Source organism: Monodelphis domestica, chromosome 4 (assembly GCF_027887165.1).
Source record: "Monodelphis domestica isolate mMonDom1 chromosome 4, mMonDom1.pri, whole genome shotgun sequence".
NCBI classification, from domain to species: Eukaryota; Metazoa; Chordata; class Mammalia; order Didelphimorphia; family Didelphidae; genus Monodelphis; species Monodelphis domestica.
The window spans coordinates 394,597,966-394,742,144 of record NC_077230.1 but is presented as its reverse complement, the minus strand read 5'-3'; the positions used below and the strand labels follow the sequence as shown (position 1 = coordinate 394,742,144).

The window sequence follows — 144,179 nt, the reverse complement described above, 5'->3', positions numbered from 1 at the left end:
TCACCTGTCCTGATGAAATCAACCTGGTCACCAGGCTCTGGGCAGCCTGACCTCCCCAGGGCTTCTGAATACAACCCTTTGTCTACACCTGAGGCACCTTTTTCTTTGGCATCCACCGAGTCAGGACAGTCATTATCAGATGCCCAGCAGGCTAGATTCCAGGAGATCAAGGGATAAATAAAGTAAAAAGCCATCATGGATGACTCAGAGGTGTGAGTACCACAGAAAACAATTCATACTTTTGCCAACCCAGCTGAGGGGATTGGAAAGGGAGGAAGTTCAAACCAATATCTCTATTAGAGCTGGGCCTTGAAAGACCTGGACCACTTAGCTCAGGAAGCAGGTCACAATGTTGTGGCAAAAGCAATGAGAGATGAAGCCAAAACACAGCCTGAGTCCTGATTCGGCCACTTTTTGTTAGAGGATTTGGGGCAAAGTTCTGAAACTTAAAGCCTCAGTTTCCTCATGGAACAAAAAAAAAAAAAGAAGAAGAAGGCTGGACTAGGTAAGGCCTCTCTCAGTTCCAGCAGTCCCTTTTCTAAGGACCTTCCCAGCTCTGGTTGACCTTCTGTATTCCAAGGACCATTTCAGTCCTGCAATCTGTGTCCTAAAAAGCCCCTCGCAGCTCTGACACTATATGCTAAGACCCCTCCCAATGCCTACATATGTGAAATATGTATTAACAGGGTTCTCTGCTATGCATGATTTTCAACTTACTTGAAGGGACTTGGAACACTGATCACATAAAACAAGATTCTATTGTATTGTTCTCTTGACTATTTACTTCACTCTGTATCAGTTCATACAAGTCTTTCTATACTTCTCTGTTTTCAGTAGGTTCCTATTTCCTTACAGTATGGGACTACTCTGTTGTATCCAGTTAGTTCAACCAGTGCCTGATCTACTTTGTTTCTTTGAAGAGCTCTCTTGAGTGGAAAAGTCTTGTCCCAACTAGCCCCAGAGAGCAGAATCAGAAGCAGTGCATAAAAGATTCAAAGAGACACATCGAGGCTTGATACTAGGACAAGTTTCCTAACACTGAGGAATGTCCCAAACTGGAATGGTCTGTCTACAGAAGAGGGGACCTCCTTCTTCCTGAAGGTCTCCAAGCAGAGCAAGATGACTTCTTGCTAGAGAGGATTCCTTTTGTGTACAAGTTTGCCTAGATAGGACTTGAAGACCTTTGAAATTCTATAATTCTTCAAATCTCCCTGGGTCTATTTCTTCAACTATAATAATAATAATAATAGCTCATTTTTAATTGGCACCTAAAGGCTTGCAAAGCTCTTTATGAATATTTTCTTACCTTATCCCCACAGTAAGTAGCCCCTGGAAGTAGGTGCCATTATAAATCTCAATTTTACAAAAGAAGAAGTCGAGGCAGATAGAAGTTAAACCCAGGGTTATCTTACTAGTGTCAAAATCAACATTCCAATTGAGGTCTTACTGACTCCCAGTCTAACACTATTCACTAGGTCCTTTTGCTGCCTATATTTGGACTAGCCCAAGAGTTCTTCACCTTGTTTAGATCATAGTCCCCCTTTGCTCTCTGGGAAAGCCTATACACCCCTTCTCAGAATAATGTTGTAAATGTACAGAATTAAATTCACAGGACTCCAAAGGGAATCAGTTGTACTGAATACAGCTACCAAAATATATTTTTAAAAATAGTTCACCAGCACAAGTTTAAGAATTCCTAGACTAGAAGTCTCTGAAGTCCTTTTCATCTCTAAAACTATGATTCCTAAGCTCTGTATTGCTGTATGACTTCTCTATGACTCCTTTTTCTTATAAAATGGAGTAGACTAGAAAAGATCTCTCTCATTGTTAAATACTCTGAATCAAGACTTATCTAGGTTGGTCCTATAATGACAAATCCTTATTGGGATTAGACTAAAAGTCTTCCGAGTTGGCGTGACCCAGGGAAAATCACTTCACCCCCATTGCCTAGCCCTTGTAGTTCTTCTGCCTTGAAACCAATACTCAGTATTGATTCTAAGATGGAAGGTAAGTGTTAAAAAAAGATTTAGAGATCAAAGTGCCATTAGTGGTCATTTGGACTAATGTGCCCATTTTACAGATGAGTGAGAGGTTGGAGTTAATGGTCTCTGGGCTCTCTTCTGACTATAACAACCCATCGATTCATAAGTATGGAAGGTAAGGGTTTAAAACCAAAAAGTAAGTGTGGGAGGCTGGTATGTGAAGGCTAGGAGCTTATGAGCCCTGTTATTATATATAGTAAAGGAGGAGGGAAGAGTATTTGTACCCAAGATTTTTTTTTATTGCATTCTTTTTCAAAGTAGGTCACTCTATCTCTTCCAGGTCAGTAGAGCCACAAGTGCCCATTGGACCTCTTCTGGGTCAGGAGGTCTTTGGGTGCAGACACCCAAATGGCTTTAAGTCTACTGGAGCTCAAAACTCTTGAGCACAAGCAATCCACCAACCTCAACTGCCCTGGAAACTGGGATTATAGGAGTGCTTTATCACAGCCAATTTGCACGGGTGTTTATCTTGATTGGCCTTTACGGCTCAGTTTCCTGTCTATCCTCTCTTCTTTCCCCCATCCACCCACCCACACACATACATGAAAATGCCATTGTGGATGGCGTAGTGAGAAGAGCCATAGAGACAAACTCTGTCTAGTATCACTTTTCTGAATCATGGCCATAGCTGAACTCCCCTTTGGGTTTTTCTTTTGGAAAGAGATTCCGGGGAGGGAGGGGGGCCAGGGAAGGAACAGAGTACAGTCTAACAGTCTGTTTGCAGCTCGAAGGTAACCAATTTTTAGAAGTCTTCTGGAAGATTGATTTCTCAACTTATAGTCCAAGCTGCAACTTGATGAAAAGACACTGTTTTATTTAGAGTTAAGAATTTCCAGAGAAGCAAGAGATGCTGAGAAGGGCCTGGCCTACGTCCTAAATTTCTGAAACTGAATCATTATCCAGAGAGAGTAATAAGACCTGGGCATGCCCAGAATGCTGTAAGGCAAGTTGAGAACAAAGAACAGCATTTTAAAGAACAAAAATAGCTTATTTGGATTGATCTGAGAATTCCTGGGGGCCTCCACGGGCTGACCCAAAGATGTATCCCAGATGAAGTGGTCAGAAGGGAGACTGGAATTGAAACTAATAATTAAATTTTACCTTCCCATTGGATTCCCTAATGAGGAATAGCTCCAAGGAGACAGAGAGTTAGTATTTAAAAAGTAAGATAGAAGGGCAGCTGGGTGGCTCAGTATATTGAGAGCCAGGGCTACAGGTGGGAGGTCTTGAGTTCAAATCTGACCTCAGACACTTCCTGGTTATGTGATCCTGGGCAAGTCACTTGACCCCCATTGCCTAGCCCTTACTGCTCTTCTGCCTTAGAACCAATACACAGCATTGATTCCAAGACAGAAGGTAAGAGTTAAAAAAAAGTGAGATAGTCTCAGAGCATGGGTCTGGGAGAGCAGGGCTGTGGTTTTAATGACTAGGTAGCCTTGTCTCTTAGATTCACAGGATATTATTTGCTTTGTGGCTTGGTGAAGTCTCTAAACCTCTCTGTTACAGTTTGCTATTCTTAAATGGTAAGGTTTCTCCTTACTTTTTTTTTCTGATACCTTCTTGTGACATAGGAATGACAATGGACCCCTGAAGGCTCTGCCAAGGGAATCCAGGTTCTGATGCAGCCCAATACAGCCCAACTGGGAAGCCTTTTTTTTTTAAACCCTTACCTTTCATCTTAGAATCAGTACCAAGGAAGGGCACCTGGGTAGCTCAGTGAATTGAGAGCCAGGCCTAGAGATGGTAGGACCTGGGTTCAAAGCTGGACTCAGATACTTCCTAGCTATGTGGTTCTGGGCAAGTCACTTAACCCCCTTTACCTAGCCCTTACCATTCTTCTGCCTTGGGAATGAATTCTCCAAAAGCAAACCCACCACAACCACTGCCTCTTCCTCCACATCTTAGCACTCATTGTACCCTTCATGGCTTTGAAGATTCCCATAATTTTCTTCTACATATTTACTGACATGCTCATCTCTCTCCCCAACTCCTGTGCAAAAAAATCATTCCCAAGATGGAAAGAGACTGGGGTTGGGGAGAGAGAATTATCTTCCTGAGCAAGCAGTAATACTTGCTTCCTTAAACCCAGGATTTCTTTTTCTTGGCCTGGTTCTCAATCCACTAAGCCAAATACCTGCCCCTCTCTCTCATTTTTAAAAATAATAATTCTCTGCCTCCTTGGACATATTCCTTATTAGTGTATGGGTTAAATTTTTGGTTGTATCTTGAGTCAAAAATTTATTTATAAATATATACAAATAGAGAAAGAACGATAAAAAGAAGAAACATGAAGGGGTTAGAGAAGTTATCTATCCTATCTTAATCCAGGCAGAGATTAATTAGCTCTCAACCAGGAAGGCCAGTAGTGAGTAACCATGAGGCCTCCTCCAAGATGGAAGCTAGTCTCTCCAAAAACTAGAAAAGGAGTCAATTTTTCACTCACCCCACAAAATAGTCCAGGAAGTTGAAGCTGAGCTCCAAGCCCGAAAATCCAAGCCTCAGTCTCCAGCAAAGATCCCTCAAAGACTCTCTCCAGTCAAGAGACTATCTCCACAAGACTCACTCAAGTCAAATTTACAATCCTGTAAATAAATACAATCAATTATTTACAATCATGGCTTTTATGATGCTAACACCCTGGGAACCAGTTCTCACCTTCTGGAGGGGTGAACTCTTATCAAAGGCCTCTGAGGGTGTCAACTCTGATCATGGGATTCACAAGTTTCTGGAGTTGTCACCCATTGTAGTAAGTACTTGCAAACTCCTAGTTTAAACTTTTGTTAGTTCAATCCAAAAGTGAACTAAGGAGAGTTAATCCTGTCTTCACAATCTAGTGAGGTACTAAGTAGGGGTATTTAAGTTATTGTTTGAACAAGTGTTAACTCAAAATAGACAAAGGGAATAAAGAATTCCCTTTTACAAGTGTAAACTCAGAAAAGAGAACAAAGAATTCCCTTTCACATTAGGAAATCCAATGGGAAGGTAAAATCTCTTTCAAGTCATTTGCATCCCAGTCTCCTGAACTATCTCATACTAGAGGAAAGGCTTGGGGCCTATTTACTCTAAAACCACCTTTCCTAGAGTACCTGAGTACCAGGAATCACCCAAGAATCTGGTTCCATTTACCTTCTGTTATAATACTAAGGGAAACTAGGTGGCACAGTGGATAGAGCCCTGGGGCTTAGAATCAGGAAGACTCATTTCATGAGTTCATATCTGGCTATGACCTTGGACAAGTCACTTAACTCTATTTGCCTCAGTTTCCTCAGCTATAAAATGAGCTGGAGAAGGAAAGGGCAAGCCATTCTAGTAACTTTGCCAAGAAGATAACAAATGGGGTCAGGAAGAGTCTGACATGATTTGAAAAATGACTGAATGACAGATATTATTAGGGGCTGGAGGCTTGACCCCCATCCTGCCTCCCCAAGTCTTTTTGGGCTATTACTCAGGGGCTACACTGGGACCTAAATTTAACTGTGTCTCCTAAAATACTAAGGCCAGACAAATTCTAAGTTTAATAAATGTCCAAGAAGAAATAAGACCATGATGATAATGACCAACATCTGGTATCCAACATGGGGGCCATGACATCCCATTTCCCTCTAGACTCTAACCATCTTTGCTATTTACAATCATGACTTCTCTGGAACCTGGCATATAGAACAGACCCACAAAGCATGAAAGGATTAAAACATTTAACTCATTCCATGAGAATCCAGGTACTTTGGCAGAAAGAGCCTGGTCTGGGAGCCCATATCCAAGAGGTATGACCAATGACAAGTCATGCCCCCTCTCTGGATTTCAGTTTCCTCATCTGTAAAATGGTGAGATTTGGACTAAAAATAGTTCTAAAAATCTCTCACATCATGGTTCTATTACTTTGTGTCCTCGAGTTCATTTTCCAAGCTCTAAGATCTTATATACCCTCTGAATCTATTTCAAGGAATGCAGACAAGTAGATTAGAAGGTTAGTGTGAGTTTCATTCTGATTTCTGTACCTGACAACAATTCATATGTCTTCCAAGTTCTTGAGTTTTTTGGTCTCAGGATCCCTTTACAATCTTGAAAATTACTAAAGACTTCCCAAAGAATCTTTGTTCATATGGGGTATTCAGTAGATATTTACCGTATTGGGATTTGGGATTTTTATGGAAACAGTTGACTTTAAAAAGGGTTCCCCAGACCACATTGTTTACAGGTGGCCAACTATAGTGGGTTCTTCCCTGGTCAGTCTGATATTCCTACATAAGCCATCAGGTAGATGAGTAGGAGGTCAGCCACCAGGGCTCTGTGTGTTTTGAATTTCAAATTTCAAAATGCACAGCTCCTGCCCTCAGAAGGTTTCTGACGAGGTAGCCTGTTTGGATCTCCCTTTAAAAAAAATAATAATAATTAAAACCTCACCTTTTGTCTTAGAATCAATATTGTGTATTGGTTCCAAGGCAGAAGAATGGTGTGGGCTAGGAGTGGGAGTTAAGTGACTTACCCAGGGTCACCCAGAAAGGAAGTGTCTGAGGCCAGATTGGAACCCAGGACCTCTTGTCTCCAGACCTGACTCTCAATCCATTGGGCTATTTGGCTGCCCCTTTGAAGCCTCCTTCTTAATCTGTAATTGAATGATCAGATAGAGATTGCGTAGGATAAAAATGACCACCCACCCAAATTACAATGACAAACCTGGAATCAGAGTGAATAATATAAGAAGCAGTCTTTAGTCTTTCTCATGAGGTGTAAAGATTAAAATTAGGGAATATGGGGAGACTGAGGCAGGTAGAAATTAGTTTCTCTCTGCAAGGAGTATTATATTTTTTAGAGGTTTATTGAAGATTAAGGATTAAAGAAAATACAGGATAAGAGACACGTGTCCAGGCCATAGAGAGGCCTAGACACAACCTCACCTACATTATGAAAAAAAGCCAGGTCTGCCCCAAAACGGAAGTCCCAGAGTCAAGAGACCTCAAAAGCCTTTGAATCAGTTTAAATACCTTCTCAATCTCGGCCCAGGTGAGATTACAAGGCATTCTGGGGAAGTGGAGCAAAGGCTCATGGGGATTGTAGTCCTGTATTCGAGTCTATTTTTGACAGAGGAAAGGGGAAATGCCCTAATGGCAAATGCTAATGAATGGAGGAAGATACAAACATTATATAGGTTCCTGAAGCAAGATCCTCCTCCCCTCTTGGTTGGATACCACCATTGTCTGGGGCCCAAATTTATAATATAGGTGTGAAAGTCTGTCCCAATCAGAAAATAGCGAGATACATAGCATGAGCTCATCATGAGCTTTCACTAAGGAAGGGTAAGGTTATGGAAAGGTAGCTGTATCCCTGAGAGTGACTCCCCTGGTTCCTAAGGGTATGAGAAGACAAGGAGGTAGGATAGTCTAGTGACTTTCATCCTTGAAATGAAATAAGAGGCCTCCCAACTCACTGGACCTGTGGCAATAAGGAAATATCCTTGAGCTCTTATTCTGTAAGCCTAAACAGATGTTCATGCCTGATAGGGGGTGTAGAATGGATGTCCACCCTGAGAGGAACACATTGATTCTTCCTATTCAATGAATAATTATACTTTATTAGAAGAGTTTTTCACTGGACAATTTATCATTAAGATTCCAAGAGATTTCTTAACTTCAAAGTTCACTTCAGTCCAACACTAAGCAAATTTGATCTTAGATTGAGAGGGGAATTCTGGGGAAATGGCCATCAGAGCTGGGAAGGACCTCAGAACAGAGAATGTCAGGGCAAGAGAGATTTTGGTTTATTTGTGTATCTGGAGTGTATATAAGTAGAGCAAGTGACCATGACTTTTAACAATAACTGACATAACTTATTTTGCAAAGCATCTTACAAACATAACCTCATTTAAGCCCCACAACCCTGGGAAATGGGTAGTGTAGGCATCCTCCTTCGGGAAGCCAACAAATCCCGCATCTACTGACTATAAAAAGCAGAAGATAAGTGGCCACAGATCTCCTTAATCCCAGGGATCTGTGGGTAGATTTCAGACTGCTCATGTATTTGCCATATCTAATGGGTTTTTTTTTCAGTCCTGATCCTTCTTGCCCTCTCTACAGCCTTTGGCATTGTCATTCATCCTCTTCTCCTTGAATCTCTCTAATCCCTCAGTCTTCATGATACTTCTCTCCTACTTGATCCTTCCTCTTCAACTGTCTGACCTGGTTCTTCAAGCAGATTATGGTGGAAACCCCCCTCAAGGCTCTATCTAGGACCTCTTCTCTGTTCCTTCTATACGATCTCTCTTGGTAATCACTCCAGTTCCCATAAATTCAATTATCACCACTGAAAATAATTCCCAGATCTATATACTCAGCCCTAGCCTCCTCACTTCAGTATCACAACAACTGCCTTTTGGACATCTAGAATCAGATCTCAAATTCAACAATCCCAAAAGAGAATTCATTCTTTCTTCCTCAACTCTTCTCTTCCCAACTTTTCTACTACACTTGAAGGGAGCACCTTCCTCCTACTCACCCAGGCTCAAAACCTCAGTGTCATTCTTGACTCCTCACCTTACTGACCACTCGCTCACCCAATCTGTTGCTAAATCTTCTTACCTTTGCATCTCTCTGTACTTCTCCTTCTTTCCACTCACAACCACAATTCTAATTCAGGTCTTTATTATCTCTTGCCTGGACTATTACAATAACCTTCTGGTTGACTTATCCTGTCGATATCTTATTTGTATATAGTTATTTGCTTGTCTCCTCCATCAGACTGTGAGCTCTACAAGGGCAGGACTGTCCTTTGCCTGTCTTTGAATCCTGGTGCTTAATACATTGCCTGGTACATGGTAGATGCTTGATCAATGTTTAGTGATTGACACATTGGTCTCTCTGCCTCAAGTCTCTCCCGACTCCAACCCATCTGCCACTGGAGCTGCCAAGGTAATCATCTTAAAGCATAGGCATGACCTATCACTCCATCTTTCTTGGTGAGTTTGGATGGCTCCCATTATCTCCAGTATCAAATATAGAGTTCTTTGTTTGGCATTTAAAAACTCTTCATCACCTAGCCCATCCCTACTTTTTTTTTAATTCCTTATACTCTCTTCCATGAATTCTGGCCTATTTGAACTTTCTAGAATGTCACACCCCACCCCAGATTCGCTACTTCCCAAGTCTGGAACACTTTACCCCCTCGTCTCTGTCCAATTGTCTTCCACCTATAAGGTATGTATCTTATATCTACCTGGTTGTTTCCATGTCTCTCCACCATTAGAATGGAAGCTCCTTGAGGGTAAGCTCTAACTTTTTTGCCTCCCTTTGTATCTTCAGGCTTATCATAATGCTCATTGACTTGTCTTTTCAACCCAAGATCTTTCTCACCCCATCTCACCCCACATCTTGTATTTCTGAAGCTTACATCTTTGATCCCAGACATAAGTCTTTATATTTAATCTACTTGAACTTCCTCTCATTACATTTGACCTGACATTCTAAGCTTGGCAATCTTTTTGTGTCCTGTCCTCGATTGTCCTTGTTAACTCTCCCAGGCTTTGCATTATCTGTCACAAGTTAAGAAACATTTATATCTTAATCTAATTCATTGATTAAAAAAAAAAAAACAAAGCCAAGCACAAATCCCCAGGGTGCTCAACCAAGGGATGACCTCTAGAAGTTAGAAGGCCTAAGTTCAAATGCCAGACCTGCACATGACTAACTCAGTGACTTTAAGCAGGTCACTTCCCCTTAATAGGCCTCAGTTTCCCTAAGTGTAATAAAAAGGGAGTTAAACTTGATGATCTCTAAGAACTCACTTCCCCTGTAAATACAATGTTTCATAATTTCAGCCTCCTGGACTTTTGGATTGATTTGCCTAGAGATAAGTTCAATTTCTTCAAGCACCATTATTTATGAATCTTCAGGAGAAAAAACTTAACTAATATTTACCTTCCTCCTTGAGATACTGGGGACCCAATTAACCATCTTTGCCTAACACCTGGGCATGAGAAATCAGAAAGGCACTAAGTGAATGCAAAGTATTTTTATGGTCCATTGTTCTAATGGGCAGAAAGAAAACCATAAAAACCCTAATGGGACCAGCCATGGAGATCTGAAGGAATCTGGTACTAGAGAATGAACAGAGGTACTAGAGAATGAATCAATGGAGATAGAGCTCAGGGAAGGGAAGAGGTTTAAAATATAGAAGGCCAGCAATGGAAAGAAGGGCCTGCAGAATATAGAATGTCAGAGCTAGGTGGGCTATCAGGATAAAGGATGTCACAGCTGGAGGTAACCTTGAATACAGAATGCTAAAATTGGAAGGATAACAAAAGCACAGAATGACAGAGCTGGGAGGGCCTTAGAACACAGAATGTCAGAACCAAGAGGACTTAGAAAATGGACTTTTAGAGATAGACAAGAGTATTAGAACATAGAAATTCAGTGTCGTGAGGGAAATCATAGATCCTTCAGTCCAGAGGTTCCCATGGACTCCTTTGTGTCTTGGCACCCTTTGACAGTCTGGGAAAAACTATAGACCCTTTCTTGGAATTATGTTTTGAAATACATAGGATCACAAAACTTATAGGGTTCAGCACAGTGCCTAGTGAATAGTAAACACTTAATAAAAGCTTGTTATATTGACTAGGAGATCAATAAATTTGAAATCTAGTTACCAAAGTGTTTTTTTTAAGTTCATGGACCCCATATTAAGGACATCTGCTCTAGCCTACCCCCCTCAATTTCCAGAGGAGAAACTGAGACCTAGAAAGGTTGGGTGGCATACTTTTCTATTCTCAGTAGCATGAGGATAGAATCATGGAGCTAGACAGTAACAGAGCCAGAATTTGAGATTCAAACACAGCTTTTTTTTTTCTACAGACCCTATTGTCTTTCCAATATGTCACAGCTGCTTGGTCTGAATATTTTGTTCCAATATGTTGCTTCCATTCTGGTCTGAATGCTCTGAGGCAGAGCCCAAACTGATGCACTGTAAACAACAACCCCTAGACCCTGAGGCAGTTCTGGAGACCCTATGGCATGGAAGTCTTCGGGAGGTGGGCATGTGGATGTGGAGGAAGAAGGAGAGAATTCTGCTATTTTTCAGCCCTCCCAATGGTCAAGTGGTTTATCAGAAGCTGCTCCCAGAGCAGCTTTTCTGTGGTATGCCCATGGCAATGCCTCACTAGCAATGAAAATCCCTCCTTCTTATGTCGGGAAGGGCACTCGCACCATCTCTATCCCCCAAAGAGTGGATCTAATTGGACTAAAGGTCTTGGAAGTGTTTTAGCTGCTGAACCAAGAGCCAGTGCTATGGTCTTTGACCATCTGTCTAATGGAACAAAGAGGGATCCATACTAATTGGGGCAGTGTTGGTCAACATTTCCAAAGAGGTCTTCTAATACTGTTTTTTTGCCTCAACATTCTTGATTCTTGATCATTTCATATGAATATTCCTCCATTTCTTTGCAATATTCCAAGTGATCATTTCTTACAAAGGTGTCCCTCTCTAAGTGTGATCAATCAATCACCTGATCAGTCAACAAATATTTATGAAATATTCATTAAGTAACAGGCATTGTGCTAACCACTAAAAACACAAATGAGAAGGCAAAATGGTCCCTATCCCTCAAAGACCTTTTATCCTACCTGGAGAGACAACCTATACATAAATACCATGGGCTATTTGATATTGGAGTGCCATTAGATCTAGAATTATAGTTCTAGAGTTATAGGATCCATGAAAAGTGAAATGAGCATAATCAAGAGAACGCCATATGTAGTAACAGAAATGTTGTACACTGATCAACTGTGAAGAACTAAACTATTATCAGCAATGCACAGATCCAAGACAACCCCAAGAGACTCATGAAAAATGCTATCCATAGTCATAAAAGGAACTGTCAGACTATGAATGCAGATTGACCCATACCATTTCTTACCTTATTTCTTTCATGAGTTTTTTCTTACCTGTGTGATATGTCTTCTTTCACAATATGAGGAATATAGAAATTTATGTTCTGTGACAATACTGGAAGAACCTATATCAGGTTGTTTACCATCTAGGGAAGGAGAAGACATGCAGGGGGGAAGACTCTGGTTTGCAAAATATTGGAAAACTTTAAAAATTGTTTCCACATGTAATTTAATAGGCATTTTAATAGACATAATTTAATAGACAAAAAATTAAAAGATTAAAAAATAGTTATAGGACTGTAGACCTAGAGTTATGAGTTGTAGGACTAGAGTTATAGGATTGTAGATCTAGGGTTATGGGGGTCATAGATCTGCAGTTAGTTATCTAGAATTATAGGCTTGTTATCTAGATCTAGAGCTACAGAGTTGTGGATCTAGAGTTATAGGGTAGGAGATCTAAAGTTATAGAGCTCTGGGTGTGGAGTTATGGGGTTGAAGACCTAGAGTTATAGAGTTAAAGATCTAGAGTCAAAGAGCTGTGGATCTAGAGTTACATGGTCACATATAGATCTAGAGTTATGTAGTCATGGATTTAGAGCTATAGGGTTGCAGTTCTTGAATTATAGGGTCATAAAACTAGATTTGTGGGGATTTCAGAGACCATCTAGTCCAACTCTATATATCTACAGCTGTGAAACAACTGATGAGGAAGCCCAACATACTTGAAAGAGAATGAGATTTGGACCAGAATAACCTGGGTTCAAATCCTGCCTCTATCACTCTCTATGTGTATGGCCTTGAGCAAATCACTTAACCTCTGTAAGCCTCAGTTGCTCAGTTGTAAAATAGGGAGACTGGCCTCAATGGCCTTTAAGATCATTTCTATCTTAATTCATGATCCTTTGAAATTGCAGGCATAATACCTAGCCTTAAGTATATCTGAAGGTGCATCATAGTATAGTGGAAAGAGTAGGAGACAGTTCAGTTCATGGATATGCCATTCCCCAGCTGTGTAACCTTGGGGGAGTCACTCCTCCTTGGTCTCAGTTTCCTTATCTGTAAATTGAGGGCTTTGGACTTGATGACCTCTCCTATCTCCCCCATTGCTTTCATTTTATGGCTCACTAAACATCAGCTGGGGACAAAAACATAGGCTCCTGTCTTGGAATGTTTTCCTCCTTTGGCAGTGAACACAAATGGGAAGCAAACTTGTAGTCTTAGTCACAAAGTCCCGTGCTCTTGTCCTGAACAGAGTCCTAGACAGAAATGGTTTGGTCACGTGACTTCAGAGTAATCTCATCACAACAGATTTCTCAAATGGAAACCCCTACATTTCAATACTGAGGCAGTGGAAGACATAGGGTGAAAAGAGGGCTATACTTGGCATTTGGCGAATTGAGTTCAAGTCCCAGCTCTGACATTTCAGAGTCATGGGAAAAGTCAATTCACCCAGAGCCATAACTATGGTGAGACAATGGGACTTTGCCCCAGAACACTGTTAGCTACTGTACTTTTCCTATTTCTATAGGAACAATTGGACTTAGCCCTTGGCTGACAAGATAAATTAAAATAGGAAGTAGCCAGATGGTGAACTTCCCTCCCTACCCCACCTCCTGCTGAAACTATGCTATAGCTAAGTTCCTCTATGGAGCTTTCTGCTCTACAGGGGCCAGCTTTTCCTAAGGGATGGTGATGTGATTAAATCATATTATTTATTATTATTAAGTTAAAAGGGGTACTAGGAAAACATCTTCATTTCTCTTCAATGTAAAAGGTCTCGCTGTTAATGAAAATACCACCATATGAGAACAGAAACCTGCTTTCTTGGTCATCATTATGGCATTGGAGATGGAACCATGAACTAGAAGGAAGGGGAGAAGGTATGGGAAGAGAGAAAAAGAGATGGGGCAGGGGGAAGGAGAAAGGGAGAAGGAAAGGGAAGAGGAAAAAAGGAGGAAAGGAGGGGAAAAGGAAGGATGAGAAACAGAAAGTCAGAGAGGGAAGGAAGGAAAGAGGGTAAAGAGAAGAGAAAAGGAGAGAGCAGGAGGGAGAGAAATAGAAACAGAGCAAGACAGAGACACAGACAGGTATAGGAAGAAGGAAAGAAGGAGGGAGGGGAAAGAGGAGAAAGGAGAAAAGAGAAAGGAGAAAGGAAAGGAGGAAGGGAGGAGATAGAGGAGCAGAGAGAGGAAAAAAAGGAAGGGAATAGAGGGAAAGAAGAGAAAGGAAGAGAGGAGGTGACAGAGAAAGAAAGGGAGGAGAAAAGTGACAAAGAATGTAGAGGAATGAAAGAGAGAGAGAAAAAGAGAGGGTGATAAGACAGAGGATGGAGGAGAAGGAAAAGGGGGAGATGGAAGAGAGATTGAGGAAGGGAAGGAGAAAGAGACAAAGAGGGGAGAAGATGAATGGAAAGAAGAAGGGAAGGGAGAGAGGGAGATAGACATTGAGAAATTCAAGTCTCAATTCTGTCAATAAATTGCTGTGTGACCTAAGCCTAGTCACTGACTGCTTCCTTCCCCCACCACCTCCTACTCCATCCCCAAAACTTCATTTCCTTGGTTACCAAAATGACTAACTACACCTCAGCTTTCAGCTCTCTGGCCCTGTTTCTAGTTCCATAAAATGGGCATAATCACCCTTGTACAATCTAATTCATAAGCCTGTGAGACTAGGGCTTTAGTGTAACCATTATCAACCAATGAATATCCATTTCTTAAGTGTCTACCATGATGCTAAGCTCAAGGGATGTGAAGAGAAAGAGAAAATATGCTTGTGTTCCTGGGGTAGGTGTGCTTCACTGCTTCCAGGATAAAATCTGAGCGCTCCTTTGGTTCTTCCCCTTTTCATGACAATTGCAATGGCTGAGTGTCATATAAGTTAAAAGGAGAGGCAACATCTGGCTAGCTTTCTCTTCCTTCGATTGTCCAGGGACATCTTGAACTCTGGCACTTCCAGTAAGTTCCTTCTCTATCATGGTATCCTGGCAACTACTCTCAGAGGGCTTCTAGAGGAAAAGGACCCCACCAGTTGAGCTTGGCCCTAGACCTCTGACAGCTTTTTCCATTTTATAACTCTTGAGTAGGAGGCTGAGCACCAACCTCAAGGTTGTCACATGTCAAAAGCTGACCGGTGGCAATGGGAATTTCTTCACCAGAGAATTTGTTCAGAGGAGAAGTCCAAGTCCTGAGCCAGGTTACTGGAAGATGTAGACTCTGAGGAAGACAGGGAAGAACCAGAATAAAACATAAACTGCCTAATCACCAATCCTCCAAACAATTATTTTAATAAGGTTTAAGTAAGAGCTTCCCAGCAGACCATGACAGTAGTTATAAGTTGTTATTGAATCCTGTTTTAAATTGTTTTGTCAATGTATAGTCTTTTTATTTTTAATTTTTTTAAACCCTCACCTTCCATCTTGGAGTCAATACTGTGTATTGATCTCAAGGCAGAAGAGCAGTAAAGGCTAGGCATTGGGGGTTAAGTGACTTGCCCAGGGTCACACAGCTGGGAAGTGTCTGAGGCCAGATTTGAACCCAGGGCCTCCCATCTCTAAGCTTGGCTCTCAATCCACTGAGCTACCCAGCTTCCCCCTGTCTTTTTTTTTTTAAATAATAAAACAAACATTTATTTGCTGTGCATACAGGACAGAGGGAATAACAAGAGAATAATATTTATATGCCTTGTAAAACACTCACAAAAGAATTTAGTTGAGGCTACATGTTGTTATTCCCTCTAAGAATGTATTAGCTTAGAGTAGAATAAAACTTTAAGCTTCACTAAATGATCATATCATTAGATTTCATATTCCTCTGCATACCTGTGTGATGCACACTGCCTTTTACATTTAGTATTTCTTCTGTGTATAGGAATAAAATATATATCCCATTCCTAACATTGCTCATTGCGAGCATTTTTACGATCTTCCTGGGGAGAACCATACAAGAGCCACAATCTTAGCTTTAAATAGTTTGTTCCTGAGTTACCAGGGTTGGGTTATAACAAGGGAAAGAATGTAAGGCAAATGAGCCTGGGCCTTCCTTCATTTATAGGCTCCCCAGGATTGAACCTGGCAAAGAGTGTATGTCCATCTCAGCAATGGCGCTCTCAGAAAGAGGAGCCATTGGCTCACTGTCAAAGAGAGGAGTCATTGGCCCACTGTCAAAGAGAGGAGCCATTGGCCCACTATCAAAGAGAGGAGCCATTGGCCCACTGTCAAAGAGAGGAGCCATTGGCCCACTTCAAAGAGAGGAGCCATTGGCCTACTGTCAAAGAGAGGAGCCATTGGCCCACTTCAAAGAGAGGAGCCATTGGCCCACTGTCAAAGAGTGTTGAGATGTAGAGCATCTTGATTTCAGCCAATCCCCAGTGGGTAATCTCTTTAGGAGCCACACACATATTTGGGGCTTCCCTGAGTTTGATTTCTTTCTTTTATTATTTTTATTTTTTTAAACCCTTAACTTCCATTTTAGAATCAACACTGTCTTGGTTCCAAGGCAGAAGAGTGATAAGGGCTAGGCAAGAGGGGTCAGTCAAGTGACTTGCCCAGGGTCACACAGCTAGGAAGTATCTCAGGCCAAATTTGAACCCAGGACCTCCCGTCTCTAGGCCTGACTCTCAATCCACTAAGCCACCCAGCTGCCCCTGATTTCTTTCTTTTAGAACAAAGCCTGCTTGTTCTATCATCAGACAAATTTGGAACTCCATATCTGGTGAGGGGCCTTTCTAGGACTGAGACTGGTCAGGATGCTACACCTGGATTAAAGAAGAGGTCCCCTTAATGGAGAAGAGACAAAGGGTGAGTGACTTAGCTCCTTGGTTCCAGCAATGGTTTCTTAAGTTTAGATAAGTATATATGAAATAAACTCAGTCAATTAATCTGCACACATTTACTGAACACATACTGGGTGACAGACCTGAGGCAGCTAGGTGGTCCAGTGGATAGAGTGCTGGGCTTGGAATCAGGAAAACGCCTCCTTATGTGTTCAAATTCGGCCTCAGATACTTCCTAGCTGTGTGACCCTGGGCAGTCACTACACCCTGTTGGCCTCAGTTTCCTCATCTGCCAAATGAGCTAGAAAAGGAAATGGCCAACCGCTCAAGTATCTTTGCCAAGAAAACACCAAAGTGGGGTCACGGATAGTCAGACATGACTGAAACTGAACAAAAACAACACTGCCAGACACTTGTGCCAAGCACAAAAATGATCCAGACTTTGTGCTCAGGGAATATATATTTTAACAGGGAGACAACACGTTCATATATATATATATATATATATATACGTATATATACACATATAGAACATACTGTTCTAATATACACATGTGTGTATATGTCCACAGATATGTATATAAGAACATCCAGAATTTATCCAAATGTCAATAGGGCTAAGCTCTTGAGAGAGGCAGTAACCCAAACTCTGCCTTCCTTTGAGAAACGTGATGTGAGAAGGTCAATATAAAATCACTCAGGATTTTAGCTTTGTTCTCCTGAATTCTGAAGGACTATAGAAACAGGATGTGGAGCTCTGGAAGGCAATCGTGTCACCAACTGGCAGAAAGAAAATGATTTGTCGGAGTTTTCATCTGGCCCTTTGGCCCCAGGCACGCCTGGAGAGTTGAACTTCCTCAGTTTTCACAGTCCCAGAAAAGAGTTATTACTGTTCTCTTATGTGGAGAGACATCCAGGTTAGCCTCCCATAAATCACTCCGCTGTGGTGTTTGCTGAATCCAATTCCCATTTTCACGTATTCCCAGGCCCCCCAAGGGGGACAGAAGCATGACTCTCAGTAGACAGCTAGTCCAAGACGAAGAATGCCTCCCTTCCCAGTTAATGTCAACCCACTTTGAAAGACATTCATGGTACTTTGGAGAAGAACATGGATCTCAAGTCAGAAGTTGTTGAGTTGTTTTTCAGTCATGTCTGACTCTTCATAACCCCATTGGGAATTTTCTTGTCAGGGTTACTGGAGTGCCTTGCCATTTCCTTCTCTGGCTCATTTGACAAATGAGGAAACCAAGTCAAACAGGATTAACTGACTTGCTTAGGGTCACCCAACTAGTAAGTCTCTGAGGCCGGATTTGAATTCAGGAAGATGAGTCTTTCTGATTCTAAACCCCATATTCTGTGTACAATGACACCACTTAGCTGCTCCTCAAGTCAGAAGACCTGGGTTTAAATTGTGCCTCTCTCACCTACAACTTGAATGACTCTGAGTAAGTCACAATTTCTCACAACCTTCTTTTCTTCCTATATAAGATGAAGAGGTTGGATTAACTGTCCTTTGAGATCTATGAGCCCCTTGAAATATATCATAGAGGGGCAGCTAGGCCGCTCAGTAGAAAGAAAGCCAGGCCTATAGATGGGAGGTTCTGGGTTCAAATTATGCCTCTCTCACTTACAGCTTGAATGACTTTGAGTTAAGTCTTAATTTCTCACAACCTTCTTTTCTTCCTATATAAGATGAAGAGGTTGGATTAGATATCCTTTGAAATCTATGAGTCAATTAGTATTCCTTGAAATATATCATAGATGGGCAGCTTGGTCACTCAGTAGAAAGAAAGCCAGGTCTAGAGATGGGAGATTCTGGGTTCAAATCTGTCCCCAGACACATCTTAGCCATATGACCCTGGGCAAGTCACTTAACCCCAACTGCCTAGCCCTTAACATTCTTTTGTCTTGAAACCGATATTTAGTATTAATTCTAAGCTAGAAGATGAGGGAAGGAAGAAAAAGAAAGAGAGAGAGGAAGGAAGGAAGGAAGGAAGGAAGGAAGGAAGGAAGGAAGGAAGGAAGGAAGGAAGGAAGGAAGGAAGGAAGGAAGGAACGAAGGAAGGAAGGAACGAAGGAAGGAAGGAACGAAGGAACGAAGGAACGAAGGAACAAAGGAATGAAGGAACAAAGGAAGGAACGAAGGAAGGAACGAAGGAAAGAACGAAGGAAGGAACGAAGGAAGGAACGAAGGAAGGAGAGGGAGAGAGGGAGGAAGGAAGGAAGGAAGTCATACAAATAATGTATGTGTTCTCCTTGTACCCAACCCCACTCAGACAGTCACCAACCACTGTGCAAGAATGTCTCTTGAATCCTCATAGCCTATAGTTCACATACCTAGAGCATCTTTTGGTTACAATAGACTTTAGAGGCATAGTCAAGTGTTATGGGAAAAGCACTGGGAGGGGAGAGGAAGGACCTGGATTCAAATCTAGTCTGTCCAACTTGGTGGTTTGATGAACTTTGTTAAACCCCCTTCCTTCTCAGGCCTTTCTCTAAATCCTTCAAATATAAAACAAGGAGGTTGGCCTAAATGGTCTCTAAATTCTCTCTATGAATCACCTACATACAATTTACAATTTGATTCTCATTTCAATCTAATCGAGTCAATATTCTTTTATTAAGCACCTACGAAGGACTAGAGATAGGAAGAAGGGAGTCCCTGGGCTCAGAGAGCTCACCATCTTGGGGGAATCATTTCACCACATGAAAACAGAAATAGGTGCAAAAAGGACACATTCAGAAGCTATAATAAGGAGGCAATAATCAATAGATGGCAGATTTGTTCCCCTTGATTTTGGGAAGAGAAACAGTGACATAACAGGGGGATGTCTTGACTTGCAAATGAATTTGGTTTAAGTGAGGCAGAGTGACTCAGAGTCTTCAGCCTCTCTCTTCCAGAGTCATTCGAGCCTGGTGGCAAGGAAAAAGTCAGGGCGACTAGGCGTCAGTGGATGACCTTGGTATCCTCCACGTCAGACCAAGCTCTGAGCCCTCCAAAGCACCTGTGTTGGCTGGCTGCCCTCGTGGCCACTGGAACAAGTTGTTCTCATCTGCTCATTCTGCACTCTTCAGTGCTTGGAGTAGACATTCCCTCTACCTCCCTCACCAATGGGGCTGAGCCTGCTGGTCACCCTCGATCTAGTTTAACCTGTCTGCTGAGAAGGTTTTAGCAGGATGTGGCACTAGCATTAAGAAGAATGGAGAGAAGCTTCTTGTAGAAGGCAGGATTTTACCTGGAACTTGAAGGAAGCCACTAGACAGAAATAAGGGAGAGCATTCCAAAGAGAGGCAGAGACAGACGGTGAAGATTGGGAGAATCAGGGGATGATGGAGTGTCTGGTTGGAGAAAGAGGAAGGAGGTCAGTGTTCCTGCATCTCAGACAGGGATAGAGGTGTAGAAAAGACTGGGCAGGTATGGGTGGGGGGAAGTTATAAAGGGCTCTGAATACAAAACAGAGAATTGTATATTTAGTCCTGGAGGTGACAGGGAGCTAGTGAATGTTATTGAGAAAGGAAATGGAATGGTCAGGCCTGCACTTTAGTGGCTAAATGGAGGAAGGATTGGAGTTGGGGGAGACTTGAGGCAGGAAGATCCATCAGTAGAGATGAGGTGATAAGGACCTGGAACAGAGTGGTGGTGATGTCAGAGAAAGGAATAGGTAAGATATGTTATAAAGATAAAACCTTTAGGCCTTGGGAAAACTTGGTGGCTCAGTGAATAGAAAGCCAAGCTTAGAGACAGGAGGTCTTGTGTTCAAATTTGACCTTGGACACTTTTTAGATGTGTGATTCTAGGCAAGTCACTTAATTTTCCTCATTGCTCTTCTGCCTTGGAGCCAATATACAGTATTGATTCTAAAACAAAAGGTAAGGATGTAAAAAAAAATGTAAGAGCCTTGAAACTAGCCTGTCTTGCTTTTTTTTTTAATATTTGCATCTCCACTATTTGGCACAGTGTCCAGTACAATATATGGATTGAATAAATGTTCTATCTATTGACCTATCTAGTTATTTATCAATCATCTATTTTCTGTCTGTAATAATGACCCTCATTTTTATAGTGCTTTTAGGGTTTGCAAAGAATGTTAACACATTATCAATATAACCATAACCCCTGGAAATCATGTTATTATTGTCCCATTTGACAGATGAGGAAACTGAGTAGTTAGGTGATTTTCTCATGATCACACAACTAGGAAGTGTGTTGCAAAAATTAAATTAGTGTCTAGTAATAAAATGTTATATTTTATGAGATTTGTTAAGGATTATTAGAAATCAAGGATACAAAATAATAAGCCACGTGCCCAGGGCTGATTAGCCAATTCAGAATGCCCGTGCTTAGCTTACTTACTACATCATTGCAATGGCCAAGAGAGTAGAGAAGAGCAAGAGGTAGGCATTACTGCCAGTTAAATACTAAATGGTGATCTCATCCAGGTGGAGACTCAGGTGAGATTACAGGGAATTCTGGGAAATACCAAGGACTTCTGGGGATTGAAGTCTAGGGTTCAAATCTCCATTTTTACAGTGTGAGGTGAAATTCAAATTCATTTCTTCTTGATTTCAAGTCCAGTGCTAGATCCACTGCATCATGCAAATAAATGAGTGCTTTGCCTTAAGAAACCCTGTAGAGAGTCCACATGGGAACTCCTAGAAAAATGAAGCCTCCCACAGAGAGCTCCTGCATTGAGGCAAAGGCAAAAAGTCAGTCCAAGGGAAGGAAATACTCACCTCATCTCTCAACACTCTACCATTAGATTTCTGCTCCTCCCCAAAAGGGTTCATTTAGCCATGTGGCAGAGAATGAGCTGATGAAGATTTCCTCTTTTCTTGACATTGTGGGCATTTAATTGATTTCAGCCAGCTGGGGGAGGAGCAAAATCAAAAGGATTCCAAGAGGGAGATGACACAGATTTTGCTGAAGATTCTCTTTGGGATGTCTTACTGTTTCATATTTCTGGTCCCAGCACTTATTTCAGTGCTTGGCACATAGTAAACACTAAATAGATCCTCATTTGTTGACTATATTTTTAAAATTTTGACTTGGTAAGGAAAAATGAACTCTTACAGATTCTCCTCCCAAAAGAATATTGAGTCCAGTCCAAAGAAATCAGCCTGTGGACCATGAGGAGAGGGCTGGTAGCCTGGGGGCCCTCTTTCAATGGACACCTTTGGAGGAGTTCTTTGCTTGGCTCTACAGCTCTCCAATCAACCAGCAGACTACTGAGGAAGTGAGTGAATAAGGCAATGAACAAAAAACATGGTGAGATTAATGAATTAACAAGCATTAATTCAATGACTACCATATGCCGGGCACTATGCCAAGCACTTTCTACAAATATTATCTTATTTAGATTTCATAACAACCCTGAGAGATAAGAACTATAATAATAATAAGTATTATAAGTACATGAGTATATAACAAGTAATATGTAATATTATTCCTATTTTACAGTTGAGGAAACTGAGGCAAACAGAGATTATGTGACTTGCCCAGGGTCATGTAGATTTTAAGTGGCTAAGGTCACATTTGAATTCAAGTCTTCCTGACTCTTTACCCAGTACTCAATCCACTATATCACCAAAAGTAGAAATATATACAACATAAAGGTAAAGTTAATAAATATATTGATATACATACATACATATATATACAAATACATAGAGAAAGAGAATATTAGCCCTCTGATAGGGTTAGAAGGTTTTCAATATTTAATTTTTCCAATTAGATGTAAAAATAATTTGTAGTGTTTGTTTTTTAATTTCGAGTTCCAAATTCTCTCTGTCTTCCTCTCCTCCCTCCTTCCTGAGAAGGCAATAAATTTGATAAAAGTTATCCATATGCTGTCAAGTCATGTACAACATGCTTCTGTATTAGTCATGTTGTGAAAGAAAACACAAAAGAAAGTGAAAAATAATATGCTCCAATCTGCATTTATATTCCATCTGTTCTTTATCAATGGATAGTATTATTATTGTAAGTCCTTCAGAACTGCCTTCAATCATTGTAGTGCTAAGAATAACTGTTATCACACTTGATCATGGTACATTATTGCTGTTTTGTATATAATGTTCTTCTGGTTCTGCTCACTCCATTTTGCATCAGTTCATGTAAGTCTTTCAAGGTTTTTCTGAAGTCATTCTGCTTATCATTTCTTTTTTTCTGAAAGTCCTCTATTTCATTGAATATCTATTTTTTCCCTGAAGGATTATTTTGCTAGATAGGATATTCTCAACTGTAATCCTATTTCCATTGACCTCTAGAATATCATATTCAAAGCCTTCTTACCCTTTAATAGAAAATTGGTTATCCTGACTGTGGTTCCACAATATTCAAATTATTTCTTTTTTGGCTGCTTGCAACATTTTATCCTTGATCTGGGAGCTCTGGAATTTGGCTATAATATTATTGGAAGTTTTCATCTTTGGATATTTTTAGGAGGTTATTGGTAGATTCTTTCAACTTAATTTTACCTTTTAATTCTAGGATATCAGGACAGTTTTCCTTGATAATTTCTTGAAAGATGATGACTGGGCTTAATTTTTTTTTATCATGGCTTCCAAGTAACCTAATAATTCTTAAATTATCTCTCTTCACTCTATTTTGCAGGTCATATTTTTTCCAATGATAATGTTTCACTTTTTTCTATTTTTATCATTCTTTTTATTTTGTTTTATCATTTATTGATGTCTCATGGAATAATTAGCTTTCACTTACCCAACTCTACTTTTTAAGAAATTATTTTCCTCAGTGAAATTTTGTACCTTTTTTTTACATTTGGTCAATTCTACTTTTCTATTATTATTATTATTAAACCCTTATTTTCCATCTTAGAATCAATACAGTAAGGGCTAGGCAATGGGGATTAAATGACTTGCCCAAGGTCTGAGGTGTCTGAGTTCAGATTGAACCCAGGACCTCCTCTCTCCAGTCCTGGCTCTCATCCACTGAGCCACTCAGGTGCCCCACCACTTCTACATTTTAAGAAATTATTTTCATCATTGAATTTTTGTACCTATTTTGGCCAATTCTACTTTTTAAAGAAGTTCTTCTCAATGAATTTTTGTACCCCTTTGATCATTTGACCCATTCTATTTTTGAATGTGTTGCTTTCTTCAGTATTTTTTGTGCCCCCTTTACCAAGCTATTGACTTGTTTTCACTATTTTTTTTTATCACTCATATTTCTTTTCCTAATTTTTCCTCTATTTCTCTTATTTGATTTTTTAAAATCTATTTTGTGCTCTTCTAGGAATTCTTTTTTAGTTCTGAGAACAATTCGCATTTTTCTTTGAGGCTTTTGCATATAGCTCTTTTGACTTTGTTGTCTTCTTCTGAGTTTGTTCCTGTAACCATAGTGCCTTTTATGGTCAGGTTCTTTGTGTTGTTTGCTCAGTTGCCCAGTCTATTTCTTGACCTTTCAACTTTATATTAAAGTCCTGGGGTCGAGGGGGCACTGTCTCAAGCTTCAGGTTTTTCATGATGAAGAGCTAATTATAGGGGTCTGAAAATTTTCAGTTCTTCTAAGATGGTATGATATAAGGAGAGTTATGACACCACTCCAAGGCCTTTGCTTTGGTCTGCGAACAACCACAAGCACCCTTTTCCACCTCAGAATTTTGAACACCATCCCTGTTCCCCTGTGGCTACATGCTCTAATGAGCTAGTTCTCTTCCTTACCATGGAATTACAACCTGGAACCCAGTATAGGCAATGCAACAGAATCTGGCATCCAGTGCCAGCAAAGGGTCCACAATAATCTTCTGAACAGTTATCCAACCCTCTAGCTGTCTGTGGGCCAAGAACTCCAGAAGCTTCTATTGCTGTTGATTGAATATCCTGCTGCTGGATTGCTGGGGCTTGGTCTCTGCTGGGCTGCACTCCATTGTCCTCCCAGCAAGATAGATCTTTCCTACTAATCTTCTAAGTTGTCTAGGGTAGGAAAATACTGTCATCTTCTTTTGCTTGTTTGGCCACTCCAGAATTCACTTTGAGGTATCAATTTAAATTTACTTGGAGGTTAATTTATGAGAGTTCAGATAAGTCTTACCTTTAATCTACTCTCTTTAGAAAAAGGCCCTTAATCTTTATTTCATCATGATGCTTTCATTTTTTAAAAAACCCTTTCCTTGAAACTTAGAATCAATATCATATATTGGTTCTAAGGTTGAAGAGTGGTAAGGACTAGGCAATGGGGGTTAAGTGACTTGCCCAGGGACACACAGCTGGGAAGTATCTGAGTTCAGATTTGAACCCAGGATCTCTTGACTCTGGGCCTGGCTCTCAATCCACTGAGCCACCTAGCTATCTCCTTCTTCATTTTTAAATTTTAAAAAATGCATAGAATTACCTGTATATTTTGAAAGGATGACTTTTCTTCCAAAGGAAGGAACCAATTATATTGAAATAAAATTATCAAAATATTTTTTAAAAGAATAAAGTCCATAGACCCCAGGATAACAACCTCTGCTAAAGAATGAAATAAGTAGAACCAGGAAAACATTGTACAAAGTAAAAACAATATTATAGAACAATCAAATGTGATAGACTTAGCTACTCTCAGCAATACAATGGCCCAGGACAATTCTGAGGGACATATGACAAAGACTGCTCTCCAGAGAAAAAATTGTGAGAATCAGAATGCAGATGAAAGTGTGTGATTTTTCAATTGTTTATTTGGGTTTATGATTTGGGATTTTGGCTTTATCAAATTGCTTGACAGCTCTGGAAGGGGAGAGGGAAGGAGGGAGACAATTTGGATCATACTTCTTCAGAAAATGAAAGGGGAAATTTATTATTACGTGTAATTGGTAAAATAAGTAACTTAAAATTAAAATAAACAACTTTTGCTGGTAATATTGAATATGAGAGTTTATAGAAATATTTGAAGAGAAAATTCAGAGCTGGGAGGGGCCTTATGTCAAAGTTGCTTACTCATTGTGGAAGAGCCATGGTAGAGAGCCCAGCTGTTCCAGAGACCTTTTGGAGCAACCCTGATCAGGAAGTGAAGATCCATAAACAAAGCTAGGTCATCAAGGGGGATTTTCAGACAATGGTTTGTCACTTCCTGAAATGGAGTTACACAAGGCCCCAGGGTCCAGCTAATGAAAGGATCCCAGTTTCGGACTGTCTTTTCATGAACTTATGAGAATAATTTATAGCCTTTTGTAAGGTTTGAGAAATGTTTTAAATGTTATACCATTTGATTCCCACAATTACTCTGAGAAGTAATTTTTACCTCCACTTTACAGATGAGGAAACTGTGGGAAAAAGAAGTTAAGTAGCTGGCCTAGGGTCATAGAGTTTGTATCTAAGGCATGATTGGAATTTAATGTTTCTTGATGCCAAGTCTAGACACTAACCACTGCACCATCCACCTGCCTCTTTTTGAACTGTTAGCACTGGTCTAATCTTGTCCTCTTAAATGAAAGATGATGACTCTACTCTCTCCCTAGAGAGAGACAACCCTAAGCTGAACTGGCAGGAAGGCTGTAAATAGGGAGGGCAGCCCATAGTACCATAGTAGTATAGGATGAGGGCAAGAATAAAGCCAAGACAAATGAGGAAGCTCCATGGTTTCGTCATGGTCTCCTCATCTTATCTTGCAAGAGCATATCAGACAATGAAGAATTCATCAAAGAAAGAGGAATTGGGGAAAGTGGGGCAAGAGAGGAGTCTGTCTCCAGGCTGTGCACCAGAATCTCCATTTTCACAGAGCCCCTTGCTCTTTAGTAGAGTACCCCCTAGGGAGAAAAGAAAAAGGATATGAATCACATCACATTATCTTATATAGCACTTCTCAGTTCTGGAAAGCACTTTACAACTATGATCTCATTTGATCCTTTCAACAATCCTGGGAGAGAGATGCTATTGTGATTTATTTTTTATAATTGTGTAAATTGAGGCATACAGAAATTAAGTGATTTGCTCAGTGTCACAGAGGTAGCCTGTATCTGAGTCAGGATTTGAACTCAAGTCTTTCTGACTCTAGGGCAGTTAGGTGGCATAGTGGAGAGAGTTCTGGACCTGAGGTCAGGAAGATTCATCTCCATGAATTCAAATCTGGCCTCAGGCAATTCCTAGCTATGTGACTCTGGACAAGTCATTTAATACTGTTTGCCTTAGTTTCCTCATATGTCAAATGAGCTGAAGAAGGAAATGGCAAACCACTCCAGTAACTTTGCCAAGAAAACTCCAAATAAGGTCATGAAGAGTCAGACACAACTGAAATGACTGAGCAACACATTTCCTGATTCTAGGGTCAGGGTTCTATCTACTATGCCACCTAGTCAATCACAAAATTACAACTGGAAGGGATCTTGGGAGGACCTCTAGTTTAACCGCAACTTTCTACCAAGAAGAAAAAAACAAGGACTAGAGAGGGGGCATGACTTACCTGAGATCAAATAGCAAGTGGGGCAGAGCCAAAACCCAAGTTAGATCTTTTGACTCTGGAGAAGAATAGCTATTATAAAGAGAGTGTAAAGATTCTGTTATTATTGCAGTAAAAAAGGCTACATCCCAATAGCATGATCCCAACCTGAGAGCTAGTGTAGTCTGGGGCTTCTATATAGAAACCATACATAACTGATAGGAAGAGTGCCTCTACCTGCCATAATGTCATGAAGAAATGAACAATTAAAAACCCTACCATCCCTTTATGCCAAGTGTAAATCAGTAACAGTATTGGGCTCATAAGAAGGGGCATCATAATTGATGGACATATATCCTAGGATAGGATTCTGTCATAAGCCTTCTTCTCTTCCATTTACTTCACTTGGTGATCTCATCCATTCTCATGGATTTGAATATCTCTCCTTATGATTCTCAAATCTATCTATATTGCCTGGGCTTTCTGCTGACCTTCAATCTTGCATCTCCAGTTGCTTTTTTTATTTGTTTGTTTGGTTTGTTTGTTTGTTTGTTTTTTCCTTAAAACTCTTACCTTCTGTCTTGGAGTCAATACTGTGTATTGGCTCCAAGGCAGAAGAGTGGTAAGGGCTAGGCAATGGGGGTCAAGTGACTTGCCCAGGGTCACACAGCTGGGAAGTTTCTGAGGCCAGATTTTAACCCAAGACCTCCTATCTCTAGGCCTAACTCTCAATCCACTGAGCCACCCAACTGCCTCCTCCAGTTACTATTTAGACATCTCAAACTGAATGTCCAGTAAAAATCTTAAACTTAATGTGTCTGAAATAGAACTCAGTATCTTTCCCCCTTAATCCTTTCCTAGAGGGCAGCTAGGTGGCTTAATGGAGTGAGAGTCAAATCTAGGTCCTGGATTCAAATATGGCCTCAGATACTTCCTAGCTGGGTGACCCAGGGCAAGTCACTTGACCCTCATTGCCTAGACATTACTGCTCTTCTGCCTTGGAACCAATACACAGTATTGCATCTAAGAGAAGGTAAGGGGTTAAAACAAACCCTTCTTGCTCCTATATTTTTTATTACTAAAGAGATCAACACTGTCCTCTAGGTCTCTCAGGCCTTCAACCTAGGAGTCATCCTGGACATCCTCTCTCTCTCATCCCTGCCCCATAGCAAAGCTATTGCCCAGGTCCATAAATTTCACCTCTGCAGCATCTCTAGTCAATTTCCTCTGGAGCATCTCTGGTCAATTTCACCTCTGGAGCATCACTTCAATACACCTCCTTCTTTCTTCTGACACTTGCCACCACCACCCTGGTGTGGACCCTTATCTCATGTCTGGATTATTGCTATAATCTGATAGTGCCTTCCTCAAGTCTCTCCCCATTCCAAACCATCCTCTATTTAGCTACTAAAGTGATTTTCCTAAAATGGGGGCCTGGCCCATGTCACACATATATGCCCCCACTTTTTAAACTCCATTGACTATCTTTGGTTTCCAAGAGCAAAAATCTCTTTAGGAGGCAGCTGGGTGGCTAAGTGGATTGAGAGCCAGGTCTAGAGTTGGGAGGTCCTGGGTTCAAATTTGAACTCAGATACTTCCTGCCTATGTGACCCTTAACCTCCATTGCCTACCCCTTAAGGCTCTGCTGCCTTAGAACCAATACACAGTATTGATTCTAAGACTGAAGGTAAGAGGTTTAAAAAAAATCCTCTCTTTAGCATTCAAAATCATTCATAACCCAATCTTCTTACACCTTCCTCTCCAACACATCCTTTTCCATCCAATGACATTGCCCTCCTGCTATTTATCCTATATAACTTGCATCTCTTGACTCCAGGATTTTTCTCAGTCTATCCTCTATCCCTGAAATATTCTCCCTTTTCTGTTTTGACTATTGACCTCCCTGGCTTCCTTCAAATCCCAAATAAAATCCAACCTTCTACAGTAAGCCTTTCCCAGTCCCTCTTAATTCTAATGCCTTCCTTCTGTTAATTATTTCCTGTTGATCCTGTATATAATTTCTCTGTATATATTTGTTTGAATGCTGTCTTCTCCATTAGATTGTAAGCTCCCTCAAGGCAGGGATTGTCATTTTCCTTTTTTTCTCTAACTCTCTGCGTAGAACATAATAGATGTTTAATAAATATCCATTGCTCTTGATCAATGACACATGTAAAACCCAGTGGGGTGGGGGGAAGGGAGGAAAAGAACATAAATCTTGTAACCATGGAAAAATATTCTAAATTAATTAAATCAAATTTTCCAAAAATAAATTAATTAATTGTCCATTGATTGTTTAATATCCCTTCCTAGTGTGGAAAATGAAAATAGAGCTGTGTGCATTTGGAGTTTGGAGACCTAACTTAAGTCCTGAAGGTACTGCTCACTATTTGTGTGACAAGTAGTAGGGTAAGTTGCTCCCCATTATGAGCCTTTACCTGTAAAATGAGAGGGTTGGATTTCCAACTTGGAATCTATGGTCCTATGAGCCTTACTCCCAATACTAATCAATCAACTAGTATTTACTGAAGATTGAAGGCCACCAACAATCAGTAAGCATTTATTAGTGACTATATGCCAAGCATCATGGGAATATAAAGAAATCTTGAAAATAGTCCCTAACCTCAAGAAGCTAACATTCTAATGGGTTACTAAGTGTCAATTATTTTTCTGGGATATTTCACAGCTAGGAAAGACAAAATCACACTGATTGAGCTCCTATTATGTGTGAGGACCAGGGAAGGATAGAACCATTACTGCAAATCTCAATCCAAAAAAATATTTTAAAGTATCTACTATGTACCAGAAAGTGTATCTAGAATAATACAGAACATACAAAGGCAAAATAATAGTTATTGTGAGAAGGGGAAGAAAAATGGGTAAGTAGAAACAAAGTATATCATCATTCACCATTCAGCTGTTTATAATTGTGTCCAACTCTTTGTGACTTCATTTGGGATTTTCTTTTTTTTAAACCCTTACTTCCTCTTAGAATTAATACTAAGTATTAGTTCCAAGACAAAAGAATGATAAGGACTGGGCAATTGGGGTTAAGTGACTTACTCAGGGTCACAGGGTTACAAAAGTGTCTGAAGACACATTTGAACAAAGACCTCCCATTTCAGATCTGGCTTTCTATCTACTGAGCCACCCAGTTGCTCTCCATTTGGGATTTTCTCGGCAAAGATTCTGGAATGGTTTGCCAATTTCTTCTCCAGTTCATTTTACAGATGAGGAAACTGAGATAAATGGGGTTAAATGACTTGTACAGAGTCATATAAGTAATAAGTATCTAAGGCTAGATTTGAACTCAGGTCTTCCTCACTCTAAACCTGCCACCTCATTGCTTTATACATAGTCATGAAAATAACTTCAAGTTGGTGATAAGGAAAGTCCTTGAAAGGAAAATGAAATATTTGAATGGGGACCAAAAGAGAAAAATCAAACCTCTCACTTTACAGATGAAAATAATCAACAATCAACAAGCATTTATGAAGCACCTACTATGTACCAGGAACTATGCTTAGCAATAGAGATGCAAAAACAGACACAAAAAAGATTTCTGCTCTCAAGAATCTAATATTCAGCTAATGGAAATAATGACAGCAAATATCAGAGGACAAATTGAGGAAGGGACTTACTCAAGGTCACAAAAGTAATTAAGAACTAACAGTTGCATAATGCTTGGTGTTTATAAAGCACTTTACATATATTATGTCATCTGATCCTCACAATAATCCTGGGAAGCTGTTCTGTAGGCATTATTTTCCTTTTTTTATAGATGAGGAATCTGAGACTCAGGTTAGTCAATTTGCCTAGAGACACACAGGAAGCCAGTGTCCAAGTCAGAATTCTCAACCCCAGGCTCCTGGCTACAGAGCCAAGATTTTTCTGGTGCATATGAGCAAATTGGCAATGGAGTCATCGACAAGCTCTGGTTCTGGGGTCAGAGGACCAGGGGTGCCCTGCAGCCAATGAGCCTGGGTAGGATCTAAAATATTTAGTGTGCATATTTACACCTCAAAATTGGCAAACCTTACAAATCAGGACTTGATTTATTGTTTTATTGATTCTCAAGTAATGGAGAAAATATGAATAATGCAGACTAAGATTAAAAGTGTTTCATGGGGGCAGCTGGGTGTGTCAATGGTTAGAAAGCCAGATCTAGAGATGGGAGGTCCTAAGTTCAAATTTGGTCTCAGACACTCCCTATCTGTGATCTTGAGCAAATCACTTCATCACAATTATCTAGCCTGTACTGTTCTTCTGCCTTGGAAGTGATACTTAGTCTTGATTCTGAGATGGAAGGTATGGATTTTTTTTATTTTTTTAAACCCTTACCATCTATCTTGGAATCAATATTAAGTACTGATTCCAGGGCAGAAGAGTGGTAAGGGTTAGGCAATGGGGGTTAAGTGACTTGCCCAGGGTCACACAGCTAGGAAGTGTATGAGGCCATATTTGAATTTATAACATCCTGTCTCTAGGCTCAATCCATTGAGCCACCCAACAGCCCCCAAGGTTGTTTGTTTGTTTGTTTTTAAGTGTATAATAAACATAGTTTTTCCCTAGAGAGCCAATTGTTAAACACATACATATTCCTACAAACACAATATATTTTTACAAAGGACCTCAGCTCAAATTTGATTTCTAATGTTTACCATGCATGTAACTCTAGGTAAGCCACTTAATTTCCCTGGTGGCATAACTGGTGGAGAACTGGAACTAGAGCCAAGAAGACTCATGTTCTTGAGTTCAAATCCAGCCTTACTAGTTGTGACCAAGGGCAAGTCACTTAACCCTGCTAGCCTCAGTTTCCTTATCTGTAAAATGGCCTAAAGGTGGAAATGGAAAACCATTCCATTATCTCTATGAAGAAAAACCCAAGTGCAATCACAGCTGAAATGACTGAACAATGACAAAAGGGGAGATGACTACTAAGGGCCCTTCCAGCTGTCATCCTAAGGTCCCTGATCCTGCTCTAAAAGGGAAGGCTGGGCAGAAGTGGAGAAGGGGTATCAGATGCAATGACTGCCTGAGTTTCTCCATCCTCTGAAAAAGTGTGAATCATTTCAGTTCTGGCTTGGGGCCAGCTCAAAGCAGAATAGAAACAGAAAAGTGCAAAAGGATTGGAAGGAAGCAGCAGTTTGTAAACCCAGACTCTAGGAGCAGCCTTTCTTCTGCAGGGGTCTTTTTCACACTTTTCACAGGACTGGTTCTGAATTTAAATAAGGGGTGATTAACATAAATGGTCTGTCTTTTCATATCCCCATCCACCTCTCAGGTCACCCCCTCCCACCCCCCAGCTCTATGCTAGAGCAGCACCAGCCCTCACTTAGCACATTGCATGCCAAATAAAATGTATTTTCATACATACATTCATTCATTCATTCATTCAACTACTTATAGCTCCTTTGCCAGAAACTGTGAAATTCATCAAGGAGTCTAAAACTTTGACTCTGTCTCTCCCTCCCTCCCCACCCCACTCCCCCCCCTCTGTTTCCCTCTCCCCTCCCTTCCTTCCCTCTCTGTCTCACCTAACCCCCAGCATGAGGAATTCTAGAACTGACAGAATTCTAGAGAAAATCTTAGAGATCATCTAGTCCAACTTTACAGATAAAGAAACTGAGTCTCCAGGAGATAAAGTCATTCAGTCAACAAGCATTTGTTTATTAAGCACCTAAAATCTATTGTACTTTGTAAATCCTAAAGTTCAAAATACAGTAAATGCAAGCTATTGTTCAGTCAAGCTAGCAAGTATTTATTAAGTTCTTGTGTGCCAGATTCTGTTCTAAGTCCTAATGAATCAAAGAACAGCAAAATATAGTCTCTTCTCTAAAGGATCTCACAATCTACTGGGGAAAACAACATGCAAACAACTCTGTGCAAAAGAGATGTGTCTGTATAAATGTGTGTGCAGATAGGTATATAGCCTATATATAATATTACACATTATATAAATATATAAGTGTATTTCTATATATGTATGTACAGGATAAATTGGAGGTCACTGATACAGAGGAAGCATTAACAGCACAAAAATGATTTGCCCAACACCAAATAGGTGGAAAGTGTCAGAAATGGTATTGAAACCTAAGTTTGTTTTTTTGTTTTGTATAAATCTAAGTTTTAGGATTCAGAGCTAAATCAGGAACTTGGAGGCCATCTGATCCAATCCTCTCATTTTAGAGAACTGACGAGATAAAATGGCTTATCCAAGTTCACAAGGTCAGCATCAGATAGGATAGGAGTTGTTTATTTTAAACCCTTACCTTCCATCTTAGAATCAGTAAGTATGGGTTTCATCACAAAATGGTGGGAAAGGCTGGGCATTTGGGGTTAAGTGATTTGTCCAGGGTGGCACGGCTAGGAAGTGTCTGAGGTTAAATTTTAGACCTGGGATTTCAGCCCAGGCCCTCTACCTTGAGGGTTTGTCTCCAAGATCAATGTATTTTCCAGTATACTAGGTCTCATCCTGATTTAAGATGGCCCCATGACTCTCACCTTTGCCTCTCCTCACTACCTCAATCCTAAATGTTCAGCTGAAATAAAGAAGAAATAGCAAACCAGCTTCTCTTTTGGACTTTTAAAAAAGGTTTTATTGATGATTTTTGTCTTTTTTAAATTTAATTTAATAATAATAAATTATATTATTATATAAATACAAAAATAAATAATAAATTAATAATAAATCAATTTAATTTAATACTAAGTCTCCATTCCAAAACAGAAGAACAGTAAGAGCTAAACAATTAGGGTTAAGTGACTAACCCAGGATCACACAGCTAAAAAGTGGCTGAGGCCAGATTTGAACCTAGATTTCATGTCTCTGTGGTATGGGCATAGTACTCCCAAACTCAGGCAAATTGTAAGCAGGGAAATTGCTCCCTTCTGTCCTTGGGCCTTCTAACCCAAGAACATCTGATAACTTCTATAAGACCCTGAGATTATTATCATCCTTTGGCTGTCCTTTAGATTTGAGATGGACATAAAGATGCACCTCCAGGCTATATCTGGATACCATCGGACTGTATCTCAGATATCCATCCATCTGTCCCCTAAACTATGAGGGTCTTCAGGCAGACTCAGTCAGATGACCAACCCCCCCCCCCCCACCGAATGCCTGAGTGTTTACCACTCTAGAATCATGTCCTCACCATGACACAGTGTCACATCCTCACTGTTGTAAAGAGTATATAATCCCCAGAATTGATGGATTCTGGGAGCAGCCTTCCATCTTGCTGTTGTTCTACCTATACTATCCTCCTGGCCATTCTCAACATTACTTTCTAAATTAATAAATTTCTCTTTTTATTTTTAAGCTAAGTTTTGGAGTCTTGCATTCTTGCAAAAGGTATCCTTCCTGAACCCCAGGGGTTCACCTCTAGCACCCCACAACATCTAGACTTGGCTCTCTGTCCACAGAGTCACCAAGCTGCCCCTCCTCTTTGGTGTCTTTCTCCCACAATTATTTCCCACTCATAGCCTCAATTAACATTCCTTTGTGACTAAGACACTCAATTAAGCAAAAACATCTAAAACAGAAAACATATCTAACAATGATGGAATATTCTGCCCTAATAGTCCCCCATCTCTATATTATGGAGAAGGTTGGTGCCGTTATCTTTTCCCCAGGGCCTCTATTGGTATTTCCATTACTCAGAGTTTAATTTCCTTCTGGAGATTTTTCACTTGCATTATTATAATTATTGTATATACAGTTCCCCTGGTTCTGCTCCTTTTGCTCTGCATAAATTTATATAAATCTTCCCAAGTTTTGTTTTTTTCTGAAATCCCCATCTTCATCATTTCCTATTGCACAATAATCTCTCATTACATGTCTAGACCAGAGTTACTGGCTTTTCCCAACATTTCCTCAATCATCGGGCAGCCATATTGTTCCTAGTTCTTTGTCACCACAAATTAGAGCTTGGTTTCTTCGTATCTGTCTTTGATCTCCCTGCAGTCTATGCCCAGTAGTGGAGTTAATGGGTCAAAGGACATGGACAATTCTGTCATTTTTCTTGCATAGTTCCAAATTGATACCCAGAATGTTTGGATTGTGGCACGTTTCTACCAACTGTCCCTTAGCCTTTGAGTAAGTAACACAGACTCCCTAAGGCTAGTGCCAGCCCAGACAGATGCCAAGATGACACTCCTGTCCCCAGGACTGTTTCCCAAGGGTGAGATTTGCACATTTGTCAAAGCACCTAAGAATAACAGTCATGTTCCGGTGAAACCTTGAGGAGCTGGAACTGTTTCTGGTCTCTATTTATAGGAGAAAGCCAAGAATAGTAGGAAAGTACTGTGATGACTGGTACGGGGGCAGAAGACCAATCTGTGAGGTCACTGTAGACTGGATTCAGCACAATGAAGTGGAATAGGCTTTGGGCTTGAAATCAAAGGACCTAACCAGTGGGAACCCTGGATCTGCCTTTAATATCGTGGTGATATGGGCAAATGACTTTACCTCTCAGGTTCCTCCTCTGAACTGAGAGAGATGACCTCTAGAATAACTTCCAGGGTTCCTTCTAAGTGGCACAATTGATAGAGTACTGGATCTGGATCTGAGTTTGATTCTGGCTCAAAGACTTAGAAGCTTTGTGACTCTAGGCAAGCCACTTATCATCTATCTGCCTCAGTTTCCTCATCTGTAAAATGGAGATAATAATAACACCTATTTCACAGGATTGTTGTGAGGTTCCAATGAGATAATATGTATAAAATACTTTATAAAATCTTTAAAAGTGCTCTATAAATGCTAGCTAGGTATTATTCTTTTATTTGATGCCTTCCAATTGGATAGCCACAAGAACCAGGATGGAGGGAGGCAGAGAATAAGAGACCATGCCTTCCAAGGATGGGTTAAAGAATCTGAGAATGTTCAGTTCAGAAGAAGCATGATGGAAGAGGACCTGATAACTGTTTTCTGCTATCTGAAGGGATACCTGTCATCTGGTAGAGAGATTAGATTTTATTCTACTTGACCTCAAAAATTGGGGTAACAGATGGGAGTCTCAGTGAGGCAAATTGCAGCTTCATTGTGCTGCCTCAAGTTCTATCCAAGTAATCAATGTACCAGGTGCTTATAGGGCATAGGATAGCCTTCATTTCAACTCACAGAAAATATAAAATATGCAAAGGATTCACAGGAACCCTCAAGCTGATACTCAAATAGCCCATCGGTGCCTTCTCCATCCCAATCTCCAAGAAGAGCCACCCTTTATCATTCTAGTGATTCCCTCTTTCCTACAGTCATCCACAGTTCCCAGATCAGTCCTATAGTATCATCCTGTGGTTTAGACACTACCCAGAAGTTCAGCATACACTGGGGGCTGCTGGACAACAACAAATCTTCTCCCATTAGACCTACACTATCCAAGTAACTCACCGGCTTTGCTCTCCAAGGACTCTTTGCAGGAATTATGAATATGATCGTCCTTTTCCAAGGACCAAACTACATCAGCACAGCCCATTTTCTCTATAGAGGGTCTGATCCTCAAACTCTCAAATTTGGGATTACTCGTGAGGCACTGCCCAGAATAGATGCCTTTAGAGATCCTATGATCACCTTGCCTGGGGAATTCCAAATCCCCCATTCTCCACAAAGGACTTTGGATGCCCAGATACTGATCATGAAGTAGGCATGTATTTGCTGACCTCTACCATGCACTTTTTTCAATAAAATTATCAGTGCCAGGGGCAGCTGGGTGGCTCAGTGGATTGAGAGCAAGACCTAGAAATGGGAGGTCCTAGGTTCAAATCTGGCCTCAGACACTTCCCAGCTGTGTGACCCTGGGTAAGTCACTTAACCCCCATTGCCTAGCCCTTACCACTCTTCTGCCTTGGAGCCAATACACAGTATTGACTCCAAGATGGAAGGTAGGGGTTTTAAAAAAAATTATCAGAGCCCTAGTTTTATATTTCACTTTGTATATATTTTATTCAGGCTCATGTGTATACATACTAGTTCTCCCAATAGAATACAAGCTTCTGCAAGTCTGAGATTACTTTTTCATTCTTATCTTCAGATCCACAGTGCTAAGCACAGTGCTTGGCACATGGCTGGCATGTAATTAATAAATGCTCTTGCATTAAATGACTGATTAATATGTTACTCGTGAGATGTCATAGTTGGTCTAAAGAGAGAAGGGCGAGTTCAAATAGGACTACGTTCCTGCCCCATATTTAGGCATTAATGTAGACAATTACATTTAAATGGCTAAATATGCCAAGCCAGCTGCCAGTTTTAGTGACAACTCAAATTATATCACCTTCCTACCCAGTCCTCCCAGCCTGTGGTGAATTGGTTCTGACTTTCCACACTATTAGCCAATGATGAAGAAGAATGAAGGTAGCATCTATCAGTTCATGGAGCTGCAGGTATTTTTCAAATCTGCCAGTGGAGGCCTTCAAGCAGATAAAGAACTGTATAGTAGTGGATAGGGAACTGGTCTTGGGGTTAGGAAATCCTGGATTCAAATTCTGCTTCATCCACTTACTAGGTTTGTGACCCTGAGAGAGTCACTTAACTGTTCCAAAACTCACTTTCCTCATTTGTAAAATGGAGACAATAATAGCATCTACCTAGCCAGCTTTTGTGTGGATCAGATTTAATAACATTCAAAAAACACTTTGTAAGCAGAAAGTCACTATATAAACAGCAGCTATCATTCAAGGCTAGATGGCCACGTGTTGGGCACAGAACTCTGAAACTACAAGAGACCTCAGCTGTCAACCATTTTAACAATACTGTACACACACACACACACACACACACACACACACACACACACACACACACAATCCCCATTAAAACACACCTAAGAAGGTAAGTGTAGCAGCCTGCTGCTACAAGAATTGAGCACCTAGGGTTGAGCACCTAGAAGGGAAACTGAGGGCCGAGGGAATATGGGTACAAGGATTAAAGATTAAGGTAGGATGGACATAAAGAGAGAAAATGGGATTCTTCAGCATCACATCCAGCCTGCCAGCTTCTGCTCTGACAGTGAGAGAGAGTCTGGAGTCAGACGGGTGAACTGAATTTTACTGAGGTTTCTAGGAATGGAGGAAGTGGGATTGTCAATCAAACAGGTGATATGATCGAGACATTAGCATCATATTGGCAATCAACAACAAGATAAAAGAAAGGAACTCAACATAATGGCATAGACGATGCCCAGACCAGAAGCCCATTTGGAAGTCCTACTTCCTCTATAAGCCTGGCACCATCTCACCTCATACAAAAACTGAGTGAGGGCCTTTGCCATTACAAAGAAGCTATAGAAATTGCATGCCAGCCTTCCAGACTGCAGACTTGGGGAGGGGTTTGAGGTCCACCAGATTTGAGCCCCAATTCAATTCAAGGATTCAGAAATCGATCATGTGAAATATTAGAAATATATCCATAAGTCTGGTCCATGAGCACACTGCTCCTAAGAGCCAGCTATTGAATACATCTTTAATATTTTCATGATTCATTTACATCTGAAACCCTACAGTAAGAATTTTTTTAATAGGGAATTGGAGGAGAAGGCCTCTGAGGTCCCCACCGTGCTTCTATGATCTCTAACTAGACATCCTCTGAAGTTTATTCTCCATTCTGGGAGTCTGTAGATTTCAAAGCAGAGCCTGAGTTACTTAAGAAAGAGGGCTGATGGCCCAAAGTACAGATGGCAACTCAGATGCTCCTGTCTGCTCTGGTTAATAAAGATGTGTCTGTAAAGAAATGCCAGGGGACATTGGAGCTTGTCTAGCCATTTGGCTGTGTCCATGTGGAGGGAGCCACTGAGAACTGCCTGAGTGACTAACAAACTAATCCATTTCCAATAGAACAATAGAAAAATAGAATGTAAGGAGCATCCTGGGTAGTCAAAAGGAGAGAGATGAAAGAGAAAGATGCCAAGGTGAGCACCTGAGCCTCAGGATTATACCAGATTCTTCTGAAAAATCACAGTATCCTTTTCTAAAGGCCAATGACTTCAAAACCAGGAGAGGCAGGCTTTAGCGCCCTTAGCTACAGGCAGATTAGCCAAACTTTTCTGAAGTCTAGATTTAGTAGGAATCATACAATCCTCTGTTTCTTCTTCTGTTCTCAAAGCCCTTACTAGGTCAGGTAGTTTAGGACGTTGCCTCTGGACGCTAAAATGTAGAGGCTGCTCAAAGCACTGTCTCAGCATATACTCCCTTCTCATTCCAACTGACACACTTCAGTTATGTACCCTCTCTCACTAAACCTGGGGTAAAAATTCTGAATTATAGCTCGGTCTGCTATCATCTAAATCCCATCGCTGCCACTTACTAACTGTGTAACCTTGGGTAAGTTCTCTGAGCCTCGGTTCCACCTCTGTAAAATGAGTTGTACTAGATGCCCTCCTTAAGGTACTTTCCAGTAGCAATTTTGTAATCCTGGGTCATCTCTGACCTTTGTCTCCTCTCCCCATGTGATAGTCCACCAAAGGGCATGGAAATATGTGAAATGGAAATTCTAATCCATGGCTTTGCATGAGGAGAATTTTTCTAACTTCCCCAGGTAACAGTGCCCCCATTTTACCCTTTCTCAGATGAATCTACTTCTTCAAATTTCAGGTCAATAAGCTTTTATTAAGCCCTTACTATATGCCAAATCATGTGCAAAGAGATGTAGATAGGAAGAGAAGCAAAAGAAAGAGTTCCCGAATGGTTGAACAACTTGTGGTATATGATGGTGATGGAATACTATTGTGCTATAAGAAATAATAAGGAGGATGGTTTCGGAAAGAGCTGGAAAGACCCATCTGAACTGATGCAGAGGGAAATAAGCAGAACCAGGAGAACATTGTACAGCAATCCTGTATGATGATCAACTGTGAAAGACTTAGCTACTCTCAACAATACAATGATCCAAGACAATCTGAGGGACTTATGACAAAGAATGCTTATCCATCCCCAGAGAAAGAACTATGGGAGTCCAGCTGTAGATCAAAGCACTCCATTTTTCACTTAAGTTTAGTGGGTTTTGGTTCTAGGGTTTCGGTTTTATATAACTATTCTCTAACAAAAAAGAACAAGATGAAAATATGTTTTGCATCATAACACATGTATAACCTAGATCGAATTGCTTGCCAGTACTAGGAGGGGAGCGGGAAGGGAAGGAGACAATTCAGATCATATAACTTCAGAAAACTTCTGTGGAAATTTATTCCATGAAATTGGTAAAAATGAAAAGAAAAGATAAAGAACTATACAGAACTAATAATTCTTTTTGAAGTACCTAAAAAAAAAAGGAAAGTGTCCCTGATTTCAAGAGCTTACATTCTAGTGGGAAAAAAACAACATATAAAAGGAAGAAGAGATGGAAAGAAAAGAAGGTGTCTTAGGAGTAGGCTATTGTGGAGAAAGGAGTCCAGAGAGCCACAGGCAGAGCCTGGAGAGGAGTGAATGAATGAAAATGGCTGACTTTGGACCTTCTATAAAATAGATATTCCTGGAGAAATAGACCAATTGGAGGGAGGAGTCTCAGAGGCAGAAGGATCTTCCAGGATAAGAAGGCTGTAGGATATGGTATTAAAAAATGTGGAGATTCAGGAAATTCTTTATTGTTCAACATGATAAAGAGATCACTTAGTAGGAGTGGCCCCATAGTGCTTAGGGCATAGGGCCTGAAGCCAAGAAGACTCATTTTCTTGAGTTCAAATCTGGCCTCAGACACTTACTAGCTGTGTGATCCTGGGAAAGTCACTTAACCCTAATGGCCTCAGTTTCCTCATCTATAAAATGGGCTAGAGAATAAAATGGCAAACCACTTCAGTATCTTTGTCAAGTAAATCCCAGATAAGGAGTTGGACATTACTGAACAACAACGGTCTCTTCCACACCTTATAAAGAAGCTCAGCTAAAAAAACTGAGGCTGAAAAATGAAGATTTGCCCAAGGTCACAGAGTGGTCAAGGCTTGACGCCCAAGTTGACAGATTCCAAATATCCCTTCACGTGATGATCTGACCTTCTAAGGGAGGATCAGAAAGGTAATGACCTTCAATTATTCCATTTGTCTGCTCATGCCAAGACAATGTGTAGACTTGCTTCCTTGTAAGGCCTTAGAGGGTATCGCAAGGTGGAGCTCATCTTAGGCTACATCACCTGAGGGGGATGGGCTTCCTTCCTGGAGGATGCCCTGGGTAAGCTATTACCTGAGGAGTTAGAGAGCTAAGGAATGTAGCTGTCAGTGGCTTGAGAATGCCTCAGCAGCCTTGCTTGGGAGCTTTGAAGGAGATCTAGAAGGAACCTGAAAAGAGAAGCAGCAGCAGCAGCAACAGTATCAACATCAACCCAGGAATAACAGTGGTAGTAATAATAATAATAACTTACATTTTTTGTAATGTTACAAAGCACTTTCTGGGTAACAATGATGGGGAAGAGGCAGTATGAGTATTATCGACCCATTTTTTTCAGCCCTTATCTTCTGTCTTAGAATTGATATTAGGAATTGGTTCCAAGGCAGAAGTCAAGGCAATTTAATCCTGGAGTTTAGTAGGACATGATCGTCATTTACTGAAGAAAGAATAAAGAAACAGGGAGACAGAATCAGGGTGAGAGAGAAAGGGACAGAGTCAGAGAATCAGAGATCCAGAGGAATGGAGAGAAACAGAACAGGGAGTGAAAGAGCAGGGGGAGAAGTAGAAACAAAGAGACAGGGGGAGAGGGAGAGAAAGAGTGAGAGACCCAGAGATGGGGGGGAGGGAGGAGGATAACATGGTCACTTTAAGGAAATGTGCTTTAGGAAGATCTCTTTGACAACTCAGTGGAGGATGGACTGGAGAGAGTTCATCCTCCCACCCAATGGAAGAGACTTGAGGTTGAGAGACCAACCATGTGGTTATTGGAGTAGTCCAGATTGGAGGTGATGAGATGGCCTGCATCAGGATGGTGGCAGTGTCAGAGGAGAAAAATGGGTATATACAATGGATGAATGAAGGGAAAACTGACAGGAGTTGGCCACAAATTGGATTTGGGAGAAAGATGTGGGGAGAAGAGAGGAGAGAGAAAGAGAGCGGCAAGGAGGGGAGAGGAGATGGGGAAATGGTGGAGGGAAGAGGAGAGGAGAGGAAAGAGTCTTGGTCCCTTAATTGTAATGAGGAAATTAGAAAGAGGGAAAGAGGTTTGACAGAAAGATGAGCCCAGTTTGGGATATGTATTAAATATATCTATAAAATGGGATAGCTGGGTAGCTCAGTGGACAGAGAGCCAGGCCTAGAGACAGGAGGTCCTGCCCTTACCAATTTTCTGCCTTGGAACCAATATACAGTATTGATTCCAGGTCAGAATATAAGGGTTAAAAAAACAATATCTATAAGACATCCAGTTCCAGATATTCAATAGGCAGTTTGAAATATGAGTCTAGAGATCAGGAGAAAGGTTAAGATTATATAAGTAGGTCTGAGAATCACCTGAATACAGATGATAATCATGAGACCTGATGAAATCGATAAGCAATATTGTATAGAGAAGAGAAGGGAGCCCAGGAGAGAGACCTGGGGGGAGGGGAGCACTCACAGGTAACTGATTGAAGAGCCTGCAAAGGAGTCTGAAAAGGATGAGTCAGACAGGTAGGAAGAGAACCAAGAGAAAGCTGGGTCATGAAAACCTAGAGAGAAGACAAAACAAAGAAAAGAGAATGATCACCAAGGTTAAAGACTACAGAGAGGTCAAGAAAGATGTAATCTGAGGAAAGTCCTTTGGATTTGACAATTGAGACCATTGCTAACTTTGGAGCGAGTAGCTTCGGTCGAATAATGAGGTCAGAACCCAGCCTGTAGAGAATTTAATAGAGAATGAAAGAAGGGTAAATGGGGGCATCTGTTGCAGATGCATTTATCAAAGGGCTTAGCTATGAAATGGAAGAGGAGTCCGGATGATAGCTAGGGAAGATGAACTGAACAAGTGAGGGGTTTTTTGTTTTGTTTTTATGATGGAGGAAACCTAGGTGTGTTTGTAGGCAATGAAGAAGCAGCCAGGAGATAGACAGAGATAGAAGATTAGTCAGAGTAAGGATGAGAGAGTGGGCGATCTGCTGGAGAAAATGGGATGAGATCACTTGGGAGGGGTTGGCTTTGCCAAGGAGAAAGACCACCTCTTCACATGAGAGAAGGGTGAAGGAAGAGAGGGGGTAAAAAGCATCTGAATAATGGGAGATTAGGAGGAGGGGAGAAGAGGGAGGGACTTGCACATGGCCTCAATTCTTTGCAGTGAATATGAAGCAAGATTGTCAGTCCATAAAGGGTAGGGAAAGGGGCACCTATGGGAACTTTGAGTAGGGATGAAAATGTTTGTTAAAAAGGCTTTTGTGAGTAGGATAGTGAATCAATCAGAGAGATGTAAAAGGATTGTCCTGCCACAGTTAAGACCCAGTTGAGACTACGTAACCTATATCTGTGCTGGACCCATTTAATATGGGTTCATGATTTTTTTCATTTCCTTTAGCAGAACATGAGAAGGAATATAGGCAGCAGATGGGAGTAATTCAAGGGTGAGGTTTGCCAGAGCAAGATCTTTGAAAGAATAAAGGGCCAAGGGCTGGAGAGAAGAGGACAGGAGGTGGAACTAAAATTGGGGTAACAGGAAATACAGCCTTGCTCATCATATTGCCTATGCCACGATTTGGAAAATGTACTGAGCTAAATCCTATTCTATAAATGGGGGGGGGGGGTCATTATAGTGAATCATTTTTTTCCAGACACACTAGTTCAGCAAAAGGAAACAGAGAGGCCTGAGGACATTGGGATAGAGGTCTAGCCAAAAGCCTTCTCTGAAAAACATAGCATAGGGGGAAACTGCACACCAGCACAAGAAGTCTCAGATCCACTCTAAGCAGCCTAATTTTGTGCAGGATGCATAATCAGGTACCAAATAGTAGCCTTATCATTCACTATCCCATTCTGGGTCATAGATCCAAGGTGGCCTAAAGAAAAGACCCATGCCTAGGGTTGATGTTCAGAAGCAAGTTGTAGTTGAGTGGCATTGACCATAGGTATAAAATAGGGTCTCAGTTCTAGCTTCCAACTCTGTCTGAAGCCTTTAGGAGGGGAGGAATTCCAGACTAAAGGGGAACCTATAATGCTCCACACTCTGAACCTCCAGAGTTTTCCAGCTGGCTAATAATGGTTGAGTCTAACAGCAGTCTACTACAACTCCAACCAGAAGCAAGCCCACAGGTATGTTGCTTAGACCCAAACCTTGGTCAGGAATTGGCAGAGAACAGACAAGATAGATAATGATTAGACTTGACTCTGGGTCAGACCTTTTTAATATTACTAAAAACATGTAGGTCCCCAGGCCTGAGCTATCCTGAGATCTCAGAGTAACACACTCAATAGCCCAAGAAGGCAAGAGAAGGACCCAAGAAAACACAAGTTTAACCCAGATAGTATCTTCTTTTCTTTTAACCCCAACTTTCCATATTAGAATCAATATATGTATTGTTTCAAAGGCAGAAGAGTGGTAAGAGGTAGGTGATGGGTGTTAAATTACTTGCCTAGGTCCACACAACTAGGAAGTATCTGAGGCCAGATTTGAGTCCAGGTTCTCCCTATTCCAAGTCTGGCTCTCTATCAGCTGAGCCACCAATTACCCCCAGATATTCTTTTCTGAAGTGCATAGAGGCCAGCCCTAACTTCAAGTTCAAAGTCAGGAAGTAGGCTGGAAGAAAGGACAAACAGAAAAAGAATTCCACCATAAAGAGCTATTCTGGTGATAGAGATTCTCAAGACAAAATTCTATAAGAGAATTATTCCAAAAAATCTATAGACAAAGTCTTAAAGAAAAAATAGCTTAGGAGCAAGTTCAACTAGAATTCTTGGAAGAATTGAATAAATAGTTTTTTTTTTAAGTAAAAAATTATTTTTAAAAATAAAATGAGAACTCTAGAGGAAAAAACAGGGAAATAAATGAGAGCTATAAAAGAATAATTAGAAAAAGAATGTACAGCTTGGAACAGGAGGTACAAAACCTTACCCTTGAGATAAACTCCCTGGAAATTAGAATGGACCAAATGAGTTAATGACTCTATGAGACAACAAGAAACATTAAAACAAAATAAAAAGACTAAAAAAAATGGGAAAAAGTAAGGTATTGTGAAAAGGGAATCCCCTGGGTTCTTACCTGTATCCCCAAACTGCTAGCTTTATGTCATATGAGTGCACTCCAAACACAGGTCACAGGGGAAAGTGATCTAGGCACATTGACCCAGAAAGGAGAGGTTACAGATCCAGGGATAAAGGAGAAGATTTAAGAAGGGGAAATGTACTGGCTCTTATTCCCTTGGACATGGCAGTGAAAGGACAGTGGCTGAAAGAGAGAGAGAGTCATGAAAATCCAAGTGGCTAGTTTGAGAATAGACTTCAATCTCTCTCTGTCTGTTCTCTCTTATTTCATGTAAATATTAATAAACTCTATGGAAATTAAGGACCAGAGTTTTAATTTAGCTTCAACAGTATCATATACCAAAAACAATTGACCTAGAAAACAGATTGAGGAGTCATAATTTAAGAGTCACTGGATGACCTGAAAATATGAGATTAAAAAAAAAAAGCTAGACATCATGATTTGAAAAATTCTAAAACTGCCCATGTGTTTTAGAATCAGAAATGAAAGTGGAAATAGAAAGAATCCACCATTCAAACCCTGAAAGAAACCCCAATAAGAAAACTCCCAGAAACATTGTAGGCAAAATCTGATCTCTAGCTGAAAGAAAAAGATTAAAGTAACCAGAAGAATTCAATTACAGAAGAGCTATAATCACTATTCAACAAGATTTAGTAGCCACCTTCTAAAAGAAGTAGAATCTAGAACAGTGATGGTGAACCCATAACACAGGTGCCAAAAATGGCACATAGAGCACTCTCTGTGTTCATGTGGCTTCCCTCTGCCACCCACCCACCCAGTTCCTTACTAGAAAGGCAGAGGGACTTGGGTGGAGCTTCTCCTTTCCCCATCTCCCTCGGGCCTGACAACAATTTTCATATCACCCACCCCTCAGCTCAAAAGCCTAATGGGAGCACACAGTGGGTAAGGTGGGAGGCTCACAAGCAGCAGAGCAGGAGGGGAGTGGAATGCTCAGACCACTTTTCTCCCCCTCTCTACACTCCCCAAAGACATTCCTCACTTCACTCATCCCTCCACCCAGTAGCCCAATGAGCCTGGAGGGAGGGGGGGGGGGGGTCAGCACTCTGTCTCCAAAAAGTTCACCATCACTGGTCTAGAATATAGTATTTCAGAAGGCCAAAAGATTTAGGCTTACAGCCTAAAATATCTTACCCAGCAAAACTGATTAATTCTACAGAGGAAAATAAATATCTTTAATGAAATAGAAGACTCTCAAGCAGAACTGAGTAGAAACTTTGACATATAAACACGAGATTCCAGAGAAGCATAAAAAGGTTAACCTAAGCACACAATCATCATAAAAGGCAAAACAAGGGAGTTTTTTTATTCTAATATGGAGTGATGCTACATGTATCTTCTCAGAACAATACTATCATCAAGTGTCCTAAAAGGGGAGTTAATAAGGGGAATGGTTGTTTATTAAGTGCCTTCTATGTGCTGACAACTGTGCTAAGCACTTTATAAATGTTATCTCATTTATTCCAGAGGGAATCCTAATAACACAGAGACTAGAAGTGGTTCTTTTATATTTTGGTGAGAATAAAAACAAAGAAGAAAAGGAATACTCTAGAGAGAAAAAGGGAGAGGAAGGGTGGAAAACATAATTTCACATAAATGGGTTGAAGAAATTAAAGACTAGACATACAAGGATAATGAGGTAAGGGGAGCAGGCAACAATTGACCCTCACTTTCATCTGAACTGGTCAAAGAAGGGAAGAATACAGATGCAAATAGGTGGGTATAGAAATCTTTTCACTTCAAAGGGAACCCAGAGGGACAGGGAATAATGGAGAAGGGAGAATAAGAGGATGGGCAGATTAAGGGAAGGATTAGTCCTAAACAAAACAAATTCCAACTAAATTGAGGTTTAAAAGAAAAGAGAAACAGGTTAAAGAACCTGTGGTTGGGTGTGGGGTAAACAAAAGACAAAGGGGGCAGAGGAGCAGAAGCAGATTTCACCAAACCTAAAGCACTGGTGCTAACTACATTCTTTCTCTCTTACCACCCTCTTCTTCCTTAGAAAAAAAGGACAGGAAATAGCTAGATAACTTAGTAGACTGAGAGCCAACTCTAGAGATAGGAAGTCTTGGCTTCAAATCTGAACTCAGACACTTCCTAGCTGTGTGACCTTGGGCAAGTCACTTAACCTCCATTGTCTAGCCATTATCACTCTTCTGCCTTGAAATCAATACACACTATTGATTCAAAGATGGAAGGTAAAGGTTAAAAAAATAAGGGATAGTAATTAATAAGTAGAAAACACAATAGCCAATAAGAAGAAAAAGTACAGGAGAAAGAGATGAAGGGAAATTGATATTACAATTGTACTCACCGATAAATTGGAAAAGGATAGCAGACTAGATTAGAAAGCAAAATCCAACAATGTGCTATTTATAAGAAACACACTTGAAACAGAAAGATACACAGAGACTTAAAAGAACAGGTTAGAATAAAATCTAGAAAAGGCAGAAATAGGGATGGACATTTCACAGAATCTCAGAATAGGAAGGATACTTTGCAGTCATCAAATCCAACCTGGTTCAGTGATAAGCATTTCTGGAGACAGTGCATAGAATACAGTGACTTGGTGAAGAGAACCCTGAATTTGGAATCAAATAACCTCAAATCCTGGCTCTTTTACTTACTGAATAGCAGAATATTTAAGCAAATCACCTACCTTCTCTGCCTCTCAGTTTACTCATCTGAAATGAAGGAATACACCAGAATCAGCAGTTCTTCTCTAGGATTCTCTAAGTATACCATCATATTATCTGCAAAGATTAACAAATTTGTCTACTATTTAAGCTATATATAATGTTACATGTAATATGTATACATATGTTTATATTATATTCTATTTAGATACATATAAGCTTTGCCTTGTAAGAGTTAAAATTAAGTTTGACAAATATAAGAATTTTTAAAAGAGTTGCAGTCACCATTTATAAAAATAATTAACTTCTTAAGTCTAAAAAATCTGTTATTAGCTCTTATTAATTTAACATAATATAATTACAGCAAAAGAGAGAAATGTTAGGGGGAAAGTAGAAAATATTTCCTAGCTAAATACCTTGTAATTACCAATCCAAAGAAATTCAGCTCAACTCCAACAAAAACTCCCTCAGGTCCCAATCTCCACATGGAAGTCAGATAACCTCTTCTATATTTTTTTAGTCCTCTATATTTTGACAGTAAAGGAAGTGACAAATGTTGGAGGGCTTTAGACAAGACTGGAACACTAATGCATTGCTGGTGGAGTTGCAAACAGATTCAACAATTCTGGAGGGAAATTTGGAGCTCTGCCCAATGGGCAATAAAACAATGAATACCCTTTGATCCAATAATACCACTACTAGGTTTGTATTCCAAAGAGATCAAAAAAAGGGGGCTAGAACCTACTTGCACAAGAATATCTATAGCTGCTCTTTTTGTGGTGACAAAGAATTGGGATGCCCCTAAATTGGAGAATGGATGAACACATTGTGATATATGATGGTGATGGAATACTATTGTGCTGTAAGGAATGATGAACTGCTTGATTTCTTTAAGAACTGGAAAGACCTAAATGAACTGATGCATCCTGAAATAGGCAAAGCCAGGAGAACCCTGTATACAGCAACAGCAACAGCAACAATGTGGAATGATCAAATGAGATAGACTTTGCTACTCTCAGCAATACAATGATCCAGGACAATTCTGAGGGATTGATGAAAAAGAATGCTCACTACCTCCAGAGAGAGAACTGTATGTGCCACTTTGGGCTCCATCAGAGATCAGGGGTAGCATGCTGGAGTGGGCATGCAGAACAAAGCATATGATTTTTCACTTTTTTGGATTTTTATTTTAGGGTTTGGGTTTTATAAGATTATTCACTTACAAAAATGAATAATATGGAAATGTTTTGCATGAGAATATATGTATTACAAGACTGAATTGCTTGCTGGCTTCAAGGAAGGGGGAGGGAAGGGAAGGAGGGAAGACAATTTGGATCATATAACTTCAGAAAACTTCTGTGGAAATTTGTTATGACATGTAATTGGTAAAGTAGAATATCTTTATTAAGCAAGAAAAAATAATCTCCTCTATTTTATTTTATTCACTTAAAAACATTCTTCTGAGAAGGGATCCAATGACTTCACCAACCTAATTATTAAAGGGGTCCATAACACACATACACAAAAGGCAAGAAGCCTTGGACTAGATATTCCCAATGGTCCCTGGGAGGGGCAGTGTGGTATAATGGATTTGAGGCTTGCTTTGGCATCAGGAAGACCTGGGTTCACAATTCTGCCTCTGGCACTGACTGACTACTGTGGGATGTTGGGTAAGTAATCTCCATAAGCCTCAGATGCCTCCTATTTTACGCCAAGGGACTGGATGAGATGATCTCAAAGGCAGCTTTCAGTTCTATATTATTTATTGCATAATCTTTCCACCCCAAGTCTTTGATATAGTTCAGTAGGTGTATGGAGCCGGGTTGTGTTCAAGAGATATGGCAGAGGGACACTACACAGGAAGCAGTGGCTGCTGGGATACAAGAGCTGAATAAGAGGGACTAGTCAAAGCTACATGAATGGTAGCATCAGAGACTTCCAAGTGCCCTGAATGAGCCAGCATGCTCCCCCTCATCTCTAAACCGGCACATACAGAACTTCCCCCATGTGACTAAGCCCAACCACTCCAGGGTTAGGTTACAGGTATCAGAAAGTGACGTGCTGCTGACAATAGCGGGAGTCACTCCACTAACACATTGCTCACCTCTGCTCTTTGAAAGTTTAGCAACCAAGTCATTGAAGGTGGGAATAAGGGCCTGAGAATCACTGGCTAAAAAACCTCCTACTGGGGGCCTTCCCTGATCCTCTTGCTATTATTTTTTTCTACTTCTTAAAACCACTCTATATTCTGATGTCACTTTAGTGTGGTTATTTATCTAGGTAGGGGCGATATGGATTCCCCTTGGGTCCCCAAATAAAAGCTTCTGGGGGGCACCAACTATTTCTTTTATTGCCTTTGTACATCTAGCAGCTAGCATGGTGCTCAGAAAATATGTATTGAATTGAAGTAAAGAAGAACTAGGCTTGAAAAGAAAAGGTCATAAAGAGATCATCCTAGAAGGGAAGGAAGGAAGGAAGGAGAGCAAAAACTTATATAGCCTAGTTGTGTGACCTTGGGCAAGTCACTTCACCCCCATTGTTTAGCCCTTACTACTCTTTTGCCTTGGAATCAATACACGGAATTGATTCTAAGACAGAAGCTAAGGGTTTAAGAAACAAAATAAAAAATATATATAATATATATGTTATATGATATAATAATATATAATATATATTTGATATAATAATATAATATAAAGTATATAGCTTGCCATTCCACCCAGAATAGTGGTTATTTTCTATTATACTGATACTGCTAAGTTTGGAAGACTAGCCTCTGGTCAATGGCAGCCTAACACAGACTGTTCAAGCTGGAAGGGACCTTCAGTATCATTTAGCCCAATCTCCCCCTCATTTTACAGATGAGGAAACTGAGGCCCAGGAGAAGGGAAGAAAAAGGAGCCTAGAATCATAGATTTAAACCTGGAAGGGACCTTAAAAGTGCTCTAGTTCAATCTCCCCTTTGTTTTACAGATGAGGAAACTGAGGAGAAATGACTCATTCACTGACTTCATCTTGCTGAGGAGGGCGAGTAGATGAGACATTTGGGAGAGTAGGGGAATTACCTGAGAGCTTGTTTGTAAAGCCAGGCTAAATGAAGGAAAGGACAAACAGGAGATGAGACTGCAGCACCTCTTCTCAGGAAAGGGTACGTGTCCAGGTCATTTTTGTGCAGAGTTCTTGTGGAATTTGGTGGGAAATAATGCTGCTCGTTACTTCACCCTTTGGTGACATGGGCTGAACTTCTACTTTTTATGGTCAGGACTTATTTATAGAATACTAGAGCTGGGAAGGAGATTAAAATACCGAGTTCAAGCTGGAAAGGACCTTAGAACACAGAAATGTCCGAGCTGGAAGGGGCTTTAGAGCAAAGACTGTAAGAGACGAAAGGGACATGAGGGACCCTTGAAACAGACAATGTTAAAATACAGAAGCACAGTGGATTGAGAGCCAGGTCTAGAGACAGGATCTCCTGAGTTCAAATTTAGCCTCAGATTCATCCTAGCTGTGTGACTCTGGACAAGCCACATAACTCCCATTGTCCAGCCCCTACTGCTCCTCTGCCTTAGGACCTATACACAGCATTGCTTCTAAGAAGATTGGGGGCAGCTAGGTGGCTCAGTGGATTGAGGACCAGACCCAGAAATGGGAAGTCCTGGATTCAAATCTGGCCTCAGACACTTTTAGCTGTGTGATCTTGGGCAAGTCACTTCACCCCCATTGCCTAGCCTTTACTGCTCCTCTGCCATGTAAGACAGAAGATAAGGGTTTAAAAAAAAAAAGACAGAAGGTAAGGGTTTAAAATATATATACATACAATATAAATAATAATGTATTACAAATAGCATATTATAAACAAAATAAAAAAATAAATAAAATAGTCATAAACAAAAGAAATCACAATAATGCATAATAATAAACAACAAAAATACCAATATAAATAATAATAAAGAAAATATTCTATATATACACACAGTGGATAGAATATTAGAGATGGAAGGCACCTTGAAATACAGAATATCTGAAGTGGGGGGGGGAATCTTAAAACATAATATCAAAGCTAAGAGAGGTCTCAAAACATTAAATATCAAAGGTAGGAGGGTCCTTAAAACATTGAATATGAGAGCTGAAAGGGTCCTTAAAACCTAGAACACTAGACCTGGAAAGGGTCTTAGAACACTGAATGTCAAATCTAGTAAGGACCTTGGAGCCTAGAGCATCAGAGCTGGAAGGGGGCCTCCATATATGCCATTTAGTCCAAGGGTTCTTAACCTGGGGTCTGTGAACTTATTTGTAAAAATACTTTGATCATCATATTTCAGTCTAATCTGTTTGCTTTGCCATCCTACGTATCCCGTGTATTTTAAAATATTATTCTGAAATATGGAAAAAGATTTTGAGTGATAATATATGCATAACCCATGGGAATAGCTTGTCAGCTCATGGAGGGGAGAGGGAAGAGGGGAGGGAGAGAACATGAAGCATGTAACCTTGGGAAACTTATGTGTAGATTTTTTACTGAAATAAAATGAAGAAAATTTTTAAATGAAATAAAAGGGGGCAGCTAGGTGGCTCAGTGGATTGAGAGCCAGGCCCAGAGATGGGAGGTCCTGGGTTCAAATATGAGCTCAGACACTTCCCAGCTGTGTGACCCTGGACAAGTCATTTGACCCCCATTGCCTAGCCTTCACCACTCTTCTGCTTTAGAACCAATGTTCAGAATTGGTTCTAATAGGGAAGGGAAGGGCTTAAAATAAATAAATAATTTTTTTAAAAATAAACAAACAAATAAATGAATGAATGAATAAACAAACAAACAAATGCACGAATGAATAAATAAATAAACCAACAAATAAGATATAATTAAATAAAAGATTATTCTGTAAAGGGTTCCCTAGGTTTCACCAGATGGTTAAAAAGTGCAAAAAAAATTAAAAAAAAATTAAGAACCTCCCCCTCCCAAATTCCAACTCCCTGATTTGACAGCCGATCTTGAAACAAGGTGACATAAAGGGGAGACCTAGGCAAAGCCCAGCAAGAGGTCCTCGGACTCCAAGTCCAAAGTTTTTTTCTACTGAACCTTGAAGCCTGAAGGTGTGCCTGGAAGAGGGAAAGGGAAAAGAAGGGTCTGGGAGAGAATGGAGGAAATCGGAGGGGGAGGGGAGAAGGGAGCCAAGTATAACGTGACCGGGCTTTGTAATTTTGCCTGGGAGCCCCAGCTCTGACCCGGAACTGCTCCAGCCCGGGTGAGTCAATTTCAGGGAAACGATTTGAAGATGATCAGAGGAGATAGACTTGACCAGTTGGATCAGTGTGGGGCTGTGTAACTGGTGGGGTGACACTTACAGCTGGAATCTTGGCCTGGAAAACTACAGTGCTTTTGCCCGGGGACATGGGCTTAGCTTTCATTTAGGATGTGATATCTACTCCTCCCAAATTAGCCCTGAGCCTGGAAATGAGCAGGATCCATTTCATTCCCAGTGACTTGTCTGCAGTCACTCTGGGTGCCTGGAAAGACTTGCCTAAGGGCAGTTTGGTATAGGGCAAAAGGGACTGAACTCCAGATTCATTTCCCTTACTAATAACTCTGGTGGTTCCCTACTCAGTTAAATACACTCAGTGAGTGTGTCTCGGTCCTTCTTATTCCTGTTCCTGAAAAGACCAGAATTGAAGCATCTAATTTCAAATCCTAGTGGTCTGTTATTGCCCAGTTACGTCCCAGACTTGTCCAAGGCCACATGGGTAGTTAAGTCATTCTAGGATGGCTATGTGGCAGGAGCACTTTTCTTTTTCTTTTTTTCTTTTTTTTTTGAAACCCCTACTTTCTGTCATAGAATCAATATGTAGTATTGGTTCCAGGGCAAAAGAGTGGTAAGGACAAGGCAATGGGGGTGAAGTGACTTACCCAGGGTCTTATAGTTAGGAAGTGTCTGGGGCCAGATTTGAATGTAACACCTCTTATCTCCAGGTCTGACTCTATACACTGAGCCACCTGGCTGCCCCTTCCAAAGTACTATTCATAAATTGTCTCAGTGGATTCTCACAAGAAACACCATGAGATGAGTGCTCTTATCCCTAGTTTATTGATGAGGAAATGGAAGGCCAAAGGAGTCCAGGATCACATAGCTGATAAGTATCTAATAAAGGACTCAAAACTAAGTCTTCCTAATTCCCAGTCCAGTCCTCTATCCACTAAACTATACTGTCTCTCCAGTGTCTATCTCTCATCGTACAAATGTTATGCATTTCTAATTATACAGGCTACCTAATGCTGCTGCTAAATGGTTCTGATGAACCAGGGCTTGTTCGAAGTGTTCTAGAGGAACAATGTTGTAAATGAGAAGCAAGGTGGGACAATGGGACTTGGATCCAGGAAGAACTGGACCCCGATCAATCTCTCACTTGCTAGTTGGGTGATCAGAGGACAACTCCTTTATTTATTTATTGCTTGTTTGGTTTTTTATTTGAAATTATTTATTTATTTAATTAATTTAGAATATTTTTCCATGATTCCATGATTCATGTTCTTTCCTTCCCCTCCCTGCCCCCCCCCCCCCCGGTAGCCAACACGCAAGTCCACTGGGTCTTACATGTGTCATTGATCAAGACCTATTTCCATATTATTGATATTTGCACTGGGGTGATCATTTAGAGTCTACATCCCCAGTCATATCCCCATCAACCCATGTCATCGAGCAGTTATTTTTATTCTGGGGTTCTACTCCCACAGTTCTTCCCATGGATGTGGAGAGCATCTTTCTCATAAGTCCCTCAGAATTGTCCTGGGTCATTGCATTGCTGCTAGTAGAGAGGTCCATTACATTCAATTGTACCACAGTGTATCAGTCTCTGTGTATAATGTTCTCCTGGTTCTGCTCCTTTCACTCTGCATCACTTCCTGGAGGTTGTTCCAGTTCACATGGAATTCCTCCACTTTATTATTCCTTTTAGCACAATAGTATTCCATCACCAATAGATACCACAATTTGTTCAGCCATTCCCCAATTGATGGGCATCCCCTCATTTTCCAATTTTTTGCCACCACAAAGAGCACAGCTATGAATATTCTTGTACAAGTCTTTTCCCTTATATTATCTCTTTGGGGTACAAACCCAGAAGTACTATGGATGGCTCAAAGGGCAGACAGTCTTTTATCACCCTTTGGGCAGAGTTCCAAATTGCCTTCCAGAATGGTTGGATCAATTCACAACTCCACCAGCAATGCATTAGTGTCCCAATTTTGCTACATCCAGAGGGCAAGTCTGTTAATCTTAGAGCCTCAGTTTCCACTTCTGTGAATATGAAGATTAGTCATTTTAGCATAACTGATCTCCCAAGGTTGCTGTGAGAAAAGTTTTAGAAATGGAGAACATATAAGCTCCTGAGGCTCTCTCATCCCAATTAATAGAGTAGGATCTCGTTTTTCCTGGGATTCCACATACATGAATTCAGGTAGATGTGAGTGACAATAAAAAAAATAAGGGCAGAAAAATACATAAAATAAGAATTTTTAATTCGGTGCTAAGTCATTTGTATTTTTCTTTTTCTTTTAGGCTCAGGGTCACATAACTAGTAAGTATCTAAGGTCATGGTTGAACTTGGGTCCTCCTGACCTTAGAGGCAGTACCCTATCCACCTAGCTGCCCTTATCTCTGTCATTTTCCTAAGCACCATAAAGTCTCACAGCAACTTGACCAATCACACCAATTCTCAGAAATGTTCATTTGAGGCATTATGTTGTTTTGCACCAAACTTTAGCTCCCACGTCAGTCTTCATCCAGAGTACTTGCTTCAAGTAATGTCTACATCATGTCCACATCAGAGCAGTAGCTCTCTTTGTTTCATTTAATGCTATTTAGTTATTAAAGATGTCTCCAGGGCTCTAGAGTGCAGATACTGGTAGCTCTAATAAGCCTAAGAAAAGTCATGAAGTGCTTAAGTATAAGTTCATATAAAAAATACTTGTTAAATAATGGGATTTGCTATTATGAGCAATTTTCTGCTTACTGATGTGTCTTAGAACATATTGGTTGTGCCTCTCACACCCTACACCAAAATAAATTCCAAATGGGTAAATGACTTAAATATAAAGCAGGAAATTATGAACCAATTAGGTGAACACCGAATAATATTAAGATCTATAGAAAAGAAGGAATTTAAGATGAAATGAGATAAAGAATATTACAAAATATAAAATGAACAATTTTGGTTATATTACATTTAAACGTTTCTGTATAAACAAAACCAATGCAACCAAAATTAGAAGGGAAGCAATAAATTGGGGGGAAATTTTTTAATTGAAATGAGTTATTTAATTAGTTAATTTAGAATATTTTTCCATGGTTACATGATTCATGTTCTTTCCCTCCCCTCCTCCCCACCCCACTATAGCCAATGTACAATTCCACTGGGTTTTACTTGTGTCATTGATCAAGACTTATTTCCATATTATTGATAATTACACTAGAGTAATCATTTAGAGTACATGGAGGGGGGGATTTTGATAACAAAAACCTCTGACAAAGGTCTCATTTCTCAAATTTAAGGATCTAAGCTAATTGCACATACACACAGAAAAAACAAGCCATTACCCAATTGGGACATGAATAGGCAATTTTCAGATAAAGAAATCAAAATGATGGCTCTGGAAGAGGGGAAGTGAGAGGGGAGGGAAGGAAATGAATTATGGACACATGGAAAAATATTTTTAAATTAAAATAAAAAAGAACATATTGGTGGTGAAAAACAAGGTCCTGTTATACTCTTCCCAGATGAGAACCCTAGATTCCAAGATAAGCTGGTAGAGTCAGGGTAGTTCTAGAATGCTGATGGCTTGAGCCCCCATCAGTGTGTTTTTCTCCAAATGATCTGTTGAGAAGCATTGTCAGCCAGCTTTAAGTAGCTTTTAGAAAGGGGCATTTATGAAGTCAGTATAATAAGGGCAATTGTTTAAAAAAATTCCCACCCTGCACTCTCAGAAATACATACATAGCCCAGGGGAAAGTGATCTCAAGCTCAAGACAGCCCATTCATGCCCAAGGAGTATGTGATCAAGGAATACCTTACACTTTCTGATTACTAGAAGTGTTTCTTCTTCCATTCAGGAGATGTTAAAAATCATTTTGAATCTGGCAAGGCTTTTATCCCATCCAACCAGGGGTTGGGGGAGGAAGGGGAAAGGGCATGTGGTATATACAGCTATACAGTGAAGAAGGTGAATTACAGAATGAGAAATTTTGTTTCTACTTTTCCTTCTCCCCAAAATGATACTTGTTTAAAAAAAAAAAAGATAACATAATCAAGTGAATGGGAAGAATCATTCCAAGTAGCAGGATAAACAGCTGTGATTGTATCTATTTCATTGTGGGTTTTACCTGTTCTTTGGATACATTAAAGGAAATGTGTCTTTAAAAAAGAATAGCATAGAAATCTATTTCACTGTGTTTTACTTGTGCTTTGGATACATTAAAGGAAATATGTCTTTAAAAGAATAGAATAGAAATATGAGTTGTTAGAAATGAACTTTCAAATGAACATCTGAACAGAGGGGAATTTGCAGTTAGAGAATATGTGACTATATGTCGGGGAGGGTATTTTTTTCTTGAAACTTTTTTATTTGGAGATGTTTCTGGTAAGGAGATACATCATAAGAAAGCAATTTCACTGGCAATCAGGTATGTACAAAAATGCTCCTTATCTTAACTGCTATATTTACATATAAAGTATCAATGTATATCCTTGAACTACAGAATGAAAGTTAATTAACTCAATTAATTAAAATATAATAATGATGTTATATTATATACATATAATAAACTATAAAGCTTATTAATACTTTTTTTAGGCTCACATCAAGCATTTACTTCTTACATGAGACTTTTCCCAATAATAAATATCTCCCACGCACCAAGTATTTTATTTTTAATTTTGTTCTCTCTTCTTTTGACATATCTGTGTACATGCTCTTTTCCACTGGTAAAATGCAAACCTCTTGATGGCAGGATATAGCTCGTTTTTAAATTCCATTTTCCTGTGCCTGGAATGAACATGGTGGCATTGAACAAATTCTCATTAAATGAAGGACTAAATAGAATTTATTGAAAAATTACTTTGTAATGTATATTAAGTTTATTAATTATTTATCAACAAATATTAATTTTTATCAACAAATGCTTATCAATAAATACAAATTTACCAAGAAATATTATGAGTACTTTTTAGGTTTAAGTAATTATTAAATTTATTGTGAAATTTACATCCTTTTGAGCTCTAAGTTGTTGCTTATAACCCCATCCGGTCCCTTTACAGAGGAGGGAGTTGGGGCCAGAGGTTTGGGGAGGATTGATTTGGCCAATTACACAACTGGCAGAGAGGGCTGGTGACTTCAGAGCCAGAGCTCTTCCACTTCTCCAGCTGTTACGTGGTATGTGTCTGCCCCAGCCAGATGCTGTCCTTCATGTAGCTTTCAAACAATTAAAGCAAGTTCTCAGAAAGCTCCTCCCATTCATCATCCTCCCAGCTGCTGAGGCCCAGGTTTAGAACTTCAAAGGATTGGCCACTTTCCAAGGAGGAAGAGACAGGAATGACCCCTCTCTGAAGTAAAGCTTGAGCAAGTCCAAACTTGACAGATGTGACTAGAAATATTATGGCTTAGCTCTGGCTGTGGGAGGTGGTTCTCAATCTTTTCCAGTCTGAGGACCACCCTAATAGTTGTACTGGTAGACATTTACATTGAATTCAGCACTGCTTTTTTGAAAACAAAAAAAAAAAGTTAAACCCTTACCTTCCATCTTAGAACGGGTAAGAGTTAGACAATGGGGTTTAAGTGACTTACCCAGGGTCACCCAGCTGGAAGGATCTGAAGCCAAATTTGAACCAGGATCTCCCATCTCTAAGCCTGGCTTTTATCCACTGAGCCCCCTAGCTGCTACCAACGCTTTTTTGAAAGATTCCCACCCCACCCCCATTTTAAGCACACTGATAATATATTTTTAAAATAGCTCTGTGTATGTGTATCTGTGCAAAGCCTATTATTTCACCAGAATGTTAATTGATCAATCTGAGTCATCTTGCAGAGTTTGTTGATATCAAATAAGTCTCAAAGGGACAACACACAGTGTACATACATATTGAGTCAAGGACCCTGGGCAATAGCCTTCTTATACACAAAAAATAAAGGTTTGGGAAAAACCATTTTCTGGACATTATCCTGCTTCTAATATCCAATCCCTCCCTCCACTAATAGATACTAGTCATGCCATTCCCCCGATGCTTAGGTTTCATTGTTGTTCTGTTGTTTCAGTCATGTACAACTCTTTGTGGCCCCTTTTTGGGGTTTTCTTGGCAAACCTACTACTTTTCCAGCTCATTTTTACAGAAAAGGAAATCAAGGCAAACAGGGTTAAGTGACTTGCCCAGAGTCATACAGCTGGTAAGTATCTGAGGCTGGATTTGAACCCAGGAAGATGAGTCTTCCTACTTCCAAGTCTATTGCACTACCTAGCTGACCAGTGATAAGTTTTAGTGGCTCCTATTTATTGCCTCTTGGATAATATACACACATTCCTCCATTTGGCATTTAAAGCCCTTCTTAGCCTGGCTTTCAAGACTCATTTTATTTTTCTTTCAGCCTTTCAGCCCAAATGACTTGCTGGCTGATGCCTCTTTGCTTTTATGAGAGCTCAAGGAGTCAGAGTAGTAGAGAGGAGGATCCAGTGGGTTCAGGGGAATTGAGAGTTCTGCTCCTTACTTATGCTCTAAAGAAGGCTATTTAACTTTTCTAAGACTCAGTTTCCCAATCTAGAAAATGAGAAGATATATTATTACCTCTATGGTCCCTTATGGCTATTAATCTAATGATTCCATATCCTATGATCCTTATGGGCAGCTAGTGGCTCAGTGGATAGAGTACTGGCCTTGGGTGCAAAGCCTTCCTACATCCTAGCTGTATGACCCTGGGCAAGTCACTTAACCCTGTTTGTATCAGTTTCCTCATCTGTAAAATGATCTAGAGATGGATAGGGCAAACCACTTCGGTATCTTTGCCAAGAAAATCCCAAATGGAGTCACTAAGAGTCGGACATTATTGAAATGACTGAACAACAATATTCCTTATATTCATCTTTTTAGGTGCTAGAATAGCATAGTGCATAGAGTGCTAAGCCTCGAGTCAGGAAGAACTGAGTTCACATTCTACCTCAGACACTTACTAGCTGTGTGACCCTGGGCAAGTCACTTCACCTCTCTGTCTCAGTTTCCTTCAACTACAAAATGGGGAGAATAACAGTACCTGCCTCCCAAGATTATTTTGAGGATCAAAATTGCTTACCAAAGTTCCTACTACATAAGTAGGTACTACATAGAAGCTGATTTTCTTCCCTCTAAAATTAAGTTTTCTTTTTTATTATGAATGTAAGCATCAACAAATATGAACACTTCAATTTACAAAAAGGATAGGAAGTAGAATTGCATGCAAATCTATGAACCTCTTTTATGGAGGGTTTTTTTTTTAAAACCATTACCTTCTATCTTAGAAGCAACACTGAATATTAGTTCCAAGGCAGAAGAGTGGTAAGGGCTAGGCAATGAGGGTCAAGTGACTTGCCCAGGGTCACCCAGCTGGGAAGTGTCTGAGGGGAGATTTGAACCTAGGACCTCCCGTCTCTTGGCCTGGCTCTCAATCCACTGAGCTACCCAGCTGCCCCCATGGAGGGTTTTAAAAGGATATATTAAATTGAAGTCAATAGTCAGTCAGTCAATAGGCATTTATTAAGTGCCTACTATGTGCCAGGCATTGTGTTAAATTACTGGGGTTTTAAGGAAAGCTTAAAAACAAACCAAAAAACCCTTCCCTGTTCTCAAACTTACAGTCTAATCATAAAGGCATAAAAACAATTATGTGCAAACAAGATACATGCAGGAAAAATGATCAACAGGATTGTTATAATAGCAACCAAATCACCCGAGTTAGCAACAGCAATCTTCTGTAGATTTTTTGTTTCATTGATGCTCGTTTCTTACTCTTCCTCCCTGCAAATCACCAAAGGAGCATAACTTATTGGCTAAAAATCTAGCCTTCAATTAATGAAGTCCTGGGTTCTACTGCTGCTATTGGCACAAGGCTATATGACCCTGGGTAAGTCATTTACCCTCCTTGGGCTCTTGGCAACTCTAGGAATATGAATTGCAGAGAAGGGGATGATCTGCATTGTTAGAGTGTGTGCTTCCTCACTTAAGAAAGAGTTCCCTAAAGTAGTGAAATCTTGGGTCCAGTCCCTAGCCTGATCATTACCTACCAATTCCCTCCCCTTCTCCAAAATTAACGCTCTCCCTTGTAACCAGTGGCTCAGATGCCACCTCCCAGAGAGCCTATGCTTTCTCCCTTCTTCCCAGTTTCTTTGTATTTGCTGATTTGTGAATTGCTGCATTCCCAGATTATAAAATCCTTGAGCCGAAGGAGCTTTGGATATCTCAGTGCCCAGTAGAGGGCCTTGGGCTTAGTAGACATTTAATCAATTTTTTAAATGGACTGAAGTGAATAACATTGACTCCTCTCAAGGCTGCTAGTGAGGTAGGGGTCTGGGAATTCCTAGTCTAGTGTGTCCTATTTTGTGCATAAGTGATCAGGTCTCCTTCCTTTCTTTGAGCTTCCACATATATCTCACAATTCTGAAGTCCCTTCCTCCATCCTCTAACAGAATTTCTTGTCATAAGTCATTCTCTTGTATAGAAATCATCATCATCATCATCATAGCTAGCATGTACATAGCTCTTTAAAGCCTGCAAAGCACTGTCACTGTCCAAATATTATCTCCCTTTAACCTCACAACCTGAGGGAGTTAGAGGCTATTATTATACACATTTTTTTTTAAATTCTTACCTTCTGTCTTAGAATCAATACTAAGTATCAGTTCTAAGGCAGAATAGCAGTAAGGGCTAGGCAATTGGGGTTACATGACTTGCCCAGGGTCACACAGCTAGGAAGTGTCAGAGGCCAGATCTGAACCCAGGATTTCCTGGCTCTCTATCCACTGAACCATCTAGCTGTTCCTATTATCCACATTTTTAATAGATGAGGAAATTGAGGGAGGTAGTGGTTAAATGATTTGCCTTAGGACACAGAGCTAGTAAGTGCCTGTATTACGATATGAACTTATCTGGAAGGGACCTCAGAGAACTGAGTCCAATCCTCTTCTTTTATAGAGAAATTAAGTGAGGTCCAGAGAGAGGAAGCTGGATCAGGTGCAAAGGAAAGCAACCAGGATGATAGGTGAATAGGCAAGATATCACAACATAGAAAGACTGGTTTGAGAAGGAAAGGAGAGAAAGGAATATGCTTTTGTATAGCATCTACTACATGCCAGGAGCTGTGTCATAAACTTTAAAAATCTAATTCCATTTGATCCTTCAAACAACTCTTTGAGGTAGTGCTGCTGTTATCCTAATTTTTGGAAACTGAGGCAGAGGTTAAACGATTTCCCCAGGGTCAAACAGCTAGTAAGTGTCTGGTGTTGGATTTGAACTCAGCTCCTCTTGATTTCAGACATAACTCTCTATCCACAATATACCCTAGCTATCTCAATGAAGGAGGAACTGGTAATATTTAGTTGTAGATTAATAGATATAGAGATGTTAGGAATATTAGAGACCATCCAATCTAATCCTCTCATTCTGTAGATGAGGAAACTGAGATTCAGGAAAGATAAATTACTTGCCCAAAGTCACACTGGTGGCAAGGATCCTTCCCAGGATCACCCAACTAGTGTCTGAAGCTATATCTGTGTCTTCCTGAGTCCAAGTCCAAGTCTATCCATTGTACCACAGAGCAGACTATAAGCTCATAACAGAGCTTCAGAAAAGCAGAGGACTCTGTCAGGTAATGAGTTCCCCATCACTAAAGATTTTCAAGAAATGAGTGGGTAACCAATTTGGGAGGATGCCCTCAGTAGCCATGAGGGCAAAACCTTATGTCTTAGCTAAAACCTCTTGGGCCTGCTTTACCTGGAAGGTACTCAAATAGGGTCTTAGATTTTAAGAGGACTTTTAAAGTATACAGAATCCCAAACTTTCTCATTTTGCAGATGAGGAAACTGAATTCCATAGGGGGGAAATGACTTATCTGAAGTCTCATAGGCTGTATGATGGTAGGCTGAGTACCCTCTCCCCTTCAGATCCTAGATTTTGTTTTTTTTCCACTTCTTTTGTTTTTGTTTTTTTAGTGCCCCCCTCCCCTTTCCATCTTAGAATCAATACTCTGGATTGGTTTCAAGAAAGAAAAGCAGTAAGGGTTAGGCAATGGGGGTTAAGTGACTTGCTGAGGGTAATACAACCAGGAAATATCTGAAACCAGATTTAGACCCAAGGCCTCCCATCTTTAGGACACTGAGCCACCTAGCTGCCCCCCCCCAATGCTTCTTGAATTAAAACTATGGGACTCTAGAATGATTGAAGTAGGGCTTGTACCTCTAGAAAATATCTTCCCACCTGTCTATTTGGTTGCTCTAAGGTCCCACAGGAAATAAGTTTAGCAGTTGAAATTCCAACTTAGTTTCTAGGATTCCAAATCCAGCTTCCAGGACACTGAAGCTACCTCTAAAAACTCCTTGAGGAGGGGAACTGGTTTGGTTTTCTTTTTCTTTGTATGGCCAGCAAAGCCAGTGATTTAGTGGGCTTTTAATAAATACTTTTTGAAAAAGAAAATTTGAAATCTCTCACTGGAAAAACTGGCCTGGAAAGTAGATCCAGAAGAGATCTACTGCCTGAAAACCATGGTCAAAACAAACAAATAAAACTGGACACCAAACGGCAAATTATAAGGGAAAACTGCCCTGATGTTCTTCAGCAAGGGAGGTGGGGGGGGGGGGATAGAAATTGAAAGAATCCACTAAGCACCTCCTAAAAGAAATCCCCAATTTAAAAATCCCAGGACTATTATAGCAAAATTCCAGAAATTCCAAGCCAAAAGGAAAATAATACAAGCAGCCAGAAAACAAAATATTGTGAAACCACAATTGGGATTACACAGGACCTAGCAGCTTCTACCTTGAAGGATAGAGAGGCATGGAATATGACAGCAAGGCAAGGGATCTAGGATGGCAACCAGAAAGCACATTTCCAGGAAAAATGAGCACAATACTCCAGGCAGAGCAAGTCACTTAACCCTACATGCCTAGCCCTTCTTCGGCTTGAAAACCAATCGATTCTAAGAGAAAGGTAAAGGTTTAAAAAAAATGCTTGAATATATATGAATGAGTGAGGGAGTGAAGACAGTATCCAGGAGACTGAAATGCCAGCAGCTGCACAAAGACTGTTACCAGAATGGGTAACCGTGTCGGTGAGAGTTTTCAGCTGACCCCTTGGCTCCTGGGCCACTCAGCCTGGGGTCCTCCCAGGGGTGCTAGGGGCCACACATCCTGGTTTCCACCAAGGGGAGGATTTCAGGGGTTCTTCCCCTGTCCCAGGCCTCCTCAGAGCCCCCTAGAAGGAGGCTCTAGGACCCGGCCAGGGGAGGGCAGGGCAGAGCAGGCGGGGCTGTCTGGAGCCCGGGGCTGATGGCGGGGCGTGGGGCTGGGAGGAGGACGAGAGCAGACTCGTTCTCTGTAGCTTCCTCCTTCTCCAGCTCCTCCCAGAAATCAGCTCTCCTTCCTTCTCTCTTGCACACTTGTGCACTCGCGTGCACACACTCACTCTCTTCTTTCCCCCCGCCTCCCGGCGGCGGCTGGAGGCGGGCCGGCGGGAAGCTGGGGTAGTCCGCCTGGAGGGCAGCGCCGAGCTCCAGCCAAGGTGAAAGAGGAGGCGGCTGAAGCAGGGAGGAGGAGCCCGATCAGCGGACCGACGGACAGACAGAAAGACTGCCGGGAGAGCGGCCCCAGGAGCGAACCGGCTGCGCAGGTGAGCGCCCTCCAGGTCCAGTCTGCACCCTTACAGACTCGAGCGGCCCAGGTGGAGCCGAGGAGCCGCGCCTCCGCCTCACGAGGCGTTCCGGGGGGGAAGGGGGGTCTCTGGGGTTCAGCTGAGGCTAAGGCAGGTCCGGTCGACCACTTCTCCCCAGTCCCTCTCCTTCTGTCGGGATGGTTGGGGTTGGGGCTACCCCAACCCCCAGCTCCCGGCTGCGCCAACCACGCCCCCCTTGGTGACTGGCCGCGGCCGGAGGCTTCGGCGTCCCGTTCTCCCCCACCGCGATCTCCTCCGCCGGGCCGCGCCGACCCCTCCCACCCAGGCTTCGAGGTGGGGGCCGCTGGGGGGGCAGCCCTTCCCCTGCCAGCCCCGGCTTCCCATCCCGTCCTTTTTGACCTGGATTCTGGATTCCCTGGGGAAGCGCTCAACCCTCAGCCTACCCCCTGGCAGGGACTTTACCCTCGGGCCGCCACCGCGGCACCAACACCCCCCCCCCATCCCCCAGCTTCTCCCGGCCTTCGGAGGAGAAGGAGGAGGCTTCGCCGAAGGGACCCGCCCCCGATCCCCGGACCCGGGCTTCCCCCGACTCCCTGCTCTCCCCACCCTCGCTATCGAGCCTTAGGGCCGAGGATCTGGGAGCCGATCCACCCCCCACCCCACCCCTCCCTGCCGTCACCCCGCTCGGTCAGCTGCGATGGTGAGTCTCCTTTTGAACTCTTGGTTTTCCCGGGCCAGAAGTTTCTGTTCGTGTTCGTTTTAAGCGGACTTCTCGAGGCTAGTTGGAATCGAGAAGGGGGGAGAGGAAGGGGGCTCCAGGGCGGAGGCAAACGCCGGGCTAAGTCCTTGGGATGAGAGCGCGGGGAGAGGCTGCTCTCCAGGGGTCTTGAAAATCAATTGACGAACAAAGCATTTACCAAGTAACAATTGTGTGCCAGCCATTGTCCTCTGGCTCCGCCAGGGGACACCGATGCGAAATTGGAACCATCCCACCCTCCCAGCCTTTCTGAAAGTTAGGACAGGACCTAGGATGGAATTTACTGCTTCTGTGACCTTGGGCAAGTCACTTCCCCAGAGGGCTCTTTGTTTTCTCAGGTGAAGCTATGAAATCTCTTCCAGATCAACATTTTCTGCCCATTCCATCAGTCACAATCTAGAGGGGACATTGACTGAGTGGAAACTCCCCAGGGTCTGAAGGAACTCATCCTTGCCATACCAGGGGACCCAGTCATTGCAAAGGTTCGCTGCAGGAGGACAGATAGGTAATGCATTAATAAAGCCCGGTTTAGGGGCTGGCCCCATGCTGGCACAGCTCTTATCCTGTACTTTACAACCAAAGTGCTTGTAACTGCTGTCAGGCTACTGCCCTAGAACCTTTGGCTCCAGCTGGATTCTCAAAATCTTGTATGCTTTTGGAGAAATGGTGTTTTCACAGGTGGTTGTTTTAAAAAAAACCCTCCCTTGAGTTCTCTCTCTCCTTTTTCCCTCCCTCCCTCCCTCCCTCCCTTTCTCCCTCCCTCCCTCCCTTTCTCCCTTCCTCCTTCCTTCCTTCCTTCCTTCCTTCCTTCCTTCCTTCCTTCCTTCCTTCCTTCCTTCCTTCCTTCCTTCCTTCCTTCCTTCCTTCCTTCCTTCCTTCCTGACAACTCTTAAAATAGAAGGGCTAGGCAAACAGGGCTAATTGATTTGCCCAGGGTCACACAGCTAGACAATGTCTAAGGTCAAATTTGAACCTAGGTCCTCTTGACTCTAAGCCTGGTGCTCGATATGCAGTGTTCCTGGCTCCCAAACACCCACCACCCTATTCCCCATTTCGTTTTAAGGGAACAACTTTCCCCTCCACTAGACAGGGCTGGACAAAGAACCACTCTTTGCTAACAAACAAGATTCCTTTCTAGGACAGCTTTGGTAGAGTAAATTTAGAGTTAGAGATTCTTGGGTTCAAATTCTGGCCCTACTATTTAAGTGACCTTGGTTTTAGACATTCACCCCATTCCCCCTCCCTTATATTTCTCCCCTTCCCACCACCATTCTTCTTATTTCCTTCCTACCTCTCTATAGGGTCTTTTAATCACACATACTTCCATTTCCCCTTCCTTATATTATTCCCTTTCCTATTTATGTGATCTTGGGCAAGTCACTCTTTGTCTATCAGTTTGTTCTTGTGTAAAATGAGGAAGTTGGACTTGACCTCTAAAGCCCTTCCCATCTGTAATTTTGTGAGTGTGGGAAATTCAGAGATCTGTTTATTTAGAAGAATGATATTAGAGCATAAATTTAGAGATGAAAGATACCTTGAGGTCATCTAGCTGGATCCCAATCATTTTATAGCTGAGGAAACTTAAGGACTGGAAACGTGGTTCTTCCCAGGGCCCTCCCTACAGGTTGTAAGTGAGCCTTTTGGCTGCAAGTCCAATGCCCTTCCTTCCTTCCCCACCTCTCTTTCTTTCTCCCTTTCTCTCTCTTCCTTCCTTTCTTTCTTCCTTCCTTTCTTCTTTTTCTTTTCCCCTTCCTTCCTCTCCTTCTTTCTCTTCTTCTTTCCTTTCTTTCTTCCTTTCTTTCTTATTTTTCTTCCTTCCTTCCTTCCTTCCTTCCTTCCTTCCTTCCTTCCTTCCTTCCTTCCTTCCTTCCTTCCTTCCTTCCTTCCTTCCTTCCTTCCTTCCTTCCTTCCTTCCTTCCTTCCTTCCTTCCTTCCTTCCTTCCTTCCTTCCTTCCTTCCTTCCTTCCTTCCTTCCTCCCTTATAATAGATACTAAATATGGGTTCCCAGACAGAAGAGATTTAAGAGCTAGGCTATTGGAGTTAAGTAACTTGTGCAGGGTCATAAAGCTAGGAAAGGTATGAGGTCAGATTTGAACCCAGGACCTCCTTTCTCCAGGCCTAACTCTATCCACTGAGTCCCCTAGCTGCTTAAACATGGGAGAAAGCTCTTAACCCTTATTAAAATATTCAATGTGGGAGCCATCTTAAAAAGAAGACACTTCCCAGTGTCTGTGACCAGACTGACAAGGGTTTGAGCTCTGCTCTTTTTAGCAAAGCTTCCAAGAGGCTTCTGTAGGATGTTGTAACCAGTTCACAAATCGATAGTTTCCCTGCTCTGGGGCACGGACGTCCCCTCGTCTGAGTGATCACAGTTCTGATGGGTCCACTTTTTTCTTATACAAATGTTTTTAGCCCGCAAGTTATTTCTTTGAATGCTGGATCTCAGATTTTTGCAGGCCACATGAGTCTGAGCCAAGAGAACTCTGCCTAGTTAGTTTAGTGGGTGTAGCCCTGAGGAGAAGATAGAGAAGAAGGAAGGAGGGATTTCCTACTCAAACTGGCTTTGAACAGTTTGCCTAGGGTGTTTTTAGTTTCTTTTTTAGCAATTCTCAAGTCATTTCTTTTACATCTTTACCTTCCTATCAATTTTAGGACAGAATTGTAGTAAGGGCTAAGGGCCAGGCAATTTGGGGGGGGGGGGGGGGGGGGCTATGTAACCTGCCCAGGGTCACACAGCTAGGAGGTGTCTGAGCTCAGATTCAAATCTGGGTTCTCCCAGCTCCAGGCTGGTCCTCTATTCACCATATTAGCCACCCCTCTCCTAAGTCATTTCAACAGTGACTTCTGGTACTCTAAGAATTCTTTCATTTCTGGGATAGTTAAAAAAAACAAATTTCATGATTTAAGATTAGGAGGAAGAATAGCCCAGGGCAAAATGTTTTGGATTTGAAATCTAAAGACCTAGGTTAGGGGGCCTGTCTCTGCCACTGACTACCTTTGTGATCATGAGCAAGTCATTTTACTTTAACTGGGCCTCAGTTTCCCCATCTGTAAAATGAGAGGTTGAACAAGATCAGAGATTTCAAACACAAAGCCTGGATACAGACTGCAACTGAGGTGCACCCAAACCAGATTATAATTTAATTTGGAAATAAAATAATATATAAAATAAAATATTAATAAAATAAAAATATAAGAAAACATAGATAAATATAAAATTTTAAAAGTAAGCTAATATTTGACTTACAGGGATCCTACTTACAAGATTAATGGGGCCCATTTCTCCTTGAATGTGGCACTACTGGCCTAGATGATGCCTGGGGTTCCTTCCAAAATCTGTGACTCCAAGATCACAATGAAAATGGATTTGATTCGATTTCAGGGGCATTGATTATCTCCAAATACCTCCGGGACCCTATTTGCAGTTGAGTGAGATTTCTTGAATAGGAGACAAATATTTTTATTTCTATAATCTTAAAGAAAAGGCTTAAATCACAAGTTCCCTATCCCACCCACACAAGAAGCTTTCCAAGGTTGGAGGAGACTGTGTGGGGCACTGGAAAGAATACTGACCTTAGAGTCATTGGACACGAATTTGAATCTTGGTTTTGCCACATTTGCCCTGTCTGGCTTTTGGCAAGTCACTTCCTTCTCAGAACTTCAGTTTCCTCATCTGGAAAATGAGAGGGTTGGGGTTGGGCAAGCTGACCTTTAAGGAGTCTAGTTCTATGATCCTATGAAACCAGCCTTGTTGAAGCTCTGAAATTCTAGGATTCTCTTCTCTGGGTTTTACTAGCACTAAAATGGCCCCTTTCTTGGGAGGAGAGTTTGATAGGGGAAGGCAGAAGCTCCAAGGAGGTAAAATGTGAGGAAAAGGAGGCTGGGGTTTTGCCCCATTGACCTGGCCAATTGGCTTTATAATACTACGTTATTCTAAGGTCTGCCAGATGCTTTCCTCATCATCCCTCAGTGAGTAGTATTAAGAGTCGTACGATTATTATTGTTGACTGAGTTTTTCAGATCAAGAAACTGCCACAGAAGTAGAAGGACTTGCCCAGTGTCACACAGCTAGTAAATGTTGGACCTGGAACCTATGACCTACAAGTTAGTGTGGTATGGTAGAAAGAACGTGTAGCTGTAATCAAAGGATCTGGCTTCAAATTCTACCGTTGCTGTTTACTGTATGACTTTGGGTAAATCACTTAATTCCCTGACCTTACCTATTATGTTATTGGGTTGAACTTGATGATTTCTCAGGTTTCTTTCTATCTATAGGTTTTTGTTTGTTTTGTTTTTTTAACCCTTACCATAAAGTGTGTATTGATTCCAAGGCAGAACAGTGGTAAGGGCTAGGCAATGGGTCAAGTGACTTGCCCAGGGTCACATAGCTAGGAAGTGGCTGAGGTCAGTTTTGAACCCAGGACCTCCTGTCTCTAGGCCTGGCTCTCAATCCACTGAGCTACCCAGTTGTCCCCTGTTTTGTTTTCTTAACTCTTACTTTTGTCTTATTAACAACTCTAAGATTGGGGGTTTTTTTAACTCTTTTTTTTTTTAAACCCTTACCTTCGGTCTTGGAGTCAATACTGTGTATTGGCTCCAAGGCAGAAGAGTGGTAAGGGCTAGGCAATGGGGGTCAAGTGACTTGCCCAGGGTCACACAGCTGGGAAGTGTCTGAGGCCAGATTTTAACCTAGAACCTCCTGTCTATGACTGGCTCTCAATCCACTGAGCTACTCAGCTGCCCCCTTTTTAACTCTTTTTATCTTAACTTTATCTTAACAATTCTAAGATAGAAGGACAAAGGCTAGGCCAAATGAGCTACTCAGCTGCCCCCCTTTTAACTCTTTTTATCTTAACAATTCTAAGATAGAAGGGCAAGGGCTAGACCAATGAGAGGCTAAGTAGATCTGCCTAGGGTCACCTAGCTGGGAAGTGTGTGAGGTCAGATTTGAACCCAGGTCTTCCAGACTCCAGGCCTGGTGCACTGCACTGTCCACTGTGCTACCTAGTTGCCCCAATATTCTGTTCTTTTCAAGTTAAAGTGACCAATTAGAGATTAACTAGGAACTTGAAAGAAATCAATCAATAGATATCTTATTTCTGGAGAAGGACTAGATGTATTATTTGTTGTAAAAAAAGTTAATTTTACCATGAAATAAAAATATTCATTCCACTATTTGCCTTATGTAGCTAAAAAAAATTCACACTGTGTCAGTTGTTACAGCTTGGGTCAGGCAGCAGGACGGACAGCTTGGTAGCACAGTGGATTGAGTGCTGGACCTGGAGTCCAGAAGACCTGAGATCAATGGACACTTACAGGCTGTGAGATCCTGGGCAAGTCATTTTACCCCTTTTGCCCCAGTTTCCTCATCTATAAAATGAGCGGGAGAAGGAAATGGCAGATGACTCTGTGGTCTGCCAAAAATACTCCAAATGGGCTCATGAAAAATAAGATGGAAACAGCTGAACAACTGTAGCGGTCCTTGTGGCGTAAGGGGCTTACCCTGTGCCCTGTGCTAAGACAAAAAAACAAAACCATCCTAGCTCTTGCTTTTTATTCGATCTCTGTGAATGCAAAATAAGTGCAATGTAACTTGGGGCGAGGGAGAGCATCCGGAGCCAGGGGGGTTGGGGAGGATGGAGAAGATGGTGCTTGGAGCAGAGTCTTGAAGGAAGAACAGCTTCCAAAAGATAGAGGGGAGACGGGGCAGTTTCAAGGCATGAGAAACAGGCAGTCCAAAGCCAAGGACTTGGGATGAGAGGTGGAGTGTTGCATGCAAGGAGCAGCAAGCAGGCCAGTCTGGCTGGACCCGAGGGTGTGTCGAGGGCTTGGGAGGAAAAGGGAAAGCTAACTGCTCAAACATGGCATAGCTGATACCCTCAGGTGGTCACAGAATTAGGACTGGAGGAAACTTGGGAGAGAGACCACCTAGCAGAGCCTTCTTCCAAAGTCTCTCCTGCCCATCCTCCTACAGATGTTGCTATGACTGTTGATCTAGGGCTTCTGGGTAGGGAGGAGCAGCTGCCCAAGGCTCTGGATGTTTTTTTTTTTCCTTCTAATATAAGAGAGCAGCAACAGGGGAGTTGCTTTAAAAGGACAGAGCTGCCAGTTGGAGAACTATTGGGCTGTGCCCAGATTAACATTCACTGCCTGTCAGAGAGAGTTCCCAGGAGACTGGTCCAGTGGAAAGAATGCTCGCTCTGAAATCAGAGAAAGGAGATTTGAATCCTGCCTCAGCCCACTAACTGTTTGTGAGGTATTGGGCAAGTGACTGTCCTTCAATGGGCCTCAGTTTCCCCCTCTCGAAAATAATGGGGATGAACCACCAGATGACCCCGAGAAACCATCTCACTCTAAATCTGTGATTCTCATCTTGGTCAAATCACTTCCTTTGGAGGTAAAATGAGGGAGCTGCCCAATGAGGGCCTTGGGTAAAATTGGAAACTTTGGGTCCTCTTGATTCAAGACTCGGTGATCTTTTTATGAAACCACCCTTCCTCCCTAGTTGTAGTATCAGGAGATCCTTGGTGTACGTTTTAATTATGGCACTGAGTCATTGAGGCTAGTGACAATCTCTCTGGTAGTTGGTTTTCTCATCTGTAAAATGGGATCTAACCCAGGAGCTGTTGAGAGAATGCCAAGTTCTCAGATGGCCTCCAGGTGACTTGCAGGTGGTCCAGGGCTCTCAGAGACCGTGCTTGTTCCAGTTTCTGGCTGGTCCTGCTGACCTCCAGAGGCTCTGAGTATGGGCCTGGCAGTGGGCTGCGGCACAGCTATCTTTCAGCCTAGTTATGTTTGGGAAGCCTCAGCCCTTAGCTGGGGGCAAGGTAGCAAGGCTGCCAGCTGCAGCTGTTCTCCGAAACACTGGCTTATGTTAAAAGAGCATCATGGCATGCGCTGATGGAGAGACAAAATTACCATCCTTGGAGTTGAATGTGGATGACTATAACATGGCACAGTTGTGACAGTTGGCAAAGTAGTGACAGCATGAAGGATCTTTTGGAGATGCCTTGGTTCTGCCCTCCAGCTTGCCCGAGTCTAGGTTCTCCCCAGTCCTTGCCTGGACAGAGCCAAGAACAGGCTGTACCTTCTCCAAGCTCCTGGGGGCATCACTCTGCAGAGTGCCTCCAGCTTCATCCTTGGTTCAGACCAACCATTCTCCCCACCCTGCAAATGCCAAAGAAATGCAATGTAATTTGGGGGGAGGGAGCCAGGGAAGGAAGGAGGAGGGAACGAATGGTCAGGAAAGATGGAGAAGATGGTGCTTCAAGGAAGAGAAGAATTCTAAGGGATAGAGGTAAGGAGGGAGCAATTTCCAGGCTTAGGAGACAGTCAGTCCAAAGACAAGGGGCTGGGATGAGAAGTGAAATGTTGTATGCAAAAAATAATAAGCAGACCATCATGGCTGGACCCAAGAGTGTGGGTCTCCCCCCACCCCCTTTTTTAAACCCTTACCTTCTATCTTAGAAGCAACACTGCATATTAGTTCCAAGGCAGAAGAGTGGTAAGAGCTAAGCTATGGGGGTTAAGTGACTTGCCCAGGGTCACACAGCTGGGAAGTGTCTGAGGCTAGATTTGAACCTAGGACCTCCCGTCTCTAGGCCTAGCTCTCAAGCCACTGAGTCACCCAGCTGCCCCGGAAACTTTCTAACACTGACACAGAGGATTGCCTCTGAAACATGTGCTCCTCCAGTTACCTGGGGCTCTAGCAGCCCAGAGCCACCCAGAGAGTAAGGGGATCCTAGATCTAGGAGATGGGTCCTTTATCTACTTTGCTATGCTGTCCCTTTTTGACATCTCTTCAAATGACCATTTTCTTTTCTTCTTCAACCTCCAGTAACTCCCAGCTGTTGGGGACAAGGCTTGCCTTTAAGCGGGAAATTGAGTGGAAATGAACATGAGGCTTCCCCAGGCGCTAGAGCTCTTGGGCAGTAACTAAAAGGAGAAGTCACAGGATCATCTGGAAAGTACTTGATAAAGATCATGGGGCTTCAGAAGGGGCCCGGGATGGACAACTGGGAAGAGGGCTAGTTGTCTTGTCAGATGGCCTTGTGACTTGGGGGAAGGATCTTGGCTGCATTTTCCACCGATCCTCTGGTAGTCTCATTTTGAGATAATTCATCAAATGCCTATTTATCCTCTCCGTGTATTCTTTGACAGTTTTTAACCTCATCCTGCTATGGCCTCATGTGGTGCTTAGGAAATAGGAATTTAGCGTTAGGAAACGAGGATGGCAGATCAGAGTTGAAAGGAACCTTAAAGATGGTCTGGACCAATTCCTCCCACTTTAGATGAATGTGGAGTTCTTTACAGAGGAGGAGTTAAATGATCTATCCCGGGTTACACAGTATCAGAGGAAGAATTTGAACCCATGTCCTCCAACTTGAAATGCAGTGCTATCTCTGTCCAGAAGAATCAAAACTAAGTAGATTTTTTTTAAGTCATGAGACAAATAAGAAGTAAAACAGGAATTTTTCTCATCTCATGAACCACATTTGGGATTAATGGACTTCTAATTCAAACTTTGCTGTTTGCCTGGTTGAAATGGACTTGGGGACCCCTGGGCTTTAACAGCCATTAATCTAGGGGGCAGCTGGGGAGCTCAGTGGATGGAGAACCAGGTCCAGAGATGGGAGATCCTGGGTTCAAATCTGGCCTCAGATACTTCCTACCTGTGTGACCCTGGGCAAGTCATTTAACCCCCATTGCCTAGCCCTTACCACTCTTCTGCCTTGGAACCAATACCCAGTATTGATTCCAAGACAGAAGGCAAGGGCTTAAAAAAAACCCCACAAAACCATTGATCTCGTCTAACTCCCTCAGTTTTGTTCCTCAAGTTGTTTTTCAGTCATGTGCCCCATTTGGGGTTTTCTTGGCAGAGATGTTGGAGTGGTTTGTCATGCCCTTCTCCAGATCTTTTTACAGAGGAGGAAACTGAGGCAAATGGGGTTTGGGGTTTACTTGGCAGAGATGTTGGAGTGGTTTGTCATGCCCTTCTCCAGATCTTTTTACAGAGGAGGAAACCGAGGCAAATGGGGTTTGGGGTTTACTTGGCAAAGATACTAGAATGGGAGGCAGCTAGGTGGCTCAGTGGATTGAGAGCCAGGCCCAGGGATGATAGGTCCTAGGTTCAAATCTAATCTCAGACACTTCCCAGCTGTATGACCCTGGGCAAGTCAGTTAACCATCATTACCTAGCTCTTATCACTCTTTTGCCTTAGAACCAATACACAGTATTGATTCTAAGAGAAGAAGTTAAAAATTAAAAAAAAAAAGATACTAAATGGTTTGCCATTTCCTTCTCCAGCTCATAAGACAAATGAGGAAACTGAGGTAAACAGTGTTAAGTGACTTGCCTAGGGTCATATGGCTAGTAAATGTCTGTAGCCAGATTTGAACTCAGGAAGAGGAGTCTTCCTCTATCCACAGAGTGATCTAGCTACCTCACCTGGTGCATAATAAATGCTTGTTGACTGACTGGCTAATTTCATTCTCTTTAATAATGGAGACAAAGATGAGTGAAAAATCTCTAGATGAGGAAATCAAGTCTGCAAATGCAGAGCAGCCAGTGAGGGTCTTAGAGGGTCTCTGAGAGGTTAGGTGATTTGTCCCTTACACCCTTAACTCTGGGGCCAGCTCTAACCACTCTACTCTCCTGAGAGCTTAGGACCCTGGCACATTGTTATCAGTTCCCTTCCCTTCTCAATCCCAGACTCCTCTGTTTCTTGCAGCACTCAGCCTAGAGCCACTAGGAAGCCTCTGTTGGTCCCCCCCCTCCCCACCCCCACTTAGGGCTTTCCCCCTCCTCTGCCCTGCATTTATTTGCATCATTTATTGATCCCTCCCACCCCAGAAGACTGCACATCCTCCAGGGCAGGGTCCATCTTTCACTTATCTCTGTCTCACCTGTTAAAGAGATTACAGGGAAGACCTGGGGAGCCCCAGAGAGTTCTGCGCAGTCTCTGAAGACTGCTAGAGCTTTGCCCCAGCCCAGGTCCCCAGCACACACCGTCTCAGCCAGGAGTGGCTTTTAACTATGGACCGAACCTCAGAGTTATTTGGATGGTAGAAATCCTAAAAGACTCAATGGAGCCACCATGACTCAAAATTAATTGCCAAATTAATTTGATTCAGCCATGGGCACTCCTACTATGGGCATTCCCTCGCCCATAGTAGGAACTTCGCAGATACTGGTGGCTTGCACCTTCAACCCTCTCTCGAGGGAAGGGAGAAGGATCTTGGGTACCAGAAAAGCTAGCAAGCCGTGGCTTTTGGAGACGGGTGTCTTTTGTGCCATCCCATGCCCAGCTTGCCAAGAGCGATGCCCAGGGTCCTCGTTGGCACCAAAGATATGGTTTGTTGACACTTAGAAGGTGTAGTCACTCACTTCCCCCTTCTGGGCTGGCACTGAGAGACCTCTAATAGTATGACAGCACGGCTAATTACCATTTGGAGGCTAGCACTGATGGTTTGGGACTGCCTTTGAGTAATTATTGTTTTGAAAACAGTGATGGAGCCTGACAAATACCAACACTTCAGGGTAAACAATCTCTCACCATCTGCCTCCCTTTTGGCTGTGCTCTGCTAACTTGATTTGCTTGGGCTGGGCACACTGAGAAAGGGAGGGAGGAGGGACTGGTTTTTGCATCGGAACATTCTGGCTTGGTTGGAATATTCCAGCATCAACCTTTAGGGTGTGAGGGGCAGTGGAGAGGGAGCTTCCAGTGTGATAACTCCCTCCACCAAGCCGACCAGTGCCTTGCCTTCAAGAAAATTGCCTGAGACCATTGGAAGGGTAAGTGAGCCACCTTTGCTCCCAGCTAGAATTTGCCAGAGGCAGGACTCTTAGCTGGGAATTCTGAACTCGGGCTGGCTCCCTGTTTCCCAGGCCAGGATGCTTCTTTGAATTTCCAAAAGGCTTTCTCCAGCTCATTTGACAGATAGGAAAACTGAGGCAGAGTGAAATGACTTGTCCAGGGTCACACAGCTAAGAAACTGGAGTGGTTTGCCATTTTCTTCTCCAGCTCATTTGACAAATAGGAAAACTGAGGCGGAGTGAAATGACTTGTCCAGGGTCACACAGCTAAGAAACTGGAGTGGTTTGCCATTTCCTTCTCTAGTTCATTTTACAGATAGGAAAACTGAGACAGAGTGAAAGGACTTGTCCAGAGTCACACATCTAAGAAACTGGAGTGGTTTGCCATTTCCCTCTCCAGCTCATTTGACAGATGAAGAAAAAGAGGCAAACAGGGTTAAGTGACTTGTTCAGGGTCATATAGCTAGAAAGTGTCTGAGGCTAGATTTGAACTTAGGAAGATGAGTCTTTCTGACTCTAGGCCCAGCACTCTATGCATTGTACCACTTAAAACTGCCTATATCAGTGCCTAATACATGTTTATTGTATACGTAATTCAGTGTAAATCCATCGCTTTTATAAAGAACAGTTTAATTTATGGTGGTCGGCTCATTACTTTTTCTTGAAACTCATCTCAGTCAATCAGCAAGCATTTCCCAAGTGTCCCAGAATTCCTAGTTTTTAAAGCTTAAAACTGCTATCAGAGTTGGGGGATCCCATAGAATAGACGCTTGTTACTTGCTTGGCATTGTACTAAGTACTGGAAATACTTTCCCCTGTCTCCCAACAACAACAAAGGCTTTAAGGTTTATGAATCTACAATAACCCTGTATGGAAAGTAATGCAAATATTATTATTATTATTTCCTTTTAAAGTAACTGAGGCCCAGAGGGGTTAAGCAATTTTCCCAAGGTCACACAGCTAGGTAAGCATCAAAGCTAGGATCCTGAAGTTGAGGCTGTGTTTTTTTAAACTTTAAAGTCCAAGTCTGGAGGGTTAAGCAAAGAGGGAAAAAAAGTGAGAAAATAAGTCTCTTATCCTACTCTACAATGTTGTTGGTTTAGGGGAGCTTTGTTTTGACAATAACTCTATTTCCATGCCATATATAAATCATTTGCTTACCAAATTTGCAGAGACACCAAGCTAAGTGGGATTGATAGCATGCCAGAGGACAGAGGCACAACCCAAAAAGATCTCAGTAGATCATAATGTAGGGCCAGATATTTCAGTTAAATGAGATGTTCTGGGCTAAATGTAAAGTCATAAAAGTTTACATCGACTCTATAAGTAAAAAGAATTGACTTATATGAAGGATGTATGATTAGATAATTTGTCTGAAAAAGTATAATAATGATATAGTCACATTTCTACAGGGCTTTAAGGTTGGCAAAGTATTTTTCAAATAGCTCATTTGATCCTTACAACCATTCTAGAAGGTAGATATTAGTAGGTGGAAACTGAGGCTGACACATACATGGCTGTTAAGTGACTTGATCAAGTAACCCTATTTGCCTAGCCCTTGCCTTTCTTTCTGAGAGTTGTTACTAAGAAAGTAAGGATTTAAAAAGAGGGGGAAACTACTTGGCATAGTGGCTAGAGTGTAAGGCCTGGATTCAAGAGAACCTGGGTTCAAATCTGGCCTCAGACACTTCCTAACTCTGTGACCATGGGCAAGTTACTTAACTTGCTTAGCCCCTGCCCTTCTGTCTTAGAGTTGTTACTGAGACAGAAAAGCAAGGGTTAAAAAAATGACTTGCACAGAGTCATACAACTGGAAAGCGTCCAGGCAGAATTTGAATTCAGGTCTTGGTGACTTCAAGTCCAGCATTCTTTTTTTAAACCCTTACCTTCCATCTTAAAACAATTCTATGTATTGGTTTTAAGGCAGAAGAGCAATGGGGGTTAAGTTCCCAGGGTCACACAGCTAGGAATTGTCTGAGGCCAGATTTGAACCCAGGATCTCCCATCTCTAGGCATGGCTCTCAATCCCCTGAGCCACTTAGCTGCTCTCAAATCCAGCATTCTTACCTACTGTGTCTACCTATTTCGGTAGTCTTGCTAGCTCAGTGCTTCAGCATTGTGACATGGTGGCCCAAAATAAACCAGAAAAGAAAGCTAATGTGACTACAGGCTGGGATCAGAGAGACTTCCTTAGGTAAGAGAGGTCATAGTCCCACTGCTCTTTGTCCTACTCATTCCATATCTGCAGTATTGTTCTGACCCTGACCATATTTTAAGGATAGGAAGAGTGCCTAGAAGGGGGTGGCCAGAATCCTGAAGGGTTCTGTAAAAGGGAATTCTTTGTTCTCTTTGAGTTTACACTGCTGAAAGTGAATTCTTTATTGTCTTTGCCTAGTTGGAGCTAACACTTTGGTAAACAATAACTTAAGTACCCCTACTTAGTACATCACTAGATTATGAAGACAGGATTAACTCTCCTTTGTCTACCTTTTGACTGAATCAACAAAAGCTTGAACTAGGTGGAGGAGCTCACAAACCACTTAGAGAATTCACACCCTCATAATCTCAATCAGCCAGAAATCTGTGAACCCTTTTGATGAGAATTCACACCCTCAAAGGTGAGAAGTAGATCCAACAAATATTGCCACCTGGGCAGTGCTAGACAATTTGGAAGGTGTGATTGGCCCCTGTGAAAAGGGGAAGGGGCAAGAGGCCACTATAAAAGATCCTAAATTTCTGGGGCTGAGGAAGTCAGCTTCAAGGAGTTGGACTTCAAGCAGGAAGTCAGCTTAAGAAAGAAGGTCGGCCTCAGAAGTCACCTTCAGCTCAAGTCATCGTCTTGACCTGCCTCTTGGAGGGAACTTGGGTGAGTGAATAGCTGGCTTTCCCTTCCTGTCTTCTGGAGAGAGTTTAATTCCTGTGGAAGGTCAATAAGTCCTGGATGAGGAGGTTAATGTCTTTTCTACCTTTTTGTATTTCTCTACTTTCACTCTTTCCACCTCTTTTGTAAATAAAAGCTATTAAACAACTAACAATTTGGACCTTCCAGAAGTCAAAAGAGCTTTCTCTAGAGATAATATCCCCCCTCCCTTGTTCATTGTAGGTGCACAGGCAGAGATTAGGGGACCACTTTTGGGGGGAGATATCAGAAAGGAGTCCCAGTTAGATTCAGTGGCCACGGGAGATCCTTTTCCAATTTTGAGATTCAATGCAATTCAGTAAATACACATTGATGCTCCTTTGTATAAGGTATAATATGAGGAGCTAAGGATACAGATCCGGAAATAAGACTATTTTTATCTCAAGAAGTTCAAATTCTAATGGGAGGGAGGCAACGTATACAAAGATAAACCATTCCAGGCATTTCCAGGCATGTGGAAGAGATCCCATAAACTGGGAAAATTGGGAAAAGGAAGTAGGAAATAACCAGAGGTAGCAGTCGGGCTTGGGGAACAGTGTGAGACAGAATGTCCTGTACTTTGAACCAGGAGTTCAGTTTAACTGGAACATAGCTAGTGTGATGAAATGTCTACTATGTACCAGGCACTGTGCTAAGCACTTCATAATTATTATCCCATTTGATCCTCACAACAAACCTGGGAAGTAGATGCTATTATTATTATCCCTATTTTATTGATGAGGAAACTGAGGCAATCTGGCTAAGTGACTTGCCCAGGGTCACTCAGCTAGTAAGTGCCTGATGCTGGATTTGAACTTGGATCTTCCTGAGCTTAGTGCTGCACTATGCCTCAGTGAAAGGGAAAATAATGTGAAATCTTTTTTTTTTTAAGCCTTTATCTTCTATCTTAGAATCTTGCTTCCAAGGCAGAAGAGCAGTAAGGGCCAGGCAGATGGGATCAAATGACTTGCCCAGAATCCCACAGCTAGGAAGTATCTAAAGTCAAATTTGAACCCAGGACCTCCCATCTCCAGATCTGGCTCTGTATCTGCTGAACCATCTACGTGCCCCAATAATGTGAAATCTGACTCCAGGGTTAAATAATTTGCCCAGGGTCACAGATACTAGCTACGTGACTCATTTCACTTTGTTTCAGTTTCCTTATCTGCCAAATGAACTGGAGAAAAAAAAGCACAAACTACTCCAGTATCGTTGCCAAGAAAATCCCACATGGGATCATGAAGAGTCAGATGTGACTGGAACAACGAAACAACCACCTGAAGCTGGCACCAGATCATAAAGGGTTTTAAATGCTAAACAGAGTGCAGGGACACCTTCTAAGTCACGAGGGTTAAGATTGTCCTGCCTGCATCGCCCCTGCGAAGTAGAAAAGGCAGGTAAAATTTTTTGCTCTCCCTTTATACCAGAGAAGAAGGCTGACTTTTTCCTTTTTCATAGGTTATTAGACAGTAAAGTACATACTCGAAAGGTAATATTCTATGTAACATTTTAAGATATCTCTCCAATTGTAGCCTTCGGGGGTCACCTACTGGCTTTCACAAACTTTCACTTGTAAAAAATGGGGTATAAGGGGGCAGCTGGGTAGCTCAGTGGATTGAGAGAGACCTAGAGACGGGAGGTCCTAGGTTCAAATCTGGTCTCAGCCACTTCCCAGCTGTGTGACCCTGGGCAAGTCACTTGACCCCCATTGCCTAGCCCTTACCACTCTTCTGCCTTGGAGCCAATACACAGTATTGACTCCAAGACAGAAGGTAAGGGTTTTAAAAAAATTCAAAATAAATTAAAAAATGGGGTATACTTCTGCTATTAAAATATGTTAACTTTATGCTAATACTATATATGTATTTTATGCATTTCTGGGTTTCTAAACCTTTTCTGTGTCACCTTCGGTTTAGCTTCTGCAAAACTCCCCACGAAATTCCCATTTAATTTCTTATGGGTCAGTATGTCCAAACCGTGATGGGGCAAGTCTCAATGTGGAGGGGATACTTGTACTTTCTATTCTGTCCTAGACACTGAGGGGAGTCATTTCAGCTTCTTGGGTAGCCCAGTATGTCAAGTTAAACAATCAAGCTATAGGAAGGGAGGCAGCGTGGCACCATGGGAGGAGTGTGTTGGTTTTGAAACCTAAACATTTGGGTTTGAATCCTAGCCTTCACCCTACTTGTTTAACCTTAGGCAAATCACGTTTCCTCACTGGCACTCAGTTCCTTCATTTGCAAAGATTGGGCTAGATGGCCTTGGATGGCCTTTCCAGCTCATGAAATTAGAGGCATTTAACTTGAAAAGAGAGGAGGCAGGGGGCAGCTGGGTGGATCAGTTGGAGAGTCAGAGCTAGAAATGGGAGGTCCTGGATTCCAAACTGACCTCAGACACTTCCCAGCTGGGTGACCCTGGGCAAGTCACTTGACCCCCACTGCTTAGCCCTTACCACTCTTCTGCCTTGGAACCCATATATAGTATTGATTCTAAGATGGAAGGGAAGAGTGTAAAAGAAAAAAAAAAGAAAGAAAGAAGAGAGGGGAGGCAATTGTGTGTGGTAATGCAGGTCCCAGATACAAACTCAAATTCTGAGCAGTGAAAACCACGTTTTCTGAGAGACTCTTTTAAGAAAATTTAATTATAAATATTATTATCAACAACAGACATTTCAGTGCACAACAAACAAGATTCATATACTTGTTGTGTACAGTTGAATTTTTTCTAACATTTACTCATTTTGGCAAGAAGTAACCAAATTGCCCTGTTTTCAAATGCCTTGTTGATGCTTTTCTTTTTCTTTCTTCTTTCTCCTTCCCCTCTCTGCTTTTTCTTTTCTTTTGATCTTCAGTGTTCTTTGCTCCTCATTGTGGCATTCTCTGTGGGTAAGAAGAACTGAGAATACATTTTAGCTTGGTATAAGGAAGAATTCCAAAACAATTAAAGCTGTTCCATTGTGAGATTGCTCCATGGATGGGGAATGACCAGGTATTGGTGATACAGTAGAGAATATTTCTGTGTTAGGAAGAAAGTTGGACATTAACATTTTTTATTTTTCTTATACCTTTACCTCCCATCTTGGAGTCAATACTGTGTATTGGTTTCAAGGCAGAAGAGTGGTAAGAGCTAGGCAATGGGGGTTAATGACTTGCCCAGGGTCATATAGCTAATAAGAAAGCCAGATTTGAAACCAGGACCTTTAGGTCACCTAGCTGCCCCCTTGGACAATGTTTAAGACCTATCCAAAAGGGAGAAGCTAAGGTTTACTCTCTGTCTGTGTTAGATGCATAAGTAGAGGGATACAGTTGAAATGCAGTGGGATTTGGAGTCAAAAGACCTGGGTTCAAATTCCGACTGCTTTATTTATCTCTGTGACCATGGACAAGTCCCTTACTCTCTTTAAATCTCCATTTCTTTATTTATAAAATGAGAGGAGTGGACTTAGTGACTTCCAAGGTCCTTCCAGCTCTACATCTGTGAACCCAAGATGGCGTCATGAGACCACTTCCGATTACTGGTTCTGCCACTGACCACAGAATGAATAACCAGAGAAGCCTCCTTTGTGCTTTCCACAAACAAATTAATTGGCCTTTGGAGAACCCAAACAGATACATCAGAGTAATCAGTTTTCCTGGATCCAACTGTTCTTTGGCATTCTTGCCCGGCTGTGAAAAGATGGATTGGTGGTCAGCTGATCCTTGCCACTGACCAGGCCTTCTGAGTAATATTGTACCAAGTCTGGCTGTCCTACAGCTAAACTCTGGTGACATTAATTTTGGGTTGACTCAGTTGGGTAGATCTGTGTGCTCTTTGAAGCTCCCATTTTGGATACAATCCAGTTTAGTCGGTTGGCTATCATCATTTACCACAGATAGCCATCACTCCAGTGCAATAGAGAGTAGGCTAGATTGGGAGCTAGGAGATCTGGATTTGAATCTTTTATTTTTAACTGAGTGACTTTTGCACTGGCTGACTCATTTTGTAGTTATGCTGACCTGAGTTCAAATCCTGCCTCAGATACTTAATTAGTTGTGTGATCTTAGGGAAATCATTTTCTCCTTCCAACCTCAGTTTCCTCATCTGTAAAAAACTGATAAAAATAGTACCTTCCTCCTAGGGTTGTTGTCAAAATCAAATGAGATAATATTTGTAAAATGCTTTGCAAACTTTAATTTAAATACTAGCTATTATTACTATCATTCTTATCATTGCCACTTCATCTCAGTCTTAGTTTCCTCTTCTATCCATTTAGGCTAATGATGCCTTCGGTACTTATCTCATGGGATTGTTGTAAAGCTTAAATGACTTGATGTCTCTGAAACTTTGTAGACCTTAAAGTGCCATCAATCTTGTGGCTTGTCATTATCTTCATCTTCATCCTCATCCTCATCCTCATCCTCATCGTCATCTTCATCATGATCATCATGATCATCGTCATCACTAGCTACCATAACCCCCTTTTGTTTTTGTTGTCGCTTTTGTATCCCAAGCTCTGAAATGAGAGTCCGTTGTGGGCACCCTCAATATCCATACCCTAAACGTGAGCAAACCTGCCTCTAAAAGGCATTTCTCATGCTTCTCCCCACTGTCCTTTTGACAGCTACAATCATCAGTCCTTAGATGTGCTCAAGGGCTTGTTTGTGTTTGATTATCAGTAACTTCTTTGGGACTGCTAGATGGCTGAATGGATAGAGCACCTGGCCAGGAGTCAAGAAGATCTGAGTTCAAATTTGTCCTCATACACTTACTAGCTGTGGGATCTTGGACAAATCGTCCCTATTTGCCTCAGTTTCTCATCTGTAAAATGGCAAAGGAAATGACAAATTACTCTGGTCTCTTTGCTAAGAAAACCTCAAATTAGGTGCGACTGAAAATGACTGAACAATGACAATAGCATCTTCAACTGACTAAGGAGACACCAATTCTATGGAAAGATAACTGGCTAGGAAGTGTGGGAGACCAGAACCTTAAGGCAGCCCCTCCTCCCCAATCCTTACTGTCTTTGCAAAATTTGGGATGTCCTGAATCCACTGCTGTTTACCTAGCATACCCTGGTGCTTAATAGATGTTTGTTGATTGACTGACTGGATCTAAATTTCTTTCTCTATAAAATGACAAGATTGAAGTAAATCCTCCCTCAGGTCCCTTAAAACTCTGACATTCTTTGTTCTAGAATCCTACCCATCTCTAACGTTGTCTGTTCACATGCCCAGTTGGCCCTTCCATCTTCAGAAGTTTTATATTCCTTGATGGAGGGATGGGGTTCTTAACCGTTTTGTGTCATGGACTCCTTTGACAGTCTCATGGAGCCTTTGGCTCCCTTCTCAGAATAATGTTTTAAATTCATAAAATAAAATATATAGAACTACAGAAGAAATCCATTATGTTGAAATATAATTATCGAAATAGATATTTTTAAAGTCCTCTGCTTCCAGGCTAAGGACCCCTGATCTCCCGAGCCTTTTATCCAGCTCTGCCAATATTTCCCAAAGGCCCCTCTGGCTCTAAAATTCTGTGTCCTTTGTTTCTAGGAAATAGTTTCTCATGACTAGCCCGTGTGCCAATATCATTAGCAGTCAGCTCCAATGCTCTCTTGGTTTTGCTGTTTGGCTCTGGTTTCTTTTCTTTTTCTGAGTTGATTTATTTATTTAAATTTTATTTTATTGATTAATGAAGAAAAATTTTTCCGTGGTTCCATGATTCATGTTCTTCCCCTCCCCTCCCTTCACCCCCCTCCCATTGGCTCTGGTTTCTGCTAAAGGGGTTTGGCCTCAGCCAGTCTGATTTAAAGATCACTCATCCCCTTCATCCTCTACGTCAACTGCTAACTCATTACTATGACCCATCAAGAATGCTGGCATCCATCTTTAAAGTCTTCACCCAACCTGTTGTCTCTTGCCCAGTGTGAGCTCATCACTGGGGACATTCTTGGGGTTCCTCCCTGCTGTGAACCTGTTCCCTCGAAATGAAGGTTCAGGGTGAGGATGAGTAGGCTTTAACAGGATTGAAATACATTCCTGGATGACAATTTTGTAAACAGGCACGAGGATTGCTTGAGGATCTCAGCCTAGCCCTTCTGAGGTTCTGAATGGGCTCTTCTTGCCTTTGTCTGGGGGACTTCCAGGATGAGGAGCTCCTCAATCTCTCTTGGCCCAGGATGTGTTTCTTACAGGGTTATTCCTCAGGGAAGCACAATGCTTTAATTTATCAATGAAGGTTTGTGTTTATATATGTAATTGCAGAATAGATGATCAATATTGGTGTATTTAAATTTAATATTTACATGATAGTGCTTTAAGGCATGTAAAGTGTTTTACTTAGCATTGTAGGGTAGACTTACCACTGGGAGAACCTCAGAGACTAGCTCAGGGGCTCCTTAGCCTGGAGATCATCAGGGCTCACGGATAGATGTGGGGGGGGGGGGGGAGTCATGAACTTGGATGGGAAAACATGTCTTCATTTTCACTGAAGGCATTTCCTTCCATCATTGGAAATCATTATTCTGAGAAGAGATCCATGGGCTACACCAACCTCCTTGAAGGGGTCTAGAACATAGAAAATCCTGCTTCCTGCTCTAGTCTCTTTGTCTGTCTGTCTCTCTCTGTCGCTTTCCTTCTGTGTGTGTCTCTCCCTTTCTCTCTCCCTGCCCCCTCTCCCTCCCTCAGTCTCTCTGTCTCTCTTTCCCTCTCCCCCCACCCTCTCTGCCTCTCTCTATGTCTCTCTCTGTCTCTGCCTCTCTTTCTGTCTCTCTGCCTCTCTCTGTGTCTCTCTCCCTCTCTCCCTCTCTGTCTCTGTCTCTGTCTCTCTCTGTCTTTGTCTCTGTCTCTGTCTCTCTCTCTCCCTCTCCCTTTACCCCCCTCTCCCTCTCTGTCTCTGTCTCTCTCTCTCTTTCTGTCTCTCTCTTTCTCTCTCTCTCTCTCTGTCTCTGTCTCTGTCTGTCTGTCTCTTTTCCTACCTTGGAACCAATACACAGTATTGACTCTAAGACAGAAAGTAAGGGTTTTAAAAAGAAAAAGAGTGAGAAAGAAGGATGGGGAGGGGGTGCCTGCTTATTATTATTATCATTATCATTATTATTATTATTATCAGCCCTCTAAATTGGTGGATGTCAAACTCAGATGGAAAAGGGGCCACTAAACTGAACATAAAGATCCTCGCTGATCTCATAGTGACTTAGAAAACCACACACCAACATTATCTATGTTCTACTGTATTTTTTTTAAATTTTATTAAATATGTCTGTTAAAAGACTATCTTGGTCATTGATATATATGTTTACTATGACTTCCAAGTATGCCTTGCAAAATGGAGTGATTTGTCTGTTGGCATTAGTGTCCCCTTCTGGGTAGTCTAGCCCATTTCCTTCTTGGTGGATTGATGTGTTGTGTCCTACACGTTCACTTTTTACCAAATTTCACCAACAAATTATGTGATTAAAAAAAATCCATACCTCCCCTATTAGAATCAACATGGCACATTGATTCCAAGGCAGAAGAGCAGAAAGAGCTAGGCAGTGGGACTTAAGTGACTTGCCCAGGGTCACACAATCAGGAAATGTCTGAGATTAGATTTGAACGCAGGATCTCCTTATCTCCAAGCCTGACTCTTAATCCACTGAGGTACCTAAATGCCCCGTCACATTACCTTTTTATCTGGATCAGCCATACTTACAGAGTGATGGGTGCCCCATATAGGTCTGACACCTCTGTTCTAGAATCCTGCCAACCTCTCATTTTACAGATGAGAAAACTGAGACACAAAAAGATGAGCCAACTTGCTGATGGTCACATTGTTAGTAAGGAACTTCAGATTCAAACCCAGACCTTCTCCCGGTCTAGTTAGCTCTCCATGGTGCTCATGGTTGGCTGCCTGTGGCTAACATAGACATCATTTAGTCCAGGTTTGTGTATAGAGACCTCTAAACCCAGGGCCCTTGATTTTGGTCTCGTGCCAACCCATACATGATCTCATACATGTTGCTCGTGTTAGAACAGCTCATAACAGTTTCATAACACTTAAAATGTTCCAAAGTTCACAGCAGGCCTGGGAGGTGGGTGGGATGAGTATTATTATTCCGTTTCACAGATGATGAAACTGAGACCCAGAGACATAGATCACACAGCTAGTGATGATCAGATCGGAGATTCTGACCTGGTGCTTATGACTCTTATATCATGCTCCCTTTCCCCACAGAGTCTACCATCCTCAATCCTTCAGCTTCCCCTTCTCCCCTTTCCCTGGATTTCCTAGAATCTCAGCTAAACTCTCATGTTCTATTTGTATTTTCATTTTCATTTCCAAATTTTCTCCTTCCCTCCACCCTCTCCCCTACTCACTGAGAAGGCAAGAAATAGGATCTCCATTGGCCATAGGAAGTCATGCAAAATCTTATTTTAAAATCCCATCAAATGCAAAAGAAACAAAACCCAAACCTGGCCCAATCACCCTTCCTGCCAATGCCTCCCCTCTGAGATGATCTCCCAGGAAGCCTATAAATAGATCGTTTGCTTGGTGCCTCCCTGCTGTTAGAATGTGAGGTTTTGCCCAACACATAGCAGGCACTTAATAAATGTTTATTGATTACTCGTGAAATCAGTGCTTAGCATTGTGCCTGGCAGAAAGGCTTAGAAAGGCTGTTGTTTGGTTGATTAAGAACTCACATTGATTGCATGTCATGCTTTGGGGTTCAGAAAATATTCTTTGGGAATCAGGAAGTCCAAAGATTACTCTCTCCATTTTACAGATGAGGAAACTCACCCAGCCTGTTAGTACCCCATTCATTTAGCCAGCAGAGCTCTTTCCACAAGGCCTCTCATTGTGGGCTCCATTCTTCAGTTCCTTGGCAAGAGCTGGCTCACTTAAAGCCCATTTGGGGCCCAGAGGGGGCCCGTCTCTCTGAAGACAGAATGAGTATACCCATTTGCCTTTACATAACCAACCTGTTGTTTGGGACCACTTCCCAGGAAATTGTTCAGAAACTGTTTTTAGTAGGAATCAATCCCAGAAAGTACTTCCCTAGGGATTTTTTCTTAACCCCTTGCTTTTTATCTTAAAATCAATACTGTGTATTGGTTCCAAGGCAAAAGAGTAGTAAGGGCTAGGCAATGGAGGTTAAGTGACTTGCCCAGGGTCACACAGCTAGGAAGTGCCAGAGACCGGATTAAAACCCCCCATCTTCAGGAGTGGCTCTCTATCCACCGAGCCACCTCAATGCCCCTAACCCCTTATATACTCTCTCTCTCTTTTTTTTAATTAAACCCTTACCTTCTTGGATCTTGGAATCAATACTGTGTATTGGCTCTAAGGCAGAATAGTGGTAAAGGCTAGGCAATGGGGGTTAAGTGACTCACCCAGGGGCGCACAGCTAGGAAGTGTCTGAGGTCAGATTTGAACCCAGGACTTTGTATCTCTAAGCTTGGCTTTTATGACTTTTCTTAGACTTATCAGTGCTACCAATAGCACTATGCTTGGACTTTGGGGCCATGATTAATAACTAAATAATGAATGATTATGAATAATAGCTAAATAAAACAACAACTAAAAAATAAAATTTGTTCTTGAAACAAAGAAAAGCATTGCTCTGATGAAGACACAACTTGTTCCAAGGGAGAACTCTGGCCCAAGTCTAGTGCAGGAGCCTTATTTAGTGTAAAGCAGTGTGATGACCCTCGCTAATGCTCTCAGAACAAGAATGAGTGTCTGGGCACAGTGCTGACACTTTACTCCACTTGGGGGAAATGGCACAGATTTATCACAAAATTTAAAATGGGTATTTTATGTATTTTTTCCATGTCCAATCACATACACCCGAATTCCCATGTGTTGGGGAATTAGGGGCAGGAGAAAGCATGAGCAACTAGAGGAGCTGGAAAAGGCTTCTTTCTCATAGGAGTTGGCTCCTGAACTCATAAGACAGCTAAGATTCTCCAAGGTAGAAGGAAGGAAGTGAGGGCATTCCAGGTGGACGGTCTTACACATACAAAGACTCGGAGGTGAAAGATGGAATTCTGAATTCAGGGACCAAAAAGTCAGGCTGCTCGACATTGTGGGAGGGAGTGGTGGGAATGCGTCTTCTGGAAAGAGAACTGAGGCCACACTGTTTCAGGGCTTTAAATGCTAAGGAGAATTTCATATTTTTTATCCTAAGGGCATTAAGGAGCCACTGAAGATAGTCATGAGCCAGGATGTGAAGCAGCCAGACCTGTACTATAGGGGGATTATCTTGGCAGCTGGGTGGAAGATGGATTACCTTAATTAGGTCGGTATTGCTCCATTCTTGTATCTACTTTCTAGACAAGCATTAAGGGACCTGTCGGACAGTTTTCCTCTTCCAAGGCATATTTCCTTCATTGATGAATGGAATAATTAATCCATTTTTATAGTATTTTATACTGTTAAACTTGTCCCTTGTTAATGGGGTTAATCCTCACAACAGCCCAGTAGGGTAAGTTATGAAGCAAGTATTATTATTCTCATTTTGCATATGGGGAATCTGAGGCACAGAAAATATTGTTGTAAGAAGCCAGAGTGAGACCGCAAAAGAATCTGGATTTGGAAACAGGACTGGAGTTAGAATCCTGGTTCTGCTGCTTGCTACCTTGCTTGACCCTGTGAACACATCACTTTTCTCGATGGTTTCTCCATCTGTAAAATAAAGAGATTGGACTAGATCTCAAAAATCACTTCCACCTTGAAATCTGTAGTCTTAAGTAATGTGATTAGGATCATCCAGCTAGTGGATCAGTGGCCGGATCAGAACTTGAACCCAGGTCTTTGAACCCCTAAGCAAATATTCTTTCCTCTAGACTATAATATTGTCTCATTTCAGGAATCTGTTCCACACTTGTTTTTTCCTACATTCCAAACCCAACCCAGTTATTTATGGCAGACCTTGGATGGTTTATGGCATTTTTCTCTTTTGACCTCAGTTTTCTCATCTGTGGAATGGGGGAAAGGTCAGAAGAGGTGATTTCTAAGCTCCCTTTCATCTCTAACTCTAACCATTTGACTCATGATGCAATACTTTGGCTGGAGGAGGACTGTTACTCAGACTTCTCATCTGATGCCCCTTTGCCGTGGTTCATATTTGTGTCCAATATATTAGAGTGTTTAGGACTGCCTTCCTCTTTAGCAAAGATACTGGAGTGGTTTTCCATTTGCTTCTCCAGCCCATTTCACAGCTGAGGAAACTGAGACCAACAGGATTCAGTGACTTACCCAGAATCACAGAGTTAAGGAAATGTCTGAGGTCAGATGATGAGTCTTCCTGACTCCAGACCCAGCACTCTTTCCACCTCCAAAATCATCACTGAGGGGGGAGCAATACTTGGCAAAAGTGACCTCACCTCTGCCCTGCACCCAGCGCCAACCATGGACCCCCGGGATTGGATAAGACACTGCCTCTGCCCTCGTGATGCTCACAGTCTAATCCCACGTTAAAGGAAAGACACACAGTTTCTAACAGCATGCTAACATCAAAGGAAAGAGGGGAAGCGGGCACCATTTTTCAAAGACTCTGCCTGGTGTCCAGTTGACTTTGGCCTCCATCAGGCAGAGGGAAGGGAGGATGCCCACTCCAGGTCAGGCTTTGAATGATTTTCAGTTTTCTTCTAACTCAGCATGTATAATTTCTGGTACGCAATGGGCCCCTCTGTCCCCCGGCTCATACCGCAGACATTCAGCAGAAGACTAGCCATGTTTTCTTCATTGGGTCCTTCTTCTCTGGCCTGCCTTATTACAAATCTTGTTCCCTCTTTTCCCCATTCTTGACCCTTTTCCCACTGGTCCCGCCTGACCCTTCTGTCTGCTTTAATTTAAAAACGCTGGGCACTCACTTTGTTGCCCCCAGAACTCTTTCTTCAGAAGCTCGCCACATTCCCAGTGCTTCTCTAACTCCTTCCCAGCCAGCCTCTTTCACTTGGACTCTGGGCAGAATTGTTCCAGGCTGTGAAATAGGATTCCTTTCCCAGAGAGCTGCCCCTGGGGGCTGGGAAAGCAGCAAGCTGAAATGCCTCTGTCCAGTTATGTCAGACACCATCCCATCCATCCCCTGGGGGTTGGCTAATCCATCCGTTATGGCTTTGAAGTTTGACTATGGAGAAACATTTAACCTAGAAGGAAACTCCCATCTGCACTGCTGACATTTGACAGGTTGGGGGTGTATGTGTTGGGGGGGGGGGGTGTCACTCTACTAGGGAAGAGTCTGCCTTTCTTTCTGATAGCAGATCCTGTTGATGGAATACAAGGAACTCCCAGACTTGGATTTGGAGGACTTGGTTTCCCTTCTCTGTCAAATGAAAGTTTTCATTCTAGCATTGAAGAGTTTGTTGTGGATTTGTTACTGCTGTTGAGTCATTTCAGTCATGTCTGCCTCTTCATGACCCCATTTGGGGTTTCCTTGGCAGAGATACTAGAGAGGTTTGGCATTTCCTTCTCCAGCTCCTTTTACAAATAGGGAACTGAGACCAACAGGCTTAAGTGACTTACCCAGGGTCACACAGGTAGACAGTGACTGAAAGTTAGATTTGAACTCAAAAAGACAAATCTTTGTTCCAGTATTCCAAGTGGCACGGTGCCACCTATAAGGAAACCTAAGAGCCATAGTCTGGGAGGACCTTACCCACATTCACACAGCTTATAAATTTTGGAGCTGAAATTTGAACTCCAAACCCTCGTCTTATTAATGCTATGCTGTTTCTCATGTCGTATGCTTGCATGCATGAATATATAAAACATTCTGTATGCCAGACACTGCTGAATTCTGGTGATACCAAATCAAAAGTGAGAGGACTTCTGCCCAACTCCTATGGGGAAAGACTACACTTTCGGGGGAATGGTGGCCAGGGAAGGGTGTGTGAGAAGGCAGAAGGATGGGAAGTGGTGTAAGATGGGCCACCAGATTGACCCACCCTTTCCAGTAATTGGAGTATTGGTTCTATTACTCTGTCTGAGAATAAACAGTTTTGACCAGAGAGGAATAGAGAACATAGCCTGGGAAGGGAGGTAGAGATCAGATTATGCAAGGTCTAAGGAATTCCTGAAGCCATCCTCTAGGCTATGGGGAGCTATTTATGGCTTTTGAGCAAGTGGGGTGAGAAGATTAAGTTAGGATTCCAACCTGCCAGAGAGACTGTCTGGGAGGCTTTGGGAATAGGTCTAGAATGAACTCTTCAAGATTTGAAAAAGAGGCAGCAGGAAAGGAGGAGTCTGGTTTGAGGGGCATTGTGAAGGTTGACTCCCTCCGACACTGACTGAAGTCCTCATTGTCCATGACAATCAGTGATCAAGGACAGTGATGACCCTGAGTGCTAGAGTTGGTGTTTGGACTGCCTTGGGGGAGTGAGTTTCCTTTCCCTGGAGGGGGAAGCCAAGGCTAGAGTCCCACTTGTCTGATATGGTGGAAGGGAGAATCTTGTTTGATTATTGGTTGAATTAGATGTTTTCTGATATTGCGATGCTAGGTCTGGGCAACAGGAACAATGCTGGTACCATAAAGAGAAAGGGGCATGGTCAGTCAGTCATATACACATGTTATTAAACACCTACTATGTGTCAGGCAGGCACTGTGTTGAACACTGGAGATACAAAAAAAGGTAACAGTTAGACCCTGACCCCCAAAAGCTCCCAGTCTAACAACATGAAAAACAAAAAAATGCAAACAAGTCATGTATTAGATAAAGAGGAAATAATTAGCCAAGGGAAGAATTAGAATTAAGAAGGGAAGCATGTGGAATTTGAAGATAGGAGACCAGGGTTTTATTGCTTTTTACCTCCTGTTACTATGAACAATCCATTTGACCTCTGTAATCCTCAGTTTCCTCATCTGTAAAACAATAGTCATAATAATAGCTAACATTTACATAGTGATTTTAATACCTCTAAAATGCATTTATATACATGATCTCATTTGATAATAATAAAGTGGTGAGACAGGCTCCTTGGATGGGACCCCTTCACTCAGTAAGGGGCTTGGGACTAAGAATGTCTAGCTAGAGACAGCTTGAGTGGCAGATTCCTATAGGTACAGGAATGGTGCTACTGGGTTCAGCGGAATTCTCTCCATACCTGTGCTTAGCCTTATTGGTAGACCTGAAGACAGTGAGTGCATTTGGGAAAGGTTCCAGCTCTTTTTGTCTGCTTTGGTCTAAAGCCCCACAGGCTCCTCCATGGCTGTGGGCCAATCCAAACCAGCTGACTGCTTGGACCAAGTCAGATTCAATGCCTGTGTGCAGCAGTAGTGAGTTCGAATCCCCCTCCCAAGCCACAGGGCAGAGCTGCAAGTGACGATCTAATGGAGATGTACACCCTGCCATGGTTGTATCTGGGTTCCATTTGATCCCATCGGGAGGGAATAGCATCCCTGAATCTCTCGGACTTTGGTACAGCGACCTGGTTTAGGTGCCTCAGTGGAGGGGCCAGGAGTAAAGTTTCCTACCCTGAGGAGTGCTCATTCCTGGCCCTCTCCAAAACAAAACAAACAGTGTTTTCTGGGGCCTTGCATGGGATTCTCAGGAAGTTCCAAGTGGGGCTGCCCCTCTGTTTCTGAATGAACCGCAATCCTAGTGTTGGGAGAAAAGTGTCTTGTGAACATTAAAATGATTCGAGATTCGCATTGCTGTTGTTAATAATAACAGTAATAGAGAGAAGTCAGAAGGAAGGTGAGTGTGGCGAGAGGCCTCTGAGGTCTGGGTTTGGGTCCTTCTTCCCTACACTAAGCAAACCAGCCCAGTCTGGTCCCACCAGCTTGATTCCGACAGTGGTTATTAGCTGATGGAAGATATGGTGTTAATCAGTGACAGATGCCGGGGATTGGATGTGGGGCCGGAGCTGTGTCACTCTTTGGTCTCTTACTCACCGTGGCGTGGTGGCCCCATCACTCAGCCAGACACCCCCACTCTGGCACTGTCCAGCGACGCGCAGCCAGCCTTAGGAATGGCAGAACCCATCTGAGGCGACGTTCCCGCTCTGTCGATCCTGATGTGTGTTCCCAGGCACAAGTCTGTATTCCCACCTTTCGTGGGGTGCTAATTCAGCATCCATGAATGAGGAAAGGGGGAAGGACTTAGCCATGGAGAAAGGAGAAAACTGTTCAGGATAAACTTTAAGAAAAAAATGTTTTTTAATCCTTACCTTCCATCTTAGAATCAATACCATGTATTAGTTCTAAATCAGAAGAGCAGTAATGGCTGAGGCAATCAGAGTTAACTGACTTACCCAGGGCCACACAACTAGGCAGTGTCCTAAGTCAGATTTGAACCCTGGACCTCTAGACTACAGGCCTGGTACTGTATCCACTGTGCTCCCTCCCTCCCTACCCCTTCTTGATATCAATTCTAAGACAGAAAAGTAGTTAGGGTTAGGCAATCAGGGTTAAATGACTTGCCCAGGGTCACAAAGCTAGAAAGTGTCTGAGGCCATATTTGAACCCAGGTCTTCTTGACATCAAGTATGATGTTCTGGCCATTCTGCTACATAGCTACTTCTAGCATAAACTTTTTTTTTTTTAATCCTTACCTTCCGTCTTGGAATCAGTACTGTATATTGGTTTCAAGGCAGAAGAGTGATAAGGGCTAGGCAATGGGGGTTAAGTGACTTGCCCAGGGTCACACATCTGGGAAGTGTCTGAGGACAGATCTGGATCCACTGAGTCACCCAGCTGCCCCCTAGGATAAACTTAAAAATAAAAAAACCACAAACTTACACACAAAACAAACCTCAAATCTTGTAAACTTTGAGCCAAAAGGAATCTCAGAGGCTATCTAATCCAACTGAAAACTGGTCATCTATTCTGTGCTTGAAGACCTCCCCTGTAACCTTTGGAGGCAGCAATGACATCTCTTTGTTGTTTATTTTGTTGGGAAATCTGCCTCTCAGCCACATCTATGGTATGCTCCTAATTCAGCCCTCTGGGGCCAAGCACAGAGTTACAGCTTTGCACTGGTGAGCCAATCAGAGTAGGACAAGCTATGGTTTCTTCATCCTGTGATAGCAGTGGTCTGGCATGTTCTCCTGACAGTAGCTGACCTGCCACATTGATGTGGTGTCCCCGCCTTTCACTCTTTCTGTCAGTGGAAGGACAGATTTCAGGTCACACCCAAATGTTTCGTTCTTCTCTTATTCGAAGTAGCCATGTCTCCCCGGCTTGTATCCAGGAACGTGCAGGACATTCCAGGAAGCATTCCCCAAAACCCTTGTAGAGAGGCAAAGTAGAGAGATTAGCCCCTTGAGGTTGATCCTCATGTTGCATGTTCAGATGGATGCCAAAGAATTACCCAACAATATGTGACTGCTGGTGCCGACATTGTTCCTTCGCTTCCTCATCAAATGTGGAATATCTCCCCAGAATGTTGCGCTCTGCTCTCCATTCGTGAATGGTCCCATCTGGGATAAAGGCAGCTCTTAAGCACCTGCTATCAGTCCATCTGTGGAGTATTTATGAAGCACCAGCTGTGTTCTAGGTACTCTGCTAGGGTTTGAGATACAAAAACCAAAGGGGGCCAGTTCCAGTCTTCAAGGAGCTTCCATTCTTCTAGGTCAGTGTTGGCGAAGGTTTTCAAGTTCCCGTGCCCAAACTACAACTTCAAGCTGCCTGTGAGCTGCCCCCACATTACCCCAAAGAGCTGAGGGAGGAAGTGCTTACTTTGGGTGACTGGACAGAGGGGTAAGGCATGGGCACTGGGAAGACAGGGAACAGAGCAGCTCCCCGTGCCAGCTGGGTGCTTGTGCCAATACTTTGCCAACACTGTCCTAGGGGGGATACAACATATATCTGGATACCCAAATATAGGAGATATACAAAGTGATAAGGAAAAAGGCTCTCGAAAGAGATGGCATTTGAACAAAGACCTGAAAGGAGTTCTAAGAGGAAGAGGTAAGGAAAGCCTTCCTGGTATGGGGGAAGTCTATGTAAAAACCTGGAGATGGGACATTGAATGTCCTACACATAGAACTATCAGTAAGTCAATTTGACTGAAACACAGAATGGAAAGAACAGGTAGCATTCTCTCTCTCTCTCTCTCTCTCTCTCTCTCTCTCTCTCTCTCTCTCTCTCTCTCCCTCTCTCTCTCCCCCGCTCTCCCCCCCCCCCCCATTAAGTATTGGTACCAAGGCAGAAGACAGGTGAAGGTTAGACAGTTGGAGTTAAGTGACTTGTCCAGGGTCACACAGCTAGGAAGTGTGTGAGGCTAGATTTGAACCTATGATCTCCCATCTCCAAGCCTTGCTCTCTATCCACAGAGCCCCCACCTGCCCCCACCAGGCATTCTTTCAACCTTAGCTATACCAGCCTTTCACCTTCAGAGGGGAAAGACTAGTGGACAAAGACTCTTTGTTATAAAGGAAATCCTAGCATCAGACCACAAGAAGTTTGAAGGCTTAGACTTACTTTCACTTAGTGAAGGAATGTCAGGACACGCCTCAGGGAAGACATAGGGAAAGAGGAATTCTGTGAAGGCACCTCTTAAGTCTTTCTATTGAACTCAAACCCTTCCAGGAAGTGATCTACCTTCCAAAATGCCTTTGCTCCTGAAATATTCCTGATCACTGATACGGGAAAGGAAAAAGGTCTTTTGGAACCCCATTGTCTGAGGTCCAGAGGATGGTAAGAGTCCTCTTGGATGCGCCAGCTCTTAAAACCAAACCACCCCCTCCATCCTTATTCCTCCAGCTTTCTTTGAGAGCTTGATGGTGTCAGTTACTTACTCTAATGTACCTCGTCTTAATCAAGGAACTCACCTACTAAGCTAGTGCCCTAGGGAGACGAGTGGGGGGAAGGGAGGGATGGAGCAGTGGGTACATTGGCAGAAAGAGGGTGGGAACCCGACTGACTGGAGCCCTGCAGGGCTAATCCATAGACCCAGGGCTGGATTTCCCATGGTGGTTTTGTTTCCTTTGGGTAAGGAACCGAGACCTCAGATTGTGTCGGGCTGGCAATGTGAGGGTTGGATTTCAATGAATGGGAAACTCAGCATTCAGTCTTTCTTTTTCTCTCCCTCCCTCCCTCCCTCTCTCTCTCCTTCCTTCATGCCTTCCTGCATTTTTCTTTTTTCTTAAGATCCATACAGAGGATAGAAGAAGGGCAGGAGACACAGAGGATGATTCCAAAAGCATCACATGGATCTGGATGAATAGTGTCAGGAGGAATAGACTGAGAGGCTGGCCAGGGAAGCTGTGGGCAACAAAAAGACCTTTAAAAAGAGAGAGAGAAAAGCTGTGTTAGGGAAAAGAGGCTTAAGCAAGAAATAGGACTTTTGTTTAAGACAAATGGGACCAAGAACTGACAACTGAGAGAAGGCAGGACTGCTTAATTCTGATTTAGCTGCCGTTTTCTCTGCCAAAAAGAGGGAGACCAAAAAAACAAACAAAAAACCAAAAACCAAAACCCAGTCTAATAGAGAGTTAAGATGAATAGAAAAGGGGTTGGGGGGGAGGGGATGGCAGCTAGGTGGCTCAGGGGATTGAGAGCCAGACCTAGAGATGGGAGGTCCTAGGTTTGAATCTGACCTCAGACACTTCCTAGCTGTGTGACCCTGGGCAAGTCACTTATCCCCATTTGCCTAGCCATTTGCACTTTTCTGCCTTAAAATCAATAGTTAGTACTGATTCTAAAACAGAAATTAAGGGGTTTGGGGGTTGTTTTGTTGTTGTTGTTGTTGTTGCTGTTTTTTAAACACAGTCTAGTTGGATTCACTACCTATTAGCCATTGGCCTTGGGAGCAGCTAGAAACTTTATAAGCTACTGATCAATCCTTGGCTTCCAGGGTCTGAGACAAGGTAGCCTCGTTCTTTTTTTGACTCTCTTGGGGACTGTCACCCCCATTAGATTCAACTCCTTGAGAACAAATCCCCAGCACTTAGCCCAGTGCCTGGCACATGCTGCACCCATAATAATGCCCAGTGACTGGCTCACAAACCTTGCTTAAGATTTGGGGTAAAGGAAGGTAAAAAAGCCATAGGGGTTAGAGGTGGCTGGCCACTTACACTGACATGGAGGCTCACTCTCATTTGGGGTGCCTAGGGCCAAGAAAGGGGGAACCCTGCACCCCCTTCTCTCCGCCACCACGTGTTCAGTGCCAGCTTAGAAGGAGGTGGCCTTCCCAGGGGGCTGTGCTTGGCCCCATGTGGTTTAGTCTTTTTATCAGTGACTTAAAGGCAGAGATCTCTGGATGACCAAACATGCCTGGGAAGGCTACATAACACTGTGGGCGGCAGATTTCGATTTTAATTCTTTGTTATAACATGGTTCTTAAGGAGAGGAATGGATACGTTGGGAAATGGAGGTGATGTGAAAACAAACTAGCAATAAGTAGGAAGAGAAGAAAGAAGTTAATGTCATAAGAAAGGGATTGGGGGCAGCTAATTCCTATTTCATTTCTTCTGCTGGCCTGTGACATATTGAAACCACAATGGGGGAAAGTCATGATGCAGAAGAGATGCCTATCCTTGGTATTGATTCTAAGTCAGAAGGTAAGGATTTAAAAAAATAGAAATTGGGGGTAGCTGGGTAGCTCAGTGGATTGAGATCCAGGACCAGAGATGGGAGGTCCTGGGTTCAAATCTGGCCTCAGACACTTCCTAGTTGGGTGACCCTGGGCAAGTCACTTATCCCCCACTTCCCAGCCCTAACCCCTCTTCTACCTTGGAACCAATACACAGTATTGATTCCAAGATGGAAAGTAAGGACTTAAAGAAAAAAAAATGGAAATTGACAACAAATATGGGGCATGATGGACCGGGAAGTATCTAGGGAGTCAGGGAGTTAGGGGTGGTTATTGGATCCATAGGGCAATCAATTGATAGAAGCAATAATCCTATTATTGGTTTACTTTACATAACTCTGCCTCATTTAAATTCAATTTACCACTCAAGTGAAAAGATACCATGCAGTGACATCATTTTGGTCTTCTATGAAGACAAAGGACAGCAGCTAGAGGAAAAGATAGAAAGTGGAGAATGGAGAGGGAGAAAGTGGGGGAGTTGGAAAATGGCATTTGTTTGTTTGTTTTTAAACTTTTACCTTCTCTCTTAGACTTAATAATGAGTATTAAGTAAAGATTAGGCAATTGGGGTTAAGTGACTTGTCCAGGGTCACACAGCTAGGAAGTATCTTGAGGCCAGATTTGAACCAAGGTCCTCTCAACTCCAGGTCTGGCACTCTATCCACTGAGCCACCTAGCTAATGACATTTAAGAGAGAACACTCTAGCAGTGGGTACAGTTTGGATTAGAGGTGGGGAGATGCTGGAGGCTAGGAGAGTAATTAGGAAGCTATCAAAGTAATCCAGGCATGAGTTAATGAAGACCCAAACTAGGTGGTGGCAAGAGATAATGGGAGGAGAAAGACTAGGAAACACAGGACAGGACCAGGTGACTGGGCGGTAAAGGACAGGGAGGAGGCAAAATGATGCTAAAAGCTATAAGCCTGGCTTACCTTGAGGATTATTAATTAACCAAAATAGGGAAGTTCAGCTGAGGAACTGGCTTAAACAGGAAGTGCTGGGAAAGGCTGGAAAGTGAATAGTTCAGTTTTAGATGCTGAGGGATGTTGTTAGCCAATCTCAAAGCCAGGAAGACCTGGGAATAAGCCCTCCCTCTAATATAGAATGGCTGTGTGGCCTTGGGAAAGTTACTAAGCTTTTCAATGCACTAGGTAGTTTTTAAGATGTTAAATTGCATAGGGTGCCAACAGGCATTGGCGAAGGTTTCCTCCCCTAGAAGTTCTGTAGTCTGATGAAATCAACAGGTCCAGAACCAACACCACTACTGGCTGTTGTAGCATCCAAATGGACAGTGGGACAGTCAGGTGAAAATGTCCAATGGGCAATTGGATGGAGTGGACCAAAATCTCGAAGGACCCTTCCCTGCAAGTGCTGCTTTGGTGTTAGAGGACCTTTCAGGCCTTCTGCTCTCCTTAAATCTTCATGTTAGCTGTCATTCATCATTCTTCCTTTCTTAAAAAAAAATCCTCAGGGTGGAGGGGACATGACTGAGGAGAGACTCTAAATGAACACTCCAATGCAAATACCAACAACATGGAAATGGGTTTGAGTCAAGAACACATGTGATACCCAGTGGAATTGCTCGTGGGCTATGGGGGGTGGGGGTAGGAAAAGAAAATGATCTTTGTTTCCAATGAATAATGTTTGGAAATGACCAAATAAAATAATGTTTATTAAAAAAAAATTTTTTTTAATCCTCTTCCATCTTAGAATCAGTACTGTGTAGTGCTTCCAAGGCAAAAGAGTAGTAAGGGCTAGGCAATGGGGGTCAAGTGACTTGTCCAAGGTCACACAGCTAGGAAGTATTTGCAGTCACATTTGAACCCAAGACCTCCTACCGTTAGGTCTGGCTTTCAATTCCCTGAGCTACTTAGCTGCCCCCTAGAACCTCCATTCTGAAGAAAGTTCCCACACTAGCTCAATCTTCATTTCTTCTCTGAGCTCCACTCACTGGTACCTTTTCCCTTCCCACTGTTCCTTTTCCAGCTTCTCCCCAATCCAAATGTAAGCTTCCTGAGGGCAGAGATTATCTTTCCTGCCTATATTCATATCCCCAGTGCCTGGATTATTACATGGGTTTAATAAATACTTATTGACTGGAGCATCTGAGAGCTTCAGTTGTCTCCTTCGGCATGAATGAATGAATGAATGAATGAATGACATAAAGATTACTTTCCCCATCTTATTAGTATGTTTGAGGCTTAGTTAGCACTCTTCTTTTTTTTTTTAATTTTAATTTTATTGTCATTGTTGTAAGAACACACTCATACAAAACCAAAGACACGCTGAAGTGAAAGACATGACTCCAACAGTTCTTTCTTTGGGGGAATGGATAGCGTTCTCCATCCTGTCTTTCAGGATTGCCCAGATCATCGCATTGTTGGCTTTGTTCTTATCCCATTTTACAGGCGAGGGACATAAGGCTGGGAGATTAAGTCGTCTCAGGCTCACACATCTTCCTGACCTTTAAGCCCAACAATATATATTTTTTTAACATGTAACAGTTTTATTATTTTTAACTGAATAAATATTTTAAATTTTTATCAGTTTTTCTAACATAAATATTAGTGGATATTACTCATATTTTTAAAAATATTTAAAATTTTTTAAATTAAAAAAATCTTTTTTAATTTTTTTTAAGTTTTAAGCTCTTTGGGGGCCCCAATAACTTTGAAGAGTGTGGAGGGGTCCTGTGACCCAGCAAACCCTTTCCCCATGCCTTGCTTTGTTTGCTTATTTATGTCCACAGAGTGTACAATAGGCCCCATGAACTCTTGGGAGGCACTGTATTGCGTCAGGCTGTCCCCACCCTGGCCCAAAAAAAGAGAAAGGAGTGAGTGCCTTGTGGTTCCTTTGACAACCATTCTCAGGTCCTTGAGCTGTCAAACCAGCTGATCTGGCCGGGTCACTGGGCTAGCTTCTGCTGACTCTCTGGTTTCTCTCCACTATCTCGCACCCAGTGCTCTGAATGCTCCTGGACTTTGGCCTTTCGTAGGCTAGAGAGCTCCCTGGAGGCTGGATCATCAATATATTCTTGGAAGGGGCCTCAAAGGGCATTGAATCTGATCCTTTCACTTTACAGGAAAGGACCCAGAGGCCAGCAGAGCTTAGGTAATTTGTCAAAGTCCTAAAGGGAGGGACAAAGGCAAGATTTGACTCGACTGTATTTTCCCCTTCCTAGAACATTGTCATTCTGTTGAATGCTCTCAGCGTTTCATTTAAGGCTTAAATTTTCATTATGGCTTTTCCCATTTTTCTCCTTTCTCTCTCCTTTTATTGAGACTTGTTTGCCCTGTCTCTGGCCTGGCCCCTTGCCCAGGCTGGATATTCAGAAGCCACTCATAGCTCTGATTAGCATGGAAGCTCAACTGTCGTCATCTCAATGGCCCTCAACTGTGGGGGGCCCACCGTTATTGGTGCCAGGCTTAGTGTGGACCCCCCTAAAATAGCTTTAGCCTAATTATATAGCTCAGGACCCCCAAACTCAAGTCACCATCTTCCAACAGGAAGGACCATGCCTCTGAGAGGCAGCATGGGACGATGGAAAGTACATTGACCCTGGAGTCAAAGGACCTGGGTTCAAATCCTATCTCTTGTGGGAATTTAGACAAATCACTTTTCTCTGGGCCTCAGTTTCTTCATCTACCAAATGAGGGAGTTGGGCTATCAGAAATCCTTGCAACTCTAGATCTATGATGCTTCTCTAGTTTTTCCTTAGTAAAATTTATCAAGTGTCTAATGTGTCAGAAACTGTGATAAACATTTTTCTCTCTGTCAAAAGCAAACTGTTAGGATAAGAGCCTTACCTCTTGGCCCCTGTTTTGGGGCTACTTTACCTCCCTAAGTCTGACCAAACTGGGTTTTTGAGAGGCAGCATTGTGTAATGGGGGGGAAATATCCAGATTTGTAGTCAGAGAACCAGGATTCAGTCCTATCTCTGATGCCATCCTTATGGCCTTGGGTAAGTCACACAGGACCCCCCTCTGGATATCATCTTCCTGAGTGGATTGGACTAGATGGCCTCTAAGGTTTTTTCCAGCTCCTGTATCTACCCCACATTTCCCTTTCTCTGTACCTTACACAGAGAGTCCCCTCTTCTCATATTCATGATGTTGTTGTTGAGTTGTATTCCATTGTAACTGACCCTTTGTAATCCCTTTGGGGATTTTCTTGGCAATGATACTGGAGTGGTTTTCCAGTTCCTCTTCCAGCTCATATTACAGATAAAAAAAAATGGAGACAAATAGGGTAAGTGACTTGAACAGGGTCACCCAGCTATTAAGTGTCTGAGGTCAAATTTGAATTCAAGTCTTCCTGATTGCAAGCCTGAACACCCTAAGGCTTGTTTCTTGAGCCTTTTGTAACTCTCCATGGTGGATGCTTCAAGCCTATATAGACCGTTTTTTGTTTTTTTTTTAATTTTTAAACAATATTTTATTTGATCATTTCCAAGCATTATTCATTAGAGACAAAGATCATTTTCTTTTCCTCCCCCCCCACCTCTCCCATAGCCGATGAGCGAATCCACTGGGTATCACATGTGTTCTTGATTCGAACCCATTTCCATGTTGTTGGTATTTGCATGAGTGTACATTTAGAGTCTCTCCTCAGACATGTCTTTCTTCTGTTATGTTAATTTTTTAAAAAGTTTTTTACAATGTAGTTATACTGTTTTTTTACAATGTAGTTTTTCCCTGACTATCTTTCTTGCCCCTCTCTTAGCCTTTCTTGTACCCAAGAAAAAGAGTTTAATAAAATCAACAAAGTTGATGGAGTCTGTTACCATGTGCAATGTGGTCTTCTCTTCTCTGCCAAGGAGGAAGAAATGTGCTTCATCACTGTTCTCTTGGACTACTTACAAGTAATCTGAGCTCAGCTATCTTTTATTATGATCATTATACATCTCTTCTCATATCTCTCTGCATTTCTCAAATTAATAAGTTTCTTTCTAGCCTCAAACACTTCCTTTGGGCATGACCCTAGGCAAGTCACTTAACCTGATTTTCCAACCCTAACCACTCTTCTGTCTTAGAATTGATACTAAGGCAGAACATAAGGGTTATACAAAATTTATTTTTTTATACTTTTCTAATTACATGTAAAAAATAATTTTAAACAGTTTTAAATTTTTGAATTACAAATTCTCTCCCTCTTCTCCTCTCCCCGCCTTGAGAAATGAAACAATTTGAAAGAGATTATACAAATTATGTAAAATGTAGGTTTATGCATAAATGAAATCAATGCAACTAAAATTACAAAGGAAATAGATCATTTGGGTAAGAAGTCTCATTTCCTCACACAAAAAGTATGTGGATCTGAATCCTGGGCCCATCAGAATCCATATATACTGCTTTTACAGAACTTATTGCCTTTTTTTTTCCTGCTTTAAAATTTTTAAATTTAATTAATTAATTTAGAATATTTTTCCGTGGTTCCATGATTCATGTTCTTTCCCTCCCCTCCTCCCACTCCCATCTCATAGCCAATGAGCAATTCCACTGGGTTCTGCATGTGTCATTGATCAAGACCTATTTCTATATTATTAATATTTGCATTAGGGTGATCATTTAGAGTCTACATCTCCAATCATATCCCCATCGACCTATGTCGTTTGTTTTTCTTCTGTGTTTCCACTCCCACAGTTCTTCCTCTGGATGTGGATAGCATTTTTCTCATAAGTCCCTCAGAATTGTCCTGGATCATTGCACCGCCACTAATGGAGAAGTCCATTACAATCGATTGTACCACAGTGTTTCAGTCTCTATGTACAACGTTCTCCTGGTTCTACTCCTTTCACTCTGCATCACTTCCTGGAGGTCATTCCAGTTCACATGGAATCCCTCCAGTTCATTATTCCTTTGTGCACAATAGTATTCCATCACCAACAGATACCACAATTTGTTCAGCCATTCCCCAATCAAATTCCCCTCATTTTCCAATTTTTTGCCACCACAAAGAGTGCAGCTATGAATATTCTTGTACAAGTCTTTTCCCTTATGATCTCTTTGAGGTACAAACCCAGCAGTGCTATGGCTGGATCAAAGGGCAGTCAGTCTTTTATCGTCCTTTGGGCATATTTCCAAATTGCCCTCCAGAATGGTTGGATCAGTTCACAACTCCACCAGCAATGAATTAGTGTCCCTACTTTGCCACATCCCCTCCAGCATTCACTACTTTCCATAGCTGTAATGTTAGCCAATCTGCTAGGTGTGAGGTGATACCTCAGAGTTGTTTTAATATGCATCTCTCTAATTATGAGAGATTTAGAACACTTTTTCATGTGCTTATTAATAGTTTTGATTTCTTTAACTGAAAATTGCCTATTCATGTCCCTTGCCCATTAGAAGATACCGGTTAAAAAAATCATTTCTGACCAGGGGCACATACTTGGCACAGTGGGTAGAGTGCCAGCCTTAGAATCAGGAGGACTTCAGTTCAGATCTAGTTTAGAGGTTTCCTAGCTAGGTGACCTTGGGCAAATCATTTAACCTTGTTTGCCTCGGTTTCCTCATCTGAAAAATGGGCTGGAGAAGGAAATGGCAAAACACTCCAGAATCTTTGCCAAGAAAACTCCAAATAGGGACCTAAAGAATACGACATGATTGAACTGTCTTACAGTGTAATGTTATTCCTAAAGTCACAGCCCAAAGATTTTAGTTATTCCACAATTGATGGACATCCACTTTGTTTCCACAGTTTTCCCCCCTCTACCTCAAAGTGCTATGTAAATATATACATATATTTCAGTGGAAAGAGGGCCTGGATTTCTAGAAGTCTTTGACTTGTCCATATCCAGGAAGGGGATCACTGGGTCAGAGGAGATAAACATATCACTGTGGCTCCTCCCATCATTCCAAATTGCTTTCCAGAGCAGTTGGACTCATTCACAACTCCACCACCAGTATGCTGGTGCTCCTGGCTTCCCACAGCTGTCACTAATTGTTCATGATGATGGCAGGAATTGTTTTTGTTGGCAGTAATCTACTTGAATCTGAGACCAGAGTGCTCAGCAAAATTAGTCACTTGAAGCTCCTCAGCTACAACACTCTGTCACCTACCTTCATCCGTTTACTTTGGCTGCTCCTCAAGTCTGGCGAGCCCTCCTCCCGCCTCCCATTTGCCTCTTGGGTTCTCTGGTTTCCATCAGGAAGAGGCTTAATTCCCACTTTTCCTGGGGAGGTTTTCCCCAGTCCTTCTTGTTGCTAGTGCCTTCCACTCAGAGATCATGTTTCAGCCAGGTGCCTCAGATTCAGCCAGATTTGGAGATGGGAGGGCTTGGGTTTATCCCTTAACGCTCTTCTGCCTTGGAATCAGTACACGGTTTTGATTCTAAAACAGAAGGTAAGAGCGTGTATATAGACCCCTCTTCCAGAGTTCAAATTTAGCCTCAGACACTTAATAGCCCAGTGACCTTGGGCAAGTCATTTCACCTTATTGTCCTTAGTTTCCTCCTCTGTAAAATGAGCTGGAGAAGAAAATGGCAGTATTTTTGACAAGAAAACCCCAAATGGGGTCATGAAGAAATAGACATTGCTAAACTGAACTGAACTAAGCACTTTACAATTATTATCTCATTTGATCCTCCCAACAAACTTGCAAGGTAGGTGCTCTTGTTATTGTTCAGGCGTTTTATTCATGTGTGACTCTTTTTGGGGTTTTCTTGGCAAAGACACTGGAGTGGTTTGCAATTTCCTTTTCCAGCTCATTTAACAGATGAGGAAACTGAGGCAAACAGGATGGAGTGACTTGTCCAAGATCACCCAGTTAATAAGTGTCTGAGGAGATTTGAATTCAGGAAGATGATTCTTCCTGATTCCAGGCCTGGAACTCTTCTTGTCCAGTATACTTCCTAGTCTCCCTATCTCCTTGGTAGTGTCCTTCGATTCTCCGGGCCCCACTTTCTTTATCTATAAAATGCTCCAGAGGTAATCCTTGAGGGTTGGGGTTCGACTAAATATTCCCTGCTGGGTCCCAAATTTATGAGCCTCTAATTCCAGCCAAGGAAAGTGAATCCAAATCTGATTGAAGTTTCACCAGCTAGAAATGGGTGGCTAGATTTAAGTGAGCCCTTCATTTGATAAGGGATTTCCTTATACTGAGGCTGGGAGGCGGCCAGCCTCCCTGTACTTTCTGACTTTTTGCTTTGGAAAACAACAAAAAGTGACTAAACCCAATAAAAGAAACCCGCTCTATCAGCTGAGAGCTCTCCATGAAAGATTAGGCTGAGCTATTAAATTACAATAAAGTCTGAATTTAGGCCAAATGACCTTCAGCATCCAGGGAGTAGGTCTACCCGCTCAAACTCCAAATTCCTATTCTGTCCAAGGCACCATCTTTCCAGTCCTCCAGGTTGTCTAGCCTTGGTTCTCCCCTCTTCTCTCCTTCTCACCCCTTGACGTCTCGGCAGGCCCCAAGACAGGTTCACCTTGTCTCTGGAGTGGATCTCTTACCCCCGTCACCTCTCACTTGGCCAACTTCCAGAGGAAGCATCCTGGATGTGCTAAATTGAGGTAAACTGGCTTTAGGAGCAAGAATAGGTCAAAGTCCCAGCCCAGACACTTGGTTAATTCCTTTTTAGGGATTTCAGAGACTTTATGCAAAGTCTGCTGGATTTGAAATAGAAAGACGGACCTGGCCTTAGGAGGAACTCAGTAAATTCTGGTTGAATTAAATCCAATTATCCATGTGATTTTGGGGCAAGTCATCTGCTTTGGACCTCAGTTTCCTCATCAGTCAAACAGGTGAAAGGTTGGATTCGACTCTGAGGTCCCTTAAATTCATGGTTCTGTGATCCTCTAGCTTTTTGACCCTGGACAGAAAATTAATTTCCCTAGTTGACTCTTTAAAAAATAACATTGTAATGACTATTGATAAAGTATATAAGGTCAGATACTACTGAACAACAAATAAAATGTGGTACAGTGCAAAGAACCCTGACTCTAGAGTCAGAAACTGAGTTCAGATTCTACCTCTGACCCTGACCTTTGTGACTTGATTTTTGTTGTTGAAGTTCAACTCTTCATGACCCCATTTGGGGTTTTCTTGGCAGAGATAGTGGAGGGGTTTAATATTTCCTTCTCCAGCTCATTTGACAGATGAAGAAACTGAGGCAGACAAGGTGAAGTGACTTGCCCAGGGTCACACAGTAAGTGCATGAGGTGATCCTGAGTCAGTCTATCTCTCTGGACCTCAATATTCTCATTTATAAAATGAGGAATTAGAGTGCATGACTTCTTGGAGTTCCTTCTAGCTCTAGGCTATAGTTCTTTGATCTGTAAGGCTCTATATAAATGAACTACTGTTTTTATTACATGTTATACTAAATAATATTTATGATCCTTAGCCATGATTATTAGCTTCAAAAGTTTTTTTTTTCTTTTACATCACCTAGATTTCCACATATATCCCTTCCTTTCCCCGACTCCTAGACAGTTATTCCATATATTTAAAAAAAAAAAGAAAGGAAGGGTGGAAGGAAGGAAGGAAGGAAGAAGGAAGGAAGGAAGGAAGGAAGGAAGGAAGGAAGGAAGGAAGGAAGGAAGGAAGGAAGGAAGGAAGGAAGGAAGGAGGAAACCTGCAAAACCAATCAATAGGAGGGGTTCTTTCTCTAAATATCCAAGGAGGAGATTAACCATAAAAGTTAAGATAGCAATGATCAGAGCTTGCGAATTAGGTATTTTTCTATCATTTCAACGGGACTAGTTGGCTAGTAGAGTCAGAAGGAAAGGGGGGGGGGAAGCTGGATAGGTCAGTGGATTGAGAGCCAGCCCTAGAGATAGGAGGTCCTTGGTTCAAATCTGGCCTCAGACACTTCTCAGCTGTGTGACCCTGGGCAAGTCACTTGACCCCCATTGCCTAGCCCTTACCATGCTTCTGCCTTGGAGCCAATACACAGTAGTGACTCCAAGATGGAAGGTAAGGGTTTAAAAAAAAAAGAAGAAGGAAAAGGGGATCCAAAGCTTCTTTTACTTTCTCGTTCTTTTCGACTTTATAGAATTTGGAACAGCTTGGCCTAGGTTCCAGGGTCTCCATCCATTCCAAGTGAGTATCAGGATGAAAATGAGCAAACAAAACCCCTGCACAGGCAGAAGCCGTCAGGCCTGAGTTTTACAAAGCCTTTGAAAATGTCTTCCTTCCGGTGGACGAGACATTAGATGTCTTGCTTCAGTATCACTCAGAGCAGGTTAAACGGTAGAAGCCAGGGAATCTGGCTAATCTCTCCTTGGAGCTTGACGTGTTGGTGTGAGCAAGACTAAAAGTGTTCATCCTGCCTTGTAAGCAGATCCAATTTCACTTGCTTCCTTCTGAAAAGAAGGGAGGACCTTGAGATTGAAAGACTGTGCAATCCTAGGATTTAACATGGATTATAAAGCTAGAATGGGTTTTAAAGGCCATTTCACCCAACTCTTTCATTTTTCAGAGGGAGAAATGACACCTAGAGGTTCAGGGACTTTCCCAAGACCACATGGATCTAGCCAGGAGAAGATCTAAAAGGTGAACCCAGGACCACTGCCCACAAATCCAGTTCTCTAAAAGGGACCCATACTGAATTTAGGGTCAGCCCATTTCTATACTATGAGGCCAAAGCCCTCAAAAGAATAGAAATAGAGATTCGGTTCTCTCTAATTCAGTTTTCCACCAATGACTAGTCCCATATCCCATTAAAGTTACAAAGATTCTTTACAGCGGTTGTTCGACTGTGATATGGCAGTTCGATATGTGCTGCCTGAGAGCAGGGATTATTTCATTTTTTGTATTTTCCTCTCTAGAACCCAGCACATAATTTTTGTTGTTCAATTGTGTTTGATTCTTCATGACCCCATTTGGGGTTTTATTGGCAAAGATACTGGAGTGGTTTGCCATTTCCTTCTCCAACTCATTTTACAAATGAGGAATCTGAAGGAAACAAGGTTCAATGACTTGCCCAGAGTCACACAGCTAGTGTCTAAGGTCAGACTTGAACTCAGGTCTTTCTGACTCCAGTCCTCACGCACTGTCCATTGTGACACCCAGCTGCCCTGGGATATAATAGTAGTTTAATAAATGCCAATGACTTCCCTCTCAAACTACAAGTACTCCTTCCACATTACAGCTTTCGCTGTTGCAGTTTTGATATATCGCAGATTGTGTGAAAGAGAATTCTTTATTGTTTTTCCTGAGTTAACACTTACTTAAGTACCTCACTAGATTGTGAAGACAGAATTAACTCTCCTTTGTCTACCTTTTGATTGAGTCAACACAAGTTTGAACTAGGTGGAGGAGCTCGAAAACCACTTAGTGAGTATAGTGCTAGGTGAGAAGCCAGCAAGATACTTGGAGAGCTCCACCTCTTTTTTCTAACTCCAACAGTCAGAAATTTGTGAATTCTTTTAAGAGTTTGCACCTTCAGAAACTGTTCAATCACGAAACTGTGAACCCTTTTGATGAGTATTCACCCCTCCAGAAGGTGCCAACTGGTTCTCACAAACACTTCCCCCTAGGCAATTTGGAAGCTGTGATTGGCCCCTGTGAAGAGGGGAGGAGACAAGAAGCCACTATAAAAGGCCCTGTATTTGAGGCTAAAGGGAAGTTGACTCCAAGGAATTGGACTTCAAGAAGGAAGTCAGCTTAAGGAAGAAGATTGGCTCAAGGAAAATAGTTGGTCTTGGGAGTCACCTTCAGCTTGAGTCTTGACCTGCCTCTTGGAGGGAACTTGGGTGAGTGGATAGCTGGCTTTCCCTTCCTGACTTCTGGAGAGAATTTAATTCTGATTGAAGGTTAATAAGTCTTGGCTGAGCTAAGCACTGGAACAATATTTAGTTGGGTAAGGTTAATGTCTTCTACCTTTTTGTATTTCTCAATTTTCACGTTTTCCACTTCTTTTATAAATAAAAGATTTATAATTTTTCTATAGTTAGCCAAACCATTAATTTTAACACTTACAATTGGCACAAGAAATTAAATTAGGTGAATGTTTTGTAGAAGCTTCAGAAGGCATGTGAAGGCCAGCAGATGATAAAAAAAAAAGTTTTGATACTCAGAAATACATAAAATATTTGTATAATATTATATGATCTCAACATATTTTATCTTTTAATATTATAAATATACACAATTTCTTTTACAACCCATAAAGGGTTCTTTGAACAACCCATAAAGGAAAGAGAAAAAATTCAGACTACTTCTCTGATACGAAGAGAGGGCAAAAAAATTTGACATGGATTTTTGTCATTGTGGACATGTCAGGTACCTAATTCCCATGATTTCGGAGGGCTGCCTGTACTCTGTATTTATTTATTTTAGTTTTACATTTATTCTGTATGGACTGACTTATGTCCTTGTCTCCCCCTTCCCCACTCTTAGATCGGAGGCTTCCTGAGAGCCTGAATTGTTCCATTCTTTGTATTTGCCTCCCTGGGCCCCAGTGGACTACGTAGTAGATGTAGTAGACATCTCATAGATATTTGTTTCCTGATGGACATTCAGTACAAATGTCTTGGACAGGCTCTGTGAACAAACAGTGAGCAGAGCCTAGAACGAACCAAGAGGAAGAACATAGAAGTATCTGTTTTTAGGTTTAAGGTGTGGGCTCATCTTTTGATGACTGGATTAGATACACGACTAGTGTTAGAAAGGCCTTCAGAAGCCATCTGGTCCAACCTCCCCATTTCACAGATGGAGAAACTGAGGACTGGAGTGGTTTGGTGACTTGCCCAAGGTCTTGCAAGTTGTAAATATCAGGAATGGGATATGAACCAAGTCTCATGACTTCAGTCAGAACCAGAGTGGCTCTGTTTCATATTACCTCCTCTCCTAAGAGATGGTTTTCATGAACCCAAGATGTTCTTTGATGCAAAGACCCAACTTAATAAATAAATAAATAACACAGATGCTCTCCCAGTAATGTTCTACATCTGTGGAATTTGGAATACCAAAGTCTTCTAGGAATCCAAATTGCAAGTGACCCAGAGGGCATTGGGGCACTGAATGATGAACCCAAGTAGATGGTAGCACATTTAAAATAATTTATGGCAAGGAAGTAGTATAAGGGATGTTATCAAGGAAAATATGGTGGTCTGGTCATGAGGAGACAACAAGGAATACCATTTGGGTAGTCTTCAAATGCTTAGGAAATGTAAAAAAGGCTTCCTTCCTATCTATGGTATGGTAGATTCCTCTGGGAAGAATGTGTCAAATCATTCAATACTGATTGGACAAGACCTATGCATTCTGAGAGGGGTGGCAGGAATGGAATCTTTCAGCAAGGGAATTCAAGAATTCCTTAGAACAACTATATAAGTTAAGTCAGAGTAATAACTCCCCCCATTTTACAGCTTAGGAAACTGAGGCTCAGAGAAATGAAGTGCTTTGGTTAGAGTCACAATTCTCAGTTAGCAAGTTTTGTTTTGTTTTTAATTTAAAAAAATGTTTCCCAGCAGGCACTTATTAAGCACCTACTGTGTATCAGGCATCATACTAGGAACTGGGGGATACAAAGCATAAAACTTTTCCTGTTCCCAAGGAGTGTACATTCCAACAAGTCGTTCTGGGATTTCAACCCATTCCTTTGCCAAGAAAATCCCCGAAAGGATCACAAAGAGTGGGACATGACTGAAAAACGATTAAGTCACCATTTCTGAGCCTCTGAGGCCAATGATCTTTGTTATCCCACTCCAGTACCCTGATTCTCAGCCAGATTCAAATCATGTATCAGTCAAGGCTGTGAAGAATAAACCTTTAATAGGAAGGAGAGGATGGCACAACTTCTTGGACATTCACCTTTTGGGAGGGAAATTCAGAGTCAAAGTTCCTGCTGTATCAAATAGTTAGATGTCCTCCTGGGTGATGGCGACCAATAATATCTCTTTCCATGGCTATTTTTGGCTTTGTGGTTCCATTTTAAGCTCAAATATTTGTTGATCCAAGTGGCCAGCACAGACTTATACTCGGCTCATGACCGAAAGGAATTCTGCGTTGAATCCTTTTGCCATGTGAGTCACCACACTCAGATTTGCCCAAGTTCGGATTTTTCTGAAATTGTGTTTCTTACAGTGAGATGCACCAATGAGTAAAGCCAGTCCTCTGGCCCTCTGCCTTACATTTGTGACTTTTACATCAAAATGCCAGTTGCTGCAATCCTAAAACATGGCGACAGCTAGATGGCACAGTGGATAGAGAGTCAGGCTGGAGTCGGGAGGACCTGAGTTCAAATCTAGCCTCCCTGGGCAAGTCACTCAACCACGATGGCCTCAGTCCCCTCATCTATAAAATGAACTGGAAAAGGAAATGACAAACCAGCCCCTCCAGTATCTTTGACCCCCAGATAGGATCATGAAGAGTTGGACGTGACTGGAATGACTAACCAACAACAAAACCTAAAATATCCCATTAAGGCAACCACAGACACTCCATTCTGTTGGCATCCATCCAGGTCCTTTCATAACACTGCTTAGAACTGTTGTTTGTTCTGCTTTTTCATCAACCGTTCATATCCTTGGAGCTGGAAGGAACCTTAGGAGTCATCTAGTCCAACCATCTTGGTGTCATGAATAGAGACGGCTGAGTTTAGGCTCTGGAAGGCCTGAGTTCAAATCCTGCCTCGGATACTAGCTGTGTGATTCTGAGTGTGTTCCTACTTTCCTTCCCTCCGTTTTCTCATCTGTAAAACGGGGCCAATAATAACACCTAGTTTTATAGTGTTGTTGCAAGGATAAAATTGGATAATGTTAGTAAAGCACTTTACAATCCTCAGTGCACTATATATAGTGCTGGATATGATCACGATTAGTGATCATTTTTTGTTCTATTTATCGGTATTATAGAGATAGAGTTATCGTTCTTCTACTTTGAACAACTCATCAAGTCCCTATTAAGGCTTACAGTTTAAAGCGATGAGGATGATACAAAGGTAGAAAAGGAAAAAGGAAAAGGCTCTTTTCAAAGATCTTTAGGGGAAGGACATTATTCAGCTATCACAGGATTCTAAGCTCAAGGGAAATAAGAGCAAAGGAAAAATTCAGGCAAAATACAACTCCTCCTCTTAAAGATTGAGGAACAGACTACTGAGAAGCGACAGGATTTAGAACCAAAAACAAGACCATTTTTACAGGCCAACTTCCTGCCCTTCCCATTCTGCAGATGAGGAAATTATGCCCCATAGAGTCAAGGTTGACGTCACATAGATAATCCTGTGGTACTAGCAGGATTTGAACCCAGTTCCTCTGAATTCCATGCACATTCCACTTAACCAATCTTCTTCCTAAATAACCAGTGTAAAGCTATCCAGGAAACGTGACAGAACATCAGGTTGCTTCCCTCCTTGGGATTTCAATATTAGGATCTATCTAGGTATCCATTGAGCATTCAAACTCCACTTTCTGACATTCCCTTCTTCCTTCCAGCTGCTACTTCCTTCTATGAAATTACCTTACATTTACTCCCTATATATTTGTTTTCCATAATTATTTTTATGTTTTCTTCTCCATTAGAATGAAAGCTCTGTGAGGGCATGGAAAGTGGCCTCCCTCTCCACCTTGTTGTTCTGTCATTTCATTTGTGTCTGATTCTTTGTAACTCCATTTGGGGTTTTCTTGGCAAAGACACTGAAGTGGTTGGCCATTTCCTTCTCCAGCTCATTTGACAGATGGGGAAACTGAGGCAAACAGGGTACAGTGACTTGCCCAGGGTCACCCAGCTAGTAAGTCACATTTGAACTCAGAAAGATGAATCTTATTAACGTCATCCATTGTGCCACCTAGCTGCTGCCCCACTCCATCCCTACCTCAGTTCATTATATCTTCATTACTGCACAGTGCCTGGCACATAGCAAGCAAGTTATATATGCCTGTTCACTTACTGACTGGCACTCCCTTTTGCTCTTAAGCCATGCCCAGGAGGCCTGGGCTCTCTGAGCAACGGCGTGATGGGCCTTAATGGGAAGCCTGGCCCCATCAGGGAGGCAGCTGGAAAGCCTCCGGATCAATACCAGAGTCCTGTTTTGGGTTAAGCCACTTAAGAGTTGGCCAGGCTTGCCAGTTGCAGTAAATACAGCCGAATAGCCAATGAATTTATCCTAAGCAGGCACAAAATCTGGCCCACTCAGGCAGTGAGGTCCCCAGGGCCAGAGCCTGACACTCCTACATCAAGCTTGAGATCTGACAGGCCCAGGGGGCAAAATAGTACTTTGTTTTGAGGTCTCTGTTCACTGGTCCCAGAAGGATTCATGGCAGACAGACAGAGACAGGGACAGGGACAGAGAAAGAGAGAGGGAAAGGTAGAGGGAGAGAGAGGAGGGAGGGAAAGACAGACAGAGACAGAAAAACAGAGAGAGAGAGACAGAAAGACAGACAGAGAGAGAGAGAGAGAGAGAGAGAGAGAGAGAGAGAGAGAGAGAAGAGGGAGGGAGGGAAGAGAGAAGATGGGGAGGGAGAGAGAAAGAGAGGGGGGAGAGAGGCAGTGTGTGTGTGTGTGTGTGTGTGTGCACATGTGCATGTGTATGTGTTTCTTTTTAAGATAGATATGTGGCATCCATCAGTAAGGCTTAGAATTATGTTTTTTTCAAACATTATTTTTTTAAGTCATAATCAGGGTTGATTTTGTCCTAATCCTTTAAAGTTTGCACTTTTCCAAACCTTAAGATCATAGATGAAGAGATAAAAGGTTAATCAGTCAAGTCCCATTTATTAATCACCTTCTGTGTGCCAGGCAGTAAAATTTGTGCTGGTGATACTAAGAAAGGAAAGGATAGTCCCTGAGCTTAAGGAACTCACAGTCCAAGGGAGAAACCACATGTAAACCACTAAATACAAAGTATAGACAAATTAAATTGGGGGTAATCACTGAGGGAAGACATGTTAAGATGTGGACTAGAAAACACTTCTTATAGAAGGTGGGATTTTTGCTGGGCCTTGATGGAAGCCAAGGAAGGTAAGAAACAGAGATAGGCAAGAGAGAGTCCCAAGGATGAGGGATAACTGGGTCTCTTAGAAGCCATCTGGCTTCATTTGGCAGATGAGGAGGGAAAGTGAGGCCCCTGTCCAAGGCCACAGAGTAAGCAGCAGAGGCAATTGTAGTGACTCCTGTTCCATCATTTCCATCATTCCCTCCAGTATGCCATGATGTTTCCATTATCTCTTTTGGTCCTTGTAACAGTGAAGAAATACCACAGTTACCTCCTGATCAATGGAAGTTATATATGGAAAGTGATCTGAAAACCTTTAAATAATATATAAATATTTATTATTATTACATGTATTCTTTTTATCAGCATCTATGATTGGTTTGATGTTGAAAATTCCTTATCACCTTAAACTCCCTCTGTACCAATGCAGCATGGCTATTATTCTGCATAGCCTGGAATGAATGAGTAAATAAATAAACAAATGTGGATTTATTAAGTGTCTACTTTAAGGACAGTTTTGTAGCACAGTGGGTAGAGGGCCAGGACCAGAGTCAGGAGGACCTGGGTTCAAATGTGACCTCAGATACTTTCTAGCTGTATGACCTTAGGCAAATCACTCACTCCCAGTTGCCTAGCCCTTGCCACTCTTCTGTCTTAGAATTAATACTAAGGTCAGGCCTAGAAATGGGAGGTCCTGGGTTCAAATGTAGCTTCAGACATTCCTAGTTGTGTGACTCTGGGCAAGTCATTTGAATTCTGTCTTAGAATTAATACTAAGGTCAGGCCTAGAAATGGGAGGTCCTGGGTTCAAATGTGGCTTCAGACATTCCTAGTTGTGTGACTCTGGGCAAGTCATTTGACCCCCATCACCTAGCCCTGACTGATCTTCTGCCTTGGAGCCAATATACAGAACTGATTCTAAGAAAGAAGGTAAGGGTTGAAAGAAAAAGAAAGAGTCCCTTAGATTAGTGTCAATATATACTTCCTCAACCCACACAGGTAACCAACCCTTTATAGCTTTAGTAGAACTTCTTTAAGCACCTAGGTGGCACAGTGGATAAGAATGATGGAGTTAGGAAGTCCTGAAACTAAATGTGACCTCAACCACTGCGTGACCTTGGACAAGTCAATTTTTGTCTTTGCCTCAGTTTCTTCAAATTTTAATAATCATAATCATAATAACACCTTACCTCCAGTGGGTGGTTGTGAAGTTCAATTAAGATGATATATGTAGCACACTGCCTGGCACATAGTAGGTGTTTAACTAATGGTTGTTCTTCCTTTTGTTCCTTTCTTGAGTCAGTGTGTCTGTTCCCCTCATGGATGATTGAGGTAATAAATCCCTGAACCTTGTCAGGCTGCTCTGCAGATGAGAACCATCCAATGGGGCATCCCAGGAGCCTTTGTACCTGCCAGAGAACTTTGGAGAGGGAGGGACAAGGATTATTTTTCCCCTTTTTTAACTGAACACTAGTGGTTTTATGTAGAGGGTAGGAGAAGAGGAAATGACAAGAAGGAGAGAGGGAGTGCTAATATTAAAGGAAGGAGGGAGAATATTATTAACAAAATTAGACCATCTGAGTGACGACAAGTCCACTTTTCTTTCTGCTTTTCTTTGGTTCTTTAAGATTTATAAAGCATCTCACAACAACTCTGCAAAGGTGGTATAGTCTTAGCCCCAATACATGTTTTGCATGACTGCACATGTATAATCTATAGATAATTGCTTGCTGTCTTAGAAAAGGGGGTGCAGAGGAGAGGAGAGAATTTGGAATTGAATTTTAAAAAATAAAAAATTGTTTTATGTGTAATTTTAAAAAAATAGTTACATTAAATTCATATTAAAATGTATTCTTATCCTCATCTTACAGATAAGGAAACTGAGGCTCAGAAATTATGACTTGTCCCAGTTTACAAACTCTGAAGGCAGGCCTTCTAAGAGAAGGATGTTTGTTCTTTGTACTATGCCCCAGTTCCTCCCCATCCCCACCCTCAACTTTGTACCTGGACAGAGAGGCGAAGCTCTTTCTGTCTCTTGTCTACAGTTAAAAGTAGTATGATGGAAAAGGCCCTAAGCTTGCAGGCAATGGAATTTCATTCAAATCCCACCCATTCACCAAAGAAAGAATCAAAAAGAAAAAAGAGCTGGAGTGGGGGGGATGCGAGGTATCAGTGAATAGAGAGCCAGGCCTAGAGATGGGGCAGAGTTGGGGGGGGGGGTCCTCAGACACTTCCTAGCTGTGTGACCCTGGGCAAGTCACTTAACCCCCATTGCCTAGCCCTGACCACTCTTCTGCCTTAGAACCAATACACAGTACTGATTCTAAGATGGAAGGTCAGGGAAGAAAGAAAGAAAGAAAGAAAGAAAGAAAGAAAGAAAGAAAGAAAGAAAGAAAGAAAGAAAGAAAGAAAGAAAGAAAGAAAGAAAGAAAGAAAGAAAGAAAGAAAGAAAGAAAGAAAGAAAGAAAGAAAGAAAGAAAGAAAGAAAGAAAGAAAGAAAGAAAGGAGGGAGGGAGGGAGGGAGGGAGGGAGGGAGGGAGGGAGGGAGGGAGGGAGGGAGGGAGGGAGGGAGGGAGGGAGGGAGGGAGGAAGGGAAGGGAAGGGAAGGGAAGGGAGGGAGGGAGGGAGGGAGGGAGGAAGGAAGGAAGGAAGGAAGGAAGGAAGGAAGGAAGGAAGGAAGGAAGGAAGGAAGGAAGGAAGGAAGGAAGGAAGGAAGGAAGGAAGGAAGGAAGGAAGGAAGGAAGGAAGGAGGAAGAGCTGGGAGTGGGGAAGCAGTTGAGCAAAAATTACCAGCACATCCACCAAATTTACCACTGTTTATACCCTTCCACACCTGTGGTTTGCCACTTTTTCAAAGAGAGAGAGAGTTGCCTAGCTTAGTCATTCTATACACCAATTCAGTTGTTGCTGTTGAGTTTATTTCTCTTGGTTCTTTCCATTGTCATTGTTGTAGTTTTCTACCATGTTGTCCTCATGAGTCTGTTGACTTTATCATGCATCAGTTCATGTCAGTCTTTCTAGGATTCTCTGAATGCTTCATACTTACCATTTCTTCTGACGCAGTGATGTTCCACTCCATTCACATATCACAGTTTTCTAGACAAGGTGGCCAAACCCTCCTTCTCCCTAGCGGGCTCAGGTCAGTCAGGAGAGGACTTCAGGGGAACTGAAATCAAACCCTAGCCGTATCCTCTCTGGGCCTCTGTTTTCCCATCTATAAAAGAGTTGGGCAAAATGACCTCTGAGATACCTTCAGGCTATGATTCTTTGATCCCATGATCTTGACATCATCACTGGTTCATTTCCAAGAAAGGAATTTGTCTCTTGGCACCAGGTAGGGTACTGCCAGGTGGAGAGAGAATTAAAGTGAGAGGAGCCTGTCACAACAGGGGTCAACTAGGTGGCAGAGTGCATAGAGAGCCAGGCCTGCATTCAGAAGGACCTGGGTTCAAATGTGACCTCAGATAATTCCTAACTATGTGACCCTGGTTACTTAACCCTGTTTGCCTAGCCTTTGCCCTTCTGGCTTAGAGTTGTTACTAAGACAGAAAGAGAGGGAAGGAAGAAAGGAAGAGAGACAGGGAGAGGGAAGAGAGACAGACAGATAAGGAAAGACAGAGATAGAAAGGAGAAAGAGAAAGACAGACAGAGAGATAGAGAGGAGACAGAGAAAATGAGATTTTGGCATAGTGGATGGAGCACTGGTCCTGGAATCAAGATGATTTGAGTTCAAATCCAGCTTCAGACATTTCTTAGCTGTATGATCCTCAGCAAGTTATTTAGTCTCTGCTTGCCTCAGTTTCCTTATTTATAAAATTGAGGATAATAACAGGGCCTACCTTAAAGGATCATTCTGGGGATTAATGAGATAATAATTGTAAACTTCTTAGCACAGAGTATGGCACATAGTAGACACTGTTTAAATATTAGCTATTATTAATTGGGAATTTTAAATTCTGAATTTGAATCAAAATCACTACTATTTACCAGACAAGGGACCCGGGAGAAATCTTTTCTCTTCTCTAGGACTCAGTTTCCCCTATTGGTAAAGTGATCCTACTAGATTATCTCTAAGGGCTTTTTTTTTTCTTTCTCAGCCCTAGAGCCTTGGCTTGGGTTTGAGTGCCTGCTCTGCTGCTTACCATCTGACCTTGAGCAAGTCAGTCTCTTCTCTGAACCTCAGTTTCCTCATCTCTAAAACAGAGCTGATGGCACTTGTAACTGTCTTTTGAAGACCAAAGGAGACAGTATGTGAAAGCATATATTTTTTATAAAGCCGGTGATTATTCTGCTTTGTGCCAAATCCTCTGTTAGATGCCATGGATACAAAGGAAAGAATGAAACAATTCCTGACCTCAAAGAGTTTATAGTCTGTTTGGGGGAAACAATGAGTTAAATACAACATATATAAAGTGAATACAAAGTAATTTGTTGGACGGAAGAAGAGGAGCTAACAGCTGCAGGCAGGGAGGAGTAGGAAAAGCCTGGAAGTCAGAGAGACTTGGGCTCTGATACATAGTCGCACCTATGTTACCTTGGGCAAGTCTCTGAACTTCTGAGTGCCCTAAGAAGTCTCTCAGAATATAACTTGTAGACTGACATCTCTTCCATAGGGCAGCTTGGTGGCACAGTGGATAGAGCACTGGACTTGGAATCAGGAAGACTCATATTTCTAAGTTCAAACCTGGCCTCAGACACTTACTGAGTGAACCTGGGCAAGTCACTTCACCCTGTTGGCCTCAGTTCCCTCATCTGTCAAATGATCAGGAAAAGGAAATGACAAACCGTTCTGATAACTTTGCCCAGAAAAAAACCCAAATGGGGTCACAAAGAGTCAGACAAGACTGAAACAACCAAACAACAAATCTCATGTCCGTCAAAGGAAGGCGTTTCCAACCCACTGATGAATTTACATGCCTGAATTAAAAATCGCTACAAATGAGGAAACTTCCGAAAAAAGATTTTCTGAGCCAGTATTTCCTCCTTGCTCCATTTGTGGCCAGTCCAAATTGTTCAAATATTAAAAGACTAGTCTGAAGAAGAAAAGAGAATGGCTTCCTTCTATCTGGAGAGAGGAAGTATGGGGCAGAGGGTCTGGAGACAGGAGAGAGCCTAGAATCTTCTCTCTGCTTCCTTCCTTCTTAGGTGACTTCAGACAACTCATTTCTTCTGCGGGCCTCCATTTTCTCCTCGGTAAAATGAGAGGGTTGGAAAAGACAGCTTCCAAAGTCTTCCCCAGCTCCAAATGTATTTCACTTCAGGAAATGTATCAGGTTTTCTTTGGGCAGTTTTGAGGCAGTGTGATTAGAGAGCCCGACTTGGCATCAGGAAATCCTGGATGCAAATCTTGCCTCAGATATGAGCTGTGTGACTTTAGGAGAGTCACTTAAAAACTCTCTGGGCCCCAAGTTTTTTTTTCTGTTATATGAAGGAATTGGACTCAACGACCTAGGGGGAAGGGGGAGCTGGGAAGTAGAGATGCCCAAAGTTAGATGAATAGGAAGGGTTGCCAAGTGAATCTGCCCCATTAGATGCCTGGCTTCCTCTCTTCTCCCCACCCAGTGAGTTCTGCACTCTCTCTTAATCCTGGTGCAGGCCTGTTTTATAATTAGGCCTTCCAAAGTCAATCATTTACAGCCCATTCAGTGAATGTCAGATTTAGAGATGGAGAAATGACTCACAGGAGGGAAGCTGGTTTTTATGGTGGGGAAGGAAATGACCGAGAGAAACCGGACAAACTGCTCCCCCTAGTCCCTCCTCCTCCAGCCTCACCTATCTTCAGCATTTTCTGCTCAGACGACCCTTGTGAGGCAGAGGCAGTGCTACAAAATTTATCCCCATTTTACAGATGAAAAAACTAAGGCTGAGAAAGAAGTCTAAGGATCAGGATATCAGCCAGTATTTATGAAGCCTCTTTAAGAGGCAACCTCTTCATTTTACAGATGAAGAAACTGAGGTAAAGGCAGAGATTTGAACTCAAGTCCTTAGAGGCTAAAGCCAGTACTCTTTCTCCCCTGTACAACTCTGCTTCCCTGGAATTTGCCTAAAGTCACACAAGTTGGTTAAATGCCAGATCCAGAGTGGAGCCCTGGTAGCTCTTATCTACCAGGCCAGAATTCTTGCCACTTTGCTTCCTTATACAGTTTTAGCTCCTGTGGGGGCAGATGCATTTCACCTTTGTTTTTGTATTCACAGTGCTTAGCCCAGTGTATACAGTATATACAGTAAAGGCTGTATAAATGCCATAAATGCCTATCTGTTAGTTGATGATTGATTTGGTCAAATGACTGCACTGAGGGACAAGAGAACTGATCGCCTTACTGCCCTCACACCATCTATATAGTATATAGTGTATAGGTATATAGAGATATAGACACACACATGGTGGGGGGAGAGACAGCGATAGAGAAGGAGAAAGAGACAAGGAGAGAGTGACAGAGAGGGAGAGGGAAAGGGAGAGAGAGAGAGAGAGAGAAAGACAGATAGACAGATGAAGAAAGAGGAAGAGAGAGACAGAGAGAAAGGAGAGAGAGACAGAGATAAAGAGAGGAAGAGAGGGAGCAGGAAGAGAGAGAGACAGCAGGTGAGAGAGAGAGACAAAGAGATGAAGAAAGGGGAAGGGAGAGAGAGGAAGAGAGAGACAGAGAGAGGGAGAGACAGAGAGAAAGGAGAGAGAGACAGAGATAAAGAGAGGAAGAGAAGGAGCAGGAAGAGAGAGAGAGACAGCGGGTGAGAGAGAGAGACAAAGAGATGAAGAAAGAGGGGGACAGAGACAGAGACAGAGACAGAGACATGTATTAGAAGGTATGTCACTATATCAGTCCACTGGAGGGTATCCAAGATGGCGATGGGCTTTGGGATCATACATGGGGCTGATTTAAGGCACTGGAGATGTTTACTCTGGAGAAGAGAAGAATTCTCAGAGGTGTCTGAGCTGGCAAGATTTGGCCTTTTTCAAGGATTCAAAGGATTGTCACACAGAAGGATCTGCTTTCTTCTCAGGTGGAATTAGGCCCAGTAGGTGGAAGAGTCAAGGCAGGAAAATGGCACCTTGCTATATGGCCAAACCTTCTGATAATAAAATCTGTCCAGTAGAATGGGTGGCCCCAAGAGGTAGTCAGTCTAGTCAAGTCATGTCAACAAACATTTATTAACTGTTTATTTTATGAAGCTGGATGGTGCATGCCATGGAGTCAGACAGATCTGAGTTCAAATGTGACCTCAGATACTTATTAGCTGTGTGACCCTGGGCAAGTCACTTAACCCTGTTGGCTTCAGCTTCCTCATCTGTCAGATGATCTGGAGAAGGAAATGGCAAGCCACCCTAGAATCTGCCAAGAAAACCCCAAATGGGGCTACAAAAAATGAGACACAACTGAACAACAGAAAAAGCTGTGTTACCCTGGGCAAGTCATCTAACCCTAGTTACCTCAGTTTGCTCATCAATAAAACGAACTTTAAGAAAATGGCAAACCACTCCAAGAAAACCTCAAATGAGATCACAAAGAGTAGGACACAATCAAAAACTGATTAAACAACAATTCTCTTCCAGGCACTGTATTAAGCTGCTAGTGTGATAAGGTTTCCCTTTCACAAGATGCCTTTCTTTAATCAAAGGCCACAGGATGCCTTTTTTTTTTTTTGAGAAGATGTGTTAAAGGGGGGAAAGCACAGGCTCCAAAATCAAAGGAGCTGAGTTCAAATTTTACCTATGTGAGCTTATGTACATTATTTAACCATGATGGGCCTTTTTTTTCCCCTCATCCAGAAAATGAGTGATTTGGACCAGATGGCCACTGTGGTCCCATCCAGCTCTATGCCTGGTGACTCTATTGATAAATCTGTAGCTTTTATATTTTACAGACTTCCACGTCCAACCCCCCACCACACTCACCTACCCAGAGAGCCTTCCCTTATAACAAAGAATACAAAAGAAAGAAGGGAAAGAAGCAGTTTCAGCAAAGCTAACCAACACACCAATGCTTGTTTAGTGACTTCCTAGTCTGGGCTTCCCTGATTCGGCTCAAGTTCTGGGCCAATAAATTAAAAAGGAAACACAGGCTTTCATTAGGGAGGGCTCCTAGAGTCAGGGTATAGTGCTATGGAGGGACGGACTAAAGGACCCCAGAGAATTCTGATGGGGAGAGAGACAGGCCTCTGAATGAAGTCACAAATTCAGTCAAGGATTTTTCAGTTGGATTGTATTGGGACCTGCACTCTAGCAAAGCAGGTTGGGATTCCTCAGGGACCCAGTACCCTCAGGGTTGTTGTTTAGTCATTCTCCAGTCATGTCCAACTCTTCCTGACCCCGTTTGGGGTTTTTTGGCAATGTAATAATTAAAATGATGAGGCTGATAGTGGCTTAATAACTTTATTATATCAAAGAAGTAGTAATAAAGAGAGGGAATGGGAGGAAAGAGATAGAGAGGTATTTAGCTTACTAATCTATTGGCCACCATGATGGATTGAAGCTCACCACCAACAAGGGTCCCTCCAGCTTTCACACTCCAGCCAGAAGACCCTCATAGGCTCTTGGGTCTCCCCTTATAAGCTCTTTTCTCCATCTACTAGTTCTCACACATCACATCTAAGGAACCAACTGTAGTTTCTTAATTTGCCTGGGCTGCCCAGAGGAGGAGTGTCTATGGAATCAGTTTCCTGTCTTGTTGGTTCCTTGATTCTTTAACTTCCTTTCTCTGAGGGCTTGTCTATACCTGAATTTACTCAGTGGTCTTTGACCTCCAGGTCACTGAAAGATAATGTTAAACAAAATGACGTAATGGAGAGAGAAATTCTCTTCCAACAATCCCCCCTGTGATTCTTTTGGGAGATGAGCATGTTGAAATCTCCCCAATTGAAGTCTTTAGGAGATTAACATGCCTAGTCTCCCCCAGTGAGTTGATGCTATTGTGATTTGCCATTTCTTTCTCCAGCTCACTTTACAGATGAGGAAACTGAGGCAAATAAGGTGAAGTGACTTGCTCAGGGTCACACAGCTAGGAAGTGTCTGGGACAGTATTTGAACTTGAGAGTCTTCTTAATTTAGGCCTATCTATCCTCTATGCTCCATATCTGCCCAAAGGGGGACTTTAGCAACAGTTAAAATAATATTGACATTTAAATCATCCTCAGGCTGACTCTGTGAGCTGGTAAGGCAAACCCATTTTACACACGAGGATTCTGAAGCTCACTCAGGGAAGTGACTTGTACAAGGCCACATAGATAAGTGACCATCTTAGGATTCTCCTAAAACTACCCCAGGAAGTCAGGCTAAATGTATGAGCCAAGAGAAGCAGATAATAATCCTTTTCTTTAAGGCAGGGATAGTGAAAGGGAAGGGAGTACCGAGAACCAAAAGGACCTCTTGGCAGAAAGTTTGGGAACCACTCTTGCTAAAAATGAAAGTTTCCTGATTTGGGCAAGACAGATTGTCTTCAAGCAGACCCAAAGCTTCAGAATTAGTGTGGGCCTAGCGGAACTCTGGGAAAGGGCAGGGTTTTTATGCTTGAGACTAAACTGGTCTAAAAAATCCCATCGTCATCCCCCTCCTTCTCTCTTCTGCAGAAAACTCTTGGGAGAGCTATAGTTTATAAAATAGATTCTGGCCCTGTCACAGATTGACCCTCAAAGAAAAATGACCATCCTCTTCTTAGTAGCCTAAAAATGCCCCTGGCTTGGTTTTCATCCAGGTTGATTTTGAAGATTGGATTCCTGGTTCATTCATAGAATTGTGGTTGAAAATTCAAAAAGAGCTACTGGGGGAACCAATTTGTTGGAATCTGTGGGGCCTACCCTGGCCATTGGAGGTCAGATTTGAACCCAGGACCTCCCATCTCTAGGCCTGGCTCTCAATTCACTGATCCACCCAGCTGCACCTCCCCTCCCTCTCTTTTTTCTTAACTAAAGATGTTTGCAATCTAGGCCCAGACAATAGCTGTGTGACCCTGGGCAAGTCACTTCACCTCCATTGCCTAGCCCTGACCACTCTTCTGCCTTAGAACCAATACACAGTATAGATTCTAAGACAGAAGGTTGGGGGGGGGGTGTACTTATTTCCTTAATTGCTCCCTTTCCCCCCTCCCATGCACTGGTTTAAAGGTTCCTGATTGTTTCTCTGAAATGGAATCTGCCGTCCCTGTGCCCTGTGGTCTGTCTGGATGTGATCTGAACCTCACCATGGGACGGCACCAACCATTCATTCTAGGTCCCCATTTGCCTCGACCTGGGATTTGTGGGTTGAAACTTGGCAGGTCCTGAGCCCCTGTGAATCCTTCCTTTGTCTGAATGTAGAGCGGCTTGTTTCTTTCTAGCCGAGCACCAGGGGTATCATTCCTGATTCTGCAGCCTAGCAGGAGGAGGTGTGCCGGGCAGAACAGCAAAGAGGCCTCCTTATTGTGGGAGCTGAGAGGTCTGTCCGCGCCCAGGCAAGATCCCCTCCTCTCTACGAGGTGCACAACTTGCAGAAGCCTCGATGGCTGGCATCGGGAATGAATCTGGGAGTCTGGTGCAGCGGACAGAAGCCAGAGAACCTGGATTCGAATCCTGAATTTGTCACTGTCTTTTGACAACTTGCTGCTTTGCCTCCATATGTCTGTAAATTGAGGACTGGGGAGGTGGCAGGGTGGCACGGTGGATAGAGCACCAGACCCAGAGGAGGGAGGACCTGCGTTCAAATATGGCCTCAGACACTTCCTAGCTGTGTGACCCTGGCCAAGTCACTTACCCCCATTGCCTAGAAAATTAGGGGACTGGAGGTGGTGACCGTAAACGTTCCCTCTAGCTCTGAATCTGGGATCTGAATGCCCCAAACCTCTCAGTTCCTCATCTGTAAAACAGGGGGTAGGACTTGATGACTTGAAGGTCCCTTCCAGCACCACATCTAGGATCTTACAATCACGTAAAGATATTTCTCATGCCAGGATCCTTCATGTTCTCATTTGTAAAATGAGAGAGTATTGCATTTGGAGTTGGGAATATTGGGTTCATAGTCTAGTCCTGCCACTTACTACTGATCTGATGGGTCTTCCCTGTGCCTCGGTTTCCCTGTCTGCAAGAAGTTGAACTCAGCCATCTCTAAAGGCCCTCCAGTCCTTCTGTCTCTGTTCTACTTTCCCTTTCATTTCTAATGGTCTCTCTTTGAACCCTTCCTTTCTGTCATAGTAACAACTCTAAGACAGATGGGCAAGAGCTAGACAATGGAGAGTTAAATCTTGCCCAGGGTCACACAGCTAAGAAGTATCTGGTCAGATTTGAACCCAGGTCCTCCCTACTCCAGGCCTGGCACTCTATCTGCTATGCTACCTACTTATTCCTCTTGCCTTTACCCCTTCTTTTTTTTTTTAACCCTTGCCATATATCTTAGAATCAATACTGTGTATTGGTTCCAAGGCAGAAGAGTGGTAAGGGCTAGGCAATGGGGGTTAAGTGACTTGCCCAGGGTCACACAGTTAGGAAGTGTCTGAGGTCAGATTTGAACCCAGGACCTCCCTACTCCAGGTCTGGCACTCTTATCTACTGTGCCACCTACTTATCCTTCTTGCCTTCTTTTAAACCCTTTATTTTATATCTTAGAATCAATACCAGATATTGGCTCCAAGGCAGAAGAGTGGTCAGGGCCAGGCAATGGAGATGAACTGACTTGCCCAGGGTCACACAGATGGGAAGTATTTGAAGCCAGCTTTGAGCCCATGTTCCCCCAATTCCAAGCTTGGTGCTCTATCTACTATGCTACTTAGTTTCCCCTGAGGGTCTCTTCCAGGCTCCTTCTCTGCCCATTGTTCTGTGCTCTGGTTCTTCATTCTAAGGGACAGACTAGGCACTCGGGAAGGTTTCCAGTCTTGGGTCCAGAGGCTGGGATAAATGTATTGCCTGCATTTTCTTCACCAGTCCCAGGAAGCTCTCGTTGTTCTTAGGGCCCCCCAGGATGTTCTGGTGTAGGCACAGATGCAAAGATCCAGTCATGGTGGGGGCCTGCAGTCTCGAGGAGGAGAGCAGGAGCTGCCTCCTCCTCTGGGTCCCACCTGGAGAATGTTCAGTCTGTCTTACCCTTCAGGATTCTGCCTACTGTGTCTGAGATGATACTGTGAGATCACCAGAAAACGTTTAGACTTTTGGGGGCAGCTGGGTGGCTCAGTGGATGGAGAGTCAGGCCCAGAGACAGGAGGTCCTAGTTCAAATCTAACCACTTCCTAGCTGTGTGACCCTGGGCAAGTCACTTGACCCCCATTGCCTAGCCCTTACTGCTCTTCTCTTTTAGAGCCAATACACAGTACTGATTCCAAGATGGAAGGTGAGGGTTAAAAAAAATGACTGAACAACAAAATACTTTAATACACTCAAGATGGAAATCCTCACCTTCGACTAAGACATCTGGTTCTGTGTGCTTTTTTGCAGGCAAATCTTGAACCCAAGACTTTAGCATGAAGGACTGTTGGCAGGTATCCCCTGAATTGCTTCTGGTAACAGCTGGTAGGTATCAGGCTCTTTTGGGCAATATTCTGAATTATGAGTGAATCACAGAGTGTCAGCAGGGAGAGGTATTCATGTTTTTACCTATTCATGTCCCTGATAATTAGCCCAGTACAAGGGAACCAGCATTTATTAAACATTTACTATATGCCAGGCACTGTGCTGAGACTTTACAGAGAGTTTCACTCATTCTCATACTAACCCTGGAAGGTGTATTCTTATGATCCTCATATTACAGATGAAGAAACTGAGGCAGGCAGAGGTTGAGTGACTTGTCCAGGTTCACACAACTAATACCAATAGTTAGCACTGATTCCAAGATGAAATGTAAGGGTTAAAAAAAAAAAGATTAGCTAAAGGAAATAGGGGTGGGTTTAGTATCAATTCTAAGATGCAATGTTTAAAAAAAAAGAGTGTGAGAGAGAAAGAAAAAAGGAAAAGAAAGAGAGAGAGAAGAAGGAAGGAAGGAAGGAAGGAAGGGTGGGAGGAAAGAAGGAAGGAGCAAGCTAGATGGCACTGTGGACAGAAAGCCAGGTTGGGAGTCAGGAAGATTCACTTTTGTAAGTTCAAATCTGGTCTCTGATACTTAGTAGCTGTGTGACCCTGGGCAAGTCACTTAACCCTGTTTGCCTCAATTTCCTCATCTGTAAAGTGAGCTGGAGAAGGAAATGGAAAATCCCGCCAGTAGCTTTGCTTTATAAACTGCATAATGTTCCATATGCAGGAGCCATGACGGATGTGACAAGGAAATCACTTTAAAAGACTGATATATATTAATTTAAGGTCGCCAAGGAATTCAGCTATGTAATTCCTTAATGAAAACTCAAGTCAGCAGTCAACCTTTTATGGAGTTTAATTACAAACAGGAGGAAGAAAGGTATGAGAGAGAGAGAGAGAGAGAGAGAGAGAGAGAGAGAGAGAGAGAGAGAGAGAGAGAGAGAGAGAGAGAGAGAGAGAGAGAGAGAGAGAAGGGAATAGGGCTTAAATACCCCCTCTGTTTAGGCTGGGCCAAAAGGCCCAAGCCCTTAGATAGCTGAGGCACAGAAAAGAGATCAGTCCCTATCACTCACATGACCAAAATGGAGATACAGTCTCAGGGGCCTCCACCTCCAGCTTCCTTCAGAGCAAGCTTCTCAGAGCACAACCTCTCAGAGCAAAACCTCTCCAACCTCCCAGTCCTCAGACCCCGCTGTCTTTAAGGAAACCATCTAAGTTCCCTCCCCTCAGTTCTCACATCTACCAATCACTGTCCATGTCTTCCCTGTGCCAATGGTGGCTCTAGCTTAACCCAGGACCGCCCAGAGGTCTGTGGCTTTGCACATGTCTGTTGAAGGTCATATTCTCAAATAATTAAATCTTGATCCTTTTGCTGCAGCCCTTCCTAAATCCTGTTACCCCGAGTAGGGTGAAGATTGGAATAATTAAATTTTGATCTATGCTGCAGCCCTTCCTAAATCCTGTTAGGACTGAGTAGGGTGGAGATTGTAATTTCCAAGACCTGGTTCTGTCATTCCAAGTATCTCTATTGTATCAATTCTAAAATCAATCATGACTCAAAGAACTTCCTGTTCTATGCTTAAGCATAGGTCAAAGCCCTTTCCATTGTTCAGCAAAAGGTTTCTGTCCTAAAGTAATCTTAAGTAGGGAGGAGAAGGGTCCTTCTCCCATGCCAAGGGTGTTCACATTCCAATAGACTATCAGTAGGAAATTTTTCAAGTAGAAAATTTCCCAATGGTGAAATTTCCAACATTTATAAGTCTAAGAAATTTTAAGGTTTACACGGAGGGGGGAGGATGGGTTCATCCAGGATGTCCTGCTTGGAAGCAACCATCTTCCACATACCTGCAAACACAAAATTAGCCCCCTTCTGTCCTTCCTCAAAGGAAAGAACTCAAGACTAAACACAGCTATGGTTGGTGCTCTGTGTTACTGCCACCAAACCTAAGAAGGAGAAAAGCAGGAAAAGTAGACTTCGGTAGAATGGATTCAGATGGACAGTCTTCCTATCTTGGTCGCAGCCTCCAGTGGGAAGGCAAGGGTATACACATGCTTTCCATCCATTCCAGCGTCTGTTTGGGGAACCATCATTGAAAACAATGTGATGAGTGTGAAATATGGCTGTACAAATGGCCATCTGGACTCCTTTCTCTTATGCTCCATGTGGGGTGAGGAGGCAGAATCACTTGAAGTAATCAAACACTCAACATACATTCTTCAAGCTCCTACTATGTGTCAAGCACTGTGTTCTGGGAATGTCTCTTGTTGAAGTTTAATTAGTGTCCAACTCTTCACGTCCCCATGTAGGATTTTCTTGGCAAAGATAGTAGCATAGCTTGTCATTTCCTTTTCCAGCTCATTTGACAGATAAGGAAACCAAGACCAACAGGGAAAATGAAGTGGCCAGGGACATACAACTAGTCAGTGTCTGAGGCTGAATTTGAACTCATGAAGATGAATCTTCCCGATTCCAAGCCCAGCATTCTATGCACCATGGTGCCACCTACCTGCCTCTAGTTGTTCTAGGGATACAAAGACACCAGAGAGACATCTTCCTGGAAAACTTTCCTTTAGCCCCTTGGAGGCAAGGATTATTTTCTTCTTGGTCTTAGTATCCTTGGGATTAGCATCAATTTAACCATGGTGCCCAGTAAACATTTATTTGTTTGTTTGTTTAACCCTTACTGTGTATTTTAACCAATACTGTGTATTGGCTCCAAGGCAGAAGAGTGGTAAGGGCTAGGCAATGGGGGTCAAGTGACTTGCCCAGGGTCACACAGCTGGAAAGTGTCTGAGGTCAGATTTGAATCCAGGACCTCCCATCTCTAGGTCTGGCTGTCAATCCACTGAGCTACCCAGCTGCTCCCACACAGTAAACATTTAATAAATGCTCATTGAGTGATTGATGCCTAAGGTTTTGTCATAGCATAATAAGAGTTGGTCAGATAAGTATGTGTTGACCCTTTGGTATGTGGACTTTGAGATATTATAGCCCCAAATATCCTTTTTTTTTTTAACTATTTTTAAACCAAGGAACAGATGTTGATTCACCATAATTATCGAATGAGAAAATGCCATCGGCTTTCAGATAACAGAGAAGTAATCCCTGTTTTGGGGACTGACAGGAATGCAGGATTAAAAACAAGACCTTGCCCATGTAGGGCCCCAAAATTCATCCCAGTGATGCCAAAAATATGACAGTTCTGGTGAGGGCTTCTGAGCAGGACAGGGCTGTTGGCAGAGGCTGTTAAGAGCCATTACCTTCCCTGAGCTCCATCCTTCTTCTGACCCAGGCTGATTAGCCCAAGTCCTACCCAAGCTAGCTTCCTTCTAAATCAAGAAATAGTTTTTGAGTGTCTGTTTGATAAGGCTCCGAACTGGTGGCTTACTTCCAGATGAGGGTCCAAGGCTGCTACTTAAAAGAAGAAGCATTGTGGTTTTGGAGTCAGAGGGCTCATTTCTGAGCTCAAAGTCAGGGAATTGAACCCGGGGCCCTGTTTTTGTTTGGTCATTTTTCAGTCATGTCTGACTCTTCATGGACTCATTTGGGGTTTTCTTGGTCAAGATACTGGAGTGACTTGCCATTTTGTTCTCTGGTTCATTTGACAGATGAGGAAACTGAGGCAAACAGTGAAGTGACTTGCTCTGGGATCCTTTATAGCTCTAGATGCTTCTGAAATTCCCTAGAACAAATTGTCCCACAGAGTGGGAGTACAGCCCTTTCTCAACATAGTTTCTTAGAATCTTTAGCTTTCTTCTCAGAATTCAGTTTAGTGGTACATATTCCCTGGGAAGTCTTCCCTGATTTCTTTATTTGTTACTGCTGTCTCCCTTCTTTCCTCCAAAGGGACAGACTCCTCTTAGAAACTCCTTGAGAAGAGAGACCATTTTTCCTTTTGTCTTTGTATTCCTAGTATTTGAAAATAAATCAGTGAATCAACACATAAAACTTACTAATGACTTTTTCTGTATATGCTTGACATATGTTATGGGCAGCTAGGTTGTGCAGTGGATGGAGCACTGGGCTTGGAATCAGGAACACTCATCTTCATGAGTTCAAATCCAGCCTTAGTCATTTATTAGTTGTGTGACCCTGAGCAAGTCACTTCACCCTGTTGGCCTTGGAAGTACTCATACTTAGTACCTCACTAGATTGTGAAGACAGGATTAACTCTCCTTTGTCTGCCTTTTGATTGAAAGTACCCCTACTTAGTACCTCACTAGATTGTGCTTTGATTAACAGTAACTCAAGTGCCTCTACTTAGTACCTTACTAGATTGTGAAGACAGGATTAACTCTCCTTTGTCTGCCTTTTGATTGAAAGTACCCCTACTTAGTACCTCACTAGATTGTGCTTTGATTAACAGTAACTCAAGTGCCTCTACTTAGTACCTTACTAGATTGTGAAGACAGGATTAACTCTCCTTTGTCTGCCTTTTGATTGAAAGTACCCCTACTTTGTACTTCACTAGATTGTGAGGTACTAAGTAGGGGTACTTAAGTAATCATTAACTAAAGTGTTAACTCCAATGAGTCAAAGAGAATAAAGGATTCCCTTTCCCATTGCCAAGAAGACCCCAAAATGGGGTCACAGAGAGTCAGACACAACTGAAATGACTGAAATAACAACATAGTCCAGACACTGTCCTAGGCTCTTGTAATGCAAAGATGAAACCGTTTCTAATTGTTTAACTAATACTTTTTAGATTAGATTGAATTTCTTTTCCATTTATTAAGCCCTACTATTTGTTGTTGTTTTTAAACCAAAACTAAGTTTTGGTTCCAAGGGAAGATCAGTAAGGCACTTAGGGTTAAGTGACTTGCCCAGGGTCACCGAGCTAGGAAATTTTCGAGATCTGAATTAATTTCCCTCTTCCCTATTTCTATCTTCCTTTCAGATCTTTTGGTGAAGAAGAGAAGTTCAGGATTTATTTGGAGGATACTTGAAGTTATCTCTTGAAAGCTCACTTAGCCTGTTGTTTTGCCTTACTTTGAAAACAAACACACCAGCTAACGTCTACCTGTTCAGTGTTTGTATGTGGCAATGATGGCTCAGTCCAAGGCCAATGGCTCCCACTATGCCCTGACTGCCATCGGGCTAGGCATGCTGGTGTTGGGGATCATCATGGCGGTGTGGAATCTCGTCCCAGGATTTAGCCACTCGGACAAACCATTGATGCATGGGAACAGCAGCAGCCCCGGTGGTAGTATCCTTAAGAGCAAGACATTCTCTGTGGCTTATGTGCTGGTAGGTGCTGGGATCATGCTCCTGCTCCTTTCCATCTGCCTGAGCATCCGGGACAAGAGGAAACAAAGGCAAGGGGAGGAGGAGATAGCCAGAATCCAGCATGAAGCAGCTGTCGGAACTCAGACCCAAGAAGAAGAAGACAGGTAAGCCAGTGGGGTGGTGAAGCTTTAAAAAAGAAGCTCCCTTTCTATACTGCTGCTTTGGTTATTTGTGGGGACAAGCTAGGAAGGAACACATATTAATACACAAACTTTTACCCTTGGATGCGTCATTGGACACTTCTCTTCCCATGTGTGTTGTCTGAGTGGGTCGCATGTGAGACATCTCGGGACCGGTGCTGACCTTTGTCACCTCCATTTCTCCATTGCCCTCAGCTAACAGATGCTTTGTATTTGCTGTATTACAGCCAAGAAGAGGAGGAATCCCACTCAAGATATTATGTCCCCAGCTATGAAGAAGTGATGAATACCAATTACTCGGAGACGAGAGAATTGGAACAGAACCCTGGGATGAACATGTCTCTCCCATCCTACGAGTCCCTGACGGGGCTGGACGAGACGACTCCCACGACAACCCGGGCCGACACCGAGACCCACCTGCCAGACAGGCAGAACTCCAGGCTGGCCAAACGCCTGAAGCCCCTGAAAGTCCGAAGGATTAAATCAGAAAAGCTTCACTTGAAGGATTTTCGAATCAACCTGCCAGAGGGGAACCACCCTCCTCCCACAATAGAACCTTTGACTCCTCCTCCTCAATATGACGAGGTCCAAGAGAAAGCAGCAGCTGATACTCGGCCGCCGAACTGAGCTCCCGATGGTCCTGGGGCATCACTGCTCTGGGCTTTGTTTTGCCAAGAGATTCCAATGAGCAGGAATGGCTTACTTTTAAAACTGATGGACCCCCATATATGTGTATCATATTAACTTTGGTGGGAAGGGAGGACAGAGGTCAAGGAATGAGATCAAGAGCCAGAGGGTAGCTGGGTAACTCAGTGGATGGAGAGCCAGACTTGGATACAGGAAGTCCTGGGTTCAAATCTGGCCTCAGACACTTCCCAGCTGTGTGACCCTGGCCAAGTCACTTGACCCCCATTGCCTAGCCCTGACTGCTCTTCTCCTTGGAACCAATGCACAGTATTGATTCTAAGATGGAAGGTAAGGGTTAAAAAAAAAAGAGTACTAGGTCAGACTGACATTCCACAAAAACTTACATAGCAGAGAGATTTGAAAGAAACCCCCATCTTAGATATCTCTGTTTCTCGGTTGAAATGGAGGGACCTATTTTGGATCTTCAGTAGCATCCCTTCTCAATCCTGAGTTATTAGTAAGAATCACTCCTCTTTCCATATAGGAAAGGAAATATATATATATTTTTTGACTTTTGAGTGTTCGTGTGTGTTTTCGTTTTCCCAGTAGAAATGTCTTTTTTGTTTGTTTCGAAGAGAAAACAGGAAACGTCTCTGCCGTCACAAGCATTTTGAAACGTTAGCAGCGACGTGCAAGGGATTCTTTTGTCACCAGACTGGCCTGGCAGCCATATGAAAGTGGTTCAGGGGCCTGCAAGCCAGGGCTTGGGCTTGGAAAGCCCCTGAAGCTCTCACTTTGAGGACCAAAGGTCTGCCGGGCTGCCCACTGCGGACAGGTACCGGTCTGTGTGGGCCCATTTCTCTCCTCTCTCTTACACGACTGGGGAGGACCAAAAGCAATCCTCACCCAAAGTGCAGCCAAGATGCTCGATGTTTTCAAAGGCTTCTTCTAAAAACTGTGCAATGGAGTTTGTTTGTTTGTTTGTTTGAATAATAAAAATCATTTTATATGTAGTATACCCGTGTCCTAAACTCCTCGGCCAAGTGGGGGTGTCGGTTTGGGCTCAGAGGCTCTGGATTCGATCTCTGCCACCTCTCGTCTCTGGGCTTCATTTTTCATATTTAATGGGAAGTTTTCTTTTTTGTTGCTTTTTAAGCAGCTTTCTGATCTCACTGGGGCAGAGAGCTTCCGTTGGAAGAAGCCCGGCCCCAACTAGTTCAGGTGGAACCTTCTCTGCATCTCATAGTCCTAGAATTGCCTGCAGATACTGAGTGCTGGAGGCCCACAACCAACCAGTCTGTGTCAGCGATGACACTGTGAAGCCAGCTCTAACCATTCTACTCAGCAGCCTCCAAGTGTGAGATGTAAGGGAGAGGGACTAGGTCATAGGGAACTCCTGGGCTGAGAATCCTCAGTGCTTGGCACACAATAGGTGCTTAATAAATGTTTATTGAGGGGGCAGCTGGGTAGCTCAGTGTGTTGAGAGCTAGGCCTAGAGATGGGAGGTCCTAGGGGACACTTCCCAGTTGTGTGACCCTGGGCAAGTCACTTGACCCCCATTGCCTAGCCCTTACCACTCTTCTGCCTTGGAGCCAATACACAGTATTGACTCCAAGACGGAAGGTAAGGGTTTAAAATAAATAAATAAATAAATGTTTATTGACCAACTGAGGGGCCTCCCTCCATCAGCATCTACTAAGTGCCAGATACTATATGAAATACTTTGCAATTGCTATCTCAAGTGCTTATCTCTGTACCATCTCTGCAACATAGATCCTCAGAGTTGCTGGGGGTACTAAGTGGGCAAGTGACTTACCCAGGGTCACACAGTCAGTACATGTCAGAGGTAAGTCTTCCTGACTCTGAGGTTGATTCTATATTCTCCTAAATTTTTTAGAATTTTTTTTTAACCATTACATTCTGTCTTAGAATCAATACTAAGTATCGGTTCCAAGGCAGAAGAGTGGCAAGAGCTAGGCAATCAGGGTTAAGTGACTTACCTAAAGTCATACCGGTAGGAAGTGTCTGAGGCCAGATTTGAACCCAAGATCTCCTGACTCCAGGTGGCAATCTATCCACTGCCCTATTTGACTGCCCTATAGTATTTTAATAAAAAAAAGTAAATTAGGAGGTGGGATTGAATGAGATAACCAGTCCAGTAAAGTGAAAAGGCCACTGGAGCTGACTGCTCATGACACTGGCATGTGGGGCAATCATGAGAAAGTATTTTCTAGAAACAAAGAACAGAGTGGGTAGCTCAGTAGATGGAGAAACAGACCTAGAGACTGGAGGTCCTGGGTTCAAATATGACCTCAGATACTTCCTAGCTGGGTGACCTTGGACAAGTCACTTAATCCCCATTGCCTAGCCCTTACCACTCTTCTGCTTTGGAACCAATAAACAGTATTGATTCCAAGACGGCAAGAAAGGGTTTAAAAAAAAAACACAATTTTAAATCTAGTGAGGCCTTTGGAAAATATTGGCAGTGCTGGATAAAAGAACTTGGAGATCAGAGATTCTTAGCTTGGGTCAATAAATTTTAAGATATATTTATTTATATATATTAATATATATTTCAATTATATTGAACTTAAAGTATATGTGTATATATGTATACTTTAGTTTCAATATAATTGGCTTCCTTTATAGTCCTATGTTTTATTTTATTAATTTAAAACACCGAGAAAGGGATCACGGGCTTCATGAGATTGCCAAAGGGATCCATGCCAGAAACTATCAAGACTGGCTCTCCCCACCCCACTGCCTGCCATCTTGGAAATTGAGAAGAAAATAATCACCTTAATTTTCTGTAGAAAGCTATGGTTTATAATATGGTTCCTATCTGACCACAGCCACTTTTTAATACCTGAATGCCCAGAGAAAGTCACCTAATCCTGTTGATCTCAGTTTCCTCAATTGTCAAATGAGCTGGCAAAGGAACTGGCCAACCACTCCAATATCTTTGTCAAGAAAACTCCTAGCTCAGTGGACAGAGAGCCAGCCCCAGAGACCAGAGGTCCTGGATTCAATTCTAGCCTCAGACACTTCCTAGCTCTGTGACCCTGGGCAAGTCACTTAACTTCCATGGTGTAGCCTTTCCCACTCTTCTGCCTTAGAACTGATATGTGATATTGATCCCAAACTGAAAGGTAAAGGTTTTTTTTTCATAGAAAACCCCAATGAAGCTTCTTCCGATGAAGAATCAGACAGGACTGAACAGCCCTCTTCACAAAAGCACTGGGAGGCGGGTTATTCCTCCCCACTCTCCAGAAAGTTAAAATAAATAGACTCAGAAGGGAAAGGGTCTTGCTTCTGCTCCCACGCTGGGAATTGCCAAAGGCAAATCTGAAACCATCTCCAGGTTACTTTCTCCTTCTCATTCCCTTTCTTAGCAGTGCTAAAATCTCACATTGTTCCTGGAATTCAAGGTTTACCAAGCACCTCCTCCTACAGGGAGAGCTCATTCTCCCCTGTTTCCTAGGCAAGGAAACCGAGGCTTAGCTGAAATGACTCACCCAAGGTCACCTGGTCAGGAAGTCCTGAAGCCCTGGCCTCATGGCATAGTCAGGGAAGTCAGAAATGATTTAGAGATTAGACTTGTGGGGACCCTACCCACTGTGTGATGCTGTGACCTCCCTCAATGCTAGACCCATGGAATCTCAGCACATGCATGTGATTGCTCAGAGTTCCTTTGGAGGGTGCTGGGATCTCACCGCTTTGGAAGGTCCTTCCAACAAGGCAGGATCCATCCCATCCTAGGCATTTTCTGGGTAATTGAACACGAGGGCCCCCTGGGTCCATGGGGATTATGTTCTTTTTTTTTTTAAATAAAATCCTGACCTTCTGTCTTGGAGTCAATACTGTGTATTGGCTCCAAGGCAGAAGAGTGGTAAGGGCTAGGCAATGGGGGTCAAGTGACTTGCCCAGGGTCACACAACTGGGAAGTGTCTGAGGCTAAATTGGGGATTATGTTCTAAGACTCTACCATGGACGGCTAAAATGGCGGACACGAGCGAATACCTGCCTCCCCCCACATATACGTGTTCTCTCCCTGATCCTGCCCCTTGGTTCAATGCTCCACAGCCTCCCCACCCCACTGCCCCCACAAAAAAAGGCAAACAGTTCTCCAGCATTTTGTGCTGACCGCAGATACACCACTGGGGTGGGATGGGGTGGGAAGACGCTACTGAAATTGCTTTCTCAGACTCCCAGCAGTCATTTTCCCTCTCCTTCTGCTCTTATGATTTCCTTGCCCACCCTTCTTGTGTGAGTCCACGTTCTTCTGTAAGTTCACTTCAGAGGTTCCACTCAACATATGGACAACCTTCCTCAAATCCTGCCATTTTCAAGGACTAGTGGAGCAGCTGCCCAGCTGTCATCCCTCACCACCTGACCAGCCCATCTTCTCTTCCAATCCTCCATCTTCCTGACAGTATCTTACTTCTGGTCCACCTATAATCAAGTCTCAACACTGCCATTTATCAACTATATGACCTCTCTGAGTACCTCAGTTTCCTCATTTGTAAAAATGAAGGGATTGGATTCGATGGCCTCTGAGAGCCTTTCCTGCTCAGAGACATCTCCATCCCTCACCTGTGGCAGAGCTGAGAAGCCACAGTTGGACACTACATCGTGATGTCATTGGTCCTTTTCAAAAACAAAGGATGAAGGCAACAACAATATATACAACGGTGTTCCTCACTCACCCTGTGCTTCTTCATTGCCCTTTATGTGTAATTAATTTACTTTGGAATCTGGATTAATTCTTTAGTTACCATTTATCTAGCTTTTTAAGTTTTATGAAGCCATTTTCTTCTGGCATTAAGCATTATTCCCTTTTCATTCACAGATGAAGAAATTCAGGCTCAGAAAGAAATGACTTGGGGGGGGGGCAGCTGGGCAGCTCAGTGGATTGAGAGCCAGGCCCAGAGATGGGAAGTCCTGGGTTCAAATCTGGCCTCAGACACTTCCTAACTGTGTGACTCTGGGCAAGTCACTTGACCACCATTGCCTAGCCCTTACCACTCTTCTGTCTTGGAACCAGTACAGTATTGATTCTAAGGTTGAAGGTGAGGGTTTTAAAGGAAAAACAAAACTGACTTGCCCAGGGTCACATATCCAGTAAGTATCAGAGACTAGGATTTGAACCCAGGGCTCCCAGGTTCTTGATTCCAAGCCTAGGACATTTTCTACTACCTCATGCTGCCTTTGTATTTTCTGAGCAAATTGTACTATAGCAAAAAAACAGAAAAACAAACCTTCCATATATAAAGAAATCCTAGGAAACAGAGACCTGATACCATTGAACCCCAGCTCTACTGCTTGCACCTGTGTGAAATCCCTCCCCCCTCTGAGTTTTCCCTATCTATAAAATGAGGGGATTGGGCTTTACCAATGAAGAAACAGACCCAGAGAGGGGAAATTATTTACCCAAGGTCACACAGGTCACAAGAGGCCAATCAAGGATTGGAAGTACAGGTATATGACTCGACTTCTGAAAGAGAACTCCATGGCCTAAATCTATGTTCCTATGACGAAAAACCATCATTGAATAACTGAAAATATGACTGAAGAAGTCAAAGGTCCTACGGTGAAGATTCTGTGGTCGCCATAACAGAACACTCCAGGTTAGCTTCAAGCATTGCCCTGCCAAACCACACACACACAAAACAGGGTATCAAAGAGGTCTGGCTTTACTCACTGGCCACAAATGTTCAAAAATCTGACCTTGGGCAACTTTGATGAATCACTGGCAAAAGGAATATTCTCATGAAATCAAATGATTCAACCCAGAATTCCTTTCAATAGCAAACTGAGATTTCATTGACACTGACCTTGAGTCAGATAATCAGGTCTACGATAGGATTAGAAAGGCAAAGACAAAGATGGTCCTAGATAGAGGTGTTCCTGGTGGGTACCTCCAGTGGAAGGAACAGTATTTGAAAAGGAGCCCTGCTACGACTTTGTAACCTTGAGCTAATTATTTCTGCCTGTCTCTTTCCCCATCTGTAAAATGGGTATAGGATGGGGTACTTGAGGTCATTGAGTACATCATCTACCCCTAATTTATTATGTGGTTTTTCAGGACATCCCTTAACTTTGGACACTTAAGAACTAGAAACCTACTAGAATATTCTAGATGCTTCTTTCCCCCCAGATTTGAGTTGGGGTGATCCTTATTTCACTCTTCCATTAGAGAAGGATGTTGAGTGGATAAAATGAAAAACTCAGCTTGGTATTAACAAGGAAATAAACCAGGGGAGGGAAAATTGTTTAATCTGGCCCAGCCCTGCCCACTGAACCTCATTTCCCCAATAATACCCATACCAGTTGACTTTCCCCACCCTCCAAGTACACAAACATTCACACTTTGCCTTGGTTCATGCCACCTTCTGTCCCCTCAGAACTTCCTTCCTCCTCCCCTTCCTGAATGTTTATCTTCCCCAGTCTAGGCTATTATAAGACCTATGTGCTCTAGGGAAGGTCCAGGAACTCCCTGTTGTCCCTAGAATTAAATATATGATCAACCATTGAGTGGTAAAAGGTTTTGGCCCACCACTCCTAGAGATGAACGCCTAGAGGAGAGGTCAACATCAGCATGGGCAGCACTAGCTCAGGACACACCTTGTGCTGACCCCAACAGAGAGATGTTATTTTGGTCTTCTTTGAGTAGGAAGGATGACAACCAGCCCAGCAACCAAGCGCTCCATGTTGAGTCTGGAATATTCCCAACACATTCAGGATAAATGAACCCACAAACTCTCCCCAGAATGGGAGTGCTCTCCTTCCTGGAAGAAAGATGCTCCACGGCCTTCTCCTACCAGAGGAGCTGCCTGATCCCCCACCACCAGCAACCCACCGCCCCAAAGGGTTCTGCGTGCACTTTGTATTCTCTTACCTGTGTACATGTGGCAAGGACTGTACCGTTTCTGGCTGAATATCTGGTGCCCAGCATAGTGACTGGCAGAGTAGGCTCGGAATAAAGGCTAGTTGGATTCAACTGGCCTCTTTGTGCAGTTAATCAGCCCCATACAGTTGAACATTTAATCAATCAATTAATTAATCAATCGCTTTCGTGCCCATTATTTCACTTTCCCCAGCTAGACTGTGCTAAGCAGTTTATAATTATTATCAATTTGGATCCTCACAAGAACCTTGCACGGCAGATGCTATTATTACCTTCATTTTACAGAGTAGGAAACTGAGGCAAACTGAGCTGTGACTTGCTCAAGGTCACATAATAAGTGTCTGAGGCTGGATTTGAACACACCTTTACACATATTAAGCCCTCTATAAGTGCTAGTTATTATCATCATCAACTTTAAAAAAAATTTTTTTAACCCTCACCTTCTGTCTTGGAATTAATATTGTGTATTGGTTCCAAGGCAGAAGAGTGGTAAAAGCTAGGCAATGGGGGTCAAGTGACTTGCCCAGGGTTACACAGCTGAGACCAGATTTGAACCCAGGACCTCTGTCTCTAGACCTGGCTCTCAATCCACTGAGCTACCCAGCTGCCCCCATCATCATCATTATCATCATTATTATTATTGTTATTATTATTCCTGATTCCAGGCTCTCCGTTCTATCCACTGTAGCACTAGCTGTTTCCATATTGAGATTGCTCTAGTCATTGCTATGAAGCTGGAGTCCACCCCCACCCCCCATAGAAGGCAGGGCGGGACTGTTTTTGATTGTTCCATACCTACAACAGTGCTCATCTCATAGAAGCTGCTTAATAAATGTTTGTCAGATTGGTTTGAATTAAATTCCACAGGATAGTCTTTCAGATACTTGACAGCTTTCTTGGCCCAGTGACACTCAGCTGGTGAAGGCCGGCTGGCCATGGGAAGTTTCCTTGTTTGGAAGTTTCCTTGTTACCAGGAGGTTCCTTCCTGGTAACACCAGGATGAATTTTTAGTCTTTTTTCAGGTGTTTCAGATTCTCGGTGACCCCATTTAGAGTTTTCTTAGCAAAGATCCTGGAATACTTTGACATTTCCTTTGCCAGCTCATTTTACAAATGGGGAAACTGAGGCAAAGGGTGACGTGACTTGCCCAGGGTCATACAGCTACTAGTAAGTGTTGAGGCTGGATTTGAAGTTAGGAAGATGAGTCTTCCTGGCTCCAGTCCCCACGATCTACCGACTGCCTCACCCAGCTGCCTAGAATGAATTATGCATGTATTAAAATTGCCTCGTAGCCCCCTGGCTGGTGGAAATCACTGAGAGATGACTATGTTTGCAATTATGGTACCATAAGATCAAACCAATTCTGCACTGTATAATGGAAAGGTGAAAAGGGACAGAGTTAATCCTGGGCTTTTAAACTAGAAGTAGAAAAAAAATTAGACCCCAAGCCTAATAAATGGCTAAAGGTGACAAGCCCTTCTCTTGTTATATTAAAAGTGCTAATGAGGGTGGCTCAGCCTCAGCCAAGCCTGGGATTGCCATCTGTCTTTCCCTAGGCAGATAGCCACTCCCAAGTTCCTGCCCTCATCTTTCACCTGGACTATTGCAACAACCTCCTCATTGGGCCCCCTGCTTCCAGGCTCTGCCTCTCCATTCTGCTTTCTGGATGTTCAGTCATTCCAGCTGTGACCAACTCTTTGGGAGGTTTTCTTGGCAGACACCAAAGTGGTTTGCCATTTCCTTCTCCAAATCTAACCTCTATGGAACCACTCAATTTGGTTTTGTTGTTGTTGTGTTTTTATTTTAATAAAAAATTTCCACCCAAGTTTTCCGAAGTTATAAGATCCAAATCGTCTTTCTCCCTTTTTCCCTCCCCTCTCCCGGAGCTGACAAGCAATTTGATTTGGGTTATACATGTCTCATCATGCAAAACGTATTTCCATAGTGTTCATTTTTGTAAGTGAATAATCTTATAAAACCAAAACCCCACAACATATACCCAAATAAACAAGTGCTAAATCATGTTTTCTTCTGTGTTTCTGCTCCCACAGTTCTTTCTCTAGATGTGGACAACATTCTTTGTCATAAGGCCCTCAGAATTGTCCTGGATCATTGTGCTGCTGTTAGCAGTAAAGTCTATCACATTTGATCGTTCCACAATGTTTCAGTTACTGTGTACAGTGTTCCCCTGGTTCTGCTTATTTCACTCTGCATCAGTTCATGGAGGTCTTTCCAGCTCTTTCTGAAATCATCCAGTTCATCATTCCTTATAGCACAAGAGTATTCCCTCACCATCATATGCCACAATTTGTTCAGCCATTCCCCAAAACGAGAGCATCCCTTCAATTTCCAATTCTCTGCCACCACAAAAATAACAGGAACTGCTCAATTTGTAAAGCTAAAGCACAGGTCTGGGGATGCCTCACTCCTGCTCAAAAAACTTTAGCAGTTTCCTATCACCACAAGGACAAAAGAAAATTCTTCTGTCATGTAAAGCCCTCCAGAATCTGGCTCTAACCTATCTTTCTGGGCTATTTGTTCATTATACTCCATCATTCACTCTATATTTCAGCCAAATTGGTCTGCTAAACAGCATTTCAACTCCCATTTACATGCCCTTAAATAGGAATCCTCCCTCCTCACTTCTGGCTCTTGTTATCCCTAACTCTAAGCAGCACTTATATTTTTGTTTATCCTTCCTTTCAAAGAGGACCAATGACATCATGGGGTGATGTCTTGATGCTTCTGGGTTTGATTTATGTGATGTAGAGTTGCAGAAAATCATCAGCCTTCCTTTCTTCCTCTCCCTCTCCCTCTCTCTCTCTCTCTCTCTCTCTCTCTCTCTCTCTCTCTCTCTCTCTCTCTCTCACACACACACACACACACACACACACAACACACACACATACCTTCTGTCTTAGAATGAATACTAAGTATTGGTTCCAAGGCAAAAGAGTGGTAAAGGTTAGGCAAGGAGATGAAGTGACTTGACCAGGGCCACACAGATAGGATGTATCTGAGGCCAAAATTGAACTCTGATCCTCATGACTTCAGGGCTGAAAGTCTATCCACTGAGCTACCTAGTTGCCCCCAACTTCATTCTTTCTTCCAAAGTCATCAAAGTCCAGGGGCAAGACAAAAGTCAAGACATATGG

At 42.5% G+C, this 144,179-nt stretch overlaps 1 protein-coding gene across 6 annotated transcripts; it reads left to right on the top strand.

Annotated features, from left to right (window-relative positions):
* The first annotated feature begins 64,354 nt into the window (after positions 1-64,354).
* TMEM51 (transmembrane protein 51) lies at positions 64,355-135,133 on the top strand. 6 transcript variants are annotated; one of them, XM_056825270.1, is made up of 6 exons: positions 64,391-64,748; positions 89,372-89,482; positions 110,200-110,415; positions 127,992-128,066; positions 132,962-133,454; positions 133,718-135,133. In XM_056825270.1, exons 5-6 carry the CDS (start codon positions 133,108-133,110, stop codon positions 134,115-134,117), a joined length of 747 nt encoding a protein of 248 aa, XP_056681248.1. In that variant the 5' UTR covers positions 64,391-64,748; positions 89,372-89,482; positions 110,200-110,415; positions 127,992-128,066; positions 132,962-133,107; the 3' UTR covers positions 134,118-135,133. The 6 variants fall into 6 exon arrangements, with proteins under 6 accessions (XP_016277677.2, XP_056681248.1, XP_056681249.1 ...); XM_056825271.1 differs by lacking the exon at positions 89,372-89,482; XM_016422192.2 differs by lacking the exon at positions 110,200-110,415.
* Positions 135,134-144,179: the final 9,046 nt, after the last annotated feature.

Coding starts and splice junctions, on each gene's coding strand:
- TMEM51 (XM_016422191.2), top strand. CDS start 133,108: ATGATGGCTCAGTCCAAGGCCAATGGCTCCCACTATGCCCTGACTGCC. Junction 133,455..133,717: donor ACCCAAGAAGAAGAAGACAG/GTAAGCCAGTGG, acceptor GCTGTATTACAG/CCAAGAAGAGGAGGAATCCC.